Source organism: Pelobates fuscus, chromosome 4 (genome assembly GCF_036172605.1).
Source record: "Pelobates fuscus isolate aPelFus1 chromosome 4, aPelFus1.pri, whole genome shotgun sequence".
Lineage (NCBI taxonomy): Eukaryota > Metazoa > Chordata > Amphibia > Anura > Pelobatidae > Pelobates > Pelobates fuscus.
The window spans coordinates 110,733,328-110,877,506 of NC_086320.1; the positions used below are offsets into that span (position 1 = coordinate 110,733,328).

General features: G+C 40.9%; 3 protein-coding genes across 11 annotated transcripts in view; 1 reads left to right on the forward strand and 2 right to left on the reverse strand.

Annotated features, from left to right (window-relative positions):
- Positions 1 to 21,151: 21,151 nt before the first annotated feature.
- Positions 21,152 to 30,320, reverse strand: LOC134609366 (histamine H3 receptor-like). The gene is made up of 3 exons (XM_063453042.1): positions 30,056 to 30,320; positions 27,417 to 27,583; positions 21,152 to 21,922 (listed from the first exon to the last, which is right to left on the reverse strand). The coding sequence occupies exons 1-3, from the start codon at positions 30,318 to 30,320 to the stop codon at positions 21,152 to 21,154; spliced, it is 1,203 nt and encodes a 400-aa protein (XP_063309112.1).
- Positions 30,321 to 53,959: 23,639 nt separating this feature from the next.
- Positions 53,960 to 85,724, reverse strand: IMPACT (impact RWD domain protein). 3 transcript variants are annotated; one of them, XM_063450449.1, is made up of 11 exons: positions 85,640 to 85,724; positions 84,274 to 84,402; positions 79,996 to 80,048; positions 79,263 to 79,325; positions 76,596 to 76,690; positions 75,519 to 75,647; positions 74,528 to 74,628; positions 68,720 to 68,793; positions 59,930 to 60,020; positions 59,377 to 59,511; positions 53,960 to 54,264 (listed from the first exon to the last, which is right to left on the reverse strand). In XM_063450449.1, exons 1-11 carry the CDS (start codon positions 85,673 to 85,675, stop codon positions 54,193 to 54,195), a joined length of 978 nt encoding a protein of 325 aa, XP_063306519.1. In that variant the 5' UTR covers positions 85,676 to 85,724; the 3' UTR covers positions 53,960 to 54,192. The 3 variants fall into 3 exon arrangements, with proteins under 3 accessions (XP_063306519.1, XP_063306520.1, XP_063306521.1); XM_063450450.1 differs by lacking the exon at positions 79,996 to 80,048; XM_063450451.1 differs by lacking the exons at positions 79,996 to 80,048; positions 85,640 to 85,724 and adding an exon at positions 85,590 to 85,631.
- A 9,338-nt stretch (positions 85,725 to 95,062) lies between these two features.
- OSBPL1A (oxysterol binding protein like 1A) overlaps positions 95,063 to 144,179 on the forward strand; it is a 226,407-nt gene continuing 177,290 nt past the window's right edge. For 2 of the 7 annotated variants that reach the window (XM_063451462.1, XM_063451465.1), the window contains exons 1-14: positions 95,063 to 95,128; positions 103,537 to 103,659; positions 109,026 to 109,111; positions 112,173 to 112,247; positions 112,562 to 112,673; positions 122,218 to 122,303; positions 123,191 to 123,335; positions 123,751 to 123,818; positions 124,605 to 124,649; positions 126,773 to 126,846; positions 131,139 to 131,202; positions 131,431 to 131,529; positions 132,242 to 132,367; positions 141,334 to 141,415. In XM_063451462.1, the coding sequence (XP_063307532.1) occupies positions 103,539 to 103,659; positions 109,026 to 109,111; positions 112,173 to 112,247; positions 112,562 to 112,673; positions 122,218 to 122,303; positions 123,191 to 123,335; positions 123,751 to 123,818; positions 124,605 to 124,649; positions 126,773 to 126,846; positions 131,139 to 131,202; positions 131,431 to 131,529; positions 132,242 to 132,367; positions 141,334 to 141,415 (1,183 nt within the window). In that variant the 5' untranslated portion in view covers positions 95,063 to 95,128; positions 103,537 to 103,538. Of the gene's footprint in view, positions 95,129 to 96,082; positions 96,154 to 103,536; positions 103,660 to 109,025; positions 109,112 to 112,172; positions 112,248 to 112,561; positions 112,674 to 122,217; positions 122,304 to 123,190; positions 123,336 to 123,750; positions 123,819 to 124,604; positions 124,650 to 126,772; positions 126,847 to 131,138; positions 131,203 to 131,430; positions 131,530 to 132,241; positions 132,368 to 141,333; positions 141,416 to 144,179 lie in introns of those variants that run through there. The other 5 variants (XM_063451464.1, XM_063451466.1, XM_063451467.1 and 2 more) reach the window with 5 other exon arrangements.

A 144,179-nucleotide genomic window follows, 5' to 3' on the forward strand; every position in this document is an offset into this window, starting at 1 on the left:
ATTTATGTAGGCCCCAACCAGTTGCGTAGAATGATATGTTTATACAGTGAGGTAAAAAAGTATTTGATCCCCTGCTGATTTTTATCATTTACCCACTGACAAAGAAATGATCAGTCTATAATTTTAATGGTAGGTGTATTTTAACAGTGAGAGACAGAATCAAAAAAAATTCAGAAAAATGCATGTCAAAAAAGTTACAAATTGATTTGCATGTCAATGAGTGAAATAAGTATTTGATCCTCTATCAAATAGGAAGATTTCTGGCTCCCAGGTGTTTTTTTAGACAGGTAACGAGCTGAGATTAGGAACACTCTCGTGAATGGAGTGCTCCTAATCTCAGCGTGTTAACTGTATAAAAGACACCTGTCCACAAAAGCAATCAATCAGATTCCAAACTCTCCATCATGGCCAAGACCAAAGAGCTGTCCAAGGATGTCAGGGACAAGATTGTAGACCTACACAAGGTGGAATGGGCTGCAAGACCATCGCCAAGCAGCTTGGTGAGAAGGTGACAACAGCTGGTGAGATTATTCGCAAATGGAAGAAACACAAAATAACTGTCAGTCTCCCTCAGTCTGGTGCTCCATGCAAGACCTCATGGAGTTTCAATGATCATGAGAATGGTGAGGAATCAGTCCAGAACTACACAGGAAGATCTTGTTATTGATCTCAAGGCAACTGGGACCATAGTCACCATGAAAACAATTGGTAATAGACTACGCCGTGATGGACTGAGCAGCGCCCGCAAGGTCCCCCTGCTCAAGAAAGCACATGTACAGGCCTGTCTGAAGTTTGCCAATGAACATCTGGATGATTCAGAGGAGAACAGGGTAAAAGTGTTGTGGTCAGATGAGACCAAAATCAAGCTCTTTGGCATCAACTCAACTCGCCGTGTTTGGAGGAGGAGGAATGCTGCCTATGACACCAAGAACACCATCCCCATCAACAAACATGGAGGGGGAAACATTATGCTTTGGGAGTGTTTTTCTGCTAAGGGGACGGGACAACTGCACCACATCAAAGGGATGATAGACGGGGCCATGTACCATCAAATCTTGGGTGAGAACCTCCTTCCCTCAGCCAGGGCATTAAAAATGGATCATGGATGGGTATTCCAGCATGACAATGACCCAAAATACACAGCCAAGGCAACCAAGTAGTGGCTCAAGAAGAAGCACATTAAGGTCCTGCAGTGACCTAGCCAGTCTCCAGTCCTTAATCCCATAGAAAATCTGTGGAGGGAGCTGAAGAATCGAGTTGCCAAATGTCAGCCTCAAAACTTTAATGACTTGGAGAGGATCTGCAAAGAGTAGGACAAAATCCCTCCTGAGATGTGTGCAAACATGATGTCAAACTACAAGAAACGTCTGACCTCTGTGATTGCCAACAAGGGTTTTGCCACCAAGTACTAAGTTGAAGGGGTCAAATACTTATTTCACTCATTGACATGCAAATCAATGTATAACTTTTTTGACATGCGTTTTTCTGGAGTTTTTCTTTTGTTATTCTGAGGGGTTTTAAAAATTGGCTCTGTTCAAAAGGGAACATTTCTTTAGCAACTTTGTCCTCCACAGTGACCTCTGACACATATGGCTGATAACTTGAGTACAAATTGGCTTTTCTCCTGTCTTAGCAAACTTTAACTTAATTGTTTGTCACATTCCAGAGAACATATTTACTTTTTTTTTTTTTTTTTTTTATTCTGTATCTTGCTGTTTGTAGTGGTTTCATTTTTAATATATTTCTTATTCTTTTGCTCTTAGCAATTGTTATACTGATGTACTGGAGAACTGGCACATTTAATATCAGTTTATGAATATGAAGAATATGAAGAATGCAACCATAAAATGTCATAACAAAACCCTCCTTAAGCGATACGCTTAAGGAGGGTTTTGTTATGACATTTTATGGTTGCATTCTTCATATTGTTTCATTTTTTAATATTGTAGTGTTCAATGTAATATTGTTCTCTTGCTTTTTTATAACACAACATAGGAAAGTCACAGGTTGACATCATCTTCTGTGAAAGGTCAGACTTAGATATATATTTTAATATTCATTATTGACTTTCTGTAAATAAAGCAGCATGCATTAAATGTCACATTGCCTTACATACAGCTAACTCCTGGGGCAGGTCACTGCTGTGTGCTAGTTCCTGCGAGACCATTCCTACACCCTGAGTGTGCAATGTATTAACAAATAAAAATGAAATCATATTAATGGTATTTGTTAACAAACATAATAAAAGTGTACCAATTGTACCAACATTGATTATATTCTCTTAAAATGCAAATTGTGTGGGGGAAATATGAAGTGTTACGTAAACGAAAAATAGATTGTTTTCTGGCTGTACAAAATTGCAAAGCACTATAGTGGTTTTGGTGCTAGAGATGCCCTGGTGCTCCCCCCTCATGTTAGTAGCTTGCTAATGATTTGACTTTTCACCTGTGATCCATGAGTCACCACTCCCAACTGTCTACATCAGGGGTAGGCAACCTTCGGCTCTACAGATGTTGTGGACTACATCTCCCTTGATGCTTTGCCAGCAATATGGCTGTAAAAGCATTATGGGAGATGTAGTCCAAAACATCTGTAGAGCCGAAGGTTGCCTACCCCTGGTCTACATCATTGAGAAGGCTGTCTTTGGGTTTGGAATAAATATCTATCTTCAAGTTTGCCATCAGCATATCATTTTTCTGCACACTAGTAAATGTAGAAAGTTCACCCAATTGGGGTCAGTAATGGTTGTAAAATTGGTGTGCAGTCGCAGTCAGTGAGGAAAAGGAGAAGGTCTTTCACACTTCTAATTGATGAAGCCACAATCAATATACTTGACTTCATAATACACAAGAAAAATTTATTTTGGTTGGAGATAAAGCATTCTTCAAAGTCTGCCATAAACAGATTAGTATATAAAGTGCCATAGACATCCTCATAGCAGTCCTTTTCATTAGTTCGTCGTAGCCATTGTTCCTAGTGTCGGGAGAAATGAGAATGAACATGTAGCTATTAAATCATGACATGGCACACTTGCTGGGGACAGTAGTTTATCTGGAATAAAATGCACTAAAGAGCAAGGGTCAATTTCAGGGATAGGCAACCTTCAGGACTCTATAAATTGTTGACGACATCCTCCCAGTATACAGCCATAATGCTGGCAAAGCATCAAGGAAGATGTAGTCTATGACATCTGGAGGGGCGAAGGTCTATATTGTGAGTCAGTGGCAATGAACACATACCTGTTCATGATTTGTTTGCCATGATACACTTGCTGTCCACTCTGGCAAAAGATCCTTGACATTTTCTACAGCTACGCGCTATAGGAAAATGTGTTGGGCTTTGGAAACTATACATAAGAAATTGTGGGCATACATTCATTGATATTGTGTGAAACAGATTTTGAAGAGATTTTAAGCAATATGCAGGTACTCAAATGTTGCATAATTGAGTTTTCCTACATCCTCTAAATATGTCTGTGATTATAAAGCCAACAGACATAGAGGAGGGACAATTTTTCCATAAGGCCATGACCTCAGGGTGGTTGGCGAGTGAGAGGCAGCATGGCCAATGGCGAGATCCAAGATCCACATACTGCCCTTATTCACATGCACACAAACATACTGCACCTTAAACAGCCTCATCAATATACACACACAACACCATGAAATCCTCCCTTCTAAAAATGCAACCATACAAGCAACCTCCCCATGCATACACAACCCCAAACACAGCATCCTTAGAAACGCCAATACCACAAGCAACCTCCTTGCATACATGCAACACCACAAACGGCATTCAAACACACACCCTCTCCAAGCCCTGCCCCACTTATCATCCACCTCCCATCAAGTCACATTCATCATCCAATCATGCCCCAAACTAATCGTATTCAGCCATCCAATCACATACACCAAACTAATCCTATTCATCCTTTTAATCACATACACCAAACTTTAGGAATATATGTCTATATAAAGGGATTGAGGGGTGAATTGGTAAATCTGGCCTTGGGGCAGCAAGGAGGGTAAATACAGTCCTGCATGGATGAAAAACAGAAAGCTAGGGGGGCAGAGCCTGGACTGCCGGCAGGCAAGACGTGCATCACACGAGCTCCTGCTGGCAATGCCAAATATTCGGTGATATCCTGGGCTGGCTACCTGGTGACCTCGACCGAAGGTGCTTTCAAAGCTGGGGGCACCAAACCCTAGCGGTGGATACCTGAATCAACACCCTAAGGCAACGGGAACTGCAACGGCAGGTCAAGGCCTACTGCACTCAGACCGGGGGAGAGACGGACGCTCTCCTCCAGCTGAACAAAGCTGAGTCAAGCACGACTCCAACTCCCCCCCCCCCCCCCTCTGGACCGGCGGGGGATATCACGGCCCCCCCCCGGAGAGCAGGTAGCTACACCTGTAGCCTGCTAAGCAGATTGCACAAACACTCATATCCCTACAATGTCAGACGAAGCCCGCACGATAACACGTGGCACAGCTATAACAGAGGGGAAACCCAGCAATGCCTATACCTACTCAATGAGGCGGCTGGATCAAAGTTTCCAGGCCTTTTGGCTTAAACTACAAGCCCGTCTGCAAGCCCCCGCTACTCACAGCTCAGTGCCGCGGAAGAGAAACGGGAAAACGAGACACTCCAGCGTGGTAAAGCCTCCCCAGAGCACCAATCTTAAAACAATGCTCCCAAGACCTCACAACCGCTCACCCAGGTGGAGAGCCACACGAGGCAAGTCCTCCAAGCATCGCCCACGTGGGCGGAGAACCGTGCACCGACTGACACGACTCACTACTACCACCGCCACCCCTGAGATGGGGAAAGACTTGGTCCCTCGCAGAATCCAAGTCTGAGGTTCAAAGATGCTGGCCTCCCTGCAAACCTGGGGCCAAGGAGACAACGCGCTTCACAGTGCCACCAATCCCAGCGACGCAGCTACCTTGCCACCTGACGGAATCGGCTAAGCTAGCTTACGGGACTGACACCGGGCTGGACTTTCCCCCTTACAATCTGAGCGGCTGCTCTTGCCTTTAAACGCCATGCACCGAATCTTGAGTTTTATGTACTTTTATTTCTAATTGTCTCTCCTTATGCTGTCTCATGATACTGCAATGCAATTTGCTACTAACACTGCGACCTGGGGTACACTAACTCGATAGCATGCCTACTTACCATCACACTTGGATATACCAATATGCATAGCTAGATGTCTTGCTGATATATTGTACTAGACTTTCCATGCATAAGAGTAAATGCCTTGACCCCCTCATACAGGTCATGATTAAATATTGTCCTGCGCTTATACAAAAGCCTGTACACCCACTAATCACCTCACCACTATACAAGCATGCAAAGGAAGATTAACTACACTACAATATTCTCACTCAAGCATTCCTAGCCTGATTTCTCTCACAAATATAAAAAAAAAAAAAAGTGCTGTATCACTCTGCTATGACAATGTTTGCTGTTGAAATGCCTGTATTAGCTGTCGTGGCTCTACAGGCCTATCTGTTATGTTTTCGTATGCACATGAAAATAAAGAATTAAAAAAAAAACAGAAAGCTATGCTGATTCAAGCCTCTTTCTGGGATTTGACTGGGATTGGTATGCATTATGGGAAGTGTGGATACGTCATAGTCATACATTTGTGCTAATCATTTGCTAATTCGTTCTCAAAGATAACATATAAATAAAGAAACAAAGTATTAACGATGGTAGATGGTTCAGATTCTCATCAAAATATAAAAAAGACGTGTTTGTTTTTGAAGTTCCTGGAAATTCTACTTTTCTCTAGATACAGTGCCCACTTTTTATTGAGATCCTGGAGAGCATCAGCAGCATGAAACACCATAGAAGTGGTGATATATCATGACATACCCCATCTATCGATCAGTGTTAGAGCCATCAAGTTATCCTTCTGGCTCAATCCCTAGGTGTTTCTGGAACCAAGGAACACTCATAGTAGGTTCTATTTTATTTGATGTAAGTATGGATTTTAGCAAAATGTCTCAAAAAGAGGAGCTAAAATTAGCTTTTGCAGCTACACCTTCCTATTTGATACCAGACATTCTCATACATTGTCCAATGAATAATTATTGCACATCAGTGTGCGTGCACATTATCTGGCAGATGAAGATGGCACCACACATTTTGGGATCTATTCAATAAACATTGAGTTATAGCGGCTGAAAAACTTTATTCTAAAATTGCAGTTTTGTTCTGGAACAAACCTTTGCTAAAGAAAATCCAAATCTTAATGCATATCATTATTTATGAAGTTGGAATATCTGCACCTGCTTCACAAATCCATTACCGCCAACTCAATATTTTATAAATAATTTATCATATTGTTTTTTTTATATATTTAACTGACTTGGTCCTATTATATTTACAATCTCTTCTATGAACTGGTTCCACCTTTTTACTGTATAATTAATCAGCATATTCATGCATTTAATAGAACTCTAATATTAAGCATTACTAGATAGATATATTTTGAATGGTTACATCAATGGCATGATGCAGAGAAAATCCCACAACAATTTGTGATAATTTATATAGTACAAGGGAATAAAATGATTTTTTTCACAGATGTTCTCCCAATTGCATATGCTGTCTTAACTTCATTTTCCCCAATGCCCAAAAACAATTAGTTTACCTCATATTGTTTTGTTCTTTTCTATTTGTATATAGTTTATTAGTCTTTCTTGCTTTCTGTTACAGCAATATTAATTTTCCAAATTTGGGGCTGTGAAAAGGTATAATGCCACACACTGTAATAACAATAAAGAAACAATTCTTCTACTAAAAATGCAAAATTAATTCAGAGCTTTTAAATCTTTCAATTGTCCATGGAATACGTACATGGGATAATTTACTAAAGTGAGACTTCAAAGTGAATTTTAAATGTAAGAACCTGAACTGAAAGCATAACTGAATTAGAAAATGTTTCCATTTCAACTATTTTAACCCCTTAAGGACCAACTTTCTGGAATAAAAGGGAATCATGACATGTCACACATGTCGTGTGTCCTTAAGGGGTTAAACTTAAACTTGAATTTAATTTTGAATTCACTTAGAATTCTCAGTTTAGTAAATAACCTTGACATGGCTATTTGCCAAAGTTTGAATTGTCAGTAAATCTGATTTGAAAAGCATTTCTAGACCAGCTATTCTGGCCTTTAGTTTGTAGTTCACTTTGAAATCACTTTGAATTACCAACAATTCTCACTTTAGTGAGTAACCATGATACTGTAGATCCGTAACTCAGTGAGAGACATTAATACATGGCAGTCCTAAAACCTGGGCAAATGGTTGACTATCTTTAGCATGAGTTGGCAACTATTTTGCTATACAGTAAAACATATGGTTAACACCATTGGTATTGTATGTCTTTGGATGTAGGATGCTCTGTCGGAGGTCATATAATGTGTCTTGACTGTAGAGTATGCTAGGATAAATCTTGGAAAATCAGTGTAGGATGATCGATATACGGCAGTTCAGGTCCTACAAAGGGTTCATTAAGGATAGACTCTCCTTCATGATTATAATGGTTACTGCATGTGCTATCTATAGGTAAGTACATTGTTGCAAAGGTATTTTTAACTTTACAGTGTATCTTTTTTTAATTAAGATCTAAGGCCCCCCATTGTTACAATAAAAAATAAATAAAATAAAAAAACAAGCTAGGACAGTCTCCTCTCAACAACCATTCTTCCCATGATTAAATCATCAAGATCGAGAATCTATGGTGCCATCCAATACTTTTCATAGAGAAGCAATATGGACCTATAGTGCATGAATAGCAAGTGCCACGCTCTGCCAGTCTCATGCTTTATGTAGAGGAGTATTAAATTCAAAGCTCTATGAGAAGCATAAGACGCCTTTGGCATCATCATTCTGTGTTTTATGATGCCAAGTATAAAGATCTTGAAAATCGACTTTCTTCACAAAGTTATTCTAGGGGCGGTCTATCTGGCAGCCACTAGAGGCGTGTGCTCAGACAAATGCGAATATTATGGTTTTTCATAAACCAAGAATAAATGATGATTTTGAGGAATAAAGTGTCCCTTTAACAGTGCACGTTTAAAAAAAAAAAGACATAGTACTAATGGCGTGAGCTTATAGTAGAAGACATTAAAGAATTATTAGAAGATTTTGAGACATTGTCCATCAATGCAAATTTCCTGAAAATAGTGGATTTTGGTCTAACATATTATCTTTTAGTGAACCAGTCCAAGTGGTAAAAAGAATAAAATTAAGGCATTAATAAGAGGAAATGCTACTTTACAGCGAGGGTATAATATATCCAGAATGGTCTTCCAGTACAGCTGGAGATTGGTTTCAGTACGAACTGCAATTAGTCCAAATTTAGGGTGAGTTGTCAAATTCCATAGCTCCAAGCTGAAATCTAAATTCTGCACATTGTGCACAAAAAAGAGATGATTGATGGGAAAAAAAGATAAATGATGGTTAGGGGACAGTCACGATATGCTTATTTTTTGCAGAGATCAAATGAACAGTCAGCAATAGAGGGGAAAAAAGAGAAGTAGTAAAAGAAAATCTATCATTAAATATTGATATTTAGTAAATATTTAATATATAAATATAGATTTTTATTTTTTACTGTTCCTCCTGTTTTTACCCTCATTGATTTTTTTTCCTGAATCAATGGTGGATATATATAGCTATCAGTGTACTGGACAAACTATACATAATATTATTTTATGTGTATATTCTGAAGAACATTAGTTGGCCCAATTTTCGGCCGTTTTGGTTCATCCTATTTGTTTCCAAATCAGGTTTTTGGTAACAAAATTCTGTCAAGTCAAACTAATAAATGGCCGAAATTCAGGCATCCTGAAAAATGTTCTATTTTTGGGAAAATGGTTCAGCCAAATAGAATTTTCTCAATGTGAACAAGTCTAGAATGGCCCAAGTAAAAAAAGTTATTAAATAATGCTTGGGATATGCATAAATAGGTCTGGCACCAGGTCCAGACTGGTCAAATGTTTTATTATCTGTCATCACAATCAACTTTTAAGGTGAACTGTTTTTGTATTCTTTTTTAAAGTCAACAGGTTTGCTTTCAGTTTTCTTAAAGGACCACTATATGCACCCAGACCACTTCAGCTCAATAAAGCGGTCTTGGTGCCAAGTCCCCCAGGCTTAAACCCTGCAGCTGTAAACATAGCAGTTTCAAAGAAACTGCTATGTTTACACTAGGGTTAATCCAGCCTCTAGTGGCTGTCTCACTGACAGCCGCTAGGGGCGCTTCCCGCTTCTCACTGTGAAAATCTGTGAGATTTAAAATGGGGTTCTTAAAGATTAAAAAAAACACCTCACAACACCAAATCTGTCAGATATTTAATCACTGTCATTCTGAGTTAGAAAAATCAAACAATCTATATTAAAATAAAACTTTTTTTTTACTATCAGGCAGATTATTTATATTTATACACACACAAAGAGGGAACCGGCTGGTATCTAGATGGAATATAAAAAAATAATATTGTGTAATACTGTTATGAAATAACAATCTGCGCAAATTATAATGCACTCACAAGCAGGGCCGGCCTTAGGGGTGTGCAAGCTGTGCGGCTGCACAGGGCGTCATGGAGCAGGGGGCGCCCTGCGGCCGACACAGCTCACACATGGCCGGCCGGAATAATAAAAAAAATAAAACATTTGCGGCGGGGGCAGAGCTTACCGTGCGGCGGGCGGGGCGGAGCGGAGCTACCGGTGCGATGGGGCGGAGCTAAAAGCGCCGGATAACTGCTGTAGGGGAAGCAGGAAAGAGTCCCTGCTTCCCCACCAAACAGTCTCCAGGAGCTGCACTGCCTGTCTGCCTCCACAAGGAACTCCACAAGTAACTGTGTGATTGTCAGTGTGAGTGTGACTGTCTGCACGAGTGTGTGGATGTCTGCTTGTGTGTCTGTGTGTGTGACTGTCTGCCTGTGTGTGTGTGTGTGTGTGTGTGTATGACTGCCTGTGGGTGTGTGTCTGTGTGTATGACTGTCTGTCTATATGTGTGTGTGTGTGTGTGTGTGTATGACTGCCTGTGTGTGTGTGTGTGTGTATGTGTGTATGACTGTCTGCCTGTTTGTGTGTGTCTTTGTGCATGACTGCCTGTGTGTGTGTATGACTGCCTGTGTGTGTGTGTGTGTGTGTGTGTGTGTGTGTGTGTGTGTGTGTGTGACTGTCTGCCTGTGTGTATGACTGATTGCCTGTGTGTGTGTGTGTGTGTGTGTGTGTGTGTGTGACTGCCTGTGTGTGTGACTGTATGCCTGTGTCTGTGTGTATCTGTGTGTGTGTGCGCGTGACTGTCTGCCTGTGTGTATGTATGACTGTCTGCCTGTGTGTGTGTGTGTGTGTGTGCATGACTGTCTGCCTGTGTGTGCGTGACTGTCTGCCTGTGTGTGCGTGACTGTCTGCCTGTGAGTGGCCATCTGACTCTGTGTGTGTGTGTGGCTGTCTCCCTGTGTGTATGTGTGTGACTGTCTGTATGTGTGTGTGTGTGGCTGTCTGCCTGTGTGTGTATGTGTGTGTGGCTGTCTGCCTGTGTGTGGGGGGCTCTCTGCATGTAAGTATGTGTGTGTAAGACTGTATGTGTGGCTGTGTGTGTGTGTGTGTGTAAACCTGTATGTGTGGCTGCCTGTGTGTATGTGTGGCTGTCTGCCTGTAATTGTGTGTGAGTATGTTTATCTACCTGTAACTGTGTATGTGTGTTACTGCCTGTACCTGTGTGTTTCTGCCTGATCCTGTGTATGTGACTATCTGCCTGCGACTGTGTGCATGTGGTGGATTTGACAGTGTATATGTATAACTGTGTGCATCTGACTGTGTGCACATAACTCTGCAAAAATATACACCTGCATTCACACACAGGCTTAAATGCATGTTTTTATCTGAATTAAATAACCATCACACACAGCCAATAAACCCAGCACAAATATCACATACAACCAATACACGCATATCACACACTGTTAATACACCCATTACAAATATCACACACAGCCAACACATAGCATACATATCACACACAGTCATCACACCTACTATCACATACATAGACAACACAAACATTACATCATACATGGATGACGGGGGGGGGCGCTGTGAAGATGTTTCGCACAGGGCGCCTAAAAGCCTAAGGCCGGCCCTGCTCACAAGATCTTGTATGATTCAGACTTGTAAGGTGCCTCTCCTGATGGTGTGGGGGGCTTGGGAAACTTCCCCTAGATTATTCCACTCAAATACAGGACTCCCGGTGGATGTTGAAAAAAAGCGGCTTTTAATAAGACAATAAAAGCAAATAAATGAATACAGCGGTCGGTCCTACGCGTTTCGTCCCTTTAATAGAGTATGTGACTTCCTCAGGGACCACAAAATAAAAACAATTACACAGATACAATGTAACCAAAAAAAGCAGCCTAACAACCTCCCACCCACAAGTCCTTTATATAGGACTATTGCCCAAGAGTCCACCTTCATCACATGAACTGTTTCCTTTTCCATCATTGGTCCACTGCAGACCAGCATCATCTGTTTGGGATCACCTCTTTAATTGATCTCTTTCACCAGCTGGTCCTTGTAACTTTGGCAATCTCCCGGTCCGACTCCATGATCACACGCTTCTTTGCGTTCCAACAACCGGAAGTGCCTTGCATTCCGTCAATCTTTCCGTAACCGGAAGTCATATGCGTGTCATTCAACTGTCGTTTGCGTTCCACTTGCGATCTCTGTTCACTAACCACAAAGAATAAATAATCCCATAATACATTACCACATAAATGGTTTTAATATACCATCTTATTACCACCTCATAAGTGAATGGGTTATATACATTTAAAATTAAAAACAATCTAATTACTTAATAGCAATATACCATTACATTAGCAATAGCCAGGGCTGGATTAACATAGGGGCTGATGGAGCTGCAGCACCAGGCCCAGGCCCATGGAATAGGCCCATTTAAAAAAAAAAAAAAAAAAGATTTTTTTTATTTTAATTTTTTAAACACACTACTCTTAGGTTTGCCACCTGACTGGTATTTTAAGGCACAGCCAGTATTTGAGGCTTCCTGGCTGTGATGGTATTGCAGTAATACCGGCAATACAAATGCAAATATTTTCCTCAGTATAAACTGAGATTACTCTGCAATACCAGCGCCGGCCAGTAGGGGTCACTGTGTGTGGAGAGAGTCAGGGATAGGAAGTTACAACATCTCCCTGCCTCTCTCTACTCACTGACCCGCGGGGGAGCAGCTATACAGCACAGAGAGTCCAGACAGCAGCTCCCAGCCTGCAGAGACAGACTACAGCTCAGGTATGTGAAGGATGGGGGAAAGGCAGCAGGGAGACTAGGGGACACATGGAGGACACTGAGACACTAGTGGACACTGAGACACTGGGAGACGTGGGGACACTGGAAGACGTGGGGATGCTGTGAGTTACAGTCTCACAGTGTCTTCATGTCTCCCAGTGTCTCCATGTCTCCCAGCCAGTGTCTCTAGAGTCTCAGTGTCCCCTAGTCTCCCAGTGTTGGTGTCCCCATGTCTTCCAGTGTCCCCAAATGCCTGTGTCTCCATGTCTCCCAGTGTCCACATGTCTCCCAGTGTCCCTATGTCTCCCAGCCAGTGTCCCTAGTGTCTCAGTGTCCCCATGTCTCCTAGTACCTGTGTCCCCATGTCTCTGGGTCCCTAGTGTCCCCATGTCTTCCTGTGTCCCCAGGTGTCTGTGTCCCCATGCCTCCCAGCCAGTGTCTCAGTGTCCTAATGTGTCTCCCTGTGACAGTGTCCCCTAGTCTCCCAGTGTCTGTGTTTCCATGTCTCTGTGTTCCTAGTGTCTGTGACCCCATTTCTCCCAGTGTCCCCAAATGTCTGTGTCCCCATGTCTCCCAGTGTCCCCATGTCTCCCAGTGCCCCCATGTCTGTATCCACAAGTGCCCCCATGTCTCCCAGTGTCCCCAAGTGTCTTAGTGTCCCTGGATCTCTGTGTCCCTGGATCTCTGTGTCCCCATGTCACACTGTGTCCCCATGTCTCTCAGTGTACCCTAGTATCCTAGTGACACAGGACACACACTGAGACATGGGGACACTGGGAGAAATGGGGACACAGACACTGGAAGACTAGGGGACTGGGCGACATGGGGACACTGACACTGTGATACATAGGGACACTGATGCCAGGCTGGCCTTCCAACTCTTTGGACAGACATGACCCTTTTTTGGGCATGTTCGTCCCTTTTGGCAGTCCTGGTCATGTGATTCGCGTCAGTGACCCACCCTTTTACCCCGCCCATTGACTTCCTGCTTCACTGGACACTGCTGTTAGGGGATATGGATTTACTTGAAAGATGAAAGCATAAATTAGATAAATAGATTAGCATAGAGCAGGGGTAGGCAACCTTTTAGTAGCACTGTGCCGATATAGGATTGTGATGTCCCGTAGTGTGCCGGTCCTATTTTTTTAAATTGAGGTCTGTAAGCTGCCGTTTTCTGCTTGTGTTATTTATACTGTAATTTCTTTGTATCTTTATATTTGTGCGTATATGAGCTATTATATTGTATATGTTAAGGAGTAGTTTGTGGTATCGTGTATGATACATATGAATGTGGGCTGTGTACAGGGCCGGACTAGGATAAAAATTCGGCCCGGGCATTTTTTTATCAGAGCGGCCCACTAAGAAGGGGCGGGGCAGAGAGGGTGTGTTTTGTCGTCACTAACGACAAGCACGCCCCCTTCTCAAAGTGCAGGCCAGGGCAGACCATGCGCAGAGCTCTGCTAAAGATCTCTAGCATGAGAAAAAAGCCCTGTATTTGTTCTGCACAGTGCAAGCAAATTTAATAACATGCTTGCACTGTGTTTCCTTGCAACTTGTCTCTGGTGTCTCTATAAATGGATACCAGGAGACAAAAATGGCAGGAAAGAGTATTGTGCTGTGTTTGGAGCCTGCTTGTGGGATTGTGTGTGTGTGTGTATAGAGTGAGCTGATTGTGGTGTGGTATTGTGTAATAAGGTCGGTTTTAGTCGTGTTGTGTTTGTGGTGTAATGTAATGCATATGTGGCTAGGGGCTGTAGAGAATGTGTGTATAGGGGATGTAGCAAGTGTGTGCATACAGGCTATAGTGTGTGTGTGTGTGTGTGTGTGTGTGTGTGTGTGTGTATATGTGATGTAGTGTTTGTAGAGAGTGTGTGTTTAGGGGTGTAGTATGTGTTTGCTTACAAGGAATCTAGTGTGTGTATAGGGGATCCAGAGTGTGTATGTCAGGAATGTAGTGTGCGTGCGCACATATATATATATATATATATATATATATTTGGAAGTATTGTGTATGTGTGTGGTGCAGTGTGTTGGGGAGGTTCTGTGTGTATGTGAGGGGTGCAGTATGTGTGTATAATGGATGCTGTGTATGATGTGTGTGAGGGTGCAGTGTGAGGGTGCTGTGTGAGAGTGCTGTGTATGATGTGTGTGAGTCCTGAGTGTGATAGTGCTGTGGATGATGTGTGTGAGTGCTGAGGGTAATGCGTGTGAGAGTGCCGAGTGTGATAGTGCTGTGGATGATGTGTGTGAGAGTGCTGTGTGTGATGTGTGTGAGAGTGCTGTGTGTGATGTGTGTGAGAGTGCTGTGTGTGATGTGTGTGAGAGTGCTGTGTGTTATGTGTGTGAGAGTGCTGTGTGTTATGTGTGTGAGAGTGCTGTGTGTTATGTGTGTGAGAGTGCTGTGTGTTATGTGTGTGAGAGTGCTGTGTGTTATGTGTGTGAGAGTGCTGTGTGTGATGTGTTTTGTGATAGTGCTGAGAGTGCTGTGTGTGAGAGTGCTGTGTGTGAGAGTGCTGAGTGTGATAGTGCTGTGGATGATGTGCGTGAGTGCCGAGTGTGATGTGTGTGAGAGTGCTGTGTATGATGTGTTTTGTGATAGTCCTGAGTGTGATGTGTGTGTGAGTGCTGAGTGTGATAGTGCTGTGGATGATGTGCGGTGAGTGCTGAGTGTGATGTGTGTGTGAGTGCTGTGTATGATGTGTTTTGTGATAGTGCTGAGTGTGATGTGTGTGTGAGTCCTGAGTGTGATGTGTGTGAGAGTCCTGAGTGTGATGTGTGTGAGAGTGCTGAGTGTGATAGTGCTGTGGATGATGTGTGTGAGTGCCGAGTGTGATGTGATGTGATGAGTTTGAGAGTGCTGTGTGTGATGGGAGTGAGAATGATGGGAGTGAGAGTGCTGTGTGTGAAGGGAGTGAGAGTGATGGGAGTGAGAGTGCTGTGTGTGATGGGAGTGAGAGTGATGGGAGTGAGAGTGCTGTGTGTGATGGGAGTGAGAGTGCTGTGTGTGATGGGAGTGAGAGTGCTGTGTGTGATGGGAGTGAGAGTGATGGGAGTGAGAGTGCTGAGTGTGATGGGAGTGAGAGTGCTGTGTGTGATGGGAGTGAGAGTGCTGTGTGTGATGGGAGTGAGAGTGCTGTGTGTGAATGTTAGAAGGGATTGAGTGTTGAGGGGGTAAAATAAAATGTAGCATTATGCCCCCCCTCCCTTCTTACCTGTAGCCTGGGAGGTGGGGGGGGGGACCGGCACGCTGGTGAGTGGGAGAGGGGACCGGCACGCTGGTATCTTCCCTGGCGGTCCAGTGGGTGAGTGAACTTTAGCCTGCGAGGCTAGAGTTCACGCTCGCGAGATCCGGTCGTTGCCATGGCAACGCGCCGGATCTCGCGAGAGGAACCCGGCGGAGCTGCAAGATAGAGCTCCGCCGGGTCCTCTCCCTCCCCAGCCGCATGTCTTTCCAAGTGGGCCGGTGAGGGAGATCATTGATCTCCTCACCGGCCCTTCATTGAAAACAGCGGGGCCGGCGCTCAGATAGTGCCGGCCCTGCATAGACCGGCAGGGGAGATCCTGGGACCTTCCCCTGCCGGCCTCGGCCCATGGCCACCGCGGCCCACCGGGCATTTGCCCGGTGTGCCCGATGGCCAGTCCGGGCCTGGCTGTGTATGGGGACTGCTTGTAGAATTGTGTGTGTGGATGGATGAGTCACATTGTGTGTTTGGTAGTGTGTGTATGTGTGGGGGCTGTTTGGGGTATTGCATGTGAGAGGCTGCATGTGGGGTTGTGTGCATGTATGTGGATTGTTAGCGGGTTACGTTTGTGCGGATTGTGTGTATGTTTGTGGGCTGTTCTTATTATTTGTATGAGGGTAGGGTTATTGTGCATTTCTGTGTATATCTAGCAGTGTGGGTGGCTTCCCTGGGTTCCAGTGGGGGGGCCAGGCACAGGTCAAGGACAGGAGCTGCAACAGCAGCTGCAGGATGCTCTACTACAGTGTGGATTCCCATTTACAAGTGCTGGGAGGAAGTGATCTGAGATAGTTATCTGAGATCACTTCCTCTACGTGCTGCAATGCATAAATTGAGGATTGTCACCACCTTTTCGTATTGGCAGATATCTGAAGTTTCATTGGGACTCCTGATAGGCCAGAGCCTGTTTGGCTCTAGCAGCCTTGAGTGCCGTACAAAGACACCTCGAGCAGGGCCGCCACCAGAAATTTTGGGGCCCCTAACTCAGCTCAGGGTCTGGGCCCCCTGGGGCCCGCCTCCAATCCCGCCCACAGGGTCCGCCTCCAAATCCCGCCCACAGGGTCCACCTCCAAATCCCGCCCACAGGAATAGACACAGACACAAAAACACACACTGATACAAAAGGACACAGACACACACACACAAAAAAAAATACATACTAACAGACACACATACTGAAACAGAAATACACGCATATAGGCATACGTACTGACACACACATACTGAGACATACACACATATACAGACACACAGGCATACATAGTGACAGATAGACACATACTAACATACATACATACAGACACACATGCATGAGGACTTACACACACATACACCGACATCACATACATACACACAGACATACATTAATTCATACTGGCATACATACATATAGACATACTGACATACTGACATACACACACAGACAGTCACAGACATTCTGACATACACACAGACATTCTGACATACACACAGACATTCTGACATACATACAGACATACGTACAGACATTCTGACATACGTACAGACATTCTGACATACGTACAGACATACAGACATTCTTACATACATACTGACATACGTACAGACATACTGACATACGTACAGACATACTGACATACACACAGACATTCTGACATACACACAGACATTCTGACATACACACAGATTTACTGACATACATACAGACATTCTGGCATACACACAGACATTCTGACATACGTACAGACATTCTAACATACATACAGACATTCTAACATACATACAGACATTCTAACATACACACAGACATTCTAACATACACACAGACATTCTAACATACATACAGACATTCTAACATACACACAGACATTCTAACATACATACAGACATTCTAACATACACACAGACATTCTGACATACACACAGACATTCTAACATACACACAGACATTCTAACATACATACAGACATTCTAACATACATACAGACATTCTAACATACATACAGACATGCTAACATACACACAGACATTCTGACATACACACAGACATTCTGACATACATACAGACATACGTACAGACATTCTGACATACGTACAGACATTCTGACATACGTACAGACATACAGACATTCTTACATACATACTGACATACGTACAGACATACTGACATACGTACAGACATACTGACATACACACAGACATTCTGACATACACACAGACATTCTGACATACACACAGATTTACTGACATACATACAGACATTCTGGCATACACACAGACATTCTGACATACGTACAGACATTCTAACATACATACAGACATTCTAACATACATACAGACATTCTAACATACACACAGACATTCTAACATACATACAGATATTCTAACATACACACAGACATTCTAACATACATACAGACATTCTAACATACACACAGACATTCTAACATACATACAGACATTCTAACATACACACAGACATTCTGACATACACACAGACATTCTAACATACACACAGACATTCTAACATACATACAGACATTCTAACATACATACAGACATGCTAACATACACACAGACATTCTAACATACATACAGACATTCTAACATACACACAGACATTCTAACATACACACAGACATTCTAACATACACACAGACATTCTGACATACACACAGACATTCTGACATACACACAGACATTCTGACATACACACAGACATTCTAACATACATACAGACATTCTAACATACACACAGACATTCTAACATACACACAGACATTCTAACATACACACAGACATTCTAACATACATACAGACATCCTAACATACACACAGACATCCTAACATACACACAGACATCCTAACATACACACAGACATCCTAACATACATACAGACATTCTAACATACACACAGACATTCTAACATACACACAGACATTCTAACATACACACAGACATTCTAACATACATACAGACATTCTAACATACACACAGACATTCTAACATACATACAGACATTCTAACATACACACAGACATTCTAACATACACACAGACATTCTAACATACACACAGACATTCTAACATACATACAGACATTCTAACATACATACAGACATTCTAACATACACACAGACATTCTAACATACACACAGACATTCTAACATACACACAGACATTCTAACATACATACAGACATTCTAACATACACACAGACATTCTAACATACACACAGACATTCTAACATACACACAGACATTCTAACATACATACAGACATTCTGACATACACACAGACATACATACACAAATACAGCTAATTTTTCTTACCTTTTTTTGCAGGTGGAAGGCTGTGGCTGATGGGAGTCGGCGTGGCTCCTGCGGGCTGCAGGCCTGTCCTTCTTGCCTCCCGCGCGGTGCTGAGGGGAGGGGAGGGAGCTGGGAGGAAGTGACGGCCACTTCCTCCCAGCAGTACTTTGCGGTTGGGATTTTTTTTTAAGGGGCCCGGTCGCGCTATTGCACGGCCGCAGCGCTGACCGGGCCCCTGAAGATACAGGGCCCATGGGGTGGCCCTAAGTGAGTGGGCCACCCGATGGGCCCCATCAGCATGCGCTACACGTGGGGCCCGGGCGGCCGGGCCCCCCAGGGCCGCCGGGCCCGTGACAACCGTTATGGTTGTCACCCCCTGATGGCGGCCCTGACCTCGAGTGCCGTGCATGGCACTAGTGCCGTAGGTTGCCTACCCCTGGCATAGAGTATGTGTTTTCTTATAGCTGCATCCTTTGAGTTTCCCTCCAACACCAACTCCATCAGATACATGATGCTTGGGAGGTATGACTATATGATTTTTTATTTAGGACCCATCATAATTGTCAGCACCAGGCCCACTGGGCTCTTAATCTGGCCCTGGCAATAGCCCTATATAAAGGACTTGTGGGTGGGAGGTTGTTAGGCTGCTTTTTTTTGTTACATTGTATCTGTGTATTTGTTTTTATTTTGTAGTCCCTGAGGAAGTCCCATACTCTGTTAAAGGGACGAAACGTGTAGGACCGCATTCATTTGCTTTTATTGTCTTATTAAAAGCAGCTTTTTTTCAACATCCACCCGGAGTCCTGTATTTGAGTGGAATAATCCAGGGGAAGTTTCCCAAGCCCCCCACACCATCAGGGGAGGCACCTTACAAGCCTGAATCATACAAGATCTTGTGAGTGCATTTTAATTTGCGCAGATTGTTATTTCATAACAGTATTACACTATATTTTTGTATATTCCATCTAGATACCAGCCGGTTCCCTCTTTGTGTGTATATATATATTTCTGTGGATAACAGATTGCCAGCTGGGAGCGATCTGAGGGAGGCTGTAACCATTTACTACTGATTAGTATCCTAACATACTATTTGTATCTGTATAGGGTGCAAGTGTTTTTCTAGATTATTTATATTACATAGTTACATAGTTACATAGCTGAAAAGAGATTTGCGTCCATCAAGTTCCACCTTCCTCACATTAGTTTTTGCTGTTGATCCAAAAGAAGGCAAAAAAAACAGTTTGTTGCAATTTTGACCCCAGAATGGCAGTCAGATTTATCCTTGGATCAAGCAGCTATTACCCTACATTGAAACATTATATCCTTGAATATTCTGTTTTTGCAAGTATGTATCTAGTTGCTGTTTGAACATCTGTATGGACTCTGATAAAACCACTTCTTCAGGCAGAGAATTCCATATCCTTATTAGTCTTACAGTAAAAAAACATTTCCTTTGCCTTAGACGAAATCTTCTTTCTTCCAGTCTAAACGCATGGCCTCGTGTCCTATGTAAAGTCCGGTTTGTGAATAGATTTCCACACAATGGTTTGTATTGGCCCTGAATATATTTGTATAATGTTATCATATCCCCTATTGTAATCATATTGTAATCTTTTGATATTATTTGACCAGCCTCATGCTTTGAATGTTATGTGCTACAGAAATTTTGAAATTTAGTAAATGGAGAAGTACAATAAACATTGTTTTGACTTAGAAGATGTTTTTATACCAGTCCAGATAAAGTCTTGCATATATATAAGCAGATTTTAGACATGTGCATAGAAATAACTTTTGTTTAGTTTAGTTCATTCCTTTTTCAAATTTGTGTTTATTTGCCTAGTTTTGGACAACCATTAATCTCTAAGAAAAAAAAAGTCTAATTTAATGCAAAATTAAACTTCATGTGAATGCAAGAAGGACCTCTAGTGGCTGTCTGAGAGAAAATTACTAGAGGCAGTCTTAACCCATGCATTACATTGCAGGGTTAAGGCGATAAGGACACTACTTCCAGATCACTTCAATGAAATTAAGTGATCTGCATTCCCACAGTATCCCTTTAATAAATCCCTTTTATATAATATAAACAAAATTATACATAATTTATACTAGTTAAAAATTATTTAAATCATTTATGACTATTGATTCGTTATGAATAACAATAGAATTTTGTTTTTATGTGGAAACATTATGAAGAAGAATGAAAGCTTTATTGAAAGATTACAAAAATAACGAGTCCAAAATAGTCCCAAAATTCTAGAAAAGAAACTACAGTATTTTCTTTAACAAATATCATGTTTGGATTTTGATTTTCTGCAAAAACAAGTGTAACATTTTTCTAAGTGCTTTTCTGAAGCTTTTGTGACACAAAGGATAGATAATAGGATTAATCGATGAGTTCATCCACAGTAACCAGCTAGATATTTCAGTCCAGAAAGTGTCGACACATTCAATTTGAAATACAGCACAGATTATCTCCTCTAGCTTAAATGGTGCCCAACAAACCACAAATATACAAATCAGAAGAGTGAGTGACTTTGCTACTTTCTTATCACGTGATAGCTTTTTGAGGTGCATGCTCGGACTGACTGCACCACTAGTGTTTTGTGAAAGTTGAGTGATATTGGTAGATCTTTTCATTTCAGGATCAGTATCTATTGCTTTATTATTTTCTTGTGTATTCTCATTTCTTCCATTGTTAATAGTTTTTGATACGATATCAGGCCCCCATGACATTTCTTCCTTCTCTAGCGATAGAGGAAGTGAAGGTTGGATATGATGACTCTTGTTCTTGCTCTGTGTTCTGATACTCCAATAAATGCTCATATTAAAATAAGTAATGCTTATTAGTGGAATAAAAAAATCAAAAACTGAGACACCAAGAAGAAAGTATATGTTGTGATTGTATATAGGGAAGCAGTGTCCTTCAGGAATGAGACGTTCAGTATCCACATACTCCCAGAAGAGCAGAGCTGGACCATTGAGAAGGAATGAAACAACCCAGACTGCAACAAATTTAAGAATTGTGTAGCTGTAGGTTTTCGGATGAAAGTGGTATGTCACCTACAAGTGAAAACAAGATCAACATAGCTTTGTCTCATTAACCAATGTTAAATAATGCATCTTTTATGATATGACATGTAATCGTCCTCAATGATATAATGACTTCTGTTTAATTTCTGATAGCGATTCTAGTTCATGTTGTAAATGTGTTTCAATCAACATAATAAATTATATTAAAGGGACACCTCATTGCCCAAATTAAATTTTAAATAAATTATCTTTAGTATATATATATTGTTTAGCTCTGTGGAACTAAACTCAAGAGGCAGGCAATTGCACAGAGCACTGCCTTGCAATGAATTCTCATTGAGCTGCATTGGATAGTCTGTGATTGGACAGCCACAGAAAGTCTGGGCTGGGTAAGAAAGAAGGGATTGCAAAGGCAGCAAACAAGAGATCTGTAACATTTGCAAGCATTTTGTAGTTATGCCCGCCACAACAATGCATAATGAAATGGGGTATACTTACAAAACAATGATTTTTAATTTTTTTTTTTTCGTATTTGGGCTGTGGAGTGTCCCTTTAAAATCATAGTAGCCCATGCACAATGACCAATTTAAGAGCTCTCGCACAGGGTAATACAGTAATACATAAGTCAAAATTGGATATTTCAACAGATAGTATTCCACTTGAATAAACACAATGTATCAGATGTGAAAAAAAGCAAAGCTAAACAGTGCTTATCATAAAACAGATAATTTATTTTATAAAACTGAACATTTACAAAACTCCAGGTATAGACAGCTACATCAGGAGTGAAACTCCTTAACCAGTAGCCTCCGAGGCAGCAGAAAATGTGGTTCTCCACTGCTTTGAAGGTTGAATGCTGGCTTGAATTCAAACTTGTACTGGACTCCAAGACCAGATTCGCAGCGAAGTGAAATGACATAATGCGTTCCGCTGGATACATTGTAGTGATCTGTCTAACGCATTTTGTAGGGGTTTCCTACTTCATCATAGTCATATCGCATGCGGAGTGAAGTAATTCTTATTTAGTTTACCATGTTAAAACTATATAAAGAATATAAACCTATACATGCCTTATCAAAAATAGATACATCATATAAAAAAAAAATTACATGGAAAAACCTTTTCTTATAAAAAACTGAAACCTTTTTTTATACAAAAAAAAAAAACCTGTATGAACTGACAATTTATAAAAGTAAGAAGAGGTGTACAATGTTAATATGATCAAATCAAGAATGACGATTCACTAATATTGATTCACTATTCTATTATGAATTATTTGTATACATCAAGGATTCTGTACCACTTTATAAATTGTAAAGATAAATAAAAAAGTGCAAACTGATATTATACAGCCTCAACTAGGAGAGCATATAACAGAGAGAATAGTTAGCCAGTAAGAAATATGCTAGTAACATAACTTGGTTATGGGGGTAAATTAGCTGGTTACTATGGGCTTAATGAGAGTTTACAGAGCCAGGATGAATAGTAAAACAAAACAAGCATGAACAAAGAGATATCAAACATATAAATTATTGAGCAGGGTGTACTGATTTAGGGAACACCTGCAATTGTCAGTTACGTTGCTCATGGTGGTAGGTCTCTCGATGTTGTTACCACCATTCCAAGTATGAATGCAATCTTTGGACCACACAGGGTGATTAATAGCAGGGATGGATCATGCAGGCAGCCCCAGCTCTCAGTTTAGGGAGGGTGCCTCTGAAAGGTTGGTAACAGGGTAGGTCTTGCATCTTTTCATCACCAGAAGCTGTCAGGAGCCACACTTATAGCTTATGTTTTAGTCACATAGTAGTTGAGTGACCTGTCGGAAAGGCTGTTGCCATATAGTGGTATTGCGAGATATGTCCCAATAAAAGGTGAGCTGACAGCCTTCAAAGTCATGGAAGTGATGCCCCTTGTCACCCCCATTATAACTGTCCAATAAGAGTCCCAAACAAACTTCAGAAAGTAGTCACTAGAGTTATGTATCACCAACCCCCCTCCCTGCTCATTATCTGCTGATCAAATCAAATTACGTATATAAAATATGCTTGACATTTTCTTTCCCACTCTATCAATAGGAAACACATCATATACATGCATCTAACATGCATCTATAAAGATACAAGAATAAAGCCCCTCTCAGAATTGGCATCATCAGATTATCTTGATTACAATACTTCCAAACAAAGCATTTTTTTTAAATGATACAAATTCCTCCTTAGAGATGAAGCCAAATGTATAAAATGTTGCTCATCTGCTCAACCAGTACCAAAGACACTACCTGAATGCTATAAACGACTCAAACCTATAACACATCCTATGCCCGCCCCCACCCCCACTTTACATCGACTTGGAATAACATCCTCTCCTCTCAATTGGAAGAGGAAGATTGGTATTATTTATGGTTCTAGTTTGGTTTTACTTTGTATTCCCTTGTGGGACCATGAAACAACCAATGAAGATTTGTTTCCTGTGTTCCTGATCTACCATGCATTTATAGCGATATGCTCTTTCAAAATATATTTTGTGTAAGTGTAATTTTAATTAAAGTGAATATATTTTGTATAGTTCACACTATGTTGTGTTTTTCCTTTTTATATTTCAATATATCTGCTAAGAAGACTCTCTGGTGTCTGTGTAAGGGAGTAAGTGTGCATATAGTGGATGCAGTGTGTTTGTGTAAGGGATAGAAAGCAGTGTTTGTTTATGTGTAAGGGAATCAGTGTGTGTTTCTGTGTGTATAAGTAATGCAGTGTACATATAGGGATGTATTCTGTATGTGTCTTTAGGGATGCATTGTCTGTGTGTGTGTGTGTGTGTGTGTGTTTGCTGGGTAGGTTCAGTGCTGTATTTAGCCCAAGGCAAACTAGGCATTTGTCTTGGGCAGCACTATTCAGGGGGCGGCAAAAATCTCACCCTCAAATGCCCACTCATATGTCCCTGGTGTTCCCAGTGGTGCTCTCTCCTGTTATAGAGGAACCCCTGGAGGGTGGCTGCATTCGCATCAGAGGCTACGAGAGAGCTATGATCTTCCTGCTCTGCTCCCTTGAGTGTCATTTGCTGATGCTGTGGGGTGCCGGAATATGACATCATACTGGCTCCTGGCATCAGTAGATGGCTTGCGAGGAAGTAGAGCAGGAAGATCATAGCTCTCTTGTCACCTGCCTCACATCAGACCCACTGGACCCCAACGAAAGATCTACGTCAGTTCTCCCAAATTTTAAATAATAATATTAATAATTTGTAAGTGTGTGTGAGAGTGTATGTGTGTGTCTGAAAGTGTATGTGTGTGTGCCTGTGAGTGTATGTGTGTCTGAGTGAGAGTGTATGTGTGTCAGAGTGTGTGAGTGTATGTGTCTGTGTGTATATGTGTGTGTTTGTGAGTGTGTGTGTCTCTGAGTGCGTATGTTTGACAGTGTCTGTCAAATCCGTAAGAGTCTGTTTGTCATTGAGTGTGTGTGTGCGACTATCAGTGTGTGTCTGTCAATGTGTCAGTGAGTGTATGTCAAATCAGTGAGAGTCTGTGTCTGTCAGTGACGTCCGTGTGTTTGTCATTGAGTGTGTGTGTGTGTCTGATTGTCAGTGTGTATATACCAGTGTGTGTCTGTCAGTGTGTGTCTGTCAATGAACATGTGTGCTGATTTAACAGTGTGGGAGACAATGACTGTCTGTCAGTGTATCAGTGAGGGCATGTTGTCTGTCAGTGAATGTGCGTGTTGGTTAAACAGTGTGTGTGCGTGTGTGCGCCAATCAGTGTGTGTATGGGTCAGTGAGAGTGTGTGCTTAAAAGTATAAGGTACAAAGAGGTGGAACTTTAGGAAGAAAAGGCTTAGCATAAAAAGGATGGGGTGGGTCTTAATCAGGAAGAGATGATGCCTTGATGGGAAGGGGTGGGGTAAATTTAGATAAGTGGGGTGCCCAGGTTTACTCATGCCTAGGGCAGCACAAATCCAAAATACACCACTGGGTAGATTAGGGGCCTGAGAAGGGAGGAGATTGTGTTAATATAATTAGTTTTTTTTATAATTGTTCCCCTTTATTCCCACTCTTTTTCTATTACTTACCTGCATCCAGTGAGGTGGGACAGAATATCCCCTGGTGGTCCGGTTGTGCTGTAGAGGCTCTTAGCCTTCACCTCTGTGACCTGACGCATGAAGGCTCTTCTCACGAGCCCCAGCACCACATGGAATTGAGAAAGCTGGATCTCGGCCAGCCGTGGAGACCCCATTTCCTGTTGCACAAACACTGCAAAGAACCGGGGAGGGAGATCTATGTTCTTCCTGACCAAGTCTGTATGCATTATGGGGCACTCCAGTGGCCTGGCCCCTTGGAAGAGAAAAGGTTGTACCCCCAACAGAAGCCCTGGTCCAGGCCCGTGGCAACTGTCACAGTTGTCATGCCCTGATGGCAGCCCTGGTCATTGCTGCCACCCATGAATAGTGGGAGTCTGAGCATAGGACTTATTTTTGTGTATTTGCACTTCCTATCAAGCATCACACCAAACACTCATACTTGTCTTTCCTCACCAGCCCACCTAATCTATTGAAAGGCACATATAAATAGGCTCCTGTTACAGGACAGGCTGGTGCCTACTATGCCTAATGGGAAATCCGGCCTTGTGTGCATTGTGTTTGTGGTGTAGAATGTACTATGTGCTATCATGTTGATGTAGTGTGTGTCTAGAAGCATTAAAGAGAGTGTGTGTGTGTGTGTGTGTGTGTGTGTATATTAGAACTGTGGTGTGTGTATGTATGTATTCTGTACTGTATGTCGGTCAGTGTGTGTTGTGTAACTGTATGTCTGTCAGTGTGTGTTGTGTATCTGTAGGTCTGTCTGTATGCCTGCCTGTGTGTTTATCTGTATGTCAGTCTGAGTATCTGTATATCTGCATGTGTGTGTATTTTAATATCTGTGTGTATATCTGTATGTCTGTTTGTGTGCGTGTGATGGGTGCTAAAAACCTATCTGTGGCCCGAAGAAGCTTAGCCTATTTAATTTTGACCCTACGTATTGCCAAGTTGTACAGGTCTGATCTAGATGTTTATGGGTGCATATAAAATCTGCACCCATAACACATAGCCATACCCCACACTAGATATTAAAATAGTACATTCACAAATTATGGAATTAGAGGTGTATTTTCTCTCTCAGTAATTCAGGGGCCTCACCTCAAACAATTAAATAATGCCAAAGTTTAACCTAGTTCTTTTTAGAACGCACTTGGGGTAGTATCACCTTTTAGACCCCCTCCTTAGCAACACCCCTCCCCGAGGAACAATTGCCCCCTTTGCTGGAACTTCAATGGGTGTAGGATTGTTAAGAAGAAAAATGTGCTATATATTCTTTCGCTGACATCTATAATTTGCATAAAATAAAAAGACTGCTCATTAAAAATGTTTGCTTGTCCAAGACAATTGCAGGTGTTGCTTTAAGGGTTAACATTAAAACAAATATTTTTTTATAATATTAGGATTAAAATAAAATGCTGAATGAAATATTGATTTGCACGGGGGTAAATACCTACAGCCAGCGTGATGGAAAGGAAGCGGTCATAGCTAATGAGGACAATATTAAACACAGAAGCCGTGCACATTAAATCATCTGCAATTAACCATAGCTTGCAGAGAATGTTTCCAAGGGTCCACTTGCCAGTCAAACTGTATGATGCACTCACTGGTATGCAGAAGGCACCTGGCAAAATAAAACATAACAAATAAAGCTTACATAGTAAAGAGAACAAAAACTTAACTCAAGAGAATTAAATTTATTGAACAAAATGATTACAGCATTATATTCTATTATCTGAAATCATGAACCATCTTGTGCAACCAGCCAAGGTGAGGTGCCCTGTTCAGATTAATATGATGGTGGCTATGTATTCCATGCTTTTATCAAGTAGCTTAAAACTCATTGTTCACAGGATATGAAGGTGATTATTACTATGCATCAGGGGTTTTTACATAATGCCAAAGACCTTTTTTCTAACCCTAAAGCCTGAGGATTGAAAAATATTTAAAGGGCCACAGTTACTTTCCAGGATGTTTATCGTAGAACTGGAACCTCTATTTCGGCTCACTGTCAGTCATTGTTATAACCATAGCTCTTTTCTGCCTCTAGAAACAATGTTACTGGTTTTCACACTTACAGTGTCTGTGCCTGTACATCAAGCATGTCAAACTCACAGCCCACAGGCCGCATGCAGCCCACAATTCACATCTTTGCAGTCCAGCTAGCTGTGAGTACATGCTTGGTGTTAAAGCAGAGTAGGCACCTACTTTCTCCACATTGCAGGTGCCTACTCTGCTAAAATTTACCCGGCCGTAGAGGAAGCAGGATGCTGGCTCGCGCTCGCTGTCTGTAGCGATGACATCATATTCCGGCACCCAGCATCACTAAACAGCACGCGAGGTAGCAGTGAGGAGCAGGAAGGATATCTCCAGATAGAAGATCCCCACTGGACTCCAGGGAATGATGTGAGTGTGTGCAAGAATGTGTGTGTGTGTGTGTGTGTGTGTGTTTGTGTGTTTCAGTGAGTGTGTGTGTGTGTGTGTCTGTCTGTCTGTCTGTCAGTGAGTGAGTGAGTGTGTCTGTCAGTGAGTGAGTGTGTGTGGTTGTCTGTCAGTGAGTGAGTGTGTGTGTCTGTGTGTGTGTGTCATTGAGTGTGTGTGTGTCTGTCAGTGAGTGTGTCTGTCTGTGTTTGTCAGTGAGTGTGTATGTGTGTGTGTCTGTCTGTCAGTGTGTGTGTGTGTGTGTGTGTCAGTGAGTGTGTGTATGTAGACTTTGAGTTTGACATGCTTGCTGTACATGGACTAAACTAGATTGCTATAGCCAAATAATTAAAACATTTTTAAAACACAGCATCAAATGATTAACACAAGTTATTGAGATTTTCGGTGTCTTATTAAATGGCTTAGTGTCTAGAAATGTGACCAGTTGCTTTAAAACTTTGAAAACCATATATAAAACCTCTACCTTCTTACACTAGAGTAGCAAGGGAAACTGTAACCCTACCGAAATAATTATATATATATATATATATATATATATATATATATATATATATATATATATACATATATATATATATATATATATATATATATATATACATATATATATATATATATATATATATATATATATATATATATATATATATATATATATTATTGTTATTATGTTTTGATTTTCTTTATTGATTTGAACTTATCCACTTTATGTAAAATGTAAAAAGTAAAATATGGCTGTGTAATATAAAAGCAGATTTAAAAAAAACAAACAGAATGACAGCAATGACTATAAATAATGACATGAGCCCAAATACATACAATATACATATAAACACATACAATAAAAACAATAGGAAAAAAGGTACTTGTGCACTATCCCAAATCCCTATGCAAATTTAATAACTAGAGGGTTTTTTAGTATCAAACCAATGGACATTAAAGTGTAAGTGTACCTGCCACATCAGGGCTTAATTGTGTATTTTTGCATTTGCTTTTGTTGCAATAGCCATATTACAGTGCTACCGCCTACTCCATGTGTTACCTATTTAGGGTTACAAAGTTGTAGAGGTTTAGAAAAATGCCCCTCACTGTTTTCCCCTTTACCTGAAAGAAGCGAGGTAAATGTTTAGAGTAGGACTTACTGAAGAGGTTTTACCTTGACGTGGCAGGTGAGCTTACACTTTAATGGCCATTGAAGTGATACTTAAAAATAAAAAAATAAAAACATGTTATTTAAATATGCATAGTGATTTGGGATAGTGCACAAGTAACTTTCTTTTTCTTAGTTTTTTTTATTGTTTGTATTGGGATGATGTGTACTATAGTCATTACTGCTGCCCATGAGTAGTGGGAGTTTGGGAGCAGGGCTTATTTTGTATGTTTGTAACCCTGTAAAAAGTTTGATTCTAACACTCAAATTAATTGTATTGTTATTTTATTATTTTTTAAATTGCATATTTTCTACTGCAGTCAGTGAAAGAATATAGGAACATTACAAGAGTCCTGATATATTGTGCTTTGTCTTTAGAGTAAGAATAAATAGAGTGGTTGTTACCACTGATCCAGTGATAAAAGCCAGTAAATAATATTAATATTGCATAGGTTTATCTCAATATTGTTTAAAAAAATAACCAAAGAGCAACAAGAAACTTACCTATGAAAAAATCACAGATCGCCAAATTCAGTAGGAAGAGGTTACTCTGCGTTCTAAGCCTTTGGTCAATAACAAAAGCTAAAATAACAATAGTGTTCCCTACAACAGTAAGAGAAACTATCGTAGGAATGAGTGTATATAAAAAAATAACTGTGCCTGGAGAATTTACAAAGTCTGAGTCTTCATCAGTAGAATTAATAATACTAATGTTTGTAACGCCAGCTGAAACAAAATCTGTCAATTCCATCCTGACATGTGGACGCATGATTACTAGTCAAATGTGTTCTTTACAACAAGCATTCCAGGGAATTCCACAATATAACAACGTTAGATAGCTGGCATTGAGTTATCTGTCTGCTGAGATCTAGGATCGGACCCATATATACAGTGCTTACATGGTGGGAGGAGGCAATTTACTATAGCCCAGTTTGAAACATGAAATGCAATAGCATGTTCTTTATAAATTATGTTCTTTACTAATTAATATAAAAAGCACACCAACATAATTTGGCATGTTTGCAGGAAAAAATAATAATTATAAATAAATGTGCGTTAAACTGTTTAAGAAAAATTAATATGCTACAATGCAAAATGCATTCACAGCGTTCCCAAGAGTGAATAATTGATTTAAGTTAAACACTATGAAGTGACCTATCAGTTTTCCCTGTGCAATTTCTTATAATAATTACATCATTTTTACTCATTATGATAATCACAGTCCCACTGTTACATATGCCTCAAATGTTTAAGAGTGCATGATTGGTAAAATATGCATAATCTATTCTGTGCCTTATCCAAAAATACATTTAATAAATACCTAAAGTAAATGGAAATAATGGCATAAAAGATAACTCCTAATTTACATGCATTAAAAACATGCATTATAAAATATTTGTATTAAATACAAATATAGCTGCAAGCTTCAATAAAGGTGGCCAAACACAAATGCCTGGAAAGTCCACATGAGTAGATATTGCACATAGAGAGTTCAAAAGTAAAGATACAATATACATATTATAAATCGATTTTAAGAATTTCAAAATTGATCATGTAGTCCAATATGGCTGCCAGACTACTTGATGTATGGTGTTTATATTGAACATGGCAGAGCAACTGTTGCTAATTTTCATGGTTCCAATTTTAAAGAGATTCTGTCAAGCTGTTTTGATTTTAGTGGTAATCTTATCAGTTACTTTATACATTTGTTACAATTTCAAAATGGCTGCCCAACAACATAACCAGTAGTGTTGGCCAAGCATAAAAACATGAATGCACCACATCCATAGATATTGTATTTAAAGAAGTAGATTACAAATATTTGCATTTTAAAATCATCATTAGTCATATGAAGCAATTTGGCTACCAGACCATGAGACTTAGGATAATTGCATAGAAAATGGTAGAGCACGCCATTACTGTTATCACCACATTTGTTTAAAGAGTATTTGTTAAGTACTTATGATTGGGACACTTATTGATGTAGAGGAGCCCTGGTCCTGGCAGGGACTTTCCTCCGCTGGATCGACAAGAGTAGAAATTGGGAACAAGAAATTGCCAAGTAAATAGCCCACCTTCTCCCCAGTAATAGGACGACACACAATTCTAGGAGTACAACTGAAGTTTATTCTGCCACACGTCTTTGTGTTTGAGAGATAATTGAGCTCAAAGTGGGATAACTCAATTATCTCTCAAATACCAGATTCCCGAATAGCCCTGATCTAAGCACACAACATATCCAAAAAGCGCTCAGATCAGTTCAGTAGAACAAAAGTTATGTTCAAACAAAGTTTTGACTGGGGGTTCCTGTGCGAACACCAACTAACACTCCCCCTGGCTGCTACGGAGCAAAAGCTCCCCTGTTAGATAGATCCCATCTAGTTGGTCGGGAAGTGGCATGGGCTGCCTGCGTTCGGCCACCCTGGGGAAGCACAAAAGCAAAGGTGTCAAGTTGTTAATTTGTTAACAGACAGGGAAGGTCGGTGTTTGCTGGGGCATAACAAGGGACCACATACAAGTCATTCAGGAGACAAACGAGGGGTATGGACAACCGAACATAAGGGAATGTCTGTTACAATGCTCTCCTGTAACTACAATCCGGCATACACAGTCTGATCCTGACGGATCGACTTAGGGGATGTCCAGGGGTGCTCACGGATCACTTTTAAAGTTCTGTCTGCCTGGACAACCCGTCTGCAGTTCCATTTTGTTTTCTGGGGCGGTAATGTATCGAGAAGTCAAAAGGCTGCAGTGCCAAACTCCAGCGCAGCAGCCTGGCGTTGTCCCCTGCCCCCCCGGTTTCAGCCATACCAATGGGCTGTGATCCGTGAGCAAGGAGAATGGTTGTCCATACAAATAGGGCTGTAACATTTTCAGGGCCCACAGGACGGCCAGGCATTCCTTCTCGATGGCAGCATAGCTTACTTCTCAGGGTAACAGCTTGTGACTAATGTAAGCCACAGGATGTTCTCCGTCAACAGCGTCGACTTGGCTCGGTACTGCTCCCAATCCAAACATAGAATCGTCTGTATGAACGAGAAAACGTTTAATTGGATTGGGAGCTGCCAAGGCAGGGGCATTCACAAGGGCCTGTTTTAACAGCTGGAATGCCTGCTAACACTCTACTTGGCAGCCAGACTACTTGGCGAGGAAGGTTTTTACGGGTAGGATCCGTAAGGGGCTTGGCCAGGGCACTATAATTGGGCACAAACTTCCTATAATACCCTGCTGTCCCAAGGAAGGCTAACATAGAAACATAGAATGTGATGGCAGATAAGAACCATTCGGCCCATCTAGTCTGCCCAATTTTCTAAATACTTTCATTAGTCCCTGGCCTTATCGTAAGTCTAGGATAGCCTTATGCCTGTCCCATGCATGATTAAACACCCTTACTGTGTTAACCTCTACCTCTTCAGCTGGAAGGCTGTTCCATCTGTCCACTACCCTCTCTGTAAAGTAATACAATACCTTTTGTTGTGGTAGTTTTTCTTCTTTTAAATATAGTCTCTCCTTTACTGAGTTGATAACCTTTATGTATTTAAATGTTTCTATCATCCAAGCTATACATGTTAAGTTCCTTTAACTTTCCTGGTACATTTTATTCGGCAATCCGTAAACCAGTTTAGTAACCCTTCTCTGAACTCTTTCCAAAGTATCAATATCCTTCTGAAGATACTGTCTCCAGTACTGCGTACAATACTCCAAGTGAGGTCTCACCAGTGTTCTGTACAATGGCATGATCACTTCTCTCTTTCTACTGCTAATACCTCTCCCTATACAATCAAGCATTTTGCTAGCATTTCCTGATGCTCTATTACATTGTCTGCCTATATTTAAGTCATCTGAAATAGTCACCCCTAAATCCCTCTCCTCAGATGTTGAGGTTAGTAGGGTATCAAATATTCTATACTCTGCCCTTCGGTTTTTATGCCCAAGATGCATTACCTTGCACTTATCCACATTAAATGTCAGTTGCCACAGCTGTGACCATTTTACTAGTTTACCTAAATCATTTGCCATTTGGCTTATCCCTCCTGGAACATCAACCCTTTGCAAATTGTAGTATCATCAGCAAAAAGACATACCTTACCATCAAGACCTTCTGCAATATCACTAATAAAAATATCAAAGAGAATGGGTCCAAGTACAGAACCCTGAGGTACCCCACTGGTAACTAGACCTTGCTTTGAATATACTCCATTGACTACAACCCATTTTTGCCTGTCATTAAGCCACTGCCTAACCCATTCAACAATATTGGAATCCAAACTTAAAGATTGCAGTTTATTAATGTGCCTTCTATGTGGAACAGTGTGAAAAGCCTTACTAAAAATCTAGGTAAGCAACGTCTACTGCACCACACTGATCTATTATTTTAGTTACCCAATCAAAAAAATCTATACGATTAGTTTGGCATGATCTCCCTGAAGTAAGCCTTTGTTGTCTCTGATCTTGAAATCCATGTGATTTTAGATGTTCAACAATCCTATCCTTTAACATAGTTTCCATCACTTTCCCCACTACTTAAGTAAGGCTTACTGGCCTATAGTTGCCCGACTCCTTCCTACTACCTTTCTTGTGAATGGGTACAACATTCACTAATTTCCAGTCTTCTGGGACTACTCTTGTTAACAATGATTGGTTAGATAGATCCGTATATGGTTTTGCTAGTACACCACTAAGTTCTTTTAATAACTTTGGGTGTTTTCCATCAGGCCCCATCAACCTATTTGTCTTTTCTTTTGACAGTTGAAATAGAACCTCTTCCTCTGTAAACTCACATGTAACAAATGACTAATGTGTCAGTTTTCTTAACTGAAGTCCCTCTCCTTAATTTTCAGCTGTAAATACTGAACACAAATATTAATTGAAGATGTCAGCTATATCTTTATCCTCTTCTATATATCTTCCTTATTTTGTTTTTAATCTAACTAATCCTTGTTTTACTTTCCTTTTCTCATTTATGTATCTAAAAATGTTTATCCCCCTTTTTTACTGACTGTGCTATTCTCTCTTCTGTGTGTGCTTTCGAGGCTCTTGTAACTTGCTTTGCCTCTTTCTGCCTAATCTTATAGATCTGTCTGTCTTCATCGCTCTGTTTTTTTTTTTTTTTTTATAATTACTAAATGCTAACTTTTTTGTTTTTTGCTATATTGGCAACTTCTGCTGAGTACAACAGTGGTTTCTTAATTTTTCTGTTCTTCCTGACGACCCTAATGGCATTTTCTGTTGCTTTCAGTAGTGCAATTTGTAAATCATCCCATTTATCCTGGGCTCCATTTAAACTGCTCCTTTACGCATATTATAATTTTTAAAAAGTCTGTTTTTCTAAAATCTAAAACTTTTGTTTTTTCGTGGTATGACTCACTTTTCTTATATTAAACCACCTAAAACCTGAGTCTTCATCCTGGGGGTAGGCCACTCGGCCACTGCCTCAATCTTAGCGGGCTCGGGCTTCTGCTGCCCGCATCCCACTCGGTGACCGAAGTACTGCACCTCGCCATGCCTATATTACATTTGCTGGACTTAAGCATTAAGCCTGCTTCCCTAATCCTATCTAGGACCGCACCTATATGGGCCAAGTGCTCCTCCCAGGTATTACTGAAGATGGGGATATCATCCAGATATGCACAGGCATAGTCTTAGAACCCATATAGGAGCTGGTCCACCATCCTCTGTAACGTAGTTTGAACGTTTTTCATCCTGAACGGCATTACCCCGAAATTGGTACAGGCCGAACGGGGTGACAAAGGCCAACTTAGGGATGGCTTTAGTGGATGGGGGGATCTGCCAGTACCACTTACAAAGATCAATTGTAGTAAGGTACTGGCCCCTAGCCATCCTTTCTAACAACTCATCAATCCTAGGCATGGGATAGGCATCTGACACAGTCTTATCATTTAACCTCCAGTAGTCTACACAAAAATGGGTTGTACTGTCCTGTTTCGGCACTAGAACTACTGGGGAGGCCCAGGGGCTTTTGGAGGACTTAATAGCCCACAGTTTGAACATCTCCTGGATTACCTTCTGCATATTCTCCCGTACCAATTCAGGGATTCAGTATTGGGGTTGGCATAATGGGAGTTGATCTGGTGTCTCTACCCGGTGAGTGGCCAAAGGGGTGTACCCGGGCACGTTGGAGAAGGTGGCTTTCTTCTACTCTAATAACTGCAGTAACTGGGTACGCTCCTGAGGGCTCAGCCAATTCGACCTCCTCTAACTCGCTTGTCTGACTCCCGTTTCATATGAGGTTGGGGAGGGAAGGTTATCAGAGTCTTTTTAAAACTAAAACTTTCTCTCCTACCTGAAAGCTATGGTCCCTGGCTTCCTGATCGTACCATGTGCACTGGCGGATCTGTGCTGCCTGGAGGTTCGTTCGTACAATTCTAGTCAATTCCTCCAGGCGATCATGGAACTCAAGTACATATGGAACTATGGGTGTCCCGTCCTGCCTGATCCACCACTATCTCCCATGTGGGAGAAGATTTGCATCAAGGCTTCCGTGACCGTCTCTAAATGAATGTTGGTCAGTGCCACCGCCTCTGGGTATCTGGTCGCTTAGTCCACCACCACCGGAGGGGCTAGGCTTAGCTAAGGGCCCAACTAGGTTTACAGCTACCCTGCTAAATTGTTCCTCAGTAATGGGGAGAGGGTAGAGTTTGGCCTTGCGGCAATCTCCCCTCTTACATACTCTCTGGCAAGTATTGCACATTTGGGAGATACCTGGCCAAAAGAAATTCTGGGTTAGCGATATCTTGTTTGGCTAACTCCTAAAAGCCTGGATAGTGGAATGTCATGAGCTATCTGGAGCAGTTCCTGCCTGTACCTCTGAGGAACCACTAGCTGCCGGGTGGGGATCGGTTCTGACCCAGTCACTACCCTCTCTGACTCTCGATAGAGAAGTCAGTTGTCCCATATATACCTCTCTCCCTCTAACCCAGCCTGACTGGAGGTGACCTGGTCCCTGTATACTTGTAATGTGGGGTCAGTGGCCAGCTCTTTCCCAAACTCAGTGGGAAACATTCCTGAGCCTCTGGGTGTGAGCTATGGTAAATGGTGTGGGCCTGCTGTCTTGTGACCACTGGGTATAGTTCCTCCAGCTGCGCTTGGGGCTCAAAAGCAGACGTGAGCTTGCCCAGATCATTCCCCAATAACACTTCCGCAAGCAACTCCTGCATCAGCCCAACCTCCACCATTCCAGACCTTGCTCCCCAATGCAGTTGGTAATCGGTAGATGGCTCCCACAGCTACACGAACAGCCACTGAATTTCCTGTCCGTGCCGATTCGGGACCAAGTGCCGCTTTACTAAGGTGAGAGTGGCTCCCGTGTCTTGGAGCCCTTAAACCATCTTGCCCTGTAAGTGCAAGGTCTGACAGTGATGCTGTCGGTTGTCGGTCCTGCTTGAACTGGGTCTGCTTCATGCAGGACTTCCCAGTTCTCCTCTGGTCATTCTGGAGCAGAATAACGTGTGGGGGCCTCTGCCTGGTTGTAGTGGGCCGCTGCTCTGGCTGCTGGGGGGGAGGGGGGAGGGATGGATCCATTGTGCCCATTCTCTGTTCTGGGGACACTCATTTCTGATGGGATCAAATTGGGATAACTAAATTATTTCTCGAATACAGAAACTACATATATTTTTAACATACCCCAAAAATACATAAAAAGAATACAGGAACCCCATAAAAAACATATTTGCAAATAGCCCTGATCTGACTGCACAACATATCCAAAAAGCTCTCAGATCAGTAGAACAAAAGTTATGTTCAAACAAAGTTTTGACCAGCTGGCTTTCAGGGGTTACCGTGTGAACACCGGCGAACGCTCCCCCTGGCTGCTATGGGCGAATGTTCCCCCTGTTCAGTAGATCCTATCTCCTTAACGCCGTTCGTCTAGTTGGTCAGGAAGTGGGATGGGCAGCGGTACCATCTTTGCTCGGATCCGCGGAGACACTAGGCCGAAAACAGTTCCAGGCGCTCGATGACCAGGTACCGCTGCCTGCGTTCAGGAGACAAAATAGCGCCCACCCAGGTAAAATCACGCAAGCTAAGGTGTCAAGTTGTTAATTTGTGGTTAACAGCCAGGGGAGGTCGGTGTTCGCTGGGGCATAACAAGGGACCACAAACCAGTCATTTGGGAAACGAACAAGGGGGTACGGACAATTGAACATATGGGAATGGAGTCTGCTACAATTGATAAATGTAATATTTTTTTATATTTCAAAATGGCTGGCAAACTACATGACTGACTTTTACAGTGGCCAAGCATAAGTGCATGCATATAGCAAGTGCATAGAGCTTGTACATAGAGAAGTAATTTGCATTCATGGTAGACTTCTGCATTTTATGCAAAATGGCCACTGTCCTTTGTGACCCTGGACCCCTATATGACCTATGGCACTTATTTGACAAGTTGTGTAATAATTAAATAGTGAAAAAGATACACATTTTTGCAATTGGATGGCATCTTAAATGTCATTGGCTAGTTGTGGCCATCTTGAATTTCATACCATGTAGCATGGCACAAAGGTAGAGGACATTGCTGTGGACATATGTGCTAAATGTCACATTGTTCTAAAATTCAGTTTCAGAGAAGAAGTTGTTTAAACATTTTAGCAAAATCTAATATGGCTGCAAAATTATATGCCCAATCAACTTCTCTTGAACACATCTGAATCTAGGTCACAACATGACTTCGACAATATTTTGTACATTTGTAGCATAAATGGTTATATTGCTGTATAATTAGTGCTGCCAAATTATGTGACCTATGGCATATTTGTTTAGCTCACCATAGGTCTTAACCATTATTCCAAGGTTCAATAAGTTGTCTTAAGGATTTTGAACAATCCAATATGGCCACTGAACCATGTGACAAATCAACTTATCTTGAACCAGTCAGAATTCATGTTACAACATGACTTTGCACTGGCCATGAAATTTCCTTGAACCCTATGACCTTTATGTTACAAAGATCTAAGAAACCATTGTGCCAAGTGTCACGGCAAGGGTGTATAATTTATTGTTGCACCCTTGGAATATTATCCTTTAATGTAATTTGTGTAGTAAATGGCACAGGTTGCAGAGATGTTGTTGCTGAGATCAACAAGGGTTACATCTTTTGAAGCTAGGACCCCCACAGAGGTCAGTTGACAGTTGACAGTTGACAGTTAGCTCCCAGACTTGGTGTCGTCTAGTCATTGGGGAAGAGGGATTATTATTACGCTGCCTGTGTTTTTACCTGCTTTTATCCTGACTACCAGCGGAGATACCGTGATTATACTGCTACTTGGCTACAGTGAGTAATTAGGACTTCTGTATTTTATCCTTTTTGTTTTTATCTGTTGTTGATGTAAATAACTTGTTTATCATATATTGTACTAAGTAATATTTGGTGGAATAGTAATAGTTGTATTATTATGTTTAAGTGTGGGTCGTGTTAAAAAGGGGGATTTTGTCATTATTTCCGGTCTAGTGAAGACAAATAGTGTACTTTAACCCTTTCACCACCACAACTACGTCACGCACACTCTTGGAGTAGGGTGCGTTCGTGACACCAAGTTTCAAGAGTTTTTAATGAGTAGTATGGTTTTATAGGCATTTGAAAATGGTTTATAAAAGCATTTTACTGTTTTGTTAAAACATATAAAACATAATAATAATCTTAACAAAATCGATAGATTGTCCAGCAGCTTTGTTGCTAGTCCACCTAAGAAAACAGACACATATCTTCAATGTTCCATTGTTAAACACTGGGTTATGAGAAGCTATCAGCAGTGCATGCTGTGCAGCTTGGCTCCCTCCAGGAAGGAAAGATAATTCATTTTAAGTTTGCATGTGGCATGCACACACAAGCCACACAAACTTTATACAGGCATCATGGAACTGGACATTCTGACTGCCTGATTGACAGCTCTAGGGGGCAAGCATTTAGACATCACTGTAGTTCTAAGTCACTCTCAGAGCTTAGAGTGAGAGCAGGATGCTCAATATGCCAAAATGGAGATGGCGTGGGTAATCCCACGCCATAACCACAGCTCACTTAGTGCCATCTTAATATACTGCTTGTAAAAGCTTGCAACATGTACTGAATATTAGGGGCTATTGGCAGGCATATAGACTACAACAATGGTGGCAGAGATGCCCTCATGGGACACTGGAAAAAAAACCAGAATTCTCAATAGACCCGGTGGTGCTTAGGCTGCATTGTACAATAGGATCAGCAGTGTGACTGAGGGACATTGTCCTTCTAGCATTGTTACCTCATATTTGGTATGTTAATAAATAATTAAGCAATTATGTTTTCCTAATCTTTTAGTTTGATAGCCATCGCTGAACCTCTTAGGTTAGCATTTTATAGTACAGGTCTCAGACTACCAACTGTTTAACAGTCTACAATATTTACTTTAATATGCTGTCTTAACATGTTCGTTCTTCCTCTTCTCAATTGAATTCTGTCCATGACACATTTTAGTTGCAACGAATGTGTTTTTTTTCTGTATCTACTCTCTGTCTTTACTGTAAAAAATATCTTTAAATAAAGATTGTCAAAAAAAGATATAGTGGTGCCTAGAGTGACCCTATAAGTATATCTGTATTGGGTTACAGATCTCCTTCCCTGGTCCAGTGCACCTTACTCAGACAGGGGATTCCATGGAGACTCTATTCTTCATCTCTGGTGGATGCATATCACCCACGAGCTCTGGTCACTCAGAGCACTGCCTGGGGTTACCACATCAATACTTTATCCCATAAGCAACCTTCAGAGACATGTATACCCTTTCCTGACCCAAAGGTCCTCTGGTATTCCACTTGTGGAGGCACCAGAGACAACATGCATCACTATTTGGCCCCACTCCCTCCTACTGGGCATCTATTAATGGTTTTAAAAGACTGGGCTGAATTTTTGGCCCAATTCCATACCTCCCAACAGTTCAAATGGACAAAGAGGGACACTTTAAAATTATGGATGGGACTGGTAGTGTGGATGGGGCAAGACCAGTAGCGTACTAAAGGAAGCGCAGGGAAGGCGGTCCGCCCCGGGTGCCACTAGATAGGGTGGTGCAACCAGAGCTGGCCTTGGGGAGGTGTGAGCAGTGTGGCTGCCCAGGGCGACATTGCAGCTGACACAGCTCAGACACGCAGGGGCCGGGAGCAGGACAACTTCTCAGAGAGCTGGGGGACGCGCCAAATTAGTTAAGTGTGTGTGTTTCGATTATGTGTATTTATGTATGTGATTATGTGTGTAGGTCTGTGATTGTATGTGTGGGTCTCTAATTGTGTGTGTGTCTGTGATTATGTGGGTGTATGTCTCTGATTTTGTATATATATATACATACATACTCAACCACAGATGCACACACATACATACATCTATTGTGTTATTGTGTGTGTATATAAATGTGAATGTGTTTAGTAGATGTAGTGTCCTTACATATTGCAATCTCACATAAGGATAGCAAATAAGTGAGTTATCTACTAAACAACTGAAAGATTAAAATTAAGAAAAGGGCTTTTGAAGATCTTTGAGCTGTTTAGTAGATAAGTCCCTAAATTGATGCCCTTATGTGAGATTTCCATATTTAAAGATACCAAATTATTATGCTGTTTAGCAGATAGCTCCCTTAAATATGGCAATCCCACAAAAGGACAGCAAATAGGGGAGTTATCTGATAAACAAAGATTGAAGTTAAGAGGTGTCAGCCAGCCCACAACAAGTAATCTGGGTGGCTAATGTGAATTCTATGCAAATTTGTTGTCAGCCAATGGCAGCACATTACCCCATTCCCTAGTGAAATATTTTAGTGCCCTTTCCCCAGTTTTAACTGTTGTATCTTATGTGCCCCCCCCTCATATATTGTTCGTAGAGTCGTCACTGTGTCTGCATGTGTGTCAGTGTGTCATCTTGCCAACACTACATACAAACTCCACCATTATATATAACCACATCACTGCATTCAAAAACCCCACTACACACAAATGCATGCTTGCATTCAAACGCTAGCACTACGTACAAACACACCCCTACATTCACTCACACATACTCCATACAAAAACATGCTAACATTCAAACACACAAACACTGCTCAGTGTTAAATATTTTTTTTTTTAAATTGCGGTTGTTTTTTTACATTTTAAAGTTGGGGGGTGGGGGAAGATTCCAAAAAGAGGACCCATCCCAGGTGCCAAATGCAGTAGGTAAGCCCCTGGGCGAGACCCCCAACATATTAGCTGGATAACCTTTGTTAACATATAAAGTTACCTGAGTGCAAATTATATTCTACTTTCTGGAATAACCAAAATAATTGTTTAAAACATCATCCTTAATTCCACAGAAACAATTAAAGATTAGATGTATTTTAATTCTATGTTTAAAGAGCAACAATTATTTGCTAGGTCCCTTTCACATATATTGGACCTACAGTATTATAGATAGCAAGATAAACTGTATAAGCAGGAATTAATACAGAACATCATACCAGCTATATATGGTGGCCTGTCGCCTCTCACAGTCCAACAGTTTCACACACTCGGCAAGTTAAAAATTATGTTTACAATTCATTTATTGTGTCTTTGGAATGCAGAGGCTCCACCAGTCTGTCTACTGTTTTGACATATACAGCTGAGTTAATGTCTGGGAGCCACGTCCTTGGTCACTGTTCCGCCAAGTCTTTACAAACTGTATTTGTTTACACAGTAAACGTTTCTGATTAAGAGTTGCTCAATATTCTAAGTTAATTTAATTTTAACTCCTTTCCTCTGGCTTATTTATTAGACCTTCTTATTAGGATAAAAACTGTTATGTATTGAAATGTTCTGCAACATTGCTGGTCTAGGATTCTAGGTTACAGTTAGATAGCTGTTTTTTTAACTGAGCAAGTATTTTATTTTTAATAAAGTGTCCCCCTGGACAAATAGGGAAGAGGGAGCATGACTGCTGCCCAGGATAGTGGGATGGAATAATGGGAGCAACAATGTTGCAAATATGGAAGGACTTATAATGGGAGAGCAGGGGAGGAGACTTACCAGTCAGAAGGAGATTGTCATTCACCCTGGTTGAATTTCCCACCCTCCCTCTCTGGTTTGTGTGTGGTGTGTTGGTGGTTTCTTGTGTGTTTTCTCATTGTCACAGCTGGTGGTTTTCCCTGGACAGCGGAATCGAAAAGGAAAGGAGTATGACGCAAGGTCACCTTGGGGAGACGACAGTCGGCACAAGGCTGACGGCTAGCGACGGCTGTGTTGGGCTCTTGGAGAACAAGGAAGGAGAACTGTCTGTTGGGTCCTCACCCAACAGCTGGCAGGAATTAAGAATTAAGATTTTTACTGTTTAATAAAGCTGTGGCCGTTGCCCTTATCCACTTAAAAGGTGTCCAGTGTATTATTTGGGGCAACGGTGGGATGGGATATGGGTCAGCAGTCATGTATTACGTTCAACATGAAATGTTTTATCTTTGGTTAACACTGCATTACTATCTCAATGTGTGTCTGATACACCAGACGAAATTCCCAGTCCAATCCATAAAATAATCGTAAATATATTTGCATAGTCATATTTTTTTTTCCTAATTCTAAAGTTTAAATCAAAATCAAAACATAGACTCCTTGAGGCTACTTCATTGAAGTGAATCTGAAAAAATTTATATTCAGTCAAAGCTACTCAAAAAATCGACTGAAATGGAAAAACCATGCAGTATATAGAGGATTGCAGAACAAGTTTGGTCTTTACAGTCAACCTGAATCTTTCAGATGTAGTCTTTTGTATTTTCTCTATAGGTTTACCCGTTCAATTTATTCATGTGTTACAAATCTCCTTAACGACAGTAAGTCACCGATGTTAAAATTGTAGAAAGTATATAAAGCAATAAATTATGAAAATGTTAATTATGTATATATTGTGTTTTAGGAAATACATAGTTATGTATAATTTATAGTGCATTGTGTTTTTATAACTATTCATTTGTATAACTATTGTCTTTTTTTCCGTGTGACAGCAATAAATTAAACATTTACAAAAATATTAGCAAAAAACTATTGAGATAAAGAAATATCCCAAACTTGAACAAGTAAGTATTTTTATTATTTTATTTTTTTCAGGATTCTAATTTTCTCCATGAACAAACGGAACATTTTGATAAATGCCTTTCTAAAGCTTTGGTGGCATAAGGGGTAGATAATAGGGTTAGCAGATGAATTCAGCCACAATAACCAGCTGGTGAGTTCATTCCAGTAAGTCTGAATACATTCTAGATGAAATGCAGCACGTCAAACAACGGTATATGCGGGGCCCTGGGGGGCAAGACAGAACCACGCTCGGAGACCCTCTACACTAGGCCTGACACACCTGCCCGCCGACTGACTGACAGTGGCTGGTGGGGCGACTACCCCCCCCCCCCTGGCCCTCACCCTCACAGACACACGGCAGCTAACATAGCTTCCACCCCGGCGGAGACGGGCAAAGCAAATAACCCACTCACCTTCATGGGGCTCTTTGGGGAGCACGCACCACCCCGAGACAGAGGCAAAGACACCCACAATCCCCCACGCGGGAGGGGGGCTGTCATCCTTCCCCCGCAGCAAACACCAATATATACGCATACCTTGACCCCTAACACGAGCCATAACTACACCAACAACATTCACAGATACAAAGCTACACTCACGGTGGCTGAGCGATGGTAGACAACCACTCGACTCCACGTTACATATATACCAATAGGGCTCACTCACTGGGGCCTTTGGACACGTCCTTGGTAGGAGAGACCACTCCCCCGCCTTAGCTCGTGTGAACACTGAAACCCTGCGGTGAGGCGCCGACGGGACACCGCCGTTGAATAACTGGTGGAGCGAGTCGTCGTCTGCTACCGCAGGCACACGAACCCCCCTTCCCAGCCGGGAAGGGCACCCGACACCAATCCCAGGTGTCGTAGCTGTCTCTCCCTTGAGACGCTCCCTACTACACCCTCCCTACTCACCACTACCCCACCTCACCCCCTTTCCCACCCGAATTCGGTACCGGCCGTGCCGCCGGGCGCTCACTGCCGCGGACACCGCCGGGGCTCCCGGAGACCCGACACCGTCGATGCAACACATGGATGCGCCCCCTGCCTCGCGTTCGGCAAATGCCGCACAGACAACCAGAGCCCACAAGACCTACCTTCCGGACCCATACCCATTTCTGCAAGAAACCCACTTTAAAGAAGGTTCTGCACCGCCGCTTAAGAGCAGAGAGTACCCGATGGGATTCTTCAGCAAACACCCACTCGCAAAAGGAGCAGGGGTAGCAATACTCCTCGCAGCGAAGCTTCAATTCCGGGAGCTGGATAGATTGACAGACCCCCAGGGACGTTACCTCTTCTTAAAGGGCGAAATTCAGGAGCGAGTGTACACATTCGCGACACTATACGTGCCGAACAGCAACCAAGCCCAACATATCCGCAGGATCCTGACCAAACTCTCCTCCTTCACAGATGGTACCTTGATTCTGGGAGGGGACCTCAACACCCCCCTACACCCGCTGCTAGATTCATCCACGGGACACAGCAGCATCCCTCAGGGAGCCCTGAGGAACATTCAAACGTCCTTACGCAATCTGAGACTGGTGGACTGCTGGAGGGCAACCCACCCCACGGATCAGGAATTCACCCACTTCTCAGCTCTCCACAAGCGGTACGCAAGATTGGATTACCTATTCCTCCAACAGGACCACCTCACAAAGCTAAGGTCAGTGGAAATGGCACCGGCCCTCTGGTCGGACCACGGATCGGTTACCATGGTGATGGACTCGCCGCTGATGCGTCCTGCTGCGCGGACATGGAGATTGCAAGACTCACTCCTCCTGGATCTGGGGATACGGGACAAGGTAAGCGAGGAACTGAATAGCTACTTTGATCTGAACACAACGGACGACCTGATGGACACCACCATCTGGGAGGCACACAAGAGCGTCATCAGGGGCACACTACTTAGACTAACAGCTAGGAAGCGGCGCGAAAACCGTCAACAGATAGCCGACCTCATCGAGAAGATTGCAACATTGGAGTCGAAACACAAACGGTCCCAGCTACTTTCGACACACGCTGCGCTACTGGAGGCGCGCAGGCTCCTACGGGACCACATCACCCAAACCCACTACCGCTCAATCAAACGCTCAAAGGCGTTCTTCTATCAGCACGCCAACAAGGGCGGCAAATTGTTGGCAAAAATGCTCAAGGGACCCCAAACCCTGGCTCAGGTACATAAGCTCCGCACGACGGATGGCACAATCACCCAACTACCGGACAGGATCGCGACTGAATTCAGGAACTTTTACGCAACTCTTTACAACATAGCCCCACCTGCCCATCAGCTGGGGGAGGAGGACAAACAAAGATGGATACAGGACTATCTGAGGACACACGTTGCGACTAGGATCCAACCGGAGGAGAGGGACGCTATGGAAGCCCCGATCACAGAGGCGGAGATAGAGGGGGCTATTAAGATGGCTAAAACGGGACACGCGCCCAGACCAGACGGCTTCACACTGGAATACTATAAACAATTTAAAACCATACTTATCCCGAAACTCGCCCTGGCCCTCAATGCCCTCACAACGGGAGCCCAGTTCCACCATGAGTCACTTTCGGCTACCATCACAGTTCTTCCCAAACCAGGGAAGAACCCCGAACAGTGCGGCAGCTACAGACCAATTTCACTCCTCAATGTGGACGTGAAGTTATTCACGAAAATACTCTCCAACAGATTAGGTCCCCGGCTGCCGAAGCTCGCCCACCCAGATGAAACCGGATTTATACCAGGGAGGGAGGCCAGAGACAGCACCCTACGAACTCTTTCCATCCACCATCTATCACGACACCATAAGATCCGGACCCTCCTCCTCTCCACGGACGCCGAGAAGGCGTTTGACCGGGTCGACTGGTCATTTCTCCTGACCACGCTGCGGGAGATGGGAATGGGAGTCCACATGATGCTGTGGATTCAAGCACTCTACCACCGACCGAATGCTAGGGTCAGGGTCAATGGCGCGCTCACAGACTCATTCCTGATACGGAATGGTACGAGACAAGGATGCCCATTATCCCCAATGCTCTTCGCACTCTCTCTGGAACCCTTCCTAGAAGCAGTTCGGCAGTCGGAAGACCTACGGGGCTTCCCATGGCAGAACTCCATTCACAAAGTCGCCGCATATGCCGATGACCTCCTATTCTACATCGTCGAACCGGAACATACGCTACCTAGCCTGATGACACTACTGGAGGACTACGGACGAATATCAAATTTTAAACTAAACACGACGAAATGCGAAGTGCTCAATCTTACGATACCCGCCCCAGATGCCGCTACCTTAAAAACCCGATATCCCTTTCGATGGTGCTCGTCCCACATGCGTTACCTTGGATTAGCTCTCACCACAGACATGTCGGAACTATACCGGATGAACTATATACCCCTTCTCCAGCGGATTCTTCAGGACCTAAAGAAATGGACATATCCTCACATATCCTGGTTGGGTAGAATAGCGGTCCTGAAGATGAACGTGCTCCCTAGGATACTATACTTATACCAAACGATACCACTAGCCGTACCAGCGGCCTTCTTCTCCTCGCTACGCACGGCTATGATCAGATATGTCTGGAACGGACACCAAGCAAGGATCCGCCACGACGTCCTCTGCCTCCCAAGACCCTGGGGTGGCCTAGCATTGCCAGACATGCGCAAGTACCATCAGGCAGCCATCCTGCAGAGGATTTTAGACTGGCATACACATACACGCCATAAACAATGGGTTACGCTGGACAAGGGACACCTCCACCCAGACTTGATCCCGAGACTGTGGAACACAGGGAGCTCGTCGCCCGCCACCTTGGATCCCAATTCTACCGTCGCTCACACGCTGAGAGTTTGGGACCGTCTCAGGGGAGCCACCCACGTGTCCCTGACCCCGAGCCCACTTATCCAAGTCCAGAATAACCCCAAGATAGGGGGGGGTATATCCCCACAAGCCTGGAACTTTATTGCGGAAGGTGAACACATCCCTATACATCGTGCACTAGCCAACGCGAACCTGAAACCACTGCGGGAACTGACTGACGGATCTCCGGCATCAATTATACAAACTTTTCGATACGCACAACTCAAAAACTTCTATCGGACTCTCCCAAATAGAGACGCACTACATCGGGACCTCACATGGTTCGAGGGCCTCTGTGATAACAAAACTGCTCCTGATAAAACCATCTCCCACATCTACCAACACCTCCTGGTTGGCCGACTTGAAACCAAAAGTGCACACAAGAGAAGCTGGGAACGACTGCTGGATACGACATTCACCGAGCCTCAATGGGAACAGATACTGATCCTACACCATAAAAGCTTGTCCAGTACGTATTACCAGGAAATAAACTTCAAACTCCTAACCCAGTGGTACAGAACACCAGACAAACTGCATAGAATATTCCAGACGACACCGAATGTGTGTTGGAGGTGTGGCACAGGCCCAGGAACGCACACGCACATTTGGTGGGATTGCCCCCTTATCGCACCATACTGGGAAGAGATACAACGTGAAACTGAGGTAATTCTAGGGGATACGGGTGAATTCGACAAGAAATTGGCCCTGCTCCACTCCACGCCAACCCCCATTGGAACATATCGGAAATCCATACTCCGACACCTCCTGAATGCAGCCAAAGCCCTGATACCGCAGTACTGGAAACAAACCAATATCCCAACCATCTCGCAATGGCTAGAGAGAATAGACGAGATTTACACAGCAGAATCGGTACAGGCCACGCTACGAGGCTTGGAAGAGAAACATACGGACAGGTGGCGCCCATGGCTGGTCTATGTAGCGAACCGGGCGGCAGATGAGGGGAGACACACAGGAACATAGACGGTGCGGATGAGGGGCCGGTTGGAAGACCGCCCCACAACTTGACCTGGAGCACCTGCGGTGGAAACTGGGGGGGAGCGCCCCGAGCGGGGACGGCCCGGACGCCTTCACCTCAACCCCCTTCCCCCCCTCCTCCTCCCCCCTCCCCCTCCCCCTCCACCCTCCCCCTCCCCCCCTCCCCCTCCTCCCCCTCCTTTCCCCATCCTGATCCAACAAGGCCTAAATAGACCACCACCATAATTGGGATTTCACCACGCACCCCATACCCACTCGACACTGCAATAGTTGTCCACCACGACACACACCACATATCATACAATGGACAGAAGCGGGGCTACCACACCCCGACACCGAAGGACGAATACAGCACACTGGATAATACTACCTAATGCAACCCAAGAGTGTCATACACCACTTCAACTATGGGGATGAGGCTACCATGCACCTCCTGAAACACATACTAAACATACCGCCCATCCTCTCCAATCTAACACCATGCTAGGATCCAACACGCCCTACAACCCACAGCCCCGTTATCATGATACACTACACCGACCCGAAGCACCTGACCTCAACACAATGTTCCCGCGACGCAGCGGTCCCCTACTTTCACTTTTTCATTACCCCAGCTAACCTACATGCTACAACATTACTCTACCACATATCATATCTTCCCCCCCTACTAATCAATATATAGTACTATCAAAGTCAACCGTGTGACCTCTGCTAGAGACCTAAGGACCCCAGAGGGAAGGAGGCCTCATACGTAACATATATCCTCAGACTAACTGGGACACTGATACCTACAGCATGGGCCCCGCAGTCGGGGCATGGGCATCCCCTCTCCACTGCACACTGGCACTCCGTGATAGGGAAGGTCAGGAAACACAACAAGCCACGACAGCCCTGTTGACTGACGGAGGGGCCCCCATGTTAACGCGGGTGTCACCGTCTCCCACATCACGGCTGAGGCGAATGCACCAACACAATACACATATCCCAGACATAACGCTATGCTTAAACTACTTGAATAAGCTATGTATTTTCACCGGTTAGCAGACAATGCGTGCATGCTGTTAAAGGTGATGTAGATACTACACCAACACTGAACCCGGTGGTTCACTCACACATAACAGTCATCCTTCACTGATAAGCTACGTAATCCCGCCCTCAGGTTACCTATTTGGAATAAATGTCCTTATATCTGATTGACAACAACGTGTATAGAAAAGGAAACTAAAATTGTGTATAAATTTAGGTGTGCACGAGTATGTATGTATATGTATGCAGATATATAGGAGTATATATAGGCACACGAAGAATATAAATGCGGAATGTTACTGAGGGTCAAACCCAAAGGTGACTAAAGCTAACGAGATTGTATTGTATTACTGGCTTGTTAAATCCCACTCTTTTTTCTGTACCCCCTCCCCTTCTAAAAATCTCAATAAAAATTCTTGAACACTAAATAAGGGCCATTGAAGGGGCTGAAGGGTCCCGAGCGTGCAGCCCGTCCAATCCTTTACAAAGAGTCCTCAGTCTGGATATACTTGACCAGGACCTGCTAAGCACTTATCAAACATTTGCTAATTCACCACTTTCAACTATTAGAGGAGAAACGATCTACAATCTACAATATACAGCAGGACAGCATCATCTGGAATTGGATCTTCCCCCCTTTTTTTCAGCAGGACAATTTGGTGAGATCCACCCATATACAATAGTGTGTACACACTGGTGACTCTAAATACATTTTTTCTTTACTCCCTTTTTTATTTTCTTTTTTTGGATTTTTTCTCTCCTTTTTTGGGGATTTTTTTCATTTTTTCTACCTTTTTTCATTTTTTTCCCATTATTGTATATACTGTATATATTTTGGCCAATACTCCAGATTGGGAATTCCTTATGCGACTATAATGTTCATTATACATATATGAATCTAACTCTTGTAAGGATTTTGTGTTTTTTACATGATATTTCATTTGGTTGCTATGGGATATATGCTATCTACAGTATCTGTTTTTTTTACGTTTTTTGTACATATTTAAATATTTATGAAATTGATTTATTATCAATAATTAAATTTAACACTATTTTTCTACTTTATTTTGATGTCAGTATCAATTATTGTATTGCTTGGTAATAAGGGCCTTGACTGCTGTCCACAGATACAATTCTAGTGAGTTGTGGTAGACTTTGAGAGGCCTTGGGGATAGGTGTAGCAATATCTCCGAAAAGGAGTGTGGTTTCGGTATCATGGCCAGGGCGGTAGCCACCGCTATAATGGTGTCCAAGTATGGGCGCAGTACTGTACATTCCCACCAGATGTGTATGTGCCCCTGTCCCCTCCGCACCTCCAGCACACATCTGCTGATAAATGCAGTGTAACCGCATGGATGTCCTGTACCATCTACTAAGTAGTTTGTAGTTGGCTTCAATTAGTGGAATGTTTAGTGTGTTCTTGTGTGTGATGTTAAATATTTTGTGCCAGTCAGAAGTCGTAAGTGTGGTTCCCAGTTCATGGGACCAGTCCTCTGTGAATTTGGGCATGGATTTACAGACCGTGTCCTGTAGGAGTGAGTGGAGTGTGGAGAGTGGTCTCTTTATGGTTCAGGACTCCGAGCACAAGGTCTCAAATGTGATGGGGGGGTAGTGATACAGGTTTGTTCCGAGTCGTAGACATGAATTGGGTGAGTTGGTGATACCAGAACGTGTCCATGAATGTAGGCTTCTCTCGGGGGAATAGCTCCGTGAGTGGTCAGACTTTCCCCCTATCAGTCACATCCATTATGGGAGTTGTGTGGGCTTGGGCCATATGGCCCCACGCATGCTAGGTGGGAATGCTGGGTTGTAAGAGATAGGTAGTACCGGGGAGAAAATGCCTATCAGGTAGTGTTTGCAGGCAAATTTCCTCCAAAGATGTATCAGAGGGCTTTTAGTGGGGTGTGGCCTGCGGCAGTTACTAGATGGTGCTACCGTCTGCCACGGTATGGAGGCCAGCGGCACCTCCACCCATTCTTGTTCCAGTGTTTTCCACTGTTTGCAGCTATCCTCGTGGCACCATTCCCAGATTCTGGTGAATTAAGTAGATAGAAAGTATCGGAAGGGGGGCAGTCTCAGTACCCATTTGTCTTTAGGCCTAGTCAGTGTACTAATTGACAGCCTGGATCTGTGGCCAAACCATATAAAGTCGGTGAATATCCTCCGCACAGAGGCGAAGAAAAAGGGGGTCACCTCTATGGGCAGTGTTTGGTATAGAGTAGGCGGGAGAGGGCGTTTATTTTATTAATGTTTATCCTCCCTATCAAGGAGAAATGTGGTTTGTTCCATCTTGAGGTGTCTCTCTTAAGAGTTTGGAGTAATGGTGTAAAAAGTTTAGGGTGTATATGACTTGTAGGTTTGGAGCGATTTTTATCCCTAGATATTTAATGTGTTGTTGGGCGATTTTGAAGGGGAATGTCATTTTGATTTCAGTGAGCATTTGGTCTGCAATCGCTATTGGGAGTATATCACTCTTATCATAATTCACCTTAAAGTTGGATATGTTCAAGTAGTTTGATAGTTCGGATAGTAGGAGGGGCATGGAGGTCGCCAGATCAGTTATGGTGAATAGGAGGTCATCGGCATCTTCGCTCCTTTTATACGCTTTTAAAAAAAAATAAACGTTTATGAATTTTATAACTTGTATTTGTATGTTTTTAAAAAACACTTTTATAGGGGGGCGGGGCCAGCCGCCATGCTGAGAGGTCGCATTCAAGTCAAGCTCCTGCAGACTCACGACAATTATGCTCATAAAAAGCAAATAAGCTACTCATCTGCAGTTAAGCAGCAGCGGTCCTACAGGCAAAGAGGTGCTGGGGCTGAGGCTACTCGGATTCCAAGCGTTTTGACCCCTGAGAAGGCACATAAGCACAGCTCCATCTGAGGCCTACCCGAGCGGTGAGTGAGTGGCCGCCACCTCGCTGTCCTGCCTTGCGGTTTCCCTTCGGAACTCCGACACCATGCGGTAAGGGCCCCGTATCTCCCCCCCCCTTTGGACCGGGGGGGTCATCCCGGTCCCAGGAGACTGTCTCCGTGACCTGTAGGGCCTGGGCCTGAGGGGGCTCCCCACAACCAAAATGGCAGAAACAGGAGGCAACCCTAAAATGGCAGCACAACCAGGGACCACCAGATCACAGCTAAACTGATACCTCGAGGCTGTCCAGACCGTGGAAAAGCAAAGGGGCCCCTCGCTACAGCGAAGCTACCAACTTACCTATCCACAGACAGGGATTCCCAGCTCCCACGGCAACGAGCAGTCGGAACCTGCCACCCAGTCCATCAATAAGCAATGCTGCTAATCCTGCCGACCTACACGACAACCCAGCAATCCAACTATATCCAGCTGAGGATCTCACGATGGAATCTCACAAGGGGAGAGCACTCACCCCTCTCACCACTGAACACGATGGACTCACTCCTACCATGCCACAAACTCTGCAGATCAGGGGTTGGATAAGCATGAACTGCCACAGCATGAACTGCCAAAGGGACTCTCTCAAGGTCTGGGCTGCACTCAGTGGGAGAAGCTCCTGACACTTTTCTGTGTATGTACCTAGCGTTATGCATAACCTCTTAATGCACTAGCCTGCTCACATAGCTAAAGTTGTGTAAATGCATTGATTGGACTGTTCATAGCACAGTTTATGCACTGACCTAACCTAATCCTATTTACAATCTACTCTTAAACTCGAGTGCTAAAGCCTGAAAAAAAACAACAACATAAAAATGTGCCTAATAATCTTGTACCCCGCATGTTTAGCGTGGGAAAAAGCTGGAGGACTGCTTTTGGGGCACCTCTCGTCTGCTTGTGTTATATATCTGCACTGCAAAAATAAAGAATTAAAAAAACAAACAAAAAAAAACACTTTTATAAACTTTAAAACCTGTACAAGTATGTTGTTCAACTTTTTTTTTATACTGATTGGTGATTTGTATTGATGTGCTCATCAAGATAGAAGCATGTATTCAGGATTTTCTTATTTTACCTTGTTATTCTCTCCCCGACAAAGTGGGTGCCAGCCTCTGATAAATGTAAATTGGCATACCTGCCTTTGACCCTTGCTGATGTCTACAGAGGCAGCTCACATTCTCTACTCATCAACATTTCATAGCTTGGTTCATAACCCATAACATATTATAGAGATGCAATTTCCACTACGGTAGATCCTAGGTTAATTATATTTGACTGTGTATCTTCTATACTATTTTGCTTCAAAACGTCTTATAAAAAGAAGCTGACCACGGAAAGAGATCCATACCCAAAGCTCCCTACTCTTGCTTTGAATCTATCATTGTATGTTGGAAGGCTATACTAATATGTCTTTATTACACGTCTCCCATTTTATTGTTGTAACCAATATCTTGCCTCAATAAAACATAGAATGGCAAAAAAAATGCTTAATTTTTTTCAAATAGGATAGCCATAGTTACTCTCATTTGCCAAAATGCAACCAGTTCGATAAAACACTGTATTAGTAAAAAAATTCCAGGTAGTCATTTTAATATCATGTTGCCATCACAGTGGTGATCCCTTAAGTTCTGATGTCATGATGCATGATCATTCAGGCGAATATGTCCCTAGGAGAATAGGACTGGACAATTCTTTAACAATATATATGTATATATAAAATAAATGTTTAAGCATAACAGGCATCACAGAAATAGACAAATGTGCTCAATTTATACTTTGACATTATTATCTAGTCCATTTTATACATTATTTGTCAGGTCTCTTCTTATTTTCTTTTGCTGTGTGTTTGTTCTTTCCAGGATGTCTAGCCGATTCTTCCTGAAAATATACAAAGAGTTAAATATAGTTTAACTTTACACACAGGCAAATCTTTATTCTTAGATTCAGCAGATACATTTGGCATATTATACAGCATGCATCTTTAACTCAGGCCCGATGAGAGTTTTATTATTTTGTCATTAAATAAAGATTGTGATTTTCATACATTTTACTATAGGTGTGCGATTGATTTATGCTATAAAATGTTGATTGTACCACATATGGATGCGGTTTGTAACCTATAGCACCCTATTTGATATATATGCTGTATATGAGTGGATGCCCCTGCGTGTATTAAAATATAGTGGGATATAGGCCACTACCAAGATATAAATCTTAGTGCATTACAGCATAGGGGCACACACTGTCAGTGAAATTTCACACAAAATTAAATTGTGTACCGAAAACACAAAAAGTGACATACAACCTGCAGTTTTGGAAGAGGTTGCTGATAAAACAGTTAAACAAAAAAGTGTCAAAATACTCTTAATTAAATAGCATTTGGGGATTTAGGTTTGTATAGAAGTTTTAGACTCCTAACGGCTCAGCCTGTAGTTGTGGGAGGAGTTACCCAGCCTATAAATACACAGACCTCCAATTCCTCTGGGCTGAGACTACCTGGTTCAGTACAGAACCATCTACTGCTGGTTCAAAGGTCATCAACACAAACTGCCTAAACTCCAAACAAGCTGTTCTGGCCTACTGTGGGCCAAAGCTCATGGGGCACTACCCTGTCTGGCCCAGACGTGGCTTTTCCTGTTGCTGTTTGCGCGTTTATTACAACAAAACCTTAAGTTTGTTCATTCAGCACGCGTTGGGCCACGCTGTTACTGACATTCAACATGTATTCGCCCCATGTTAAGCTTTTCACTAACTAGGGAGGCATTCACAGTTCTGGGCCTAGGCCTGCTATCTGCCTTTGAGCCACAGAAGTTCTGTTTGTTTCGAGCTCTTCTAGCCCTATTATTCCTGGCTATGTCTGCAGCACGGGGGGCTGGACTTCATCTATGGTCATTGCAAGTGCTTCACCTGACTCAGATCAGTCATCTGAAGGGTATATAAACATAGCCTGGGAACTTTATCAAGTCTTTGATCCTTGTGTGTGTTCAGTTCTGGTGTTCCAGTCCCTTGAACTTAAACTCCATATTGACCCCGGCTTCTGACTTTGTTTATTATGACCTATGGTATCCTTTGACTTTGGCTATCCTGCTGTTTTTGTCCTTGTTGGTACTGCATTGGAATCACCTTTCCTGCACAGCCCCCATGCACAGGTTCACAGTCCAGGTCACCTTGGACTGTGTCTATCTGCTAGGGTGAGCAAACATATCTGCGCTACAGACTCCCACCTCAGGTAAGATCCTGACAGTAACTGCATACATGTAGAGAATTAAAAGAAAAAGTACAACCTTTTATGAAAAAAAAAAAAAAAACTTCATGCAAAAAAAGCACAACCTTTTATTAAGAAAAAAAAGGCATAACTTTTCATGAAAAAGAAAAGCTGAAATTATTAAGTCCCCGTGAGAGATGCAGGACATTACACATATAAGTTTATATTAGGCCCTCAAATGGCCTTCAACATGCTTCATATGGCCCTCAGTGGGCAACCTACTACGATCAGTGCCATGTTACTCAAGTCAAGTGTCTCATCATTATCTCTAATTAAGAGTCCTACCTTTCAGGCCTCGAGTCAAGTTGTTTATATACACGTTATGATATAGAGCAGGTCTGCAATTTTGCAACACTGTGTAATTTGCAACTGCTCCACAGCTCAACAACCATTAAGCAACCCACATCATATAAATTTATACACCCACTAATTCTCAAACTGCCCTTAAATGGCTACCCCGCTACTCATGAATCAGAATGAGCTCTCTCGGTCTTCTACTTCTATACCTTGACACATGGATCTCACTAGGCCTTCACTTACAGGAGAGATTGTGAGATTTGTTGCCATTCGGCACTATGCAAACCACCGGTTGTAATACTATCACCTACATGACTGTCACATTTACTCTACATGTCGATGTTGCACACCTCAGAACTAGTAAGATATTTCAATCCAGGCTCCCCAGCCAAACCCTTCACCCCACCTAGTTCATGCACAACAGCTGTAACCCAGGATACCCCAGCCCTAGTTCCTGGCAACTGTGCTGTATAGACTCCGGTTTCTAGCTCTGGTCTTCCCTACCTTGTGTCAGCACCCAAGCTGGAAACACAGACAGCATGACAGGGATGTAGGCCATGATTGCTCTAGTGAACTAGTGAAGTTTAGAATCTCCTGACTTTGGACGTCTTACCCTCCCATGTAGTACCCTACGTCATGCTCCTTACTTCCATTCTCTCAGTGTTACACCACCTGTTGCTATCCAGCACGTGTTTCCTCGTCTAGTGTTATTATCTGTCCCCTGTCCTTTGGAAGGACATGGCTACGAGTAATTGTTAGTAGTTTAAAGCTAGGGAACACAGATGGTACAATCTGACTGTTCCGTATTCGTACTTGCCTTTTGTCACTAAGAGGCGTCTCCCTCAATACTCACACTTGCCCTCCTCTAGTTTCTAATTGTAGGTTTCCGCACAGGCGTCATTTCACTTCGACCAGGTATTAGGATTTGTCCTAACCTCCAATCTACTATTTAAGACTCATTCAACTTAATTACTATTAGTGGTAGAATCAAGTATTGTTTTCTTGCTGGGGCCCTTCTGACAACCTCTTTATTTGCGGGTGCACCTACCATATTAGCCTAATTAATGGAAATCCACTGCTCAATTTTATTATCGACTACTCGTTTTCAAAGTTCCCAGCACTAGGCTATGGTATTTGGCCTACCTTAAGGGCTACAGAAGCAGCCTAACTAGGAAAATTCCATAATCCGCATTTTCAAGTTGCTCCAAGTGCATCAGTCCCAGTGGCATTTGCATGATATTTAGTGAACTGAACATTCTACTTTGCCATCCGTCTTACGTTTGGAGCGGAGAGATGCCCAAACTATTCAATTTAGTTGCATAATCTCTCTATAGGCTTCTCTTGTATGTCAGTACTGTCCCTCATTAATACATTCTCTACATCAGTGTAACAATTATGGAACCGAATGCCATACTCTAAAGCAGATGTGTCTTGCATCTGGTACATCCTTTGGAACTCCGCTGTCTCGATCAACCTTTTGGTCCCTACACCAATTTTAATTTCTGGAAATACATTAGACTTTATTTAATTGCAGTTCAGCCTCCCTGCAGACAGCGTATCAGGGAAAAGGAAAGTCCTTTCTGGGCAATGATGCCTGTTTCCTATAAGGATTTCCAATATTTCCTTGGTCATCTGAACGTTACCATGCACCTTACACAAGGGAGCTCATTCATTTCTCAACCTGCTCCCAGGTTCACCTGTCAACAATAGCGCTGTTACATTAAACACATGCACGCACGTGAGCAGTCCTGTTCATGTCTCTAAACTTTCTATCCCACCAGAATAGGGAAACCATGTTCACTCCCTCAATGTCATTTCTGGACTAATACCGCCGCCCACACTGGATGGCAGCCAATTTCATAGTTAACGGGGTCCGTGACACATTTCCCATAGTGACACAGAACCTACCCTCTTTTAGGAAATCAACAGCATGGGACTTATTACCGGTCAGTCCCCCTCACTAACAATAATAAGGTTGATTTGGAAGAGATGTGACAGGCAGCATCACAGAAACTCTGCTTTGTTCACATACCCATACCAGGCTGTCACAACATAGCAACCGATGAGGTGACGATCACAATTTATCGTATTCTTCCGAACTCTCCCCACGGCAGCCAAACGACCTACCAAACCCCTACATTCCAGGAATGAATTGCTGACACGCAACACTCTCTGCCAATGCCAACTGTTCATACGCTGGGCTCTGGCCATTTTCAATAAACTCACTTCTGCATATGAAATCATCAAACCATACTCATTCGATTCCGTGGCGGCATTCACATATTATTTGCCACCTCATCCTTTAACTAGCTCACAACACTTAAAGTTGAATACAACACAACACTCGAATACAACCGTTAACATTTTCAGGTAATTCTAAACGAATACGTGCTGCTCCTACTACCTCTAGTATTATCCCAGTTCATATAATCTAATGGCTGGGACAGTAGAGTCATCTGCATATGCCATATATATCCCTCAATCTAAAGGGAATTGAAACATGCATTTAAGTATTGGTTATGTAATGTCAACACGTATTCGGAGTTAAACTGTTGAACTTTTTGTCTACAAACTAGTGCATAATATGGAGAAAATAAATGATGAGCTCAATGCCCCTTAAGTGGTATCCCCTAAACCACTTCTACAAAATACGAACAGTAGAGCTCTTGAGTAGGAAGAGCTCTTGAGTAGGAAATCAGTATAAATCTGTAATAGTACAAAAATGCAAGACAATAGTGCAATGTTGCTGGAACAAATCAAATATGATGTTTGAACGTTAGGAGTATCGCTCACAAGTCAGGAGCCCAGTGGTCTCATTCCTCTGCTCCTTTCCTTGCAGCACCTTTTGGAATATACTCCTGGTATCCTGTGTATATACTTCTGGTATCCTGAGCATCCCGTGTGTCAGGGGATGAGAGCCACAGAAAGAGAACCAGAGAGAAAAGGAATCGGACATCTTTAAAGTGTCCATAAGTGCTTACCATCCCATCCATATGTGATTAATGGCTCATGACTTGTGAGCGATACTCCTAACGTTCAAATATCATATTTCATTTGTTCCAGCAATACTGCACTATTGTCTTGCATTTTTGTACTATTACAGATTTATACTGAACTCCTACTCAAGAGCTCCACCTTATGTATGTATATTGTTAAACTTTTTGCCCTCTTTTACAGGCCTACCCGAACGTTGATTCCAGCACACCACAACTGACTTACACCACCATTTCTATAACTCGGCTTATTGTATACGACCACAAATATTATGTGGCGGTGCAAAAAGCATTACCATACAGTGGAATGAACACATAGTAAAAGTGGCAAAAAAGGCCTTGGTCAAAAATGTATGGTATCTCATAGCAGCCTGAGTAGAGAAAATAAATGCATATACACAAATAGAAACATTCATCCAAATCATCAAAGCATACCATAGTATTAGTGTAGTTGTGCTCCACCAGAATGTTTCTAGCACAGTTGTTGATATGTTTGAATCGATCAGGTCCAAGAAGGATACCTCCATACCAGCGTGATACCACTACCATGACATCACGGGCATCCAAGATCTGTGGGTAAGCACAGGCATTATTAATTAAAAATTACCTTAGTATTTTTTCCAAATCGAGAACCACAGAGAATAACATTGTGGCTGGAGCATAGGTCTGAATCTTGCTACATATCACAATTGCTTTACTATTGCAACAGTACTTGAGCAATAATATGTTATTTACAGGCTGTAATGTTACATGTTCCTCCCGTTTACATCATTGTATATAACTGAATGCTTTTGTCCTATTTTTTAGAAAAAGAAAAAACCTCTCCTCTGCTATGTGCTGCCGTTTTTGAATACGTTTCTGTTGAGGTCAGAGTTCCTCATGAATGTGCAAAATTAAATAACTATTTTTGGAACATAGCTTTCAGTATAATTGATCCTACAGGTAGTTATCTATACAAGTAGTTACACAATTTAAGCATTAACCTTACCTGCATAAGATGAAGAAGTCTTTTTCCTGCTGCGGTTTCTCCATCATCTTCACAGTCTTGTATAAATGTATTTGTTTTCTTAGAGTGTATCCTACAGAAAGTACACACCACAAGGAGTAAGCGTTAAGGCCTGGAACTCACCTATAAATCATAGTTATGCAGTGTTATGGATTCTTCAAAGAGAAGTACAAGCAACAAATAAAACAATTTTCTTATGTAATTTATTTGTGAGATTCTGATTTAAATACACTGCTTAATTAAGAAAAAAAAATATGGGCGATGCTTGTTTAAAATTGCCATTTTCCTGACATTATTGATGGCAGCATTTACTCATGGGTTAGCTCCTCCCCTCACAGCAGAAAGGACAGGAAATAGAACTCTGAAACTGGTATAAATAGATCCTCCCCCTTCCCATCAGGCAGTCTTTTTTTTTTTTTTTTTTCCTGTCCTTCACAGCAGTTTGGAAGGAGTCTGCTTAGGCAGGCCTAGAATTTTTCTTTTATGCTCACCAGGCAGTATTTTTGTAGCCATGCCAGGGTTCAGCCTCTAAGCCCTGAAGACCCAGCAGCGCACTATTGTTAATACTGCAAACCTGGGTACCCCCTTTAGTGACCGGGGGTCGGACCCAACCTCCCCCTTAAGGGATGAAAATGGTCCACTGCATGCCAGGGTTCAGCCTCTTATCCCTGAAGACCCAGCAACAGGCCAGCTTGGGTACCCCGTCAGGGGATAAATGTGATATACTGCCTACATGAAGCCAGGCCAGGGTTCAGCCTCTTATCCCTGAAGACCCAGCAAACAGCACGTCTGTAAGAATTGCCAGCCTGGGTTCCTACTTCAGAAACCAGGGGTCTGACCTATCTCTCTCTCTCTGGAGTGATGACAGCGGTCCACTGCAAACATGAGGCCCAGCTGAGTCTAAGCCTTTACCCCTGAAGACCCAGCAAACAGCACATCTATAAGAGTTGCCAGCCTGGGCACCTCCTTCAGCAATCAGGAGTCTGGTCTATCTCTCTCCCTGAGGGGATGACAGCTGTCCACTGCATACATGAGGCCCAGCCAAGTCTAAGCCTTTATCCTTGAAGACCCAGTAAACAGCACTTCCATAAGGTGACTACCTGGGTATTCCTTTTCTATGTGTTCCACCTTGTATGGGGTTGGTTAAACCTCCTCCCACTGGTGATGATGGACGGCATATGGGGTACAGATGGAAGCCTATAGTTTAAACAGTTTAGGCTGTCAGTTGATCAAATCCCCATTTTGCCGCTGAAACACAGGCCTGCAGCTGTTCAGGTAAGTGCATTAGTAATTTAGATTAAAACTAGTATAGGCACCTGGGTCTCTGTTCTTTCAGTCCCTCCCAGCTGCTTTCATTAGGCTTCCTTCTAACAAATAGGTCACATTTAGGAGGTTTGTGTGGTGAGCATTTAGGTAAGTTTATACATGAAAGGATGCTTGGTGCAAAAGAGTGCTGATAATGCAAGGAGGCATTGTGAAAAAAAGAGTGCTGATAATGCAAGGAGGCATTGTGAAAAAAAGACTGCTGATAATGCAATGAGGCATTGTGAAAAAAGAGTGCTAATAATGGATATCCTGGCTGTATAAAGTCTGCTGGAATTTCACAGTCCTGAAGACAGAGAAATATCCAAGGTAAGAGAACTTTCCTGGGTGACTGATTGAAGTCCACACATGTATATGATAGGTTTTAAAAACCTAACTCTAAGTCCACACACACTTGTTTCTATCAAGATATGTGGCATTGATTGCTGTTATCTGTGCATTATGGCAAATAAGCAGGCTTTTCCAGAAAGTGGAAGTATATACTGCATATGAGACCACGGGGCCTCAGTATCCATACATAATCTGGTGGTGGTACAGCATCGGTATGTTTTCACTTTATGCTCTAATGTATGAACAGTGTGTCCAGTATATGCTCCATGTATGGGTTACTATAAGGACACGGCCTCAGTATATGTATCCACTATATGCTCTATGTAGGAGTTACTAGGATACGGCCTCAGTATATGATTCGCTATATGGTCTATATAAGAGTTACTGTGAGTACACCGCCTCAGTATAAGTATCCTCTCTATGATATATATAGGAGTTTCTATTGAGACACAGCCTCAGTATATGTATCCACTATATGCTCTGTGTGAGTTTCTATGGGGTCAGCCTCAGTATATGTATCCATTATAGGCTCTGTGTGAGTTACAATGAGGACGCAGCCTCAGTTTATGTATACACTATATGCTCTATGTGTGAGTTACTGTGAGGACACAGCCTTAGTATTGGTATCCACTATAGGATATATGTATGAGTTACTGTGAGGACACAGCCTCAGTGTATGTATGCACTATATGCTCTGTGTATGAATTACTATGAGGACACAGCCTCAGTATATTTATCTACTATATGCTCTATGTATGAGTTGATCGTAAGTATCTGCCTCAGTTTGTGTTCATTTGCTCTGAAAACAGCGCCTCAGTATATGTCCTCTACATGCTCTATTTGTAAGTTGGTGTGGACATTGCTTCAGTGGATCTGTTCACTATATGCTTGATATATTAGTGGAAACACAATGTATGTGAATTATATAAGACACATCCTCTGAGTCCACTCTAATAATGGTTCTATGTGTGGGTTATTAGTCACAACCTCAGTATATGTGAGTGCTATATGTGCATGAAGTTCTGTTGAAAACACAGCCTCAATTTATCTCACTCATATAATCTTAATATGGGTGCAGGCACATTGTCACTGTATATAGCAAAGGTAGGCTATGTATGATTACTGTTTAAACAGACTCAGTATATGTAACTGATATATATGTGCATAGGGTGCTGTTAAGAAACATCCACAATGTATGTGTTTCATATAATCTTATGCAGGTTGGTATTATTATATAACCCCAATTTATTCACAGCCTTGGTAGATTTAATATATACAAATGATCTAAGGTCTGTTTTGCGCTGAAATGTAATACAGCCCAATTCTAGCAAATGCACTGTTGTACTGGGTAAGTAACTAGTGCCTACTGTGGATTCTCTATTTCAGTTTTTTAATGAAGTAGATAAGGAAACATGCTGCTTTTTGGCTTTGTATTAGATTCCTTCTACCACAGGTGTTTCAGGATAAGCAATTAACACATTTTACCACTTCAGAGGGATTGCAGGTGTTTCTGAACCTGTCTGAGTGCCTCTCCCAGGAGAGGAGACCTGAATTTCCAAAATGGAGCATGGTACTGTTTAACAAATGTAAGGCCTTTTTGTGTGCACTCCTATGTATTTATACATGAGACCATTTCTCAAAAGTTTTTCTATTGCCAGATATCCTTTCCTCTCTTATCAAGATAGGGAATGTTTTTTTTCTTTCAATTTTGGTGGCAGTGTTTAACCTTCAAATATATGCTGTTACTGATGCACAGCTTAGTAGTTCATGCTGGTTGCAGGAGCACAAATTGGGCTATTAATCGTTCTCATAAGTAGGTAACTCTGAAGCCATTACCTGATTTAAAAGCTGTTCATATTGGCTTGTTTCTCTCCTGGTCTTAACTTTAGTATCCTTTTATTTTTCCGCAAACTTCTACTCTGAAAAATTCACTGGTCTGGTTTGTGATTTTTATTCAGTTTCCTGCTCAATTCCCTGGAATTGGTTTAACATATTCTTTAGAACTGAGTACATTTCCTTAAAACATAATCTTTATAATTTGGAGAATGTACTAATTTTTTTATGCAGTATTCTCTTTTATCCCTTGGGGACCTGAGAGTTTGGCAATCCCTTTAGGATATGTCAGGGGTGGCATGCATTTGGTTCGTAAGGAATTATTTGTTCAGACAAGATTCCCCTGTTGTGAAGGGGAATATTATAATTTCCTTTCTGCAATTAAAGGTATTCTTTTAGGCTCATATGATCCAGGTAAGTTTTCGATACTTGGTATTGCAAGTATTTTAATTGACACTGGGAGGTCTAGTCCAATGGGCCATTCTACCAGGTTTACTATTAGGTAAAATTCACCTGCTACCAGAACAAGAGAGGTAACTCCTTAACAGGTAACTCCATTACGGTCCTCTCTTCTGATATTCATGGGGATTCTTCTAGGGGTCCTTATATGTGGAATTTGCAACCAATGTATGGCTTTAAGTGGTTGATTCATCCTACATATAATAATGTAATGCAGCTTGTTGATGACAAACATTTGACTGATATGTTTTTACATGGTCTCTGTACCTAGATCGGTATAAGTTATGGTCACTCCTAACATTGCATTGATTTAACCCCTTAAGACCGGAGGGCGTACTATTACGTCCTTTTAAAAGCGGCTCTAAACGCCGCCGGACGTAATAGTACGCCCTCCGGTTTTTAGTAACTTACCCGGTCGCTGGCGGTCCCACGCCGGCGATCGCGGTTCGGGGGACTCCCAGGGAGCCCCCCGCGGCACGTCCGCCCTCCAGGAGCCCTCCCGGCCATGTGAGAGTGAGGTCCTTGCAAGGACCTCACAATCACATGGCCGGTATAGCTGCCTGCTGCATTGCCAGCAGGGGGACCAACTGTAATGACAGTTGGTCCCCCTGCTGGCTGAAAATCAAATAATAAAATGTTAAAACAGTGTAAAAAAAAAAAAATTATATACTTAGATCATATATATATATTATATATATATGATCTAAGTATATATATACACATATACACACATACACATACACCGTCTAGGTGTATTTTAATATTAATATATATATAATTATATATATATATTTATATCAAATTACACGTAGACTGATACTGATTAAATATATATATAATTATTGTTATATATATATTTATAAATAATATAAAAAAAAAAAGTAAATACGTAAAAAAATTAAATAAAAAAAATAATTAAAAATAAAATATTAAAAAATATATAGATGTGTTTTATTTCGTTCTAACTATTCTGATATTAATATATATATATTTATATCAAAATACACTTATAACGAAATAATATATATCTATATACATAAATATATACGTATATATCACTATATATATACCTATATATAAATAAAAATATTAAAAAAAATATATATATATATACGTATATATACACATATGTATATATATACATATATTAATTCTACACATATATTTATGTAATAATTTTACATAATTAGGTATCCTAATTAATTACAATTAGCGGGACCTGCCTGACCACCCATGCCGAAAGTATAGGGAATTTAATTTGCTAGCACTATATTTAACCCTATAACTTTCCAAGACACTATAAAACCTGTACATGGGGGGTACTGTTTTACTCGGGAGACTTCGCTGAACACAAATATTAGTGTTTCAAAACAGTAAAATGTATTACAACCATGATATCGCCAGTAAAAGTGACGTTTTTTGCATTTTTCACGCACAAACAGCACTTACAGGGACGATATTATTGCTGCAATACTTTTTACTGTTTTGAAACACAAATATTTGTGTTCAGCGAAGTCTCCTGAGTACAACAGTACCCCTCATGTACAGGTTTTATGGTGTTTTCAAAAATTACAGCGTCAAATATAAGGCTTGTGTTTAATTTTTTTCACATTAAAATTCGCCAGATTGCTTACGTTGCCTTTATGACCCTATGGTAGCCCAAGAATGAAAATTACCCCTATGATGGCATACCATTTGCAATAGTAGACAACCAAAGGTATTGCAAATGGGGTATGTCCAGTCTTTTTTAGTAGCCACTTAGTCACAAACACTGGCCAAAATTGGCGTTTTTTGCATTTTTCACACACAAACAAATACAAACGCTAACTTTGGCCAGTGTTTGTGACCAAATGGCTACTAAAAAAGACTGGACATCGCTTATTTGCGATACCTTGGGTCGTCTACTATTGCAAATGGTATGCCATTATGGGTGTAAATTTATTTCCTGGGCTACTATACAGTCTCAAAGGCAACGTAACCAATCTGGCGAATTTCAATTTCAAATGTAACACGCTATATTTGACCCTGTAACTTCCCAAAACACCATAAAACCTGTACATAGGGGGTACTGTTTTACACGTGAGACTTTGCTGAATACAAATATGTGTATTTTATTGCAGTAAAAGCAAACAGTATTATGACATTGACAGTTAAAATGTCATGAAGAACAAAAAAAAATCAAAAAAAATCTTATTTTCTCCCATTTTTTTCATATTAAATTATGTTTCATAGCTAAATATTTGATATTAAATGAAAGCCCTGTTTCCCCTGAATAAAATGATATATAATAAGGGGGGGTGCATTTAATATGAAAGAGGTGAATTACGGTTGGACAGACATATAGCGCAAATGCCAGGTTTTGTTTACGTTTTGTTTCGTTCACAACTTGTACATTTGGCTGCGGTGTTAAGGGGTTAATACTTGTGGATTATATACTTGTATTGGTGTTGATATCTTACAGATAATACAAACTGCTTATTATCGCCATAGGCTCTGCCACTAGTATTTCATCACTATGTGAAGATAAGGTAAGAGTAAGTAAGCGGTTGTTTATTCTCATAAGGATAATTGAATATCTTCTACTATCCTGCTTATTATGTGTCGGTTACCACAATGGATCATGTGCCTCTGGTTACTACCTTCTCATCAGTATCCTGCCAATTACATTTGTCCTACTTATGTTACACAACTGTCTCTAATAAATTTGATTATACTGTTTGGCATAATCTGTACTATTTACAATATGTTTCTTTGAATGTAGGTACTGGTGTGATTGATCCTTAACTAATCTGTATATGGTTCTTCTTGCCTTTGCCTAGTAATGTCATTGGTTTGTACCTCTCCTGTGACTGATCATTACTGTATCAATTCATCCACAGTGTGAGGTATTGTTGTGAGCCTGATTTTTGATATATATATATATATATATATATATTCGTTATTGCAGTGTTTTAATAACACTTATTTTTCTACTAGGCTCTGCCTCTTTCTGACAGGCAGGTATTGATTTGTTTCCTGTATCCACAGGTAAGTAGTTCACAAGGCAAGAGGAAGCAGTGTGAACCGTCCTTAATAATTACATCCAGGAAGTAATTGGATTCTCAGTGTAATTCTCCCCGTGTTGAAAAGCATGGTGTGTCTGTTCTCATCCAACATTCTGTTATGCCTTTGTCAAGGTTCTGATCTGATGAGGTCATCAATTTGGTTTTAAATTTTATATCAAAATGGCATTATCCTTATCTAACTTAGGCTATCATGGCCTTAATTCCTTTCGGACTCTATCATTATTCAGGATATTTCAGATATTGAATGCCAGGAGGTTGCTGACCTTGCAGCCTCTAGGTTAATTTACTTGTCTGAGCAGAACGTATGACAATATCCTATTGTCTTGTTTGGCTTTTTTAAAGTCTTCTAAAATTTATGCAGCTCAATAATGGTTTTATAGCTATTAGCTGTTTTTGAACTCTGTCCCTCCCTCTATATATACTGCTTGGGTATTCCCCATGAGTAAATGCTGCCATGAATAATGTCAGGAAAAAAGGAAAATTTGCTTCATACTTACCGTAATTTTCTTTTTCTGATCATTATTCATGGCAGCATTACGGTCCCACCCATATACTATAAGATGTGATGCTAGTTACTAAGACTGCCTGATGGGAAGGGGGAGAATCTATTTATACCAGTTTCAGAGTTCTATTTCCTGTCCTTTCTGCTGTGAGGGGAGGAGCTAACCCATGAGTAAATGCTGCCATGAATAATGATCAGAAAAAGAAAATTACGGTAAGTATGAAGCAAATTTTCCTTTTTGTAGAACATTATGTTTGTGTCACAGCTCAGCATTACTAAGTGCATTAAACATATAGTTAAGGGAAAAGAGAACTTTTGGTTCATTTTTTGTAGCATACAATGGTTTTGCATTGGCATTTTCTTGGGTGTAATCATTTCAAACATACAAACAAATTTATAATCTTGTCTGAATCAATATCAAAAGATACCTGGGGGTCCCCTTATTTTTAATGTGGCAGGTTGGTGACAGTGTTAGGTGCGTTATTTAAAAGGATTTAAAAGGTTATGCGCAGTGCTCACTTTGAGTGCTGCTCATAGCTCATCCATCAGTCTGTGGCCACTAATTGTGGGTCCAGCTAACACTCGGAGGAAACCTCAGGTATCAAAAGATACCTGTGGTTCTTTGGTAGCAGCAGGGATTTAAACCCTGCTGGTACCGTTACTGCATGGCCGTCATGTGGTCCTTAAGTGGTTAATGAAGCAGTTTTGGTATATAGATCATACCCCTGCAGTCTCACTGCTTTGTTCTCTGCCCTTTAAGAGTTGGCCCCCTTTGTTAATGCAGACCTAAGCCACGCCTCCCCTGGCTGTGACTTATGTAGCCTTCCTAAACACTTTCTGTAAAGAGAGATAATTTTGAAACTTTCTGTATAGCACAGTCTGTTGAATATAGAATTTCTGTGCTGTAATATCTGATTGAAAATGTAACTATTTTCTCATGTAGGCTTTGGGAGTCACAGCCAGGGGAGATGTTTCTAGGGCTGCATAAACAGAAATAATAGCTATTTAACTACTAAGTGGCAGGTAAATGACCAGTGAGATTGATCTATACACCAAAACGGCTTCATTAAGCCAATGTAATTGTGGGGTTTATAGTATCCCTATAACTTAGAGAGAGGGGGGGGGGGGGAAATCTTACTGCATTCCAAGAAAAACTGACCGTCTGCACATTTGTGTATGATAGATTAACAATGTCACTAAATCAAGACTTTTTAAGCAGTTCCTATACAATGTTTTTATAAATTTCAGTACAATACCCACCTATATGCATAAATGTTGTGAGCGGCAGCAGCAATCTTTTTATTCTCATACAATTTATTCAGCACTGCTTTAACCTAAGGAAAGGATAGCAGGTTAACGAGAAAGTAAACAAAAATAAAATGATTGAATACATCACAGTCGCATTGTTAGCAGTAATAGCCTACTATGGGTACAGTAGTACTCTGTGGAACAATAACTGCCAGGTAAATGAAGCAGCTTTACAGGTGGATAAATATGTAGGACAAAAGTATTTGGGGAAACGTTCTATGCTTTAAGAAACACTCCAGACACTTGCAGAAGTGCTTTATGTGTGAAGAGCGTGTCTTCTTTTTTCATTTTACAAAAAATAAAAATGTAAATAGAAATTGGCACATGTATAAATTAACCTTATTACATCCCACTGGATGTCAATCGCATACATGGTCCTGTAACTCTTTTGTTACTCAAGAGAGTCCATAGCACCTTCTTAATGAGCTACATTGGGAAGACTGTGATTGGACAGCCACATAAAGACTAGACTAGTTAGAACGGGAGGGCTGGCAAATGCTGCAGTCAGCATATCTGCAACTTTTGCAAGCTGATTTTTTTTATTTACTCCCAATTAAAAAAATGCAGCAGTAAACATATGTCAAGGCACATTTTCATTGGGTGTATATTTACTAAAATGTTGTAAAAAAAAAAAAAAAAAAAAAAAAAAATTTCGGCACTACACTTCTGTCACTCTCTGGGTGTTCCAATAAAATCTACTAGTTTTCCGCTTCGTAGCCTATACATTGCATCATTGTCTGTGCAGACAGTCTGCAATTACCTGAGCTCATCTGGTTTTCATCTCGATTTTCACTAAAAACACACACCTGATTAGTCACAACTATATTCATAATTAGCCACTCACGCACACCTCAGGGCAGAGCTGGATTAAACTAGCACACATAACATACATATACACCCATAATACATCCATGCAATTTATTATTGGTTCACTTGGACATTAATTCCATAACCTATCATTTGATGGTGGTCTCTCTGCTATCTCACAAAAGTGGCAGGTGAGGGCTAAGAAATAATACTTTCATCCCTTGGGCTGATTGTTGAGAATAGAGTTAAAAATATTATTCCAAGCACCATGACCACTTTAGGTGTATTGAAGTGGTCATAGTGCAAGGAGCCTGCATGTACTGAATGAAATGCTGCACATGCACAGATTTGTAGTGTTGCTGCTGGAGGTGTATGTAACATTATTAGCTAACCCAGAATAAGACTTCCTGCCTGCTAATGTTAAATACAGGGAGTGCAGAATTATTAGGCAAATGAGTATTTTGACCACATCATCCTCTTTATGCATGTTGTCTTACTCCAAGCTGTATAGGCTTGAAAGCCTACTACCAATTAAGCATATTAGGTGATGTGCATCTCTGTAATGAGAAGGGGTGTGGTCTAATGACATCAACACCCTATATCAGGTGTGCATAATTATTAGGCAACTTCCTTTCCTTTGGCAAAATGGGTCAAAAGAAGGACTTGACAGGCTCAGAAAAGTCAAAAATAGTGAGATATCTTGCAGAGGGATGCAGCACTCTTAAAATTGCAAAGCTTCTGAAGCGTGATCATCGAACAATCAAGCGTTTCATTCAAAATAGTCAACAGGGTCGCAAGAAGCGTGTGGAGAAACCAAGGCGCAAAATAACTGCCCATGAACTGAGAAAAGTCAAGCGTGCAGCTGCCAAGATGCCACTTGCCACCAGTTTGGCCATATTTCAGAGCTGCAACATCACTGGAGTGCCCAAAAGCACAAGGTGTGCAATACTCACAGACATGGCCAAAGTAAGAAAGGCTGAAAGACGACCACCACTGAACAAGACACACAAGCTGAAACGTCAAGACTGGGCCAAGAAATATCTCAAGACTGATTTTTCTAAGGTTTTATGGACTGATGAAATGAGAGTGAGTCTTGATGGGCCAGATGGATGGATTGGTAAAGGGCAGAGAGCTCCAGTCCGACTCAGACGCCAGCAAGGTGGAGGTGGAGTACTGGTTTGGGCTGGTATCATCAAAGATGAGCTTGTGGGGCCTTTTCGGGTTGAGGATGGAGTCAAGCTCAACTCCCAGTCCTACTGCCAGTTTCTGGAAGACACCTTCTTCAAGCAGTGGTACAGGAAGAAGTCTGCATCCTTCAAGAAAAACATGATTTTCATGCAGGACAATGCTCCATCACACGCGTCCAAGTACTCCACAGCGTGGCTGGCAAGAAAGGGTATAAAAGAAGAAAATCTAATGACATGGCCTCCTTGTTCACCTGATCTGAACCCCACTGAGAACCTGTGGTCCATCATCAAATGTGAGATTTACAAGGAGGGAAAACAGTACACCTCTCTGAACAGTGTCTGGGAGGCTGTGGTTGCTGCTGCACGCAATGTTGATGGTGAACAGATCAAAACACTGACAGAATCCATGGATGGCAGGCTTTTGAGTGTCCTTGCAAAGAAAGGTGGCTATATTGGTCACTGATTTGTTTTTGTTATGTTTTTGAATGTCAGAAATGTATATTTGTGAATGTTGAGATGTTATATTGGTTTCACTGGTAAAAATAAATAATTGAAATGGGTATATATTTGTTTTTTGTTAAGTTGCCTAATAATTATGCACAGTAATAGTCACCTGCACACACAGATATCCCCCTAAAATAGCTATAGCTATAACTAAAAACAAACTAAAAACTACTTCCAAAAATATTCAGCTTTGATATTAATGAGTTTTTTGGGTTCATTGAGAACATGGTTGTTGTTCAATAATAAAATTAATCCTCAAAAATACAACTTGCCTAATAATTCTGCACTCCCTGTATATACATAAAATCTAGCCTATATCCAGCACCCATAGAATACTGGCTAAGGATGAACAATAGTGGCATGGACTCCTACCTCTGTGCCACCCTAAGTTCTCCTTCAGCCCTACCTCTGAGATATTTCTCCCCCTGCAGTGAGAGAGTGATATCATGGAGGGCAGATCCGATATCTAAATGGTTCGTTATTTTTAATAAGACATTATTTTTATAATTACGTGTAAACTAGTGCTACCTCCACAACTAAACTATGTCCAATAGGGAAGAAATTATGAAAAGTTTTCATTTGCGTATTATTGAGTTGGTAACATGCAAAATTGCTCAAATATATGAAGACTGGCAATGAAATTTCTGTGTCCTAACTTTATTGAATAAAAATGTATTGTTATTTATTAAAAAGGAGCTCAACGTTAATATTTTATGTTACCCATCATTATTTTATGCCTAGCGGAACTTCTCAGTTGCAACTAAATGGTTAATGCCTGTTTAAGCATACATATAAAAAATGTGCATGTTCCTCAAATGTCACTTCAAGTTCTAAACATATTGTACTGAAGCTTGTCCATGATGCTGTGACTTATAGAAAGTTTGTCTGTCATTTTCATAAATGCACGACCAAAATAAAGAGTTAAAAAAAAAAATGTATTGTTATATTTAAATGGATAGGACTGAAAGCTGAGAGCCGAAACCATCATGTATAATACAATTCCTATCTATAGATAAGAGTATGGTACACCACAATTCCCTCTAAAATTGTAATAATTCAGATCTATTCTTCATGTTGCCACATTCCCAGTCCTCCGATTTCTCAGTTTTTCTAACAAGTCTGCTCTTCCAGGTGTCCTCTCCTGTTTCACCACATTTCCATCCTTTCTATTATCATCTTCCAATTTTACTATGACTCTACATGTCTATCGTTGCACATCTCTGCCACTAATATTTACCCATACAGTTCATAAACTCACTCTCCTCCCCCTTATTTTCATGCCCTCTCATTACTTTACATTGTCTGTTCCTTTCTTTGTACAGCACCAACTGATCTAGCCTAACACTGTATGTCAAACTAAGGAGTTAAGTGGAAGGTCTACCACAGGACCGAGGGGTTTATGCCCTCCAAAAAAGAGCAAACAAAAATGTGGAGATGGTGAAAATTGTAAAGATTAAAATGAAATGTTTATTATTGGTACCCTAAAATTAGTGAAGCTACATAAATCCAAATAAAACAAAAAAAGAGAAAAAAAAGAAAAAATACTAAACAAATACAGAAAATGATTAAATATAGTGTAATTGGTTCAATTCATGATTCCAAGCATTTAAGGAATGCTTATAAATAATGAATATGAGTGCCCATATGGTACGTTTTAAGCATAATTTTTCACTAAATAAGTATTGACAATTATTGTAGAAAGTGGCACTATAACTTCCCTCAATCATCCCAAATCATTACTAGAAACAGTAGCCATTTGCCAATTGAAATCAATCAAAACATGAGATGCAGACAAGCTACATTAGCAGTATTAGTTGCAAATTGCAGCAATAAGTATCAATTTAGTTAATTGCTTGTAATGTAATAAAGTAGCTCAAGCTGTACTAAAAGATGGCCACTAGATGTAGCTGTTCCAGTATACAGTACACATATTTAACAAAGTAATATGAAAACTGATACGAATAGCAGCAATTTGCCAAAGATTCAATAAAACAAATTGTAAAAAAAAAAAAAAAAAATCAAGTTAAGGTACGGTACTTTTCAAAAAAGTGGAAAAAAAACTGTACCCAATGGATCATAAACAGAGTGTTGCAAAGGTCGGCTGTATGACGAACTTATGCAAAGTGCTTGACATAGATTAATAGATTATGCAATGAGTGAAAATGGCATTTTGATAGTCATTGAGCTGTGATATAGGCCTTGATTTAATATTTTTGGATAAACCTTTCAAATTATTTATCTACAAAACTTCTTAAAGGCTTTAATGGTGACTTCAGTGGATAAATCATTTGAAAAGCTTATCAAAAAATATTAAATCATTTGAAAAGCTTATCTAAAAGTATGACATTGAGGCTATAGTTAGATGTAATACTTAAGAGGATAAATTATTTTAGACTAAAGATCAATAGTGTCCCTGGCATTACGGTATATGGCTTGTGCATTGTCAGATTCCCGTTAGTAATTCAGCAATAGATATAGTAGAAAGGTTACAGAAAGGGCACACAGAAGTTCATGTCCTTTAATTCTGTGCATTGCATTGCATTTAAAATAGTTTAAAAAATAAAATGTGTTTTATTGTCTGGTTGATCTCTCGAATACAGAGGGATTTAGTCACAAAAGCTGGCATTTCCGCTACCCAAATACTCGCAGAGGGTATTGAACTATGTGAACTGTAGGCCGGTCAGCAGTGGCAATTAAAAACTTGGCAGCCAAATAAGGCCATGACCTGCACTGTTTGACAGCTTAAAAAAAACACTTAAAGTATAAAACAAACAAATATATTTATTGGGCATCTGCATTTTTAAATATTTTTTTTCCACACTTTTTCAGTCTGCTCATAACAAGTGGGAGTTTCTTCCATTAGCATCCTTTATTCCAAAACTAATATGCCAAATGAGTGCCTGGGAAGACAGAGATTCTTCTCCTCCGTTCCTCTCCTGGCATATCACTAACAATAGAAATGAATAGTAATATAAAGTGATATCAAATCAAATGTAGGCGAATTAATCTGTGATCTATTTTACACTTTATTAACAAATGGTATGATCTATAGCAAATATAAAAAAAATAAAACACTAATTGCCAAGAGCTGTGTCAGGTATTATTCAACGAGTAGGAGTGAATATTAGTCCCAGACTATTTGAAGTCCCGATTTTCTGTGCTTAAAAAAATAAATCAAATAATTATAGTATTAGATAATGATGCTTTATGATACCATGTAGAATTTGCTATTAAATACAGCTGCGTACTATGTTACACTAACCTGCAATGGGTTGACCACATGAGCCAAGTGTGCCTGAAAAGTACTCCTTCGATCACTAATGGGCTCCCCGTGTTCTATTGTAGGTATGTCTTCTTTAGTTGCTGAGAAAAAAATTTAAGTATTAAAAAGCAGTGGATGTAAAGTCCTATAGCCTATGTTTAATGTCTATTAAGAAGTCGTAAGTTAACCATGTGTACTTTAATACTCTTTAAGTAGGATTAGTTGAAGAAAAAAAAAAAGCAGAATTAGGAAAAATAAGCAACAGTATTTTGCAGTAAGTAAACGTTATTCACGTATAACTTAAATGAGTGGTAATCCTGAATATATGCTTAGAAGTTGATTTGGAAAGTTATGTTAAGGTTTGAGTTCTTCCAATGAATAAGTATTCTTTAAAATAACAGTTAATGATCCTGTACATAACACAAGCAGGACAAGGATAGAAATACAAATCAAGTATTATCAACACACGCAAAAAGTAAAAATGGGTGTATTGGGTGTCATAACAAGGAATCTTAAAATGCAAAGGGAAAAAATAGACAAACTAAAAAAAAAAAAAAAGTGTGGTATTTGGGCCTGCATTTTGCAACTCTCTTGACAATTCCCCACAATTGATTCTACAGTAAAGAAGGCCGTACACAATATTTATAAATATAGCAGCGTAGAATTTATCTTCACTTTGACTTGATTTCTCTTGTCAGCATAGTAGTGTCCGTTTAACCCCTAGTAACCCAAATTATAATTATTCCTTCTATGAGCCCAGTTGAATAGGTTCTTTAGAAAGCTATTGCCTTCTACTCGTGGCTTATTGTGACACTGCAGACGAGCACTAAGTAAGGCTAAGGATCATGGGAAATGGATTTATACTTACATAGTTACATAGGTTGAAAAAAGACTTGTGTCGACATTGCTATTGTTACGTTTTTTTTTGGGTTTTTTTAAACACAATTTACTGTACATCAGAAGCAAAATCTTGAAGAAAACAATGTATTACCTTCCGAATCGTTCATGTATCCAGAAACTATTGAATTCTGGAACAAGTCATACGATAACTCAGCACCAAGTAGGATTTCATGGTCGTCATCAACATAGTTTTCCTCAGTTGTGGACTTTAAACTAGTACCTGTAAGAGAAAAATATTATTACATGTCTAGTACTAGTATCATCATCATTATCATTTTCCTACTTTAAATCAACACAATAAATATGAAATTAAGCAGTAGGAATCATTTACCATTTAACATACTTAGGCTTAATTATAATTCCACTCTGTGATTTGTATTAGCTATTCAATAAATAAGAGCCATGCTAATTGCATCTTCTTTTTACCAGTTACCATAGCTCTACATTATTCTCAACTTAGAGTGTGTGCAGGAAACTTCTGGCACCATCAGCTTGGAAGTGCCCTTTATGACTTTGAGACCTAATATATAGTAGGTAAGAAATGGTTGCATAATGTGAATGCATTACAATAAATTATATATCCCAGGTATGCAATAACCTGTTGTGATTTAAAGGAACCCTATAGTGTCGGGAATACAAACATGGTATTAACAAGGTATTAAACTTACCTTTATTCCAGCACTCCCTAGGTCCGCCGTGACTGGCTTCACCTCCTTGGCGGCAATCAGCATCACCTCATAGAGATGCATTGAATCAATGCACTTCTATGAGGAACGTTCAGCACTGTGCAGCACTAATCCAGGAAGCACCTCTAGTGGCCGTCTCAGTGATCGTCTGATAAGGCAGTGTTTACATTAAAAAGCCAGAAGGGACAAACTATAAACACCAGAACAACTACATTAAGTGGTAGTTGTTATGGTGACTATAGTGTCCCTTTAAGATAGGCCTCTATTTAGAACCATTATTCATTTTAATTACCTTCTTTTAATTATTCACTTATAAGTTCAATTTAGAACGGTAGTCCTCTCTACAAAAGTGTTTCCTTATGTGTAAAGTTACACTTACCTAAAGAAAACCATTGTAAATGAAACATTTCAGCGGAACATTGTGCACAAACATTGAACATAATACATAACCAGTAGGTCAAGCAATTATACTATGCCACAACCTTGATCAGCTGCGTCAGATGTCTGAGACTTTTCCACCAGGAATTCTCTAACCTTCTCTACCCATAGATAAAGGATGTTCTCCCCAATATTTTGCCTACAAAGCCAACAAAAACAAAGATTAGAAATGTAACAAACATAAAATAGCTCGCTGAAAGCTAACCCTTGATTGTTATGTATAAAAGGTGTGTGCTGAAAAGTGCCCCAACTTTTAAGAGCAGGGCATTCACCATGGAGCAGACACAATGCTTTGATGACGTTTCCATATCCGCAGCAATTTTAGAAACATACACTTTTTTTTTTTTTAAACACATAACCCCCTTATGACGGCTTCAAGCACTGGGTCTCGGCACTGCATTATCTAATGTAATTTTTTTTTTTTAAATGGGGGGGGGAGAAGCAGAATAAAAACAAAGACAGTAAGTAATGCCACTAAGAATAGAAGAACATAATATTTATACTTTTGTCCCCCTTTTAGCATTTCAGTGCAGACCAGAAGTATAATATGTGCTCTACAAAGCCAGGTAAGTGTCAAACAGTTTGGAAATGGTGTGACAACACTACTGGCTCTGGCACTACCGGCACTATAATAATAAAAACTAAAATGTGTGTATTCATTATGGTGCTTTAAAAAAAGTAATCCTTTAATAGAAAAAGGGATCACTTTTTTTTTAAGTGTTTATAATCTTTTATCCAATTTAGAATGTAACGCAAGCATCATAAACATGCTTCCAAATCATTTGTGGGTTGTGTTGCACGCTATAAGCAAAGAGGAAGTATATTTGTGTATTTTTACTTTTACAATAGCAAGTCTAAGAAATTCGACTGGAAAATAGCACGCGATAGTATGATGCTGATGTTACAATAGTTGAAAGTAAGCAGCCTTAATTTCCCGAGTATATCTCGTGTTTCATTAGTCAGAAACCACAAGCATGAAGATACTGTTCTTAAACATTTTAAACAAATGGCAACCAATTCAAAAAATACACTGGTAAGTTTAGCAGTTTTGAAATAAATAAAATGGGAAAATGTCTATTCAGTCAGAAATTATACCATCTGATGCCATCTGCTGGTACATTGCAGAATTGCAGGTATTGAGGGAGGAGAGGGAATCCAGAAATTAATACCTTGTACTTTTCCAAAATTCCCAATTACTTTTCGCCCAAGAAAGATTGCATATCCCATTGGACAACTAAGCCTACAGTTCCTAATATTCTCTAGCAGCTAGAATCAGGCAAACATGATGGGTAGTGTGACCAAATGACAGCTGGAGGGCCAAGGTTGCCATCCACTGTGTAAAATGTTCAAAAATCATGCAGGTCTGAAAATTCACAGATTCTCAGAATCTAACTCAAAGAATAACTCAAAGAATAACTCAAAGAATAACTCAAAGAATAACTCAAAGAATAACTCAAAGAATAACTCAAAGAATAACTCAAAGAATAACTCAAAGAATAACTCAAAGAATGCAGAAGGCTCCTCTAATGACATATAGACAGCATGCTAAAATACATTTAATAACATACAACAAGCGATATAAATGCAACCCTCTAGGGCAAACAAAATGGCGGCGAGAGTGCACTTTCCCCTGCTCAGCGCCCTCACGCGCACAGCAGTGATGCCGGAGCCGGAATATGATGTCACTCCGGTTCTGACATCACTAAGAGGCGCCCGAGGGAGCTGAGCAGGAAGATCACTGCTCCCTCGCCGCCCGCACTGTATGTCCACACGCCAGCTGCTCAGCAGCCACACTGGACCCCAGGGACCGCATGCCCAGATGCTCAGCAGCCCCACTGGACAACAGGGACCGCACACGCAGCCACTCAGCAGCCCCACGAGACCCCCATGGACCGCACGCCCAGCCCAGCAGCCCCACTGGACCCCAGGGACATAGACTCCATGCCAGCACTCCCAAAGGTAGGGAGGCTGGGCTGAGTAAAATAAAAAAAAATTAAAAAATGTTATGTGTGCTCATCAGTGAGAGTGTATATGTGTTTGTATGTGTGTCTGTCAAAGAGTATGTGTGTTTGTCAGTGAGAGTGTATGTGTGTCAGTGTATCTGAGTGTCTGTGTATGTGTCACTGTGTGCATCTGAGTGTGTGTATCTGTGTGCCACTATGTGCCAGTGTGTGTGTGTGTATCAGATACATACACAAACACACACACAGATACACTTTGACACACGGAGTGGCACATACAAACACAGATACACACACATACTTTTTACGGGGGTGAGGGGGAGGGGGGGGTGGGGGAGTTCACGATGTTGATACACTATGTCAAAGGGTTCCACTGGAAAAATTAATTGGTAACCCCTGCTCTAGGGGATAAGTGCAACTTTTCTAGACTTTAATTCTTAAATTAGGAAATAAACCTGACACTTAATGTGTTTTATTAATAATGTGGTATCTTTGTAGCGCCACGAATACAAATATATATTTTCTTGAACTGCAAGGGTCTGGTTTATTATAAAATTTAGGAGGGACATGGTGCATTGAAAAAGGGTTGTACCCGAAACGTCTGTTTATTATTCTGTCCTCCAATAAATTTTGGTAGCACTTTGTTTGTGCACATAGCAACATTTTGCGCAGCCTCTATTTGTTTGATTTATTATAAAATGTCACAGAATGTTTACTAAAATGTAAAAATATATCATATTGCGCACTTACAAATAGAGTTCTTCCAGACTATCTGATAAGATGGTACGATCTTGACCTCTTAGCCATGGAGCACTGAAAATACAAAGCACAAATTGACCCTATAGTATGCATAGTACAGTTACTGTACTCGTTCTTTTAAATTACAAATGGTTCGCATATGTTAAAAAGGAAATATATTGATTAATATAAAATAAAAACAGAAGCTTGTTTAGTACTCAGAATAAAATGGTGTAAGCAGTGAAATATTTAGGATAAGACAGATGAGACTTTTTTTGTGGGAGTAACTTCCAAATGGCAGCAAGATCCTCAACACCTCCAAACTCAACCATCCCGATTGTCCCAGGCATCTTGTGGACAGAAGGTCCTACACACTGTGTGAGTGATTTGTGTGCAACAATTCATCCATAGAAATGAACAGAGTAGCTATAGAAAAGTAAGGAGATCTGATTTCTGGGAACGAAAGAAAGACAATGAAGAAGATGGGAAGGAAATCTACTTATCTTAATTTATTTCTGGCTAAGGAAGAGAAGAAAACTTGAGCAAAAAGTTGGAGTTGACAGACAAAAAAAACAAAACAGAATTTTAAAAAAGTGAGAAAATAAAACACGGCTTTTGGGGGGGAAGCCCTGTTATATTGGGGAAGGAGGAGAAGCGATGTGAAGTCTGGACAGAAAAGATGGAAAAGTAACCTGAAATCTGGTTAGTGAAAAAGGAAAGGAAATTCTGTGGGGGGAGTACCTACTTTAACTGATAAAGAGGAGGTGCAGAAATAGGATACTCCGGGGGCAATATAACCTGGAATAAAATGGAGAAGCAATATGTTAACAATGCAGCATTCAATTAAACACAAGTGTAAAACACTGGAACAATATTAAAGGAACACTATAGGATCAGGAACACAAACATGTATTCCTGTATTGAATCAATACATCTCTAAGAGGAATGTTCAGTGTCTGCATGCAGAGGGTGGAGACACTGAATGTTGCAGCACTGCCCCAAAAAGCACCTCCTCTAGTAGCCATCTGAGGACTGGCCAATGGGTTTATCACTAGGCTGTAATGTAAACACTGCATTTTCTCTGAAAAGACAGTGTTTACTGCAAAACACCTAAAGGGACTGATTATACGCACCAGAACAAATTCAATAAGCTGTAGTTGTTCTGGTGACTATAGTGTCCCTTTAGGCAACAACAGAATGTTATGATAATACGTTTGTATATTTTATGACATGTTGAAAGTAACGTTGATATGGTAGATAAGCCTACACATTCTCTGTATTGTAATAACAAGTCTACTAAACTAGTGGGTCAGTACACAGCACAATTATTATTAACAAAAGTATAATAGTTAATTCAGAGATACTACTTATATATGCTACTTATTTGCATAACTACAAATGTCAGTACTAAATGCTTTCTTTGTTAATCACATTCTTTACCCAGAGACTGATTACCATCATCTCCAAATCTCCAGGCACCTCAGAGATTATATTATAATATTATATACTATTATAATAGGGGGGAGAAGAAACTAAGTCCTACCATAAGCAAGATAAAGCAGTTTGGGCCATGCATGTTTAATGTAATACTTTACCCATTTTATTAACATGCACTTAATACACAGCAGAAGTGATTTAACCCTTTCAGGAGTACAAGTTACACAAATCCCTTTAGAGCATAATGTTCATATGTGGTAAGTCATTTATCGTTAAAGGGATGCCTGGAGTAGGGGAGACAGAAAATGCAGGAAATTGAAGAATAATGATTTTGGCAGAAAAACTCAAAGACTCTTGTACTTAGAATGGAATGCAGAATTATACTGAAACAGGAGAAGAAAATATGCTGGGGATTTTAGATTAATCAGCTTTTCAGCAAGCGAACAATGTGACTAAACAGGAAGTAAATGTCTAGTAAAATACTTTGGTGTAAGGGAAAATGGATTATTAGTAGGAAAATATAACCAAGCTCTTTAATAAATCACCTAACATAATGTGCCCACTCTTACAGATGCCTCTGTTCCCATCACCCCTAAAATATTGGGTCTGGTTCTGGAGACCTAATCCTCATGAAAAGATTAAAAGGCACTGGAGAAAGTTCACTATAAAATACATAGAGAAAACAAGCTGGGATGCTATAAAGTTTAGTTAACTGAAGAAGAAGGAATGAAAATTATAAATTATATATAGTTAATACAATGTTAAACAAAAATCTGCACACCAGTCAAGCCATAAGCAGGGCCGGACTGGGGATACAAAGCAGCCCTGGGAAAAAAAATCTATGCCAGCCCCATAAGTCATTGCGCCATATATTGTCGCATGTAATATGTAAGGCTATGTCTTGCCACCCCAGATGATTGAGTAATTATATATATATATATATATATATATATATATATATATATATATATATATATATTGCTTTTTCTAATATAATATATTGGTCCTTTCAGAGTAAAACATTTAATTATACAGTAAGCATACTCACATGCAGACACAGCCAATCTCACTGACACACACAAGCTCATTGATACACAGCCTCATAGACAAACAATTTCACTAATATACATAAGCTCATTGACATAAAAACACAAGCTCACTCACTAGCAGACACACACACACACATGCAAGCAAGCAAACTCACTAGCAGGCGCACACACACACAGCTTAATGTAGTGGTTCTGGTGTCTATAGCCTGTCCCTGCAGGCTTTTGAATGTAAACACTGACTTTTCAGAGAAAAGGTAGTGTTTACATTGCTTCCTAGTGACACCTCTAGTGACAGACACTCAGACGGTCACAAGAGGCGCTTCCTGTGTCAGTGCGGATTGGCTGAGATCATCAAGCTTGATGATCTCAGTCATAGAGGCAGAGACCAGCATGACGTTGGAAAAAAAAAGTGAGTAAAACACTATTTTTACAAACACACACAGACACTACGACTGACACACACACACCATGACAGACATACACACACCATCACACAGACAGACACACACACACCATGATACAGACACACCATGACACAGACAGACACAGACACACACACAGCATGACACAGAAACACACACAGCGTGACACAGACAGACACACACACAGCATGACACAGACAGACACACTCCCACTGACATACATACTTGTTGCTACCTGTGTGGGTGGGTGGGCAGACTGATAGGTGCCCCTCCCCTTCTGTGCCCTCTTTCGCCCCCTGTCCTCCTGTGTGCTTTTTAGCCCCTTCCCCTCCTGTGCCCTTATGTAGCACCCTCCCTTCCTGTGCCCTCTTTAGCCGCCTCTTGTGCCCTCTTTAGCCACCTCCCTTCCTGTGCCCTCTTTAGCCCATCCCGTGCCCTCTTTAGCCCCCCTTCCGACTTGTACCCTCTTCAGCCCCTTTTGTGCTCATCTTTTGGCCCCTCTCCCCTTCCTGTGACCTCTTAGCCCCCTCCCCTCCTGTGCCCTTTGTTACCCCCCCTCCCCTCCTGTGCCCTTTGTTACCCCCCTCCCCTTCCTGTGACCTCTTATCCCCCTCCCCTCCTGTGCCATTTGTTACCCCCCTCCCCTTCCTGTGACCTCTTAGCCCCCTCCCCTCCTGTGCCCTTTGTTACCCCCCCTCCCCTTCCTGTGACCTCTTAGCCCCCTCCCCTCCTGTGCCCTTTGTTACCCCCCTCCCCTTCCTGTGACCTCTTAGCCCCCTCCCCTCCTGTGCTCTTTGTTACCCCCCCTCCCCTTCCTGTGACCTCTTAGCCCCCTCCCCTCCTGTGCCCTTTGTTACCCCCCCTCCCCTTCCTGTGACCTCTTAGCCCCCTCCCCTCCTGTGCCCTTTGTTACCCCCCCTGCCCTTCCTGTGCCCTTTGTTACCCCCCTCCCCTCCTGTGCCCTTTGTTACCCCCCCATCCCCTTCCTGTGACCTTTGTTACCCCCCACCCCCTCCCCTCCTGTGCTCACCTTCCAGCCCAGCCAGCCTTCCTGAAGCTCTTCTTGCGGCCGCAGGGGAAGCTCTTCTGGCGGCCGCTGGGGGAGCAGGATGTTCTGTCTCTGCTCCCCCTCCCTCGCGCGCAGCTTAATGAGACCGGAGCCGGAATATGACGTCATATTCCGGCGCCGGTCTCTTTCTAGCGCGCGAGGGAGGGGGAGCAGAGACAGAACAGCCTGCTCCCCCAGCGGCCGCCAGAAGAGCTTCCCCTGCGGCCGCAAGAAGAGCTTCCCCTGCGGCCGCAAGGTGAGCCATCCAAGCTCTCCATGCGGCCGCAGGACACCCACATGTCTCTCCGGCCCCAGGTGCCGACGGCCCACCGGGAAATTTCCCGGTATCCCGGTGGGCCAGTCCGGCCCTGGCCATAAGACCACCCAGAATCCTTTGTGGTTGTAACATCACTGCAGATTTGGGATTTCTGTGGGAAAAGCAAGTCTTATGGCTTGACTGGTGTGCAGATTTTTGTTTAGCATTGTATTAACTATCCACATGCCTCAGGTGGAAGGGGTTTTCAATCACATTTTTTTCCCCACCATAACCTATTTGGATTTTGCTGTATATGTACATACATAGAATGCATAGGACTGGCATAATAAAAACAAGATATGTACAATTTCAGAAGATACAAGGAAGTGCTATTTGCAATAAAAATCTAAATTACATAAATGGACAGTGGGACTAAATATGCATTTACAGAAAGACTTGTAGACACTTGGAATACCCTTCCTGTAAAGGTTGTGAACGCTATTACATTGAAAGATTACATTTTGGGTAGACCCATTGCTATCATAAGCAGAAATCAAGCTGGAGAATAAACTCAATGCCAGTAGGCTTTTACCAGGTCCCATTCTGTGTTAAAGGTAACCGGTGTCATGGTGGTATGACATGTAAGTGGAGTGCCTCTGGATTTTTTATCAAACCATTAAAAGCTGTAAAATAAAAGATATCGCTGGTGCCCAGCAGAGAATCTGAAAACCATTGCAGCCAAATGTAACAGTATAATCTAAGCCAAGAAAATGTGTTTTTATTTGTATTTATGAAGACAATTATATTTTACCTGCAAGCAAATGATCCATTTGGGGTCATCTGTAGAATCAGATACTTTAATGCAAAATATTCGTGCAGCTTCATCGATTACACACCAATCATCTCCATATATGGACGACAAGGCTTCAATCTCATCAATCTGAAATTTACAAACAAAGCAAATGACAGAGTTAAAAGGTATACAGCGTGTATCATATAGTGTACGATATATACAGTATTTAGCTAAATTAGTAGATATTGATTTAAAACTAAATTCTGAAAGTCTGTATAAATTATAAAATGCAATATACAACATGATCATTAGGTTGGACCTGTAAAAGCTCCTTAATAATTTCAGATATATTCAGTGAATGTTTAAAGAACACAACTATATAAACTAAATAAAACTGTAGCAGGTTAGTGCAAAACATTGGTTATATTTTGCTATGTTACTGGATACCACTGTCTATTTGCAGTTGGTCCTATGGTTGATCTACAGAGGATAGAGATCCTAAGTCTGCGCACCCTGGTAGGTTTAAAGGCTTAAATCAATACAAAGTCTCAAAGCTTTCTTTGTTGTTTTGGGTTTTTGTAACAGTGATGAGATTTGCAACATGCAATTCCTTGCAAGTACTACAAGTTGTTTTGTCTGTTGTGAGAATGCAGTAATAACTTTAAAAGGCTGTTGTAGTTGTTTTGTTTTTTGTTTTTTGCATATTTTGTATTTAAACACAAACATGGCAGGTTCAGATTGCGTTATTGTAACTTTTGTAGCTTTGGGTCTCATCAACACTAAGGGAATTAGGTGTAGTGATTAAATCTGGAGATAAATAGTAATAGTGGAGCAGTTACCATATAAACCAAGAATATGATGCTTTGGATTTAAACTGCAACAGCATGGTAGTTAAAGGGTTAAATGTAGCCACTCGATTTGGCTCACATTTTACATTATATATATATATATATATATATATATATATATATATATATATATATATATATATATAAACCACTGTGATTTTGGAATAGGGCAGCGGGGTTACAAAAGGGGCCAGTGCAGAGACAGTCTCCCCCTCCTGATAGCCTATCTGGGAGCTATGCAATAATAGCATGTCTGCATTTTGACTGCAGATCTTATTGGCCAATAAAGGAGTTAATCAGGTACCACAATTTTAATTAATAAATGAAGCAGTGCAGTCACTGATCTACTGTTATATTAAAACAAATCCCTATAGTAGTTATGGTCCCCTGTATTACAGCCATTCCTCAGACAGTATAAATCTCTGTATTAGTTATTGTTCTCAGACAGTGTAAATCTCTGTATTAGTTATTGTTCTCAGACAGTACTCTGTGCCTGGAGTCACAGCTCAGCCATGAGACACGTTGCCCATACTCACTTGACTCTGAAGGTTTTCCTCTTCCGTGTCAGCCATGGGTTGCTAGCTGTTCCTGTGCTCGCCATGCGCGCTCCCTAGTGGTGAGTCTAGGGACTGCTCATCCAACTAGGTCTGACAGGCAGAGTTCCAAACTGCGCGTGCGCAAAGGTCCATTTTTTTATTTTATTTTTGTGTGTGTGAGACGGAGACTGTTACTGACAGGGGGAAAGAAAAGGGATAAATCTCAAAGTAATAATGGTTTAAAAAAAATGTTAACATTAGCCTAGTGAAATAATGTGGAGCTTCCTCTGAAATGAAGACATGATGGGGCATTTTAGACACAATATTTCAATAGAGCCTCATGAAGTGGGCAATATAATGTAGTGACTGTTTCTTTTTACCTCGCCACAGTTAACACTATTGTAGCATTATTTACTGAGATAAATAGAGCTGAGGAGGTAAATATAAAACTTACTTCAAGACGCCTTCTGAGCGACATTCAATCACGATTCCCTGGGAGTGTGCACACGTAGATATCTCTGCAGAAATGGCGTGTAAGCACATGGCCCCCAACTGTCCCTCTGTAAGTGGGATAGGCCCTACTTTAGGCCCAAATCCCTCTTTCCCACTTTTCTGTTTTAATGTCCCTCTTTTGTAGGAACTTAGTATTCATGGTCTATCTGTATAACACAGCTCCACAGCAACAATACTTCCCGTAATGTGTCTTTAAACTACAATAAATGTGTTTAGAAATCGGTCTGCGTAAATAAAATACATTGTTCTTGTTATAAATTAGATTGTAGTGCAACACATTGATATTAGTAAGTCACCCATAATAAGTCCGAACAGCACCTTCCCTGGCCAAACCACCACTCGCACCCCACTAGCACTAAAATTAAAATGTCTCTCCTTTCCCATTTTAAATGTTGGAAAGTATATAAACATATGTGCACTTTGTTGTTCTTTGTATACTGCAATACATGTGCATTCATGTATATGGCTCTGTGGAAGTTAAAGGAATGCTCCAAACCCCTAAAGCACTTGAACTTGTCTTCTTTTTTCATTTTACAAAAAGTGCTGATAGCAATAGAAATTGGAACCTTTATAATTGAACCTTGTTACACTCCCCTGACTGTCAATCAGACAAACAGTCCTGTTACTGCCTGCCTGGCTGTTTAGCTTAGTGGAGATAAACTCAAGACAGTTGCCCAGAGCATCTGCCTTGCAAAGACTTCTCATTTAGCTGCATTGGGAAGTCTGTGATTGGACAGCCACAGAAAGTCTGGGCTGTGGAAGACGAGGAGGGCTTGCAGAAAATTTAGACAAGTGATCTGCAGCTTTTGCCAGCTGTTTACAGATATAACCCCAATGAAATTAATACCTAATAGAGATGTCCCGAACGGTTCGCTGGCGAATAGTTCCTGGCGAACATAGCTTGTTCGCGTTCGCCACGGATGGCAAACATATGCGATGTTCGGTCCGCCCCCTATTCGTCATCATTGAGTAAACTTTGACCCTGTACCTCACAGACAGCAGACACATTCCAGCCAATCAGCAGCAGACCCTCCCTCCCAGACCCTCCCACCTCCTAGACAGCATACAATTTAGATTAATTCTGAAGCTGCATTCTTTTTTTTTTTTAGACAGAAGTGTGTTATATTTGAGCAGGCTAGGCTGAACGTGCGTATATCATGGCTAGTTGCACTGAGGGTATGAGTATATAGCAGTACATTGTTGTGAAAGATGGCTGTCATGTTTAGGGTGTAGCTTGCACGTTATCAACTGTGTATTTATATCAGCAGCTCCACCACTAGTTATAAATCAAGTGTGAGTCGCTCCATGAGATGAGACTAGTGAATAACATAATACATGAACGGTTAAGGTAAAGGCATGTAAGGAACTACGACAATAAACTCTTTAGGAGGTGAAATAATGACATGTTTAAACGCTTGCTACTTTACGATTAGTTAATGTGCAGAGAGCAGTTCATGTGATCAAAGGCATGGTGTGGAGGATCGGCTACAGTGGGACTTGCTTGGCAGGCTGCTGTTTACTGCTTGTGCTCATCCGATCCCTTCTGGGCGCAAGGTGCAAACCCTGGGAGTCCCTGATACCTGGAACAACAAAGGCAAGTCTCTGGCTGTGTGCCGGGTTTGCGGCTTGAGGTGGTGGAAGCTTGTTTTGTCGGGTGGTCGGATCTGTCCCGGTGGTGCTTCACGTCCGGTGCGGGATTGTGGTGGCTTAAGGTGGAGACGAGTACTTGACGTGGGGCAGGCTCTGCATTTCTGTTTGTGCCTCCGGTCCCGTCTTCGACGCCTTTTGCGTTGGTGGATTTTAATGGGGACTGCATCGCTTAGCTGTGGTGGAGCTTGTTGGGGCTTCCTGCTTGTTATTTGCTTCCAAAATTTATTAAAGAGTCTGTCCAGCTTAGACTCAATATCCTGCCACGCTTAGCTGGTACCAGGAGGACACGCGGCTGCCGCTATATTGGGAGAGTCGCAGATGAGTATGTCAGCCTGGGCGACTGTGCTCTGTGCGTCCATTAGCTCCAGACAGCCTCTCAGGGGTGGACCGGGATAACCCGCACCGGTCCGAGGGGGGGGGGGTAATGGAGCTCCTGCCGGGAAGTAGCTGCTCCTGGGCATCCCAGGATCGGGAGATCGGCCGCCTCTCCCGCCCGGTGAGCACCAGGCCACACTTGCCACGCAGAGGTAAGTAAGACTCTGTTGAGTTGCTGACCGCTATTAAGCATGTCAGGTCGGTCAGGTAGGAGCAACATTGCTGGGTCATCCCCTTCTGGAGTGAAATTCGCTTGTTGATAGCTGCTTAAAGTGAGATATTGAGGGAGCTCACATGAAGTGCGTCTTTCCTCCATGACATTTAGGCCCCGCCCCCCAGAAGCTGCATTCTTAGTGAGAGGAGGGACAGTGTAGCTGCTGCTGATTTAATAGGGAAATCGATAGCTAGGCTAGTGTATTCAGTGTCCACTACAGTCCTGAAGGACTCATCTGATCTCTGCTGTAAGGACAGCACCGCAAAAAGCCCTTTTTTTTTTTTTTTTAAATTCTTTATTTTTGCGTGCAACAAGGGTCATAAGGTATATTTGGCTTATTATACTTGTGCACAGTTTTGTTGGTTTTTAAGTCTAAGGTGTCTCTCTATTTTAGGCTAATCGTCGCTGGACTAACGAAGAAAAAACAAACTGTAATGGGTTATTAATGTAATGAAGTTGAGTATCTAATCTAGTAGTTATCCTGCTTGTTAGATGGGGGTTATATATAATAGGGCCACAAGACTGTGTTGCAAATAGCAGGTATGTATTAGGACTAGAGTTACACCTCCAGCCTTCTAATTTTGCTAAGCTCGTGTGTCGGTGGCAGGGGAGGTGGGGGGGGGGGGGGGGGTATTCGCCCCTGTATGGGTCATGGCATGGGGGCTTGTAATGGAAGTCACAGCTCTAGTGGGGGGGGGAGGGGGGTAGGATGGTAGATGGGCCACGTCTAGCTAACTAGCAGTCCATACCAACTTGGTGCAGTGGATCCACTACAGCAGGGACGGTCCTCAGGTCTTCGCTGCGGCGGAGGTTGTGGGTTCTTTCCCTTTCGGGTAGAATGGTGTTATGGCCTTCGGGTTCCAGCGTTGGGTTGGCGGCTTGGTGGTGTGGGTGCCAGGTAATTGCAGCGAGTCCTCTGGTATGGAGAGCTTGGTGAGGAGCGCAGGCGCTTCATTGATGTCTGTAATGGAGTATGATGCTTCTCCTTGTTTGACTCGCAGTGTTCGCGGGGATCTCCAGTTGTATTCCACATTGTGGTTTCGGAGCAGTACCGTGAGGGGTTGCAGCGTTTTGCGCCAGTGAAGTGTCTCCCCGGTGAGGTCTGCGAAGAACGAGAGGGTCATGTTTTCGAAGGTGAGTGGGGTAGCCCCCTTTAGGGCTGCATGTACCAGCGCCTTGTCAGTCCCAGACCGGAAACGGACAATCAGATCTCTAGAGGCCTTTTCTGGTGCCCGGTTGGGTTTCGGGATTCTGAAGTGCCCGTCGAGGGTGATATTCCTCGCCTGTTTGGGCTCCAGTAGGTGAGCCATGAGCCTCCGGAGGAAGTGTGGGACCTCAGATGTGGGCACATTCTCCGGGATTCCCCGGATTTTCAAATTATTGCGGCGCCTTGAATCCTCTAATGCGGCGAATCGGAGATCGGAGGCAGTCTGACGCTTGGTGAGTGCCTGCACTTCTAATTGAAGTTGGGCCACCGTTTGGTTCAGGTGTTCCATGGTGGATTCCACCGCGCCTATGCGGCCTACCAGGCCTGTGATGTCCGTGCGGAGTAAGGCCACATCCGCCTGTATAGTTTTCTGCAAGGCCCCCAACATGTTCTCCAGCATAGATGCTGTCACAGGATCATTAGTTGTTGACCTCTGGGGGGGTTGTCTTGGCAGAATTTGCCCCTCTCCCTCCTCATCTGGGGATAGCTCCTCGGAGTCATAGAAGTCCCCCCATGGCGGCGGCCATCTTGGGACCATGCGTTCCATATGCTTGGCGGAACAAATCGCCTATACTGGCGCCCGGTTGGGGCTTTTCGGGCTTCAGCTTCATGGACTTCCTGCCCATATGGGTTAGGGATGATTTGGTTGCCGTTTTGCGGCTGTAGTGGCAGATTGTCGCCGTTTTTCGGGTGTTTTAACCCGGAGCTCGTCGCTCGTGCGGCCGCTCAGCTCACTAGCTTGGCTCCGCCCCCCAAAGCCCTTTTTAGGGCTAGAACATCAGTCTGCTTTTTTTTTTTTTCCTGTGTAATCTAATTACAGTTGCCTTCCTGCCAGCATGTGTGTCAGGCTCACAGCGTATACTGTGCCCACTTGCCCAGTGCCACCACTCATATCTGGTGTCACAATAGCTTGCATTTAAAAAAAAAAAAAAAAAAACTTTTTTGACTGTAATATAATAGCAGTCAGTTTCCTTCACACATGTGCGTTTCAGGGCCTGCCAGGGCACAGTGTCACACCAGTGCAACTCATATCTGGTGTAACAGTAGTGTACATTAAAAAAAAAAAAACTAGAAATTTGACTGTGAAATAATAGCAGTCAGTTTCCTTCACACGTGTGCGTTTCGGGGCCTGCCAGGGCACAGTGTCACACCAGTGCAACTCATATCTGGTGTAACAGTAGTGTACATTTAAAAAAAAAAAATACAGGGGGCTTGTTGTCACCTTTCGGGGACCCTTGGTGTTGTACGTGGCTGGGTGGAGGAAGAGACCTTCATTGACAGTGAGGACAAGGAACGGGACATGGCTAGCTTGGTATCCAACCTTGTGCAAATGGGGAGTTTGCGGTTGTGCAAATGGACTGTTTGCGGTAGTTTGCGGTGCGTTAAACGGGGAGTTTGGTCTGTCACTGTGAAGCGGGCGTAACCCTTACACTACCTGATCGATACAACATCATACCTGATGTTTTAAAGCACGTTATTCCAAACAATTTAGGAATGTTAGGTGATTTATGCCCTTTATGGATTAAAACCAGACTCTGCATCAACTGTGTAATTTTCCATGGGAGTTTTGCCATGGATCCCCCTCCGGCATGCCACAGTCCAGGTGTTAGTCCCCTTGAAACAACTTTTCCATCACTATTGTGGCCAGAAAGAGTCCCTGTGGGTTTTAAAATGTGCCTGCCTATTGAAGTCTATGGCGGTTCGCCTGGTTCGCCCGTTCGTGAACATTTGCGGAAATTCACATTCGCCATTCGCGAATGGAAAATGTTATGTTCGCGACATCTCTACTTCCCAATTATCTCCAGGATAGAAGACTCTGTGGAACTGGTTTTGGGCAGAAAAGCCATTCTTCATTTGGTCAAAAAGGACTTTCCCTTAACTTTTTAACCCCTGAACCGATTGCCCTGATTTTTGAGTTAGGGGAATATTTCAAGTTTTAGGTGAATGGCATGTATATTTTGGAAGTTATTAATATTTTGTAAAAACTGTATTTCTCTGCCTGTGATAATTATATTACCCATTGTGTTCAGTAATCATATCACAGGCAGAGGGGAGGATTTTGTGTGGGAGTGTCTGTGTGTATTGTACGGATTGATTGGTTGTATTTCAAAACCCTGTGGGCAGTACTATGTTTGTGGATTGTGAATAAATGCTTACAGTACAGTACAGTAAGCTGTATGTTCCAGTACAGGCAGTTCTGCTTGACCTCAAAACGAAGTGTCATCTCGTTATTGGGGGAATTGGATTGTATGCTGATTGCCAGGAGTGTAAGCTGATTGTATGCTTTTCCTGTTCAGCTGTTTACAGCATTCATATGTTTGAGAGCATTTGTATGCTTCTCCGGTTCGGTGGTTGTGGTGTCTGCTGCAGTGCTTGGAGTCCTCAGGAAGCGCTAGGAGCATCCATCCACGGAGGTACCCAGTCGGGGTGCCCGTCGATCCGTTACAGTCCCTGTCAGTAGTTGTATTAATATGTTCCTCCTCCCCATTTGCCATAATGGAAATTTTACTTACCTTTTTACAGCGCTTTACTTACTTTTTTCCAGCGCTGCTCACCTTTCCTGCTACAATCAAGGAGGTATGGCCAAATAATACAAATGAGCTGCAAGTGCTGTGCACGCATGTAACCTTCACCATGGGAAAGCATTGTAGCGCCTCTAGTGACTTTTAGTATGACAGTATTATAGTATTAGAGGAGGGTTTAACCCTGCAATGTTTTAATTGCAGGGTTAAAAGGACAGGGCAAGGGGAATTTAACCCCTTCAACACCTGCACAAGCACCGGAATACCCTAAGGTGCACACCGCAGAGGAAATCTATGCCGTTCATACACGCCTCTAAAGCAAAACGACAGAAGCAAAGGTCCGGGGCCTACAGACCACCCACAGGCTTAGACTTGTCTGCACTAATCGACAGCTTCGAGGCCTTTGAGGAATCTGACATGGAGGCTTTTCCGATCGCGCATCTACCTGCTCGGCCACCGACCATGGGGCGACGGACACAGAAGCTGACACAGGAGCTACCCTCAGGGTCCAGAGATATCGGATCCATGCTCCAATGGCAGCCATACTCCCAAATGGCAGAGACGGCTGGAAACACGGCCATGCAGAGCCACACAGAGCCCATGCAGCCTGACCCGGCCCCTGAACAGGCACCTCCCCCTGCGGGGGATCCAGATAGTTCGGCTCCAGTCACTGAACGTGACTTTCGCAACCTGGTCACAGAAATTAAAAGCCCGTTAGCTGCTGATGTGGCAGTCATAAAAGCAGGTCTACAGTCAGTAAAAGATAGAGTAAAAGCATCAGAGAACGCTATCACAGACCTCAAGATGGGCCTACCATCCCTAACAGACACTGTTCTAACCCTGAAGGCTAATCACCAAGCCCTTTCACTCCACTACACCGCCCTCGATCACAGGTCACGGCGCAATCATTTAAAAATAAGGGGAATTCCTGACCTAATCACATCTGATGAGCTCCCACTGAGGGAGCGTGACTTGAGGCCACAGTACTCCCACCAAGCCAGGCAAAAAAGTTCTCCCTGGATGGGATCTACCGCTTGCCGATCTCAGGTAGAGCTCCAGCTACGGTAACACGAGACGTCATAGCCCGCTGTTCCACCTCACAAGATAAAAGATCCTTGCTGACAACACTACAGGGCAAGACGCCGCTAACTTTTGAAGGCTCTACCCTTTCTATATACCAAGATCTCACAAGGTCCACCCTACAGTGGAGGAGACCCCCGGTACCCTGTCACCAGCTCAGAACGGCGGGCATAGAATAACACTGGAGATCACCCAGGTTCCTAGTGGTGTCGCAACAAGGGACTATGCACAAAATCTCAACGCTTGATAAAGCACCACATTTTCTACGCACTCTAGGCTTAAAGGGACACTATAGTCACCTGAACAACTTTAGCTTAATGAAGCTGTTTTGGTGTAAAGAACATGCCCCTGCAGCCTCACTGCTCAATCCTCTGCCATTTAGGAGTTAAATCCCTTTGTTTATGAACCCTAGTCACACCTCCCTGCATGTGACTTGCACAGCCTTCCATAAACACTTCCTGTAAAGAGAGCCCTATTTATGCTTTCTTTATTGCAAGTTCTGTTTAATTAAGATTTTCTTATCCCCTGCTATGTTAATAGCTTGCTAGACCCTGCAAGAGCCTCCTGTATGTGATTAAAGTTCAATTTAGAGATTGAGATACAATTATTTAAGGTAAGTTATATCTGTTTGAAAGTGAAACCAGTTTTTTTTTCATGCAGGCTCTGTCAATCATAGCCAGGGGAGGTGTGGCTAGGGCTGCATAAACAGAAACAAAGTGATTTAACTCCTAAATGACAGTGAATTGAGCAGTGAAATTGCAGGGGAATGATCTATACACTAAAACTGCTTTATTTAGCTAAAGTAATTTAGGTGACTATAGTGTTCCTTTAACCAACTCAAAGAATGACCCTGCCCAGAGAACCAACACACGCGCACGAGACCTGCCGTGAACTGCCCCCTCCACCTCGGTGGCACAGATAACCTCAATACCAGGGACATGAATGCACAAAGGGTGCTGTTGCTAACCTGCGGTTCCAACTTTTATGTTTAAGTTTAACCAATTTCCATATTCAGTTTCATAATTAACGCCTTTGATTATAGTTTGACTTGAAACAGCATATGTGTTTCGCCTTAGCTCAGCGCTTAAAATGGTGGCTAATCGCCCATAGACAGATACTCAGGTTCCCAGATGACAAGGGGATTCACCCATATTAAATGGGGTGCATCGCCACACTTACACAACCCTCGCTGCCCCCTTGTTTAGGGGTACGTCTAGAAGACAGCCAGACTGAGCCCCCCTCCTCCCCCACTTGCTCGCACTGCTGTGCTCATAAACTATGTCGCTGATCTCCCTGCGCTACTGTAACATTATAAAAAAAAATGTAATGCTTGATTGTATTACGCATGAACAGTCCCGTATTCCGTACAAAAGTTGTCTCCTGTTTCCACTATGATATGTGCCATGTTCCATTCCAAAAAGACAGGGCAAGAGCATCCAGACCACTTCATCGAAATTAAATGGTCTGGGTGACTATAGTGTCCCTTTAAATATCCAAACTGTACACAGAGAATATCTCCAGATGAGTTATTTTTTGCCACTGTGATTACAATTCAGAATTTAGTTTGCACAAAAAAAAACTGAATAAACAGCATTGTTATTGTTAATAACTTTGAACTGATACATAATGACACATCACGCTACACATATACTAATAAAATGCACCCTTTATTGAAGTTATGTTTTCTCGTCAATAAATAGTAACATTTATTCCATATGATCTCGGTCAGTTTATCAGCTCTGCCTCTGATCTCCCAATGAGGAGGGGATAAACAGGAAGTGTCCTAATAATGTGGACCATGTGCAATGAGGAGGGGCTGATCATCTGACGTACCGCCCTCACTTTCCACTCCTGGTTTGTTACTGGGCTGGGGAAAGTGCTGTCAAAAGCTATCAACGACAGGCAAAGGCTGGAGAGCGGTTCTATCGGTAAGTAGCCATGGGTCCTCCTCTTACCTTCCGGAATATCGGCATTGTGGCAAACCTTCACTCTGAACACAGCACCTGTAGGTCTGAGATCAAACAATGCATGCTGGTCGTACCGTGTTTGACAGTTAATGTTACCTATTTACTATTATGTCAAACCAGCATCACGTTTAACGCTGCCCTGGGGCAGTGATACATTGCCAGTGCCCGTTTATCTCAATACTTTAGCTAAGGTGCTAGATGACACATGATGGAATGGAACTGTATCAGAACGATCATTTCACAGGATTCTAAGATGTTGTAGAATGAATGTGAATTGCATAGCGTAGGCTGACATTTTCATCAAAATGTTTCACCTTCCCTGTCACGGGATCACAATAGTTATCTGGTTTGATTTGGATTTATTTAATTTTTAACTTTTTTTATTTTATTTTATTTTTTTATTGCCCAATTTTGGCATCTGTTGCTGTAATCTATGGCTTTTACAGAAACTGTTAAATATCTACTCTATTCATTTTGAGCAATTATTGAATAGGTGTTTCATAAGTCAGTAGCTCTCTAAAGTGTGTGTGTGTGTTGTTAGTATGTCTTTAAAAAAATGTGTTCACCCTTGCTAGATAATAATGGGAGCATGGGAGAATAGCTAACTTTATAACTGCTTTGTATCAGTAATAGGATTATTTGCTAAACTGTTGTAGAATAATACATATTCTATGTTCCTATTCATATTAGGCTTGGAAGTCTAATGAGCTAAAATCAACGTAAAGTTTAATTTTCTAGACTGTACCATGAGAAGTTCTGCTAAGTAGCCAAACAGGAAACATTCTCCTACTGACTTATTCACTCATTTCAAAATTGTAGCAAACTAAAAACCAAATGGCAAAGCAGAGGCTAAAATAGCTGACTTTTAAAAATTCTCGAACTGCTATAGTCACAGTGTGTTTGTTCTTTTTAAAGAAGCACTATAAGCACTACAGTGTGCTGAAGCGGTTACGGTGCTTGGAGTGGGCCTTGGCGCCCCACCAATTGTAAGTAGTCTAACCGTTTTAGAATAGATTGACTTCTTTCCTGGTTGGTGCTCCGCAGGTCCACTACTTCTGGCAATGAGCCAGATGCTGCTAAGCAGGGGCTTTCATTGGCTCTCCTGAACTAAGCAATACAGTGCCGCTTCTGGCTCTCTGTCTGAAGGAGAAGAGGAGGGGAGTGACAACTAGTGGACCCCAGGTAAAAAGTCAAACAGTATTAAATATCTGCTGTAGTGCTTGTGGTGCTTGGAGTGTCTCTTTTAATTAGCCACCATTTAGAGTGCAGGAAATAACACCACAAGTCCGCTATCACGGTTATTCACAAAAGTGTGAATTGTTTGGAATTCAACAAGAATCTTACATTTTAGAACAAAATAACCCAACTGAAAACATAGCTAACTTTACAAATCATTATTTTTTATTAGAAAATAGATTTTGATCTAAAATTTGAAATTCAAGTTGGATTCCTGATCGTTCACTGTTATGAATAACCCTGTATGTATATATATATATATATATTTTTCAAATGGAGTACAGAGGTATTTTCATTGTGATTTTCACATACAAAAGTCTAACTTTGCACAGAAGTGGACTATATAATAGCCAAAAACAATTTCCCTACATTTTGGAAAACTGATGCACTTTTGTTTGTTTGTGAAACCGGCTGTAGAAGCCACAGGTGGCTGATTTCACGTACACAGGGGTTTTATTTTGTAAGATGTAATCCTCCTCTAATCTCCTATAACATCACAAGTAACTCTGTGTAAATCATATCTTTAAAGGAACATTATAACGTCTGGAATACAAAATTGTATATTGTGTCCACAGTTCTGCCCACACCCACTCCCCCAATGACTAAAGGATTAAAAAAAAAAAATCACTTAACTCTTTCCGAGTGCCAAGATCTCCTGCTACCACGTCACTAAGATGGGGGAGCCTAACACTTGCTTTTCTCTGAAACTCCAATGTTTTCATTGCAGGGTTAAAGGGACAGGGGAGCTGCACACAGACCATTTCAATGCTATAAAGTAGTGTGGTTGCCTGTAGTGTTTAATCATTTTGTTGGAAGTCACATGAATTAAAAATGGTACTGTTACAAGTTGAAATGTAGAACTAAAACAACCATATGTTTTAAAGAAAATCTAAATAACACATTGTAGTATAATACATATTGTATTGCATGCAATTATTGTAAAAAAAAAAAAATTCTCTGTTTTTATCTATGCAAGCAGTGTGTTTTCACAGACGAGCAGACTGTGCGAGGACATTGCCTTACCTTGATATCCGCTAGTGCATCACTGGGATATCAACAGAACAGTGAAGCAGGGGAGGTGGAAGATGTCAGCTTCCATATCCGGTAAACTTGTTTTTGGAATACTTTATTAAAGACCTTTTTAAATGGGGAAAAAAAAATACCCCAAAAAAATAAAAATGTTTTTTATATATATATATAATATATTGTGCATGGGAATATGTAACTTTCAAAAGCCACCCTTTGACCAAGTATAGAAAGATTGCAATACGAAGAGAGAGTGGGGAGCTGAGATAAAAACGACACAGTGCGTGGGGAGCTGAGATAAAAATAATAGCAAAGAGTGAGGCGATGGAATTAAAACATTGCTGCAGAGTAGGTGATTTGTGAAGCTGGGATGTTTGATTAATTGACAACCAGAATAAGCCATAGAATGTTGGTGAAAATCTGAGCTACTAAAGAAACTAATGGACCAATAGTCTTCTTTGTATATAGAAATGTTATAGATACCTGCAGTAACACTTGCGATTTTAAAATGTTTGTTCCTTCTGCAATGAATTGTCATAATGTGTATTTAAATCTTGTGTAGTCATAATAATAATCTAAATAGAACCTCTTTTCGCTAGAGCTGTTATGGTAAATCTATTACATGGGTTTATCGTTGGCACTCAGAAGCCCCAGAGGTGGCTTTTTAGTGGTTGCCAACAGTGTAACTAGCTCTTATGTATGCCCAATTAAATGCTGAGGTACTTTGATATGCACACTATTATACGATCGTCTAGAAACCTGCTCTGATATCTATACATAACAAGCACTTTACTTGTGCGCTACCTGATTTGGCACTTCTAGTAGGAACCCTACTTTGGAAAGGTATGTTTATTCAAAAGGGATGATGTAAGAGAGCATGAATGAATCAGCTAATATTGATGGTGGAAGAACAACATCATTATGACATGCAGTAGAGAGGAATACATTATCCATTGAATATTTAGATGGTAGAGCAGTAGTGATGGAGAGCCAGTATACCCTGTGAGAGTAGGTACGTTAAAGGGGAACTGGTATGAAAGCTGGAGATGGGAAGAATTGTGATGAATGGAATGTGGACAGAGAGGAATTAGAACAGTGTGTAAAATGTGGTGATATAAAGAGGGCGAAAAGATATGGAGAGAGAAGGAAACTTGTGTAAAATAAAAATAAACCTTATATGGAGTTGATAGCAAATGGCTATGAATCGGGAGATTCCAATAAAAAAATAAATTCTTATTTTCTTGATTTGAGTGTTCATCCTCCTGATGAGCACTCAAATTGTATTATTTAAGAATTTATTTTATTTATTTTTTTTTTTAAAAGGGAAGAGCGGACTGAAATTGGGAAATGGTGAGAAAAACATGTGTCTGGGTACTTTCACAGCTTTGAATTTACTTCTACTGTGCACTAAGGTTCGTAAACAGCTGTTATCACTGCAGTATTGTGTCAGCCAACAAATCAGATAAAAGTGCCATTTCCTTCCTCAGTGAAAATCTGCAGCATACATACAAAGTGTGATAAGAGTATAATCTACACATAGCTACTACAACTATATAATATATAGTACTAGCTGAATTTGCATGCATTTTTATCTCTGAGACTTACCAAGAACTATCGGATCAGATACAGCTAAGTGAACATAACTCATTAGATTTGTTGACTATAACATTTAGTTTTGTATTTAATGCAATGTTCCCCTGAAGCAATACTTATTCTTTTTATGTGCAGTTTTCAAGCACATCTCTTAACACTGGGCAATATGCAAGCTACATAGGGGAAGTAGCAGCCAGGGGCATATTGGAGCTATATCATGTGGTGGTGGTAGGGGGTATAATGCATACCAGGCTAACAGGTAGTCTTTTTGGTCTTCCTCCTGTGTGGGTAGAAAAAACATGACATTATTGAACACTGCACAAGCACCTATAAAGACCCACTTCTTAGGTTATTAGCAACCCAGTTCCAGGTACCGTTTGGTAATATGTTAAAGGGACACTATAAGCACTGTAACCACTAACAGCTTAACAATTTTTATAACGGTTTTATGTTTCTAAAGAAAGCAAGTTAAAATGTAGAAATATTTAAATCAAGCATGCAAGAACTATGATGCTGGTACATGTTTGTAAGTATTATACAGTAAAGTACATGGCAAGTGTACACTTTTTTCTTTAAAAACATGTATGTTTTATTCAGTGTTTGTTTGCAATGCAGATTATAAACAGGAGAAGGAGAGTGTTGGCTAGTTATGTACCAGATGTCCGTAACCTAACGATTTCCCACTCCGATAGGCTGATACGACATTGAATATCCAAAATTTTGCAGATTTAATTTTTTTTCTTCAAACATAAAAACACTATTATGCTTTATTCTCAAAGTTAATCTTTAACCACTAAGAATTTTTACCATCAGAAAGTTCTTGATCTTTGTGTCTCTTTGCAAGCAGCTCAAGTGTTTTGAAAATATTTCACATTCTTAATAAGAAACTATTTTAATTGTGCAAAAGCCAGATACCATTTTAAGCCTCTTAAAAAAAATTATATATATATATATATATATATATATATATATATATATATATATATATATATATATCTTGGCCTGGAATTGTGGGAGGTACAACTTGCCGTATATAACGCACAACAAACCCAGCTTACCTGTCATCGACGTTCCCGGAAGTGCTTTGATCCACTTCCGGGTCACGTGATCCAGACGCGGCAGCAGGCGAGAGTTTCTCCTATCGAGTTTCGGGCCGGTAACAGAAGCCTAACCGCTCCACGAGGCTGTCTCCCGGGTAAAACAGTGAGTTATCTCACGGGCGTATCCATCGCCACGTGTACCAGTAGTTAGGGAAACCCTTTGTCCCTCAGGGGTTGCACCAAGTCATAGTTAGGGCCTCACCCGTCACGGCCAATCGTAATTACTCTGTTAACCGTCACCGAGAGGCCAACACCCCGCCACCCACCTCAGTGGCACAAAGGCCCCACGAGCCAAATCATAGGTAGAGCCTCTCATAGCCACTTGGCAAGTAGTCAGGGCTTCACCTGTCACCAAACTAAGCTAGTTAATACAACTTCGCCAGTAGGCACTAGCCTAGTAAGCTGGGTCACTACCGTCTATATGGTACTATACTAACCTTACCCATCAACCTTACTAATGCGTTCCACACAGGGTTCGTGTCACTCCCCACAGGGGTTTTAGAATGCGCCAACTTACAGTCGTCACTTACAGATCCAGACAGTGTACGCAAACTATTACAGAAAGAAATCACAAATGGTTTTATGATAGGCCCTTTCTCTACTCCTCCTTTCACTTCCTTGAGGATAAACCCACTAGGAATCCCTACAGGGAAATATGACTTCTCCACTCCACACTCATCCCCAACACCGAGCCTTAATGCTCTGATTCCTTCAGATGACTTTTCCCTGCAATACGCCAGAATTGACGATGCCATCCAAGCAATAATTCATGCCGGGAAGGCTGCTTGCTTAAGTAAATCGGACATCACAAATGCGTTTAAACTGCTTCCCATCCACCAGTCACTCTGGCACCTGCATGGAGTTAAGTGGGAAGGAAGCTACTATTTCGCGACAAGACTGACCTTCGGGTCCAAACGTAGCCCCAAGTTATTTGATATATTTGCCGAAATTTTAACCTGGCTCCTACTCAACTCTTGCAGATGTCCAGTAGTCATTCATTACCTAGATGACTTCCTCACCATTGAACCTCACCAACACACACCCCACAGCCTTAATCACATGCTCACTATTTTCAAAGACTTAGGAGTCCCCATTGCACAAGAGAAAACTGAAGGTCCTAACACAGTGATCACATTCCTGGGTATTACACTCAATTCAGTTTCTATGCAAGCCAGCCTGCCTCAAGAGAAAGTAGACCGGATACTTTCTTACATAAACACTTGCACGGCACAAGGCACTTGCACAAGGAAACAACTACAGTCACTACTCGGTTCACTAAACTTTGCTATGAGTATAATTCCTCAGGGTAGGTCCTTCATTTCCAGAATCCTCTCACTATTGCACGGCCTCACCGACGACGACTCCACAACGTCCCTTAACGAATCAGCTAGAGCTGATCTACAAATGTGGCAGCTATTCCTATCATCTTGGAATGGCAGGTCGCTATTTGTTCCACCCATATCTGACGATTCCCCTGTAATTTGGACCGATGCTTCAGGTGCATTAGGGTATGCAGCCATTTTCGGTGATGAGTGGCTATATGACTCTTGGCCAGTTGAGACCCTCTCACTCGAAAATTTCAATAACACCTCCGCTCTTTTTGAAATGTATCCTATAGTAGCAGCCCTGGGGTAAAGAATGGAGTGGACAGTCAGTCAGGTGTTTTTCGGATAACATAGCTACCTGTGATATAGTTAACAAAGGCCGCTCTCAGTCCCTAACAATTATGAAATTAATAGGGAGACTGACCTGGCTAGCGGCTAACCTGCAATTCTGCATAACATGTTTTCACGTTCCGGGTGTTCAAAATAACGCTGCTGATGCTCTCTCACGCTTGAATTTGCAGGAATTTTTCAGGTATCACCCATCAGCAAACCCGCAACCCAGGGGATCTCCAAGCTTCACAGAACTAATTATGATATAAGTTCTCTTTTACAGCATAGTAGATCTCTCGCACAAGCAGGCTTGTCCACCAATACAAGGAAAGCCTACTCTAGAGCTTACAAGTTGTTTAAAGATTTTGTTCGTGATTATCACATAATAAATGTTTTTTCTGTTGAAACTGTTGTCGCATTCACAACTTTTTGCCATATTTCTCTTAATTTAGCATACAACACTATCAAACTCTACTTAACAGGCATACAACACTACATGTTAACCAGCCATCCCAACAAAACTCCATTCCGAACGTCTTACCCAGTAAAAAGCATCTTAAGAGGTGTTCACAGATTATCAGCACACAATCCCATCAAGAGACTTCCCATAGACAGTAAACTATTTAAAAGTATCTCCGATATTCTCGACACGACCCCTTTTGAACACATCCCAAACCTAATTATAAAATCCACAGCTTACTTGGCTTTCTATGGGTTTTTTTGAGACCCAAAGAATTCTCGGTGGAGAAAGCAACCGATTCTAAGCTTTGCCTCCAAAAGAAACACCTAAACAAAGAACAAGACCACTATATCTTCTCCATTACCCATACCAAAACAAGCCAAACAGGTCCTCCGGTGGAAATTAAATACTATCCTACCTTTACCAAATGGTGTCCTGTCCTACTTTTAGATAAACTATTGATGTCCCAAATCACTTCCAACCCAGATTGTCCACTGTTGGCCATTCAAGGGAAGCCCCTAACAACTAAACAATTAATTTATGTATTACATTCGTACATTATTGCTCAGGCTTGGACATAACCCACACGCATTCATGGGTCATTCCTTTCGCATTGGTGCAGCTTCAGCTGCCTCAGGTAACCACGTACCGACACACATCATTAAAAACATGGGAAGATGGAAATCGTCTGCATACAATAGGTACATTCCTAACCCTGAAAAAGAAATAAGAATGGCTTTCCATAATATGTCTAAATAATGTTTGTATTTAAATAAACTTAAATGTATTTTGAGAAGTCGCTTCTAATAATTTTTGCCCTCTTTTACAGGCCTAACCTCACGTCAGTTTCGGCACACCTCAACTGACTTGCTATTACGAATACTGCTTCTTTTATTATCATTGCCTGACGTCCTCGTAATGTGCCGTGTGTGTGTGTGTGTGTATATGTATGTGTGTATATGTATGTATGTATATATATATATATATATATATATATATATATATATATATGTGTGTGTGTGTGTGTATATATATATATATATTATTATGGTTTATTAGATGAACCAGCAGCAAGGGGAAAATCTCCCTGTTGTACAAATGTATATGAGGGCTCCCAGTGCCATCTCTATGGGGAGTGAGTTCACTCTTCCATAATATAAGCACTTGTTAGAGAGCTCAGGGTGCTTTGTTTAGAGTGGTGTTATTCTCCGCATGTAGAACATGGAATTTAATTTGTTACATAATAATGTATGTTTGGAAACTATGCAATAATTAGTTTGCATTTGCTTGTTTATCCAGAAATGAACAGTGATGCTGAGGAGGAACTTCTTCATGATGCTCGGAATGGAAATTTCAAGGAAGTCCGAGAACTATTAAAAAACATCAGAAAAGGACAAATGGTGGTTAATATCAATTGCAAAGGTCAAAATGTTTACCTTCATTTGTTTATCCTGATTAACTGCCTTTTTTGCAAAGGATTCTGGTTTCAGAGACCTTTTTCATGATGCGTTGTTTGGACTAATGATGCTGACCATGTAGCACTTAAGCCAAAACTCCCAGGTGTTCCTTTTTAGAAGACAGTCCCTATTTTAGGCCCAAATCACTCACTCTTTTTTGGGAGTTTCATATTGTTGGTGCGTCTGAGTATATAATACAGTAATGTGGCCGTAAACTACAATAAATATGTTTAGAAAGAAGTCTTTGTAAATAAGATACTTTGTTCTTCTCATAATTACATTTTAGTTGCATATTGTTATTAGTAAGTCTGCTAAAATTTGTGAGAACAGCCCACACTTCCACCCCCAGTAAAAACTTTATCTTTGTCCATTTTAAATGTTTGGAAGTATGCTGAAGTGGACTGACATTTAGCAGTAGATTTTCCATGATGGTCTTCCCTGTCTTAGGCAACCTTTTCATATCTTTTCAAGGTTGATTTCTGTAGTTCTTGTGTCCTCCAAGCCTGTTGTACTCACTCTTAATTAAATATGTATACCTTGAATAATTGCAACTTTTGGTGTTTGGTTTTACTCTAATTTGGACACTACCGATAGTTTTATAAAGCTTCCCTATCCATACTCTTTGAAATATTAATATTTTGATTGTACTTGTTGGCCATTGTATATGTGTATACAGTGAGGGGGGAAAAGAAAGTATTCGATCCCCTGATGATTTTGAACATTTGTCCACTGACAAACGAATGATCAGTCTATAATTTTAATGGTAGGTATATTTTAACAGTGAGAGACAGAATAACAAAAAAAACCCACATAAAAACGCACGTCAAAAAAGTTATACATTTATTTGCATATCAATGAGTGAAATAAGTATTTGACCCCTTCAACTTAGTACTTGGTGGCAAAACCATTGTTGGCAATCAGAGGCCAGACGTTTCTTGTAGTTGGCCACTAGGTTTGCCTACATCTCAGGAGGTACTTTGTCCCTCTCCTCTTTGCAGATCCTCTCCAAATCATTAAGGTTTCGAGGCTAACATTTGGTAACTCAAACCTTCTGCTCACTACACAGATTTTCTATGGGATTAAGGTCTGGAGACTGGCTAGGTCACTCCAGGACCTTAATGTGCTTCTTCTTGAGCCACTCCTTTGTTGCATTGACTTTGTGCTTTGGGTCATTGTCATGCTGGAATACCCATCCACAACCCATTTTCAATGCCCTGGATGAGGGCAGGAGGTTCTCACCCAAGATTTGATGGTACATGGCACTGTCCCATCGTCCCTTTGCTGTGGTGCAGTTGTCCTTTCCCATTAGCAGAAAAACACCCCCAAAATCATAATGTTTCCACCTCTATGTTTGACGGTGGGGATAGTGTTCTTAGGGTCATAAGAAAGAAGATACAACACCCAGTGAAAGAAAAGACAATCTTACACTGGAGTTGGTAAGGTTGCTGGGTATACGGGCATAGCCCAGAGAATATGATATAGGAAAAGGAAGAGACTGAAAAGGGATTACATAGAGGTCCTCCCAATTATCAGTCCCTATACCCCAAGAAAAGATTGTTCATGAATTACGGCTGAAAATTGCCAGTGTAGAACATGAATGAAATATATGAAAAATAATACATTGTTATTAATCCCTCTTAGGGAGAAGAAAAATAATAAACAACAATATTAGTAATAAAAGTGTATATAAAGTGAAAAAGTGTAAAAAAATAGGAATCATCTGTTATGTACTAAATATACAACACACCCCAAAAGCACAGCTCCTAAACAAATGGTTGCTGAGATAGAAGTGTAGATTGTTGTTTGTAGTATGATTGCAACAATGTCTCAGCAACCAATGTAGCTATTGGTGTGTGTTGGGAGAGGAAATAAGTATCTCCCTAAAATATATCACTAAGTAACCAAGTTACTGTAAAAGGGGGAAATAACCAGAATCAAGGGTGGACTGGAGGTGATAGAGTATAAACAGAAGATGTCAACACACTCTGACTAAAACAAGATCGTCAGAGTAGTAGTAAGTAATGCTATAGTCTCAAAGAAACCCCTCAGCCGGAAAAAAAACCCTGTATGGTGGATATATAACGCATAATCTAGATCCCCAATATAGTAAATAATAGGATGTAAATTGAACAAGCTTATCATCCCATAATAGGGATCTGAAATGACGATGAGAGCCTTAAAAAATCGTCAGCTCCTAACACTCTGTCACTTAGGATACTCAAAGGGAAATCGTATAAACGCTGCTCTTATATGTAAATGCAGTCCTGAGTTCTAATATAAAGTATAATTGCTAAGGTAGCAAAAAGACCAGGAGGAGCAGACTAAAAATCCTAAATCCTAGTGCGTGAAGGAAGACCCTCTTCTAATTAGAGTACAGCAGGCAGATTCCTAATCTAATCTATGACCAAGTGGTTGCGGTAAAAGCTCAACGCGCGTTTTGGCGCTGGCGTTGCGCCTTTGTCAAGAGCTTACCGGAATGAAGGAACGCGCCACCATTTTAAACCACATAGGCTCTGCCCATCGAACCCCTGACATCATCGTCACTCTCGGGCGGCTGCAGTCAGTGGGTGGGGAATGGATGGTTGAGTGGCAGGAGCATCCATCCGGCAAAGGGATAACTGAGGTAACCCTATGTTCGCCTAATACATGGATGGATGCTAACTAGTCCTAAGATGGAAAGTAATATGAAATATTAACAACATATTTCAAAAGTAGATTGAGCTGATCACAAAAGGAATTTATAAATGTATTATGGTGAATTATATTGTAATTAAAGATGCAGAGTAAAGATTAATCATGTGAAAAGAACAAAAATAAATAATAGAAATACAAGATATAAAATAAAATGAAGAAATATATATATACACACACACACACACACATATATACACAGGGAATTTTTTCTCAGTAAATAGTAGATTGTCTAATGACATATAAGAGTCTAAATGTCTATTAATCAATATTTAAAGTGCTACATATGTCCCTAAGAGTATTAATCCTCATAGGAATGTTAGATCACTGATTGGTCAGTTAGCAAATATATACAAGTTATTATGATTGATCTTTGAATTTTGTCATATTGCCAAAATAATGATCATATGGATAGTTCAACAAATAATCATATTTCTAGTATTTTGTGAGGTGAGTATCCTCCCGTGTCCACTATTTGAGAGAGACCCATTGGAGTTCTAAAGCTTGATACTCAATTGCCACAATGTATTAGATGAATCGTGCAAAAGAAAATCCTTCATTCAGGTAAGCTCTTGACAAAGGCGCAACGCCAGCGCCGAAACGCGTGTTGAGCTTTCACCGCGACCACTTGGTCATAGATTAGATTAGGAATCTGCCTGCTGTACTCTAATTAGGAGAGGGTCTTCCTTCACGCACTAGGAGTTAGGATTTTTAGTCTGCTCCTCCTGGTCTTTTCGCTACCTTAGCAATTATACTTTATATTAGAACTCAGGACTGCATTTACATAAATGAGCAGCGTTTATACTATTTCCCTTTGAGTATCCTAAGTGACAGAGTCTTAGGAGCTGACGATTTTTTAAGGCTCTCTCGTCATTTCAGATCCCTATTATGGGATGATAAGCTTGTTCAACTTACATCCTATTATTTACTATACTGGGATCTAGATTATGAGTTATATATCCACCATACAGGGGTTTTTTTTTCCGGCTGAGGGGTTTCTTTGAGACTATAGCATTACTTACTACTACTCTGACGACCTTGTTTTAGTCAGAGTGTGTTGACATCTTCTGTTTATACTCTATCACCTCCAGTCCACCCTTGATTCTGGTTATTTCCCCCTTTTACAGTAACTTGGTTACTTAGTGATATATTTTAGGGAGATACTTATTTCCTCTCCCTACACACACCAATAGCTACATTGGCTGCTGAGACATTGTTGCAATCATACTACAAACAATCTACACTTCTATCTCCGCAACCATTTGTTTAGGAGCTGTGCTTTTAGGGTGTGTTGTATATTTAGTACATAACAGATGATTCCTATTTTTTACACTCTTTCACTGTATATACACTTTTATTACTAATATTGTTGTTTATTATTTTTCTTCTCCCTAAGAGGGATTAATAACAATGTATTATTTTTCATATATTTCATTCATGTTCTACACTGGCAATTTTCAGCCATAATTCATGAACAATCTTTTCTTGGGGGTGTAGGGACTGATAATTGGGAGGACCTCTCTGTAATCCCTTTTCAGTCTCTTCCCCTTCTTGGGGCCATAGGGTGCATTCCTTCTCCTCCAAACATGGTGAATTGAGTTGATGCAAAAGAGCTTGATTTTTGGTCTCATCTGACCACAACACTTTCACCCAGTTCTCCTCTGAATCATTCAGATGTTCATTGGCAAACTTCAGACGGACCTGTACATTTCCTTTTCGAGCAGGGCGACCTTGCAGGCACTGCAGAATTTCAGTCCTTCACGGCATAGTGTGTTACCAATTGTTTTCTTGGTGACTATGGTCCCAGCTGCCTTGAGATCATTAACTAGATCCTCCTGTGTAGTTCTGGGTTGATTCCTCTCCATTCTCATGATCATTGAATCTCCACAAGGTGAGATCTTGCATGGAGCACCAGACCGAGGGAGACTGACAGTTATTTTGTATTTCTTCAATTTGCGAATAATCGCACCAACTGTTGTCACCTTCTCACCAAGCTGCTTGGCGATGGTCTTGTAGCCCATTCCAGCCTTGTGTAGGTCTACAATCTTTTCCCTGACATCCTTGGACAGCTCTTTGGTCTTCACCATGGTGGAGAGTTTGGAATCTGATTGGACAGTTGTCTTTTATACAGGTAACGAGCTGAGATTAGGAGTGCTCCCTTTAAGAGAGTGCTCCTAATCTCAGCTTGTTACCTGTATAAAAGACACCTGGGAGCCAGAAATCTTGCTGATTGATAGGGGATCAAATACTTATTTCACGCATTGACAAATTAATTCAGAACTTTTTTCAAATGCTTTTATTTCTGGATTTATTTTTTGTCATTCTGTCTTTTACTGTTTAAATACACCTAGCATTCAAATTATAGACTGATCATTTCTTTGTCAGTGGACAAACGTTCAAAACCAGCAGGGGATCAAATATGTTTCCCCTAACTGTATGTGTAACTGTGACTGCACGTGTGTGTAGATCTGTGTAGCTGTCCACGTTATATCGTTGAGGAAAAATGTTTCATATGTTGACCGCTGTGTTCTTAAAATATGCAATTATTGTGGAGGGCATATATCGTAACTTGATGTAATGTAAATTTTAGTGTACTTTATTAACATTCATTGAGAAAATGCATGTTTTATGTGTCTCCAGGAAAAAGTAAATCTAATCTAGGATGGACTCCTCTCCACCTTGCATGTTATTTTGGACATGTTCCAGTGGTGGAACATTTATTAAAGGTGAATATTATTATTTATTTCTTTTTAAACCATATATTATTTAATACAGAAAGCTAATAAATCAAAAATGTATAATTGGTGTGGTAACTAGGTTATCTGGCACCATAAACTGTAGTTTTGTTTTGCGTGTTTTTGTTTTTTTTGTCTCTGCAATGCCCCTAACACTCTGTAAGGGGCATTGCAGAGAGGAAATTACAAACACACACAAACATCCATATAGACACGATTACATTCATATACACACATGCACATATTCCCACACTCTCATTCATACACAAACATACATGCACACTTTATTTTTATACTGATCATTATCTTTGGTGTGCAGTCATTTGCTGCCGGGACCAGTCTGTGCACTGATTGCACAGTTCTCTGCAGCGCTGTACTGTCTGTTGCTTAGGTGATAAATGTGTTTAGAAAACAGTCTTTGTAAATAAGATACTTTGTTCTTTTCATAATTACATTTTAGTTGCATATTGTCATTAGTAAGTAGTTAGTCAGCAAAATTTGTGAAAACTGCTCCCCCACACCACCCTCTGGAGTTTAGCAAAACTGATCCGCAACACTGCTCCCGCTCATCCCTTTACTATCATAAAAAACTTGACATCGAAAAATATTTTTTCCAGAACAATTTTTTTTTTTTTTTTTTAAACAATCAAACTCTCCATCCAACACAAAAAAGGGCAGGAACTGTAATTTAAAAAAAAAAAATTTGATTGATTTATTATTTTTGCTATTATAGCTGTATTGTATTGTAGTATGTCAAATGATACTTCCTAACCTGACTTTTCTTGCCAATGCCCCTTTGTGAAACATAATGTGAAGAAAAATATATAAATTAACAAACACTTAAAGGGGCGCTCTAAGAAACATTAGCTGTAGTGGCTATGTCGCCTAGCGTCCACTGCACCAAGGTGCCCGGGGTTCCTAGCTATTTTGCACCCCGAGCAAGAATGTGTATTGACATACCCGGGAATCGAAAAACATGTTTCTTTGTTCCTCCACACCCCTTTGTGTTTGTCTGTACAACTTCATTCCCTTGTGTTTCTCTTAAACCTCTCATTGCCCCTTGTTTATCTTTGAACCCCCTTTAGCCGTTGTGTGTCTGTCCACTGAAATGGACCTGCCCTTAGCATGCTGCTGTAACTACTACAGCAGTGGTTCTCAAACCAGTCCTCAAGACCCACCAACAGTCCAGGTTTTGTTAGTATTTCCATTGGAATAAAACAGGGAAATACATAAAACTTGGACTGTTGGTGGGCCATGAGGACTGGTTTGAGAACCACTGCACTACAGGGAGCTATAGTGGTCAGTTGCTTAGACTGTCCCTTTAATGGGTAACTGTGGCGAAACCGACCTCGCCACGTGTCCTTGGAGGGGGCTGCTTGCCCGCCTCTTGCCTTTGGACTATGGCCCTGGGAGATTGGGCCCTTCTACAAAACGTATTCGGCCCTAACAGAGTGCATGTCACTCATTCTGGCCCTTTAAACACAGTGGGGCCATTTGGTACTTGCCCTGTGTGAGCAGTGATACCCCCAGATAGCTATGCCATGGAGCCTATTCATATAATGAAAGACTTTGGCTCCATGGCAATTAAACTGTACTTGTGTGGTCTGCGTGCCATTCACCTAATAATGTGCACGCAGACCTGAGCTATCTGGGGATATGTTACGTGTCTGTGAGTAATGTATAAAAAGTGACTTTATATATTTTAAAACATAATCCTGTATTTAGGTCCCCACATGTGTAATGGAGTTTGTCTTTGACCTGGGAGATAATTGGATTACTTCTCCAATTATCTCCAGGGCAGAAGGGAGGAAGCCATGATGCATTGTGGGGATGTTTTACTTTTACAGATTGAAATACTGCCAGCCAGGGGGAACAAAAGATACTTTTACTAACTTTTGAACCCTTGGTCTGATTCATGCCATTTTTTTATATGTTGTTCCCCTGAATGGATTGATTGTGGATATGTATTTTTATGTGAATGTGATGTATGGTTTTAAAGTTAGAGTATGTGTGGAAACTGTATTTTACTGTATGTAATAATTATGTTAATAGCTTATCTGAGGGGAGGGGATGTGTGGGTTGTATTGTTACTTGATTGGTTGTTTTATGCCTCCCCTTGGGTGTGTCCTGTATGTGCAGAACTGTAATAAAAAGCAGGCTGGGTGTTCCAGACCTGAGATTCTGCTTGACCCTCAAACCGATGTGTCGTCTTGTTTTTGGGGGAATTGGATTGTATGCTGACTGCCAGGAGTGTAAGTGGATTGTATGCTTTTCCTGTTCGGCTGATTCCAGGGTTCGTGTATTGGAGTTCGGAAGGTTGGTGATTGTATTAGCTGCTGGTCTATGGAAAAGGGGAATATCGCCTAAACTGGGTTTTATCCTCTTGTAAGTGAAACGGTCCGTTACACTAACCTATGCATAGTATCTCACGTAGGAGGTATGCTTTTGTAATTTTATGATTTTTTTCCCCCCACTTCTTTTCTTATATAAATATACTGCTCTCCAACTCTTGTCAAACTTCCCAACTTTTATTGGAGAAAAAGCAAATTTATGATAGTATAAGAAATCTAGTATTTTTTTCTTTTTTTATATTCACTTTTAATTATAGAAGAAAATATTTGGGAAGGATGGGAGAAAAGCAGAATTGTAAAGTCCATCATTCACAGAATCAAAATGTCATCTTTGAGCCAGGTTATACTTTATATTCTTGTATAGTGTAAATTCTAAATATTGATTCTACAAAAAAAAAAAATAAATAAACAATGACCATCTTAGGTCATGTGTTAGTCTAAAATGGACTATAGCACTCTAAATCGTTATCTGTGGAACTGTATTATGTCATCGGCCCAGCTTCTAAATAGTTTAGAATGTCTATCATGAATTCAAAATCTTTATTTTCAGATTGTATATGTTGAAGAAAATTTGGTTAAAACAAATGTAGAAAATAATATTTAAATGAGTAACTGGCATTCCAATAAAAATTGCTACACCTGACCAGTTTTATGGCAATTTTTCTAGGACTTTTTGACTTCTCACATTTTCTCTTGAACAGGCGGGAGCTGACCTCAATATTCAGAATGATATGGGGGACACTGCTTTACACAAGGCTGCCTTTACTGGACGTAAGGTGAAAAGCATGCTTTCTGATCAGCTTAGATGAGCACAAAATAAATTAAGTGGTGTGAAGCTGAGTGCGTGCTAATCACAGTGAACACTGAATATGTGTTTTATCACACTGACTGCGTGGCAGATATTTATATTTGTAATGTTGCCCATTCCATCTGTTTTTGTAACTTGTATTTGAACATTGTTCTTTGTGTTTGAGGCACCAAATCAGAACAGGAAAAATCATTGTTATGCGTACACAAACATAAACTACAGCAGACTGACAAAGAATGTTTGTTTTTATTTTATTTTATTTATTCTATCTCAATCTATTAGGAACTTGTGTTGTTATTGTTGGAACACAACGCAGACACTACACCTATAAATGGAGAGGGACAAACTGCAAGAGACATCACAGATGACAAAGAGATAAATGCCATGTTGGAAGGTAATTTTATATTATCAGCATAGATTATTTTGCCGCAGTCTCTTATTATACTTGGTCCAAAAAACAAAACAAAAAAAGTGATCTTTATTGGTATAACCTCTTATCAGATAATGTAGAATTTCACAGATACAGTAGTGTTACAAATTCACCATATATGGAGCAGGCACTTGTTGTTATTAGGAAATCTGCATTTTATTTTACAGTTGGAGGTTAACCTTAGTTTATCCTAATCTTTACCTCTGGATCCTGAATTGCAATTCTAACTGTATTCTGATGCCTAACATAAAGCAATCCGTTAGAATATACCTTTTTGATTTAATTTATGCCAATAAGGTTATATTGATATAGCAGAGAAGGCAAAGGTCTAAGGGTGAATAGTCTGGGGAGCATCCCATATCAATGATTTAAAGGAACACTATAGGGTCAGGAACACAAACTTGTATTCCTGATCCTATTGTGTTAAAACCACCATCAACCCCCTCCCCCTACTTGCATACCTAAATATGGTGAATTGTATTCAAGTCTGTAGCTGCTGGTGCTGTGCTGCACCTGTCTGCCTCTGACCTGCCCCTGACTGACATCAGCAGAAGTAGTGGTCTGAGCCAGTCACAATACTTCCCCATAGGATTGGCTGAGACGGTCAAGGAGGCAGATCAGGGGCAAAGGCAGCACACAGCCCTGGCCAATCGGCATCTCCTCATAAAGATGAATTGAATCAATGCATCTCTATGAGGAAGGTTCATGTCTCCATGCTAAGGGTGGAGACCCTAAATGGCAATCCTGCGCACTAGGCAGGACTGCCCTAGGAAGCACCTCAAGCAGCCATCCAAGGACTGGACAGTTTAGTTATTACTAGGCTGTAATGTAAACACTGCATTTTCTCTGAAAAGACTGTGTTTAGAGCAAAAGGCCTGAAAGGAATGATTCTATTCACAAGTACAAATGCAATAAGCTATAGTTGTTCTGGTGACTATAGTGTCCCTTTAAGTGACTCTTTAATCCAACATTGTCCATGCACCATTCTGTATCATTTTCAAAACGGTCTGTACTTTGTGGTGCCTTTTATGTATTTTTCAACTAGTTGTTTTGTTTGTTTGGGATTTTTTTTTAACCCCTTCGCGACCGCTGACGGTTCAGGACCGTCATCAGAAAAATCCCCTTGAGGACCGGTGACGGTCCTGAACAGTCATAACGGTGTGATGTACTTACCCGATCTCCGTCGTTCCCCCGGCGGCGATCGGTGTTGCTCCCAGTGTGGGGAGACTGCATGACAGCCCAGGCAGTCTCCCCGTGGCAAATTAGGACCCCGCATCCATGTGATCGCTCTAACAGCGCGGTCACATGGCCACAATAGGTGTCAAAGTGTCTGCCTGCAGTTTTTGAGCGTAAGCGCTTAGCTGGAGAAATAGTTAACAATGTTAAATATTCACTTAACCAAATAGTAAAGAGAGCAGGTGTCTATTATCAAAGCCTGTTGGCTAAACCTCTGACTGATATATGAAAACCATGATCGTAGTACCCTTTCAATATCTGGCTTTATTAATTTATTTTTGTAAGGGGATTATCTAAATATCAGGGTACCATATTCAGGGCCGGATTAACATAGGGGCTGATGGAGCTGCAGCTCCAGGCCCATGGAATAGGCCCATTTAAAAAAAAAAAAAAAAAATTTTTTTTTTTTTACACACACTACTCTTAGGTTTGCCACCTGACTTGTATTTTACTGGCACAGCCAGTATTTTACGCTGCCTGGCCATGCCAGTATTGCAGTAATATCGGCAATAAAAATGCAGGTATTTTTCTCAGAATAAATGGAGATTACTCTGCAATACCAGCACCGGCCAGTAGGGGTCACTGTGTGTGGAGAGAGGCAGGGATAGGAAATTACAGCATATCCTTGCCTCTCTCTACTACTCACTGATCCGTGGGGGAGCAGCAACACAGCACAGAGTCCAGACAGCAGCTCTACAGCTCAGGTAAGTGAGGGATGGGGGGGAAAGGCAGCAGGGACACATGAGGACACTGAGACACTAGGGGACACATGTGGACACTGAGAAACTAGGGGACATATGGGGACACTGAGACACTAGGGGACACAGACACTAGGGGACACATGGGGACACAGACACTACGACACACTGAGACACTAGGACACATGGGGACACAGACACTGGGAGACCTGGAAACACTGAGACACTTGGGGACACTGGAAAACATGGGGGCACTGAGACACTAGGGGACACTTGGACACATGGGGATGCTGAGACACATGGGGACGCTGTGAGACATAGGGACATTGGGAGACACTGAGACATTGGGGCACGGAGACACTATGTCCCCATTTCTCCCAGTGTCCCCATGTCCCCCATCCAGTGTCGCTAGTGTCTCGGTGTCCCCATGTCTCTGTGTGCCTAGTGTCCCCGTGTGTCCCAGTGTCCCTATATGTCCCAGTGTCCCCATGTCTATGTCCACAACTGTCCTCATGTCTCCCAGTGTCCCCAAGTGTCTGTCTCCAAGCCAGTGTCCCCTAGTCTCCCAGTGTCTGTGTTCCCATGTCTCTGTCCCTAGTGTCTTAGTGTCCCCAAATGTTTCAGTTTCCCCATGTCTCCCAGTGTCTGTGTTCCTAGTGCCTCAGTGTGCCTAGTGTCCCCATGTCTCCCAGTGTCCCTATATGTCCCAGTGTCCCCATGTCTATGTCCAATACTGCCCCCATGTCTCCCAGTATCCCCAAGTGCCTGTCTCCCAGCCAGTGTCCCCTAGTCTCCCAGTGTCCCCTAGTCTCCCAGTGTCCCCTAGTCTCCCAGTGTCCCCTAGTCTCCCAGTGTCCCCTAGTCTCCCAGTGTCCCCTAGTCTCCCAGTGTCCCCTAGTCTCCCAGTGTCCCCTAGTCTCTGTGTCCCTAGTGTCTTAGTGTCCCCATGTCTCCCAGTGTCTGTGTCCCTAGTGTCTCAGTGTCCCCATTTCTCCCAGTTTCCCTAAATGTATCAGTGTCCCCATGTCTCCCAGTGTCCCCATATCTCTGTGTCCCTGGGTCTCTGTGTCCCCATGTCTCTCAGTGTCCCCATATCTCTGTGTCCCCATGTCTCACTGACACTGTGATACACTGGGTGACTTGCGAGACATAGACACTGGGAGCAATCCATCTATACAGCAGAATCAAACTGTGAGTAGTTTGTTGGTGATTTTACAGAATTTTCTCTGATGTCACTCCTTGTGATTATACAAATGATTAAGGCTGGTACTTTTTTTCAAGAAAGGTGGCAACCCTAACTACTCTTCACATACTCTTGCTTAAAGGAGCACTATATGGTCAGGAACACAATCATGTATTTCTGACCCTATTATGTTAAAACCACCACCCTGGCCCCTTCTTGGCTCCCTAAGTATAGTAAAATATGCTGCTGGGTCTGTATCTGAACTGACTGTCTGCTGACATCATCAGAAGTGGTGGTCTGAGCAAATTACAATACTTCCCCATAGGATTGGCTGATACTGTCAACTAGGCAGATCAGGGGCAGAGCCAGCACAAGCTCAACATAGCCCTGGCCAATCAGCATCTCCTCATAAAGATAAATTGAATCAATGCATCTCTATGAGGAAAGTTCAGTGTCTGCATGCAGAGGGTGGAGACACTGAATGGCAGTGCTGCACACTAGGCAGTACTGCCACAGGAAGCACCTCTAGCAGCCATCTAAGGAGTGGCCAGTGGAGTTATTTTCTCTGAAAATACAGTGTTTATTGCAAAAGACCTGAATGGAATGATTCTACTTACCAGAACAAATACAATAAGCTGTAGTTGTTCTGGTGACTATAGTGTCCTTTTAAGTTTGGAAGCTTAAGAGGGATGTATGGGAACAAAACTTGTGTGGACTGGCTGACAATAAAATTAGTTTAGGTAATGCAGACGTTGGTCTCTCTAACACTGTGGCATGTCCCCTTTCTTTTACACTTACTACATACACATTTTCTCTGTCCCAGACTATATACCAGGAACTTTTGCCTGCTAGTAAGAAGGTAAGGAGAGAAGTGGACCAGCGAGTGCTAGGGGACAGTCCTTAGAAAGCATGGAGTGAGCGCATCATTAGACGCATTTATGTCAAGCTCAGGGTGCTGCCTGCATAGTATGCCCTTAGTTGGACAGCCTGCAGGATTGGTGGGAAGCCTGACATGCATTCATGCCAGGCTGTCCTTCAAATTCTTTGGACAGACATGCCCCCTTTTTGGGCATGTTCTCCCCTTTTGGCAGGTCTGGTCACGTGATTCGCACCAGTGGCCCACCCTTTTACCCTGCCCATTGACTTCCTGATTCACTGGACACTGCTGTTAGGGGTTATGGATTTACTTGAAAGATGAAAGCATAAATTAGAGAGAGATTAGCATAGAGTATGTCTTTTCTAATAGCTGCATCCTATGAGTTTCCCTCCAGCACCATCTCCATCAGATACATGACGCTTGGGAGGTATGACTGATTTAGTTTTTTGGTTGATAAAATTCCGTAATTAGGCCCATCATAATTGTCAGCACCAGGCCAGGTGTGCTCTTAATCCGGCCCTGACCATATTAAGTAGTGCAAATTATAACACTGTTCAGATGCAAGTTAGGTGAAATGGTTTTGTATGTTAATTACCAGAATAATGTGGAAATCGGTCTCTAATATGTGGAGACTTTCCACCAAAATATTCAGGTAAGTATAATCATGGGCTGCAGTTATCTCTCTATCTCTCTCTAAACAAGAATGTGAACTGTTAACAGATCTGCAACAAATTAAAGGTTATTATACCTTTTAACACTTCTCATGGTTAAATTAAATAGGAGGACGATAAGAATGGTCACATCAAAATATATGCAGATATTAAACCATTAAAATGTTCTTTGTTAGTCTCTATATAAGTGTTGCCAAATGTATCAATAGCGGCAAATATATAGTTGCAAAATGCTGCAGCATAGTGACCTAACATTATTATAGTAGACAGAGTAGTATAGGTAAAAGACCAGTCTCTCTCCCTGTTAAACCTGCTCGATAGTCAGAGGAGTAAAAAAGTGAAGTGCTATAAAATTATATCATGTTTCAGTCTGCATGATCTGTAACACCATTGTGAATAGGTTTATAGTGCCCTGTGCCAAAGAAAAAAGATGCCCGACGTGTGTTTCGGTGCACAGCATGTGCACCTTTGTCAGGAGTCAGATGCACACTGACTCTTTGCTTCCTTATATAACCCCATACCAATCAGCTGCTAAGTGGTATAATGTAGGGTGATTGAATTCATTCCTTTCAGCTTCTGTTATGATCTGTGAACTGATCAGGACTGACTTTAACTCCTTCAGTGCTGCTCAGACTAATTAATAGATAAATACTTTCTTTATAGTCGGGAAGAAAGCTTTATAAAACCCATCATATTTAGTGATATTTGAAGATTAGGAAATTCCATATATATATATCTTAAGTCTATAAGTCTATAAATATGGGCTACTATCGCCCGTATATGCTCATAGTATGGTGTGCCCAACCTGTGGATTAAATTACCCTTTGCTCTGAGTGTATATAATGTATTAAGGCTTACTAATGTGATCATATTTGACTGCAAATGCAGATGGATATGGCATTCACTACAGCAAATTGGAGACTATTTATTTAGATTCATGAGTATCTAAATATTATCATTTACAGGGCAAACATACTTTTTAACCCTTTATTTTTATCCAGGTTATACCAAAAACTTTTTTTTAGTAGGTCAAGATAAAGATTCATGGTAACAGATATCCAGTGTTGTGTTAATTCATAACTTATTGAGTTTATATTTGTGCAGCTTGGATATGACTCATAGTGTACATGATTTAAATAGTGATCTCAATCATTATAGTTGTTCCTATTACTGTGTGAATTGCTTATACTGTCATTAAATATTTACAGAATTTTTTACATATTGGTTAGGGTTTTGGGTACAGTTTATAAACCTGATCACAGGTTTTTTTCAATGTCTTAAAGGTACATGCACGTTAAGGTATCAATATAAATTTGCAATATTTGTATTTAGCAGTCGGTTTAATCATTGTAGGAGTACAGTTATGGGCAAAAAAATAATATTTGGTTTGACAAGAGTGATAATGGACATTGTTTAAAAATATATATATATATAAAGTGCTTTTAAGCCAATACAGGTTACAGTTATCAATCCGATATGAATGAGGTGTACGAAAATCCTTCATTCAAGCCATACGGGGAGAGCGTTTTTAGTTTGTATATCCAATTGCTCTATCTCTGTAATAGTTTTTTTTTTTATCTAGGTCTCCTTTCGTGGGGCCCAGATTTATTTTTTCTATTCCGCTGAAGCGTAATCCTTGAGAAGATCCCCCATGATGTAACTTTAAACGTTTAGAAATTGGGGTGTCAACATGTCTAGATGATTTTATTGAGTTGACATGCTCCACGATACGCTTCTTAAATGCTCTGCTGGTTTTACCCACATATTTCAAATTACACCTACCATTAAAATGATAGACTGATCATTTCTTTGTCAGTGGGTAAACGTTCTAAATCAGCAGGGGATCAAATACTTTTTTCTCACTGTGTGTGTGTGTGTGTATATATATATATATATTCTTTTTGAGTTAGTATTTTCTTCTAAATATAAATTAACACACCTCATCAAATGACATGCTGTGTAAACACCAGGACTCCTCAGATTCACACCATGTATTGCCAGAGGCAGGAATAAGTGAACTAGTGTAACACAACCAAAGAAAATGTTAATTAACTTACCTGTGACTCGTAGAGAACTGATCAGGGATTTGGAATGCAGCTGATCTGGAGTTTGTTTCATTTGAGGCTATTTTGACCTGTAGTGTGTCAATTTCCCATACTTTCATCTGCCGCTAATATCAACAGCAGAGTTGTTCACTTAACCGGACACTATAGTCACCCAAGCAACTTCAGCTCAATGAAGTGGCTGGGTGCCAGTTCCCTCAGGCTTTAATCCTTTAGATGCAAACATAGCAGTTTCAGAGAAACTGCTATGTTAACATTTGGGGTTAATCCAGCCTCTAGTGGCTGTCTTCCGGACAGCCACTTGAGGCGCATCTGCGACGCTGGAGGCACATTTCGCCTCCATCACGCAGAGCGTCTATAGGAAGGCATTGAGAAATGCTTTCCTATGGACACTTTGAATGCGCATTCGGCTCAGCTGACGTCGGACGGGGGAGCTGATGTCGGTGGGGGAGGATAGGTCACCAGCGCTGAGGGAGCCCGGCGCTGGATTAAGGTAAGCTGCTGAAGGGGTTTTAACCCCTTCAGCGCCACGGGAGGGGGACCCTAGGGTGGGGGCACCCTCAGGGCACTATAGTGGCAGGAAAACAGCTTTGTTTTTCTGACACCATAGTGATCCTTTAACTAAGAATTTCTCATTTGTTGACAAAATTGCCATATCAGAAATATTCTCCTACTTGTATGTCTGCAACATGGGTATTTTGGCACGAAGATTTGAAATATTATGGTAAATTCCTAACAATTTTCTCTTTAGTGATTGAACATGTGTTGCTTTAGAAAAGAAAGTGAATTTTGTGTGATGTTTGTACTCTATCTCCCAAAAAATTCCCTGTAAAAAGATTTAGCATTATCTATGATAAATTTGCTTTTATTTGAATATTGCTTGCTTTCATAAAACCTATGATATACTTTGGCCATTTTGGAGATTATTTATTATTATTTGTAATAGTTTTTGGTAGTGTTAAATTTTACATTCCAGTGCTAGTACACTTATTCATTTATTCTTAACTTTTCCTAAAATGCAAATAGTAAAGCATAGTAATGGACACTAGAGGGCACTCTGTGTATGTTTTGCTAAATTTGACTAAAAGAACAGTGCCACTGTCACAAGTATATGCCATAGTAGGATAGTTCCTATTGTCTCATCTATATCTTTTCTTAGATTTTGAATTTCGGTGAATTTCCAGTCCAATATAATGATCCTTTTTTACAAAAAAAAACTAACTCAGAAGCCACAGTGCTGCTGTAATACTTATTGAATGAAAGAGTTCTGATCATAGATAAAACTTCAAAAAAAGATAACTTTTAATTAAATTCATAATGGTAATTTTCTATTCCGTGTGCTTGTGCTGGCACATAAAACAAGAATGGGCTCAGCATTCTACGTTTGTATTTATTTTTTTTATTTTTTTTAGACACTTAATAAACAGTGGCATATTTTGCATGTCGTATATGTGTGTGTGAGTACCTAAGTGGATACCTTGAATTCATTTTTTTTATTATTTTGCGGGACAGCTAATTCTAATAGTTATGGTGTAGAGAGTATGCTATCTGCCTGTGTCTGCCTGACAAAACTATTTTCTCCCTGGCTTCCCTTTAAATGCTTTCTGTGTAAATCAGGTCCTCACTATATGCAGCCTTTCAGCTATTGCCCTCTCCTAAAACCTATCCAACCTGTTTACCATAGCTGCAGGCGGTAGAATATCAAGGGATTCATGGTTCATGAAGAGCCAGATAGCCACGGCTTACTTACAAAGCACGTAATCAAATGTGAGTTTATCCAATCACTAATATAGTCAATGTGAAGGTATTCTCTATTCTTGCTTGTTGTACTCCTGGACATCCACAGAATAGGGCAAGAGGAGTCCATTATGTCCCCCACAGAATTTGTCTTTTTTGTTTAATTTAAATGTGACTGTGCCTATACACATTATGACTTTGCACCCTACTAGAAAATGTTCGTCCGACACCTCTGTTTATACTAGATAATATTTAGATATATGTGAAGACACCCAAAAAACTGTACATCTTTTTATTAGGTGGGTTGCTAGATTTCAGACCCACCTGGGGCTTGAACTTAAAGCAAAACTCGATGATCCTTACACTAACACATAGGTGGGGATATATCATGACATATCCCTGCCTTTCCATGTTATGTCCCCTCCTCTCTTTTAAGGATGAACCCATTATCGGTTTGGCTGATATTATTGGCTGCTATTCAGCATTTTGGCAACTCCACTCATGATCCGAATACTGTCGATAATGTGGCAGTGGTGGAGGCCCAGCAAATTCTCTCTTTAGCTCCTCTCTCCAACTCTCATGAGCCCCTGGCCAACAAAGCATTGCCAGCGCAATAAAAGCATAACCGGAAATGCGCACATACTGCACACCCAGATATTCCGTATGATCCCGCCACACTAAATAACTACTAGAGTGATGTGCGCAGCATTGTTTTGTTTCCCAGCAACCCCTCCAAACGTTCACCTAGGGAGCACCACCATCTTCCCCCAATTAGCCTGGTGGCGCACTACACTGTTGATATTTTTACTTATAATAGGCAGCTGCTTTGAGCAGCATTAAAAAATGTGTATATATAGTATCCCATGGCATTCACCCCCACCACATGTAAAGATCACAGGACTAAAGAGCACAACATCTGGGGTTTCAGCCCCCCATCTCGCGTTAACCCCTATGCTTTATTTAGATGCATACAAAAAGCAGTGAATGGCAGAAATCATTTCATAGTCTAAACTTATAGTTATTTGTTTTGTTTCTATTTTAAGCTGCACAACGCACTCAAGAAAAGAAAGTAGAAGACATGCTTCTTGGAGCGGCACGAGAAGGAAATGTTGTAAAGCTCTCAGAACTGGTAAGGGTTTATACGGATTATAGAGTTGTAGAGTAAAACTCGAGTCGTTGATTGTTGAAAATAAATTAACATTTCAGAAAAAAGTTTGAAAATGATTGTAACACACACTAATCCTCTATACCTTTTTCATCGATGTCAATAACCTTATAAAGAATAATTCAGATCTCCTCCTAAAAAATACCTAACGTATTTAATTATCTCATGGCGCTATATAAAAAAAAAAAAAATTAATTAGTTTATAAAGAGAAAGGAAAAGGGAAGAGAGAGGGGGGAAGAGAAGGGAAAAAGAAAAATACAATGGCCTCTTGTAAAATAAGGAATTTTTTTTTGTGTGAGGTATTTTACCTAAGACACTCCTACAAGTCAATGGGCCCATTTTTTATGGGATTTAGGGATATAGTTTTTTTTTTTTCACCCTCTTTTCCTCCACTCAAATATTATACTTCAGATGTCTTTATACCATACTGTAGAAAAAAATGTAAATACCATCTATCGTTTAAAATAATAATATTCCTTATCGTTGTCGATTTATTATTGCCATACAAAAACAGATCATACAACATTCATGATGTAGTGGTTATGGTACAAATTCAATAAAATAATTTGAAAAGAATGCCTCTTTAAGGTAAAACATTTCCGACGGAAATTTGATACATTTAAAACTACATATTCATCTATTTCCTACAAAATGTGTGATGAAAAGCCCATGTTGGCCTATGTTAAATTACATCATGTGCATGCAGTGAAGGAGCATATCATTGCAGATTAACAGGTGGTGTATGTTTGGCTACCTGTATATCTGTCTGTCTCTCTTGTATGTATATAAGGGTAGTGATGTTTAAATATAAAGTGGGAAATAAAAAATAATAATTCTGTTTTCTGTCTAGTTAAACAAAGCCATACCACCAGATATCAACTGCACTGATCAAATGGGCAACACTCCACTGCACTGTGCAGCATACCGTGGGTTGAAACAGTGTGTCGTGAAGCTTATGAAAAATGGGGCAGATGTTAACATCAAGAATAAAAAACGTAAGAGCATTACTTTGGTAATAGTTGTATCAGAAGTAGAAAACAATGGATATATGTACACGCAACTGAGAATTGTGGACAATTAACAAGAGACCTGGATATTTAGGATCAAATGGGTTATGTTTTGGAATTATTAAAACGCTGATATTTTGGCCTAACGTTTAAATTCTGTTGTCATCTCTGCACAATTAATAATTTAAAGTTCAGTTTGAGAATAGTGTGCTGTGTTGTACTACACCAAAAATGTCAATGATATTCTTGCACATTAAGTGTTAAAACTTTATGTAAACAGTAACTTGGTGAGCAGTGAAGATGTTACAGGCAACTGTACATCACTATCTTTATATTCTAGATTTAGGTGAAATAGATTTTGCATGCAATAGCTAATCTATAACTCTTTTTAATGACTTCTCAGATCAGAAACCGATCGACCTTGCACAGAATATAGAAATAAAGCAAATTCTACAGGCCAGGATTAGCAAGGTGAGAAATGACATTTAATTTCCGTTCTGGGCTGTTGTGTTAGTAGGTTCTAATACCTACTGAGACCTTCACACAAAGCAAAATTCAATGATCCTATTAGGCCGACTTGGAGTGCAAACTTTTAACTCCTACACTCCTGCATTCCTTACAACCCATACGGTCTCCATATCCAAATTGAATTTATTTTACTCTCCTAGGTTTTTTTTTTGCCTGACTTATAAAACCCATTTTTTCTTTCTCAATCTCGTATAACTCATCTGCGCTGCTGTACAAGCATCAACTGGTAGCACTCTGTTCATGCATAAAGTAGTGGGTACATACAGTAACAGATAGGCAGGTGTATCCGTACCTGTTATGTCCCTCCCTTTCTATGTAAGCACAGAGTGCCACTGATGGATGCAGGCATCTCAATGGAGACTTTAGCGGTAAAATGCTCTTCAAGACTTCAAAACATTCTCACCACTCATTCTACCAGAGTGAAGCGGATCGGATGTAGTGTGATCATCACCTATTGCACTCCTCCTGTGTGTCACCTGGGGTATAGACTGAGGGATTGCTTCCTCCTTTCCATAGCCCAGCAAAATGCTAATATTAGTGCTTTTTATTTTTACCCCCTTTTAAAGCTGTCACCAAATGTAAAAAAAATTAAACCGCTAATATGCTGCCACTTGAAGGGGTTCAGAGCTGAAGAGCGAGCTTTTAGCCCCTAAAGCTACCCCTTAAGAATCGCTCTGACTAGGTGTATGTATTTACTATAATGTTTTCTTATCTCATTCTTTTTTCCAGTATATAATCAAAACATTACATCGATTTGAAGGCCCTCTAGGCAAGGTATTTCAGAGGATTAATATATTGTTTTATTGTCTGACCTGGTATGCATGATAATCATTTAATTCATCATGTATATCTGGGGGGAGGGGATTTGTCTTTGTTTTTTTAAAATTTATTTTATTATATTTAACACGAGAAGTGTCCCAATTATTCTTCAAAGTCAAATCCTTACCGAGGTTGTAGATCCATTCATCAATTGACTTTGTATCTCATTTTGACAACCAAGTCCATATGTTTTTCCTTTATCATGTATAAATATCCACTTACCTTATTCATTGTCTTCAGGTCTAGTAAAACATCCAAGTTCTAAGATTTATAACACCTTGCATTTCATGACTGCCTGACTGGATGCGCCGTTTGATTATTTATTTTGTAATTCTTTTTACAGTAGATCATCTATTATCATCATTCCGATCACAGTGCACTATGACTGACAGATAATTAATATGTCTCAGAAATTCTAATATTCACCATTTCAGACTGCATTTTTGTTTCTTTAGCTATTCTGCATGCTAAGGTCTGGCCCTCTACCAATTGGACTGGAAGTTATCATTCCTTTTTTCAGGAAAATCCCTTGTGCCCACTCCCTTAATTGCACATTTCGTTCCCTCTGCCAAGACATCTTCCGACACAATATTTACAAGATGCCTCACAGGCCCAGAAAGAACGCTCGATACCCCTCAACATTTGCTTCATAGGATGCCAGTGGGCGGAAGTAAAGGGGGCGGGTGTTCCCAAAGAATTTTCCGTTTTGCCTTTTTTTTTTGTAAGGCTGTCTGCTAATCAGGCAATAGGGAGCAGACTTTTAGCCACTTTATTATTTCAGGAGGACAAGAAAACACAGTTTTTGTTTAACAAAACATTGTTCACTGTAAGTTAAGTAGCCTTTAACAAATGATTTACTTATAGTGACACAATCAAACAACATATAAAATAGAACTGCATATAGAAACAGACTATTAATATTAGAGTTTCTTTAAGAATTTGGACAAAGTAAAGCAGTTTGTGAACTAAGCAGGTCCCCTTTTAAGTCTTATAAAGCAAACATTTTACTTCCCCTTTGGATGGGATACATCTGATTGCACATTGAACTCAAACCTGTGTGAGGTCTGGGCAGGGACCAAACAACGGGTACTCTAATATGTTGTCTTTCTTCCAGTTTTGACCTAAATTTTCTTTTGGCTTGTGGCTTTTTATGACCATGTTTAATAAGACACTTTTAAATTCTTTATGTTTTGTATATTTTTGCTATCTTTTTAATATTTTTAGAATCCCAAGAATAATTGTGATGACAAGATGGTTAGATGTAAAAAGTATCCTATTCATTGATATACATGTATTTTTATTGATTGATTATTGTAAAACTTGTTGTGGAACTGGAACTCAAATGTAGGCAACAATACGCACTTGCGAATCGCCACTCCTAAAGAAGGCTTGGAAAAGGAGACATGCTTTCTCATGTATCAATAGCACAATGGCTTTATTGATAATCAGAATAATAAATTAAGAACATTCTCAAGTGAAACGTAATCAGAGCGTCAGAGTCGTAGAGTGTAAAGAACCAGTCAGTCCAAAGCCAAACCTCTGGTCAGGCACCACAGAGTCAAATATCCAAGAATCCAATAGGATATGAGGTAAATGAGGTTGTAAATGGAACAGATAGGACAGCAAGGAGAGCCGTAAGAGAATGGAAGTCAGCAGGACCGTTGGCTACAGAATAACTGAGCATTGGGTGAAGGGAGTCTTGGAGTTTTAAAGGCAGAAAATGCACATGCTTATCGCAGGAAAGACCCTCATTACCTAAGTGAAATGACTGGCAGCATCTTGGGTCTTATCGTAAGCATTGGACTCATCGGCATCATTTCTGCACACGTCTGTGGTGCCTTGTTCCTAAACTGTGTGACTGCAACAATTTCTTTGGCGTACGGAGGACGTCCAAGATGTAGGTGACGATAGACCCAGGTGGCCATAACAATTATTCCCATACTTACTTCACAATTATGGTTTCAAAACAGTTTACCACCTTTGTAACATGTCCGTTTTTATGTATATAGCCCAGCAACATTGCATTAATTTAGACATTATTTGGATTTTGTATTCTTTTTTTTTTTTCTTTTCTTTAGAGCTCTCGTTTTTTTGGTTGGAAAGTATTTTGGGTAGTACTGGAACATGGAGTAATTTCTTGGTATCAAAAACAGTGAGTATCTGTAACAGTTACATTCTAGATATATTGAGCATGAAATTAAGCTACACATTCTAGATGGTGTATTTTTTTGTGTGTTTTTTTTTTTTTTTAAATCTTTATTTTTGTGTGACAATTAGCATATTTTGTGATTACAGCACGATTTGAGGTTTCCAATACTTTCAGTATACATAATCATATCCAACAATACCATCCATTGTATATAAAATACAAGTAACTACAGCACTTAGCCCGAGGGCTCCCGATATCTACCATCGTCACATTGAGTTATATAATTTTTGAAATGCAAATCAAAACCGAATTTGACTTGTAAATATGATTACTTGTCATGAGAAATGCAGAGAAAACGTATCGATTTATAATACATTTAGTTCACTGTCGCTCTTGTCTGTGGGTCACATTCCAGTTTTACATTTCATGTAGTTAATATTTCAGTTAATGTCAGTATGTTGAACCTGTTTATTTAATTACAAGAGTTTTGCATTGTTGGTTGCTAGAGAATATTTAACTCAGCGAGACATGTTATAGTGAAGTTATCTACAAATCACAATGCAACACAAGTCCACCTTAAGGTAGGTGTAGATTAAATCTACACATTGTGCATTTGAAAAGCACAACCAACTGTATAGTTTAAAGCAGGCTTCCCCGAACTCCGGCCCTCCAGATGTTGCTGAACTACAACTCCCATGATTCTATGAATGAAATAGGCTGAGAATCATGGGAGTTGTAGTTCAGCAACATCTGGAGGGCTGGAGTTTGGCAAAGCCTGGTTTATAGGATACTTGCATGGTGATTGCTTGCCCCTTCACCAACATGTTTTCCTGAAAAGCATGAGGAGTCTATGATTCTCAGAATAGTCTCATCATAACTTACCTTTTATTTCATTAGTACTAACTTAAAGACAATTTTAGCACCAATATGTGTTAACCATTCGCTTATGAAAATGAATGAAACCTTTGAAATTGCTCTTGTCACACTTCATGACAGCCTAAATGATGAGCACTTTGAGATTTACACAGTTTCAAAGAACACAGTCTTTACTGTCCCTCTGAAGGGATGGTAATGATTTGTTGCTTTTTGTTTAGGTTTTTTTTAACGTTTTTGATCTTTGCCATTTCACAAACTTCTTTTAAGCCTTGCACTTACAGGGTTATTTACAAACGTGCGTTTCAAATTTACAATTAAAATAATCAAACTGGAATAATTCTTAGTCAGCCATGCTTCCAGTCAGTTGAGGTACTTTTGCCTTAAATTTGAAATTTACTCTGAATTCACTTTTGAATTCTCAATGTAGTGAATAAACCGGCTAGTCTCTTGAATGGACCTTTAATGTAATCTTGACCAGGGGTGGACTGACCACTTACAGGGCCCTCGGTCACTAGGAGATCAAGGGCCACCCTCCTGGTGCAAGGTCTTTGTGCAGCTCTCATACAGATATGTGTGCGCGACCCAGCATGGCTGTGTGAGTCATGGCATCCCCCAAACAGGGCCAGATATACTTTAAGGGGTTAATCCAACCAAAAAGAGTGTTTTTAATAAAACATTTGTTTTTGAGTGGAGTACCCCTTAATAGCTTGCCTTACGCCCCCCCCTTCCCATTAAAATAAAGAAATAAAGCAAATGTAATTACTCCCTTCCTCTGTGTTTGTTGGTGACATCACAAGCAGCATCCCCCACATGTTCAACCACACAGGTAGCCTCCAAACACGTGTTTGGAGGTTACTTGTGTGGGATGCTGCTTGTGCAGGAAGGGATATGGATGAGAGTGATGAGGACTGTAGTGGGTGCAAGAAGGCATGGGGTGAGGTGGTTACAGGGAGAGAGAGAGGCTGAGGAGTGTGCAAGAAGGCACAGAGGCTGTGGTGGGTACATGGAGGGATTGGAATGAGAGTGATAGGGCTGTAGTGGGTGAAGGGGGAGTGGGGTCTGGGATGGTAAAGTGGGCATAGGGGCTGTGGTGGGTGAAGGGGACATAGTGGCTCAGAAGGATAAAGAGGCCAGAGGGGCTGTGGTGGGTGAAGGGGGGGCACAGGTGCTGTTATGGGTGAAGAGGCACAGGGGCTGGGATAGGTAAAGGGCGCACAGGTACAGGGATGGGTGAGGGGCACAGGTAAAGGGATGGGTGAGGGGGCACAGATACAGGGATGGGTGAGGGGGCACAGATACAGGGATGGGTGAGGGGGCACAGATACAGGGATGGGTGAGGGGGCACAGATACAGGGATGGGTGAGGGGGCACAGATACAGGGATGGGTGAGGGGGCACAGGTACACGGATGGGTGAGGGGGCACAGGTACACGGATGGGTGAGGGGGCACAGGTACAGGGATGGGTGAGGGGGCACATGTACAGGGATGGGTGAGGGGGCACAGGGATATTAGCTTAAAGGACCACTCTAGGCACCCAGACCACTTCAGCTTAATGAGGTGGTCTGGGTGCCAGGTCCTTCTAGGGTTAACCCATTTTTTCATAAACATAGCAGTTTCAGAGAAACTGCTATGTTTGTGAATGGGTTAAGCCTTCCCCCTAATCCTCTAGTGGCTGTCTCACTGACAGCCGCTAGAGGCGCTTGCGTGATTCTCACTGTGAAAATCACAGTGAGAGCACGCAAGCGTCCATAGGAAAGCATTATGAATGCTTTCCTATGTGACCGGCTGAATGCGCGCGCAGCTCTTGCCGCGCGTGCGCATTCAGCCGACGGGGAGGATCGGAGGAGGAGAGCAGGAGGAGATCTCTCCGCCCAGCGCTGGAAAAAGGTAAGATTTAACCCCTTTCCCCTTTCCAGAGCCGGGCGGGAGTGGGTCCCTGAGGGTGGGGGCACCCTCAGGGCACTCTAGTGCCAGGAAAACGAGTATGTTTTCCTGGCACTAGAGTGGTCCTTTAATAAAATAAGATTTACTTACCTGCTGTCTGCCAGGGTTCAGCAGATTCTGCAGGAGAGGGCAGGGCAGGAAGTGAGGTAACTTCCCCTCTTTCGGCCCCACCTCTTCCCCTCACATGGAGCTCCGCAGTCATTGCATGGAGGAGATCTGGCAGGAGCAGAAGCTGGGGGTGGGGGTAGAGGGGAGGCAGAGTGGGGAAATAGAGAGAGATATGTTGCAGGAGCAACCTATCCATAGAATATGTACAAATACAATTCTGTTTTTTTCTTGCTGGGGAGATCTGTGATCTGATCTCCCCAGCCAGAGCATGTTTATGCAGCCTGCCGGGCCCCTGACTGCCTCGGGGCCTTCGGTCCAGGACCGATCTGCCCGAGTGGTCAGTCCGCCCCTGATCTTGACCATTTCTCAGTCAGCATTTTAATTCATCCCTTTCCAAAGGTGAACCAACACTAGCAAATGTCAAGCCTGGGAGAGTTATCTCAGGGAGAAAGGACATACTTTTTTTTAAATACAAGAATGCAGACTAATCTTCTGACCTAATATCAGAAGATCACAAATCAATATGGGTTCACACCATGATTAAAGGGCCACATTAAGCACCAAAACAAGTTTAGCTTAATAAAGCGGTTTTGGTGTAAAGATTGTGTCCCTGCAATCTCACTGCTCAATTGTCTGCCAATTAGGAGTCATTTGCTTTTGTTTATGCAGCCCTAGTCCCCCCCCTCCCCCCCCCCCCCCCTGTTACTCACACTGCCTTCCTATTCACTTCCTGAAAAATAGCTCAAATTGTTTAACTTCCCTTATTGCACAGTCTGTTTCCGTTTGCATTTCATACCTCCTACTCTGCTAATTTCCTGCTAGTGCTTACAAAAACATCATGTGGGATTAAAGTTCAATTAAAAGGAGCAGGAGAGAAGTATTTCTCAAAGTGGCTCTGTCTCCATCTGGTGTCTTCGCATAATTTGCAAAGACCCTTGAAGATGACATCGCTGCTTGGTGTCCGGGTCGTGTGGCCCAGAGGTGCAGGGGAAGGAAATTGTCCCTCAAGGATTGCCACAAAAATCTTCCATCTGGTCTTCTTCATGTGCGTGAGAGTGCAACACTGAGGTCTATGGAGGATCCCATGACATTGCCTTTTCCACACAGTCATGTGCATATTTCAAAAAGGTTATCTTTATAAAATACTTTAAGTACCACTGCTACTTTTTACTACTGTAAAAATTTTACTTTTTATTTATTTTATTTTTTTTGTATTAGAGGCTGAGTGTGTAGCAGTAACTCATGTATGATAGGGCTGATTGCCAGATGTCAGGCTCACTCCTTGTATAAAGTGATAACCAAAGATAAACAAAATACAACAGATCTTCCAAGTTAACAGTTGCTTATTTTTCAATTTTCTTATACAGAGCTGATGCAGTAAACCAAGTGCATCGCCAAGGGTGTAAACATTTGACACAAGCAGTCTGCTCGGTATGTGCTCTATACTGTAAAAAAACACTCAGGTGACATAAACTTTTAAGGGATTTAAAGGAAACTTTAGGAATATATGTTTTAGAGGCCAAACAAGCCTTTTTATTCCCTACCTTTTGCAAATCGGTTTTTGATTTGCCATACTTAATTGTTTTATGTGTAAATCTTAAAGTTGGTTATTTGTTAATTGAAAAATGTTACGTCTCTGTCTGTTAATCTTACCTCCAGGTAAAATCGACAGACAAATATTCGTTCTCTGTTAAATGCTTTGATGACAGCATACATCATTTTAGAGTGCTGCCAAAACACCTCAGTCACACGAGAGAGGTATGTAACAAAGTCTAACCTATGTATGTAAGAATGTATTGTACTTATTGCCTAACAAACTTATTTTTGGTATGTTTGTGTCCTTCTCTAAACATTAAATTGTTGATATATGAAAGGTTTTTTTTGTTTTTGTTTTTTTAATTGATTAAAAAAAAAATCATGACCTGTACTATTGTGAAACATTTGCATATCCCAAAGTAGAGCTTTAGACAATTTTTTTTTTCTCCAAAAGCACGTCTCCACATCTAAAACTGCTTTGTAAGATTTTGTATCCACTAGTCCCCCAGAATGCCATTGTTACACATGAAAATGCATACACACAACAATGCAACTCCCATCTCTGTAGGCTCATTAGGAATGACAAGCTGGTACCTACAACTCCTTCTAATATTTCAATTGTAGGTCTACTTGAAAAACAGTCTGTATAATCGTGTTGTAAATTCTTTAAAGGTATGGAAGAATACAAACCCACTGCATTAGCAGGCATGAGAAGTATAACAGAAACATAAATCGCTGTGATTGCAGGAATAATGATGAGGAAACCTTTAGACGTCAGTTATATTCTACTTTCAAAGAAGACGTTTTACATCTGTTTCCTAACCTTGATTTCTTTCTTAGAATGGTACCAACCGTAAATAAAAAAAGAAAAACAGTAGTATAATGCAGGTAGTGTCACTTATCTATAAATTGACCAAAATTGGTCTTCCTACAGGAATGGATGACTGTGATTGAGGAGCACTCTGCCTATAGCACTCATTATTGTTCTCAAGACCAGATCAGTGATGATGAAGAGGAGGAGGAATTGGTCCCCGAAGAAGATTTAAAGCAGGCACTTGAGGTACATAACTATGTAATAGGGCTTGTAATGTTGCTGTTATATATGTTATTTTATGTAACCTGTGGTGTTATTGTTGGAGATTGTTCAGTAGCAGGAAGTACAGGGGGATAAAGCCACAGTGAAGACAGCAATAACTGTTCCGTAAGCAGTAATTTAATCACCATTCTTGGTTGCTCAGGTTCATCAGCTGCTCCTTTTTAAAATGAATCCAAGAAAACAAACAAAATAGTCCAACCTGGCACCCACAGGAAAATGACTAAGAAAATAGTTGAGTAGGCTTCTACGATTACATTTATTTAAGAACATTTCATTGATGAAACCTGCTAGATGAGGAACACTTCTGGCACTCTGTATTATATGTCTTTGTGGAATAAACCAGTATTTTTCACACCCGGAAGACTCAACTACTCTTTCTAGTTTTCTTGCGAGTGAGTAGTTGGCCTTTTTTATTATTCTTTTTGAGTTACTGATGAGGCATTTAGCCTAAAAGTTGCCTTTTCTACATTTCTGGAGCCAGAATAAAAAAAAAACACCTTGGAACACCGTGTTCATAGTGCCTTAGTTACAGCTATTCCAAGCACAATAAGCTTTATATGGTCCAAGTAATACCAAGGTCTATTCGAATGTTTATTTTTCTAGCAATGCTACATTCACTGAGTGACACATGAAGAGAACTAGCAGTGAGAAACCCCATCATTGGGCACTTAGTGACAGCTGGTTTGTGTACCTGTTTGTCTACACAGTCTGGTTCATAGTACTCTATGGTGAGAAGGCCAAGGTAATAATTCCTTTGTGCTAAATGGACTCTTAACCAAACCTTTTTAGGGGGATTTAATGCCTGAATTGAAGGCTTAAATACTGGTTATGAAGTGCAAAAACAACGGTGGCTAACTAAATGTTACCAAATGCACCTTCACTCCATTACCATTGACACGAATACCTTTTTAATTACATAATTACTCATGATTCATATTCAGGGAATATTGGTCTGCTACAAACTCTAAATCTGTAAACATCCAAAACATACCTGGCAGCCAGGATCTGCATTTACAGACACAATCAGATCATTTCATTGTGTCACTGCACAGCATTTAAACTGCAGTTGGATAAATACGTGCAAAAACATAACATACAGGGATATCATTCTAACGATACTATGGCTGGAGGATATGAACTGGGGACAATGGCACTGGGTATTATTAACCTGGAGTATATAGCTGAGGCATGTGGATTAAGAGGAGATTTATTGCACATCACATCTTCTTTGCAACATTATGATGACTTCATAAGTGTATTGTGTAAAAGGTGTATTAAAATCTGTGCACATGATGCTTTATGTATTTAGTTTAAAGTACTAAAAAAAAGCATGCTTAAACCACATATAAAGTTAAGAAAGGCTGAAGGGTTAGGAATAGGAAAAAAGATATAGAAACGTATCATTGTACTCTAGAAACACAGATGAAATATTTTGGCTGCAGTTCATTAATAAATGGTTGAATGAAAAGTGTCAAAATGCTATTCGTTAAATAGCCTGGGGAATATACTTTTTACACATATACTTTGGTGAAGCTTTATTTCCTGTGACTATCATAAAATATGTAATCTCAGCATGCCCCCTCACCCACACACACACACACACACTTTATAATTTCTTGTTCACATTTATGTTGTATTATGTATACATATAAGGTGGAAAAAGCCATATTTCTTAAACTGGCTAAAATATTCATAGAATGAACGCACAACAGAAGTGCCAGAAAGGTCTTGATCACAAACGTGGCACATCTCAAAAGAGCCTTGTTCCTTAAGAGCATAAACAAAGGAAACTGAAAGTAAAGAAAAATGAGAAAAAGTGCCGCTTTGTCTTTTTTTTTTTCTTTCCAACTTTGGCCAGCTGCCTAATCTATTGTTTCCCCTAAAATATTGCTTCCTAAACAAGCACAAACTTCGAATAAAGCTTTATTACCAGCTCCCAATCACAGCTCTAACTTGGATATAGTTATACATTTCAGCTTCATGTTGAATTTTTGTTTTGTTTTGTTTTGTTTTAATTCAATTGCATTTTCAGATTTTTCTGCAAACGATACCTTTTTTTTTGTTTTTTTTGTTTAGCTGAGAACAGATGAGACACTTGCTGCATAAATTAGTAAATGAATGGAATGTTGTAAGACTTCAGACAGTAGTCCTTTGTGTTTGTGCTTGGCTATTTCTGTCCTAGCACTTACTCCTCAGCAGAATACATCATGTTGCAGATTAAACTGCATATTCTCCACCTTGGTACTATTGATTAAGCACATGGAACATCCATTCTCCCGCTATCTCACTTGACTTACTGAAACCCTCATTCACAGTGGGTTGTTTTTTTGGTTTTTTCCATATCCCTCTTTTTACTGTGTTTCCTCTGTAGCTCATCTGTATTATGCTTGTTAGATATATACTTAATTTAACAATTCATACATTTTTAATAAATCTTCTAGTATCTCTCACCGTACTCCGAAGATGATGAAAAATGTATTTGCACTAACCTTTATCTCCATGAGAGGCCAGACTAAACTGTGACAATCTGCACCTAAGAGCAAAGTATAAGTTAGACCAATGTTTGCCTCAACCACTTGCCCCAAACAGAGCAAAATTACTGACTGACTAACAGTAGCCATGCATCCTATGGAAATAACAGACATATGCACCTCTACAATTAATATGTTGCCATGATTGGGGAGAACCTGTTGTTATTCTAAACATTATTACATCACACTACTCATGTGATCTTTTAATGCATTTGGAAGATTGTAACAGAGTTTTACAATTGGATCATTGTATGATATGCGAGCAAATCCCCAACCAATGTGACATTTAAGTAGAATATGGTATTTATCTCCTGGTGTATAAACATGTATATTCAGTTCTGTATTTTACTGGTCATACTGTAAAGTTTGGAACCATGTTGGAGTGTTTTCACAACTGTTTAGATTCAGCACCCCAACCATCCCCGTCATTAAAGGAGCACTATAGGGTGTATTATTTATCCACTGGGAATGGTGGGCACTTCTTAAATGTAAATAATTATTTACCATCTACTGTCTTTTGATAAGTGTTTGTAATTACATTATCATTTTCATCTCTCAATAGGAGATCCAGGAACTACATTTTGCCATCTGTTCTTTTATTATGGGTGAACGAGAGGCCAAAGGGATTTGTGTTGAGCAAAATTAAAAAAAATCATTGATACTTTCATTATCCCGATCCCAAACTATTAAAATGTCATCAATAAAGTAGCAATAGCAGATCAGGTTGCAACTCCATGGGTTGTTTTGCGATATATCATTCCTCAAAGTAACCCTGAGATAAATTGGCATAGTAGAGTGCCTTATTTTCCTCCATCACTGCTTCTTGTGTTTGCAGATAAAATTGTTTATTAAAACAAAAAGAATTCTAAAATCAAAGTATCTGCTTAACTTTGGGTAATAGGGGATCATTAAATAAATAGTGTTTCATTGCTTCAAGGCCAAACAGTTTAGCATAAGGCGTTAACATCAATAGTTAACCATATAAAGCCCTGGAGCCATCTACAGTCAAATAAGTGTCAGCAGATGGCCAAAATCCCAAATATAAGATGGTACTTGCTTAACATACTTTTTGTAAATGAAATTTTATTTACTTGGAAAGGGTACCTGTAACAGAATCATTAGATAATATAATGGGTTTACCAGTGGGATTATTTAAATTATGTATTTGGGGGGAGGGGGAATTAAAGATGGGTACTACATCTTGTGCTGAAAGTAAATATTTACAATCAGTATTGGTAATCATATTTATTTTAGTTGAAGGGCCTCCACGCAGAGGTTAGGCATCAAAAGTTAAAGATTTTATAAAACTCTTGATTCTCCAGTAAACAATAAGCCTCTTTTAGATTGTCATTCCTATTCAAAATCACAATTCCCCACACCCCTTATCTGCATTTTTTATAGTTCGATCGTGGTGTTAGTTATAATTAATTTTAATGCCCTTTGTTCACCTCTAGTCCTATTACTCATTCTCTGGTTTTTTTTCAAAACCTAAAAGTACACTACACTCTCATAAAACCTAATTATAACATTCTGTCTCTCACAGAACAATATTTATACAGTTGTTTAAAGTCTTTCTTTCATGCAAGATTTCTGTTGGATCTATTGGTTTGTTTCTTCGATCAGTACAATCATTATCATTGAATAAGGATTTCAAATTAAAAATCATTTGTTTATCTTTTGGGTTGTCAAGATGTTTATTAACCTCCCCGATATTCATAGAAATCGAAATACTAATGGAATGTAATAATGTAAATTACGAACAAACTGGTTAAGATCATTAAATAAGTGAAGTTTAATGGGAAGACAGAGACACAACATTCATAGCCCTATTAAGACATCTAACATTATATTGAGCTAAGAGAAAGGAAGATGGATTAAAATCCATTTTAGTTACTGCATTTTTCTCAGTTTTGCTGATTATACTTTGATTCACCTCATCCTCTGGACTTTCTATACGAAGAATCCTCCATTTGGGTACTTGTCTCCAAAAGAGTAAAAAATATTTTGCAATATCCGTTCTAAAAAACAATTTTTTTTTCTTCATTGATAGCAAAATATGTATTAGTTGATTTAGATTTGTTGCTAATCTCCTATTTTAGTGATTGCCTCTTTTTGGCATGCTCGCAGTCCTTCAAACTCCATATCGGGATTTTCTTCTGAACCAGATCATTCTTACTACCTTTTGTATCAATGGAGCAAAAAAATCAAAACTGAGTAAACTTACCTTGTCTGTCTTGTAAAATCCTTTATTTTTATTTTTTTTATGTTTTGTGTTCTCTTATTTTATGTGTGTTCAGTGTATTTGAATCTAACATAGCTTGTGCTTGCTGTGTGAGAGTTTTGTCACCCTGCCCTTCCTATCCCATTATCCCCTCCCTATCAGAGATCTCTCCAATTGTATAATACTATGTATTTGGCTTCGGATCAACAATGTAACATCATTTGTTCAAGTTAAACACCCAAAGCTCTGCTTTTAACAGCTGACTGATCATAATATTTGGCTGTACAAGGATTTGATTGTATGTGATACACAAAGTAAGAAAATAAGTGTTTGTCCAAGCATTCTCTGACATCACATATATTTTAGGAAAAGGCAATTCTATAGGAAATTACACCAAATGACACCACTTTAAAAATCACCTATAAAATTTTTTTTTGTTTGTTTTTTTGATCAAAAATGCAAATTACATCATGACCCAGTTTAGTCTAGGCACAACCAGGGCACACATTGCAAATGAGCTGGATAACTAGAAAGATTGTTTAATTTCTTCTTTTTCTTTTTTGCCGAAACGTTGGGGGCTTATTGGTTGACTTTTGTCCTTCTTCTCACTAGGTCTGGTATGCTTTTTTTCTTTGTATATAAAATTGTTTATGGGTTTTTATGATTTGGTTTCTCGTATAGCTATTCTGTATACTGGTTTTCAGTAATTCATGTACTACGTAGTTTGCTTATATGTAATTCCAGAATTCGTAGCTATTGCATTATATTTTTCATATGACATTGTTTGTCTTATTTTTTTGATTTATTGATATATTTAATGAGACATCCAATTGCTACGGACCCATCCAATAAAAACCTTTTCATATACATTTGTGGTTCTGCTCCTTGTCTAAGTAATAGATGTAACTTGTTTGGGCCTTTGGGAATATGGCCTTATGTGAGTGAGCACCCAGTATTTTTTGCCTTGTTCCGTTTGGAAACTCGCATTTGGAGTGTGCCTACATGTTTTAATTTTTATTATGCCTTCTCATACTGACAGCCAGGTTCAAAGTTTGTTTTTGTATTTTTATTTTATTAGCATTTATTTAGCACTATCTTTTTCCGCAGTACTTTACAATTATAGAATGGTGATATTTCACAAGTAGTTGACATACAATATATTAACAGAGACAAGAAGAAGGCCAATGCTCAAACAAGCTTACAGTATATACATGGCATATAACAGGGAATGGCAGAGAGCTGATATGCAGAATCCCTTTTACAGGATAAATAGATGTGCTATAAAAATATTGTTAAATATACTGGATGAATAAAAATAACATTCCTGGGATGACATTTCCACCTATAAGAGAAATATAAGCCATGCATAATGGGAATTAAATTGCTAATGTCTTTTATGTTCACAGTAAAATATTTTGTCGCTTCGTGTTAGCTGCATTTACTGTTATTCCTAAAAAGTCTGCATTGAAATAGATCAAATTTGTTACTATGAGTAACCTTCTAAAATGGAGATGTGTGAAATAATTCTTTGACTTAGAAATTCGTACATTTTCTGTAAAAGTGTTCATTCTCTGAATTAAAAGGACACTATAGGGTCAGGATCACAAACATGCATTCCTGACCCTGTAGTGTTTAAAAACACAATCTAGCCCCCTGGTACCCCTTGCCCCCATAAATATAATAAAGCCTTACTTTTATTCCAGTCTGCTGCTGGCTCTGCCCCTGATCTGCCTGCTTGGTTGACATTAGAAGTGATGATCTGAGCCTATTACAATGCTTTCCCATAGGAAAGCATTGGGTTGGTTGAGCTTGTCAAAGAGGCAGATTAAGGGCATAGCCAGCACAAGCCAAACACAGCCCTTACCACTCAACTTCTCCTCATAGAGAAATTGACACTTTTTGTTTATAAATTGTACTTTTTACACCTCCCTGGCTCTTCAAGCAGACAACAGGTCTTGTTACTTCCTGGTTTGGTTAGTGTATATGCACTGAACTCAAGAGGCAGCAATTGCCCAGAGCACCTGCCTTGCAAAGACTCCTCATTGAGCTGCATTGGGGAGTCTGTTATAGAAGAGCCACAGAAAATCTGAAGGGGGTAAGAATGAGGATGGTTTGCAAAGGCAGCAGACAAGACTGTTTTTTGCAAGCTGTTTTTAGATATAACCCCAAAGAATGCATAATTAAATGCATTCAAGTTTTTATTTTGGGTATATTTACTAAACAGTTACATAGCTGAAAAGAGACTTGCGTCCATCAAGTTCAGCCTTCCTCACATTTGTTTAAACAGTGATTTTTATTTATTTTGTATTTGGGCAATGACGTGTCCCTTTGAGCTCTTGTAAAAGAGCTGAACTTGTATATGTGATGGCAGTTTCCCTTTAAATTATATTGTATAGAGAGAGAGCAATAATTGGTTTCTGTGTCATAGAACACATATAGATAGATAGATAGATAGATATTTTTATTTTTTAATGACCAGCTTTCGGGAGAACCTCCCTTTCTCAAGTCTGAAGCATTGTCATTAAAGCTTGTCATTAAAAAAAATAGTTGTTAGGACTGTGAGGACGCATCTCCCTCGAGCTCCGAGCAAAAACGCCGATAGTGAGCATTTAACACAGGAATTTTATCACCTACCTGCACACAAAGCTGCTATATACCTCGCTGAAGGCATGGGACGTCATAGTAAAAAATACAAAGCTGATAGACCCCCCCCCCCGCAACTGCCAACATTGGAGAGCTCCTGAGAAGACCGCAATCCACTGGGAGGCCTGAAATGGCGCCAATGTCAGACGGGCTTTCATCCAGTGACGAGATTTCGACTGACTGGGAGGACTCTGACATTAGGGTACCTACCAGACCCATGCTCCCACCACCCATGCCAGCTGCAAAGCATCCAGTCACAGAGTATACGTTACGGAGCCTCCTAGACTAGCTACGCAGAAATATTGCGACTGATATCGGGCGGTTTCGGGAAGAAATTAATGGAGTCTCTGTATGCTTGGAACATACAGAGCTGAACTCTGCTGACAATAAGAACTGTATACAGTCACTGGAGAAACTGTCAACCCTATAACATACTCAGACAAAGGCCCAGGAACGCATGGTTGCAATGGAAGATGAGAGGTGCTAGAAAAATATCAAAATCAGAGGCCTGCCTGCCACTCTAGAGCCTACTGAATTTCCACACCTGTTTCGCAGCTTACTCCATGTGCTATTCTCCTCCTGACAAACTAAGGCGATGCCTCTAGCATTCAAAAGTGACCAAAACATCGGCCAGGAAGCATTGGAACTGAGAAGTGGTCTGTGGTCACCACCTGCAGAACCACTCCTTTATTGGGGGTGTCTTGCTAATTGCCTATAATGTCCACCTGTTGTCTATCCCATTTGCACAACAGCATGTGAAATTGATTGTCACTCAGTGTTGCTTCCTAAGTGGACAGTTTGATTTCACAGAAGTGTGATTGACTTGGAGTTACATTGTGTTGTGTTTTTTGAGCAGTGTATATCTCACTATATATGTGATGAGGTAGAAGCAAACACTATGCCTACAAAATGAACTGTCTGAAAAAAAGCAATTCAAACTGTGCTGCAGAAGCTCCGCACTGTAGTCCCGACAGTGTGTTACAATGAACAATAAATCCAAACCGCAAACGTTTCGGGCAGCAGCCCTGTTGCCCGAAACGTTTGCGGTATGGATTTTGTCTTCAAATAAACTGCGGTAGCACCTGGGTGTGCACACTTATACTGGATGCGCAGGACTCTTATTTGTTATATATATATATATATATATATATATATATATATATATAGCGCCAGAGAAAATCAGCACTCCCAGGATTTGTATCAAAAATGAAAATAAGTCTTTATTCCAACGGTCAACGTTTCAGTTCCGCTAGGGAACTTTCACCAGGACAGGACAGGTATTCTGTCCTGATGAAAGTTCCCTAGCGGAACTGAAACGTTGACCGTTGGAATAAAGACTTATTTTCATTTTTTATACAAATCCTGGGAGTGCTGATTTTCTCTGGCTATATCTATTTAGTGCAATCTAGCACCGGGTCTACAATTGAGTAAGTTGGAGTGCAAGGTTTCTTTTTCTTTTTTCTTTTTTCTATATATATATATATATACATACACACACACACATTTTATAATGTATTTTTTCTGTATATTCACAGGAAGCCCAACTATGTCATCAAAAACTAGAAAGCGAAGTGTCCGTGTTTCTCACTGAAGTAAGCGCATTGGATGCTACAAAAGGTAAAGCATTGCAGCCATTTGCTAAAATTATGTCAGTCGTAAAGCATTGCAGCTATTTGCTAAAATTGTGTCAGTCTTATTTTACAAGAAATAGTTTATTGAAATATATAGATCTATATATAAAATCTTTAGCAATTTTGTATAATAAGAGCACTCACAAACAAGTAAACATTGCAGAATTGCAACCATTGTAATCAATACTATATTTTTTTTGTGTGTGTGCAGCACCTTCATTTGACAGTGTATATATAAAGGTTAAGGTTCTGTCAAAAAATAAATTAATAAACCTCTGTAATAAAAAGAGTACACTGTTTACGCTTGATTGTAGAACACTGAGGTTTGGCTCATTTAGCCTTGTGCATTTGTTTGTTTGTATTTTAACTTTTATGATTTCCTGCATTGGTACCCTGAATCCCTTACAGAATTTGCTGTTGGGAATCTTTTGTACGTATACACCTTTCAGCAACTACAAAATAATACATATTTTCCTTTCAGATTAGAGGCAGTGCTTATACCACAGGGATATCCAATCTGGAGGGAAAAAACAGGCAGGCAAATCTCCAAACATTTTAATCCCTCCCCTAATTACCTCCTTTCCCATAAGTAGCAGCTCCTCCTGATCATCCCCAGTTCTTTGCCTGCCTTCGGCAGGGGAGGTTAGACAGGAAGGTTCTCCAGGAAGTAGGTGAGAAGGGCTGAGGCTCTGGAGGCTCTGCTTCCTTGATGTCCGGTAAGTAGAGTTCAACACGCCGGCCGGCGTGGTCACTCAAAATTTATGTTGCCGTCTTTTGCCGTGCCAGGTGCCGGTATGACGAAGGACGCAGGCGTGCGTCGGCTGGGAGGTCCTGTCGGTGGAACGCACACACAGGTTGCGTTGCGTTCCACCAGGGAGTCGCAGAGCGCTATGCACATGCGCAATGCGAACCTGATTCAGGCGCCAAATTCGAACTGGACGTTTTCGTTTGGTTACAGGACTTATATGAGCATGTACCAGCAGCAACCTCTGTTTGCCAGGAGCTCTCAGAACGGTTGTGAAGTGTGTTTCTCACCTGCCCTCCAACACACTCTCAGGCCATTTAAGGTAAGACTGATAAGTTTTCATTTTAAATGGTTCTTAGCCTGAATCCGTAAGGAGAAAAATTTTGATTATTTTTCCCCTTTCTTGTTTTCTTGTTTTCCCAGTATGTCTAATCCGGAAAGTATGGATAAAGTTGCTGAGAAAGGGAAATGTGCATCTAAAACCAAGCATTTAATGTGCTCTGTGTGTGGCCAACCTATGCCTGATGGTTGTAAAAAGAAACTTTGCTCAGTGTGTTCAAAAGAAGCTTCAGAGGAAGCAAAGAGAACAGAAATGTCCACTTTTCTCAGCTGGTTGCAGCAAAGTATGCAGCAAACATTTGTGGATATGCAGTCAGCTGCATTACATTCAGTCCAGGCTTCTGTTGCCCAGGATTCTCAGATGGTAAAGCATGCTAAGAAAAGACTGAGATCTTGGGAAACTTCTGATACTAGTTCGGGAACTAGTGGTTCTGAGTATGAAGATAATTCAGGCAGTGATTCCTCAGATGAGGAATTTGCCTTCCCAGATGAAGCCATTGGGAAATTGATTAAAGAAGTGCAGTGCATCTTTGATTTTGGGGAAACGGGGAAAAAGTCCAAAGTGTTTCCCTTTCACCCACAAACTAAGGAATTGATTTTGAAAGAATGGAAGTTCCCTAGTCACAAGCCGTTTATGTCTAAGCATTTTAAAACTCTTTTTTCCATAGAATCAGAGCAAGACTGCAAGCTGGATACGGTCCCTGTAGTGGACGTCCCTATTGCTCAAATAGGTAAAAAGACTACTTTACCAATTGGTGATTCAAGCGGGCTCAAGGATGTCATGGATAAACGCATGGACTCCTCTTTAAAGAAGTTGTTCAGCTCGTCTGCAGCCCAAGCTAAAGCCTTGATTACGGGGTCATCAGTTGCCAAGGCCCAAAAACTTTGGTTGGAAGAACTAGAAAAGGTATATACGGGAGAAGCGAAGGAAGACCCGTTAAAGCTGTTGAAAAATATCAAGATGGCGTCTGATTTTTTAGTGGATGCTTCTACAGAAAGCCTGAAATTGTCGGCCAAGAATATAGGTATCTCAACAGTCGCCAGGAGAGCGCTTTGGCTTAGAAATTGGTCTGCAGATGCGGCATCTAAAAATTCTCTGTGTGAACTACCTTTTGAACCAGGAAGACTTTTCGGTTCTAAGCTGGATGAGCTGTTGAAACAGATGAAGGAAGGAAGGAAAGCTTTACCAGTATCATATAGGAAGCAGTCTAGAAGCCGTCACGCAGAGACACGTCCTTCATTCAGAAGTTCCTTTCGTAGAAACTATTTCAGGGGTCAACAGCAAAGAGCCTTTGATTATAGGAAGAAGGAAAGGTTTACTGCCAAGAGAAATAAGAAATTATGACGCCAGGCCGGTGGGTGGAAGGTTGAGTCACTTCCTAGAGCACTGGAAAGAGACAACATCAGATCGCTGGGTCCTTTCAGTGATAGAGCACGGATACGCTCTAGAATTATCACAAGCCCCTATAAACATGTTTCTATGTTCCAGGGTTCAGTCTCTAGATATGGAACTCTCTCTGATGCGAGAAGTGTCGACTCTGTTACTAAAAAGAGTGGTGGAAGAAGTTCCTATAAAGGAAAGACATCTAGGCACCTATTCAAGACTGTTCTTGGTGCCAAAACCGGATGGTTCGTTCAGACCTATTCTAGATCTAAAAGCCGTAAA

Excerpts from the sequence above, each read along its gene's own strand:
- IMPACT (XM_063450449.1), bottom strand. The coding sequence starts at position 85,675 with ATGGCTGACACGGAAGAGGAAAACCTTCAGAGTCAA. Across the intron at positions 84,403-85,639 it reads AGGAAAACCTTCAGAGTCAA|ATTGATGAGATTGAAGCCTT; the intron begins GTGAGTATGGGC and ends TGTAAATTTCAG. Across the intron at positions 76,691-79,262 it reads AGTCTGGAAGAACTCTATTT|GCAAAATATTGGGGAGAACA; the intron begins GTAAGTGCGCAA and ends TTGGCTTTGTAG.
- LOC134609366 (XM_063453042.1), bottom strand. The coding sequence starts at position 30,320 with ATGCGTCCACATGTCAGGATGGAATTGACAGATTTTGTTTCAGCTGGC. Across the intron at positions 27,584-30,055 it reads GATCTGTGATTTTTTCATAG|GTGCCTTCTGCATACCAGTG; the intron begins GTAAGTTTCTTG and ends TTATTTTGCCAG. Across the intron at positions 21,923-27,416 it reads TCCTTTCCATCACGCTGGCT|GTGACATACCACTTTCATCC; the intron begins GTAGGTATTTAC and ends TTTCACTTGTAG.